Source organism: Eptesicus fuscus, chromosome 18 (assembly GCF_027574615.1).
Source record: "Eptesicus fuscus isolate TK198812 chromosome 18, DD_ASM_mEF_20220401, whole genome shotgun sequence".
NCBI lineage: Eukaryota > Metazoa > Chordata > Mammalia > Chiroptera > Vespertilionidae > Eptesicus > Eptesicus fuscus.
In genome coordinates, this window is record NC_072490.1 from 12195864 (window position 1) to 12317759 (window position 121896).

Sequence of the window (121896 nt, forward strand, 5' to 3'; positions counted from 1 at the left end):
AAGATGGAGAGTCATACACCAGTGACACATGTCACCTCACTTTTCATTGGACAAAACAAGTCACATGGCTATGCCAACTTCAAAGAGAGTGGGAAAGCTCAGTTTTGCCCTGTGCCCATCTTGTGGATCCTCTGCAATGAAGGGGATGTTGATTTCACCTTATTATTTCCACGTGTGGTAGCAAATACTACTGGCAAGAGGGTTCAAGGTCTTTTCCAGCCTTGAAACAATAGTCTCTCCTTATCTGAAGTCCTCCATTCAGTTCCTTAGCCCAATTCAAATCCATTCATCTTTCTTGCTACACTCACCCCTAAGTGATTTCTCAAACCTCTAAACCAGGTAAATGGGATGTGGGCACTTCCATCAGGAAGTCTCTGCAACTACCTCATTTTGGTGTTTTTTTCCCCATTGCCCAATTAGTCAGCAGGCTCCCTGAGTGCAAGATTTCTTCTTGTGCCTGAGAAAGCCATGCAGGAAACAGAGATAGTGGGTCACGGTGTGGGAGGCCCATGGGACGTATAGCTTCACATTTAATGCAGACAATCAGAGTTTTCAGACCAACTTTTCAATCAAGTATATTATGTACAAAGTGAATAATCATCAAGACCAGACAGGTTGTAATTGTCCTCAAGCATACATTTAAACTGAACTTCAGAGCCATGTGGAATAAACTCCAGTCCCTTCACTATGAGAACAAAGAGCCTCCATTAAAAGATCTTTGAATCACTTTGAGATGAACCTGGTGAATTGGGTTTCCTAAAAGCAGAGACTGAGACAAGGATTTGTGTCGAAGTGATTTATTGAGGGAGTGCTCTCAGAAGAGATCTGTAAGGAAGTAAGAGAGCAAGACAGAGATGAGGCAGAAACTAAGCAATAATCAGGGGCGTGTAGCCTGAACTCGGTCCCACACAGAGCTCTAGAACAGGAATTGTACCTGGAGTCCATCCTACCTTAAGACAAGAAAGAGGGGTTTTGTAAACTGCCACCCAAACCCTACCAGTCCTTATTGCATGCTGCTCCAGCACAAGGGGAGATCCAAGAGCGATGCTCAGGAGAAGACTGGGAGCCATTAGCAGAAGCCCCCACAGCAGCTGGAAGTTGGTGAACCAACCTCGTAAAATGGAACCCAGGGAAGCTGGCATCATCATTGTCTGCTGTGTCCTGAACACCAGACTACACACAGAGAGGCCTTAACATCATCCTTCACCTCCAAGGGTACACCAGGATGAGCAAGTGCCCCAACATGACTTAAGCATGCCACCGCTTCGCTTCCCTATAAAGAGATCCTCAATAAGTAGGTTTGTTATTAAGAGAGTCACTAATTTGATATCACTGTATCAGATGGACTCTCCTCTCTGATGTTCTTCATAGGACTACACCTGGCTGAGGTCATTCTGACCCTGATATTCCACCCTCGTTGCAAGGATGACAGCAGAGAGCTATAGGTGGGAAATTCAGTGGAAAGTGGAATAAATTTTGCCTTTGGGCAGCCACAAAGGATTAGCTTCCATTGCAGGGCTGTGGTGAGGGATGATATTTTGAGAGAATGCCTTGAATTGATACCTCAAAGGGCTTCTTTCAAAGGGATGATTTATACATCACAAGACAAAGAGGATTTATATTAAAGAAAATGGATTCTTTTCTCGAACTGTTTTGAGGAAGATGGATAGCTTCCTGTAAACTGCAGTTCCATGTCTGTGAGCTGAGTGTTTCCAGAAAATTACTAAGGTAATGCTGCCTCTGGGACCCACTACATTGTCCCTGCCACCACCCACACTCTGTGTGTGTGTGTGTGTGTGTGTGTGTGTGTGTGTGTGTGTGTGTGTGAAAGAGGCTACAGAGACAAGTTACCTAACCAGACTGCCTCCTACTAGGCAACCCTCCAGAGAAAAATCCATATTATCCAAACTATACATGCATAGGAGTTAATGATGATAATGATGAAGGGAAATTTTAGCTTATTGAGCAGGAAGAGTAGTTGTTTACCCACCCAATTCCTCCAGCAAAAGTACTGCTCTTGTCTACTAAGAAGCTCATTATAAGTGTCATTCTCCATATTTTAAATAGCTCTGATGGATTCCTACATAATCTTTATACCAGCCCTTGCGTACATGCGATGAAGAAAATCCAACAGAGCCTAAGATTTGTCAAAATGTGAGTAAAGGCCCTCGCTGGTTTGGCTCAGTGGATAGAGCATCAGCCCACGGACTGAAGAGTCCTGGGTTCAATTCTAGTCAGGGACACGAACCTCGGTTGCAGGCTCAAACCCAAGCCCTAGTCGGGACGCATGCAGGAGGCAACCAATTGCTGTTGCTTTCTCTCTGTCTCTCCCTCTCCCTTCCATTATCTCTAAAAAAAAAAAAAAAAAAAAAATGGAAAAAAATATCCTCAGGTGAGGATTAACAAAAAATAAAATAAATAAAAATAATTTTTTTAAATGTAAGTAAAGGTTTATCATTGTTTATAGGGCCTCAAATCCCTGATCACTGGAGGTATCAGAGAAAAGACAAATGGGATCATAATGTTAATGAAAAAGTTTCCCTGAGAAATAAGAACAACTTCCATTGAGCAATCATCTGCGGGGTCCTAACACTTTGGCCTGAGGCTTGAGAAACCAAGAACTACAACGCCCTTTCACTGAGAAACCAACTACTGAGCCCTCCATTTCATTTAGTCCTTACAGTGACATTCACCCAGTGTTGTGCCAGTAAGCCAGGTCAAGGGAAGAGAAGAAGAAACACTCTGACTTGTAGTATTTGCTGATTTCATGCTCTCGTTATGGCCAATCACAAACTATAAATATGATGTCACCAAACAAGGACTGAGGAGAGATGCATGTGATCAGTTCAGCAGTCAGAACAAGATGGCTCTGGATGAGCGTAATCAGAGGCACAAAAAGCTGTGTGAAAACATCTACTCCTGCCTTTGTATCTCCCATCTGCAGATATGTAGATCCCCCAAAAGGAAACACTTTCAAGTCCCTCTTCCTGAGTGCAGAAAGTCGTATCACTGCCGGTGTGAGGATTCAAGTACATTGAATACACTGAGCCCATCTTTGTCTAACATAGGAATAAAGCTCCTTAAAAACTAGGTCTATGTGTTATTCAATTCTGTGTGACTCCTAGGCCTAGCACAGTACTTTTCCCATGGTCCAGGGATTTCCCTAAAATATCCTTGCTCTGTCTTCTCAATTATTTAGTTCCCTAATCCATTTGTGTTGGTCCTTGACCATCATCGTCAGTCCACTCTGTATGAGTGAATCCTATTCATTTGAGTCATGTTTTTGTTTTGTTGAATTTTGGTGGGGATGTGTGTGTGTGTGTGTGTGTGTGTGTGTGTGTGTGTGTGTGTGTGTTTTCTAAGAAAATTCAGAGCCTTGCTTCCTTCTGGATCCCACTCACCATCTTTAAGCAAACACAACCAGGAATCCACTTCTACCATAATGAATTCCAATAGTTCTGCAGTGACAATGGGTCTTTTAAGCTCCGTGATTATTCCCACAGCTCCAATTGATTCTTCCCTATCTTTTACTGGAAAGTCTAGATGACTTCCCCCAGGACAGATTTTTCTCACTTCTGCGATATGCTCTTACTGTCTTTATTGCTTATTTATAACCTTCTTTTGCTTTCCTAGCAGATGAGCAACAGAATGGCTGTGGAAGATCTTCTGGCCATGAAATATCTTAAAACGTATTCAAAGGGATCTGAGAATTATGATTTGAAGGAGAGATTTTGATAGTTACAGTGAGAAACTAATTGAAGAGGGCAGCTTCATTTACTAAGTTAGGCAAATGTCACTGGACTAATCCCAGTTTAGGAATAATTCTATCCCCATCCCCTAACATCACATGAGTACTTACTATGGCTGGGCAATTTTGCCTTTTAAAACTTTAGTTGCCTTATTTGTAGAATTGATATATTAATGAACGTTTTTAAATTTAGTTTTTGTGAGGCTAGGATGAGGTAGTGCACCACTTTGTATTTTATGTGCACTACCTCATTCTAGCCTCACAAAAACTAAATAGCGTCCATTAATATATCAATTCTACAAATAAGGAAACTAAAGTTTTAAAAGGCAAAATAACTTGCAGTATCGCACAGCTAGTAAATGAAGGATCTAGGGTTCAAAGCCAGATCAATCTGACTCTACAACTCAAGCCCAGTGCCTTTATCTATCCTCTTTAACCCAAACCTTTTTGTAATAATATTCAGGAATTTCATGGAAACCTGTTTAACATTGTAGTTATTAAACTACAAGTCTCTCAGTTGTAGAGAAAATTAATTATTTGTCTTTAGTTTATTATGTTCAAGTCTACAAAGCAGCTTTAGGGGCCTGGAAATGAATTATAGGCTGCCCTCAGAAGAGAGAGATTGAGTTATGAAATGTGAACACTCCATTTGATGTATTGAAACTAATGCAAAGATCTAACAGAGGACACTTTAGCAGCATAAGCCAGAAAATTCTTTTCATTACTTTTTTAAATGCCCCTTCCAGAAAAAAACTATAGGTTTGTGATCCAGACCAAAAGAAATGCCATATGACAAATATCATGAGTTTTTCTCCAGGCAATGTAAAGTCCTAAGGCAAAAACGACAACAACTTTTTGCCAAATACACAATATTTTTTATTCATCTGAGAGAAGGCAAGTGTGGGCCAGGAGGCACTAGTCCCGTCCCCACCAGGAATTCCAAAGGACAAAAAAAGAGGGTAGCGACAGAGTCACAAACAACATCAAAATCAAAGGTAGGTCACAATCGACCCGTTGGGAAATCTTTGCATCAAGCTGTCATCAGGGGCATGGAAATGAAGGCACAATAGCAGCTTCACGCTTATCTCTTCTGTCTCTCTCCAAACCAAAAGTTTTATTGGCAATGGTAGTAAATGTAGGACAGATGTCTCCTTGCCCACCTTGCAATAAAGTTTCTGCTTTGTAATAAAGTTCCTCAAGTGTTCTTTATGGAAAATTTCCTGTTTTCTGTTGCTTTTATTTTGTCTTCATACTCTCAGTGGTGACATGTTATGAAAGGGCTGGTTGCACTGCTAATAAAAGCATCGCTTCTCCCGTGTTTGAGTGACTGCCGTTGTCTCCAGGCTGCTGGTGGGTTAATGCAGCGCAGTTCCCACACAGCCTTGAAAAATAACAATAATGTGATTTAGGTCTAGTGTCATTAAACTTGATTAGCTGAGTGAGCTCATGAAAATCCATAATTAACTAGCAAAACAAGAAGACAGATGTTTTTGCCAGGAAATCAAGAGAACCTGGTCTTCTGTTTGACTGCTTTTCTTCCTACCTAAAGGCCCTAAGCAAATGCACACCTCTCGCCCTATTCATAGTCAACTGAAACAATATCCCCAAATATGATTCATCTCTAATTATCTCCACTTTTAATAAGGAGGTGGGTGAAAAGGGAGTATCATTCCTTCAGATATATTGAAGCTCATCAGACAATTTGGTAAATACCCTAAAATATATTACCATCAGCCCAGCCCAGTAAAGCTTCTCACTCCCACTCTGAAGTTCCCGGCACCAGGTAGTTCTCAACGGGGAAGAGGGGTGATTTTGACCCCATGGGAGACATTTGACAATGTTTGGAGACATTTTGAGTTGTTACAACTGGAGAGTGTGCTACTGGCATCTAGTGGGTAGAGGCCAGGGATGCTGCTTAACATCCTACGATGCCCAGGACAGCTCCCCACACAAAGAATCTGACCCCAAATGTAAACAGTGCTGATGTTGAGAAAGCCCACCTGTGCTACAGGTAAGCTCTGAGTGGGTACATCTCTGATGCAGACTAGCTAAGCCCTCTCACTGGAGATTCAGCTCCTCAAATCTCCAGGTCAGCCCTGAGCTGTGCCTGTTGATAGACAAGAAGCACAAGTAACCAGGATGCAGTGGCCCAACAGAAGTGCACACAGACCCTGCAAGAGGCACCATTGTAGGAGAGCCGGTGTAGCTCAAGAAAGCATGCCTCACATGAGGACCACTCCTTATACTGGTATTTGTTATGGAGGCTGTGACCTCTCCTGTTACACTCTGCTCAACTCCTCCCTTCTCATTTTCCGCTCAGGCCCTTAAAGAGCAGGGCAAGGTCAAGAAAACACAGACTGAGTTATGTGAGACTGGGTTTTCTACAACTTGGTGCAAGTAAACTTTGAAACCTAGACTTCCCTGGGCACTAAGATGAGGTTGCTTATAATCTTTCTGTCTCACAGGGATGATTCAGAGATGTGAAGAGAGACTTTCCAAAACCTCATATTAATATACTAGTGGCCCAGTGCACGAATTTCGTGCACATTGAAAGGGAATTAATTAGATGAAATATTTTAATATTGCTATTTGCCCTTTCTCTATAATAAAAGTGTGAGAGATAAAAGGAAATGAGTACAATGTGTATTAAAATAATACATAATTTTATTAATAACTAAACAATAACAAAATCATATAATAACAAACTCATAATATAAAAACAACATTGATGCAAATAATGACTGATAAAGTGATTAAACTTATTCTAATATCTCCCTGTATACCACATTAAGAGTGAAAACACTTTCAGAGAGCTTGACTAATTTCCCTTGAGATAAAGTATTTACAACTTTAACTTTAACGTCACATGCTCTTTGAACTCAAGAGAAAGCAACAGCCGTAACCAGTTTGGCTCAGTGGACAGAGTGTCGGCCTGTGGACTGAAAGGTCCCAGGTTCGATTCCGGTCAAGAGCATGTGACATTAAAGTTAAAGTTGTAAATACTGAGGAACAGGTGACCCGATGATGTAATCCCAGTCCTAGTCTAAAGGCCTGAGAATCAGGAACTTTGATGTCCAAGGAGAAGATACATGTCCCAGCTCCAGCAGAGAGTGTGAGCCTGCCCTACCCCACTTTTTTGTTCTATTCCGACCTTCTAAGGATTGGATGGTGCCAGCCCACATCAGTGAGGGTGATATATCTTTACTCAGTCTACCCATTCGAATGGTAGAAATCTCTACCACAAATGCCCTCACAGACACACCCAGAAATAAGGTTTACCAGCTATGTAAACCCATTAAGTTGACACACAACCATCACATGAATACTACAGATATTTGGGGAAATATAATGGGTCTTCATATTTCCCTAAACACTCGATTCTATCTCATCTGAATTCCAACCCTCCTTGTGATGGAGATATTAATTTCAATTAATGTTCTTATTTTATAAATGGGGAAACTGAGGCTGGAGGAGGTTTGATAACTAGTCCAATACAGCCCAGTTAACATGTAGTAGAACTACGACTCACACACAGAAGTTAAGACTTAAAATCCTAAGTGTTTCCCACCAGCTGCTTAGCCCTAAGCAAGTATGACATGTTGCCTTCTAATACTTGATGAGACCATCAAGTGCAAGAAAACAAATGTACAACTGTGGCTGGGATTAGAGTCAATAAAGACCTGGCTTTATTCTCAGCTAAGAACTCTTGCCAAGAGGAAAGACAGGTCCAGTTCAGGCTCACACAAGAGCTGCGTCAATTCAGACAAAAAGGGAGCCTAGACGTGTAAGAAAAAACCTCTGTGGATGTCAACAGCCTCCTCACTTCCTCAAGCCCTCAGGCCTGACTCACTCCTGTCTCCGGCCTCTGCGGCCCACAGACACACAAACATGTTCTTAATGAGCTTGGTGTCCCAGGAGTCCGGCCTGGATTCTGATCAATGCGAGCAATATTTAGCCGTCCCCCAGCCCTGCCGGTCACCCTCAGCCATTCCGCAGTCCTGCAGTGTTATTTTTAGTGTGTTAAGTTTAATAGAGATCCCTGGAGTGATGTGGCGAGAGGAGAGTCACTGGAGGAGCGCTGCTAAATTCCTAACCTGCAGCTACAGGGCTTCACGAAGGAGAGCTTCGGGAACAGTGCCCCGTCGGTTCACATCTTAACTGAGGACTACTTGTCTGGGTGGGAGGAAGGGAGACCAGCACAATTCTCCTACTGCCTCAGTCATAAAATAAAGAGCATAAATGACAAAATAAAATAAAAATAATGATCGTCTTCGGAGAGGAGAATAGGCCAGAAAGTTTAGGTTACATTAACATATGTGTTAGGAAATAACTATCACTCACTCTTAACTGATGTCAAACTTGGCTTCCTATTTAAATAACCTCTACCCTAACATTCCCTGTGAAAAGCTGTCAGTGTAATTAGAGCTGTAACAAAGGACACACAGACTTACCCAGGGAAGAAAATTATGACAGGCTTGAGCAAAATTACCCTATAAATATCACTTCACTGTTTTAACTACCACGTTATAGTCTAGGGCAATGAAAGTGAGTCAGATGCTACCAAAACCAGGCCTAGAGCTGAAATTGGATCCATTTCTTTTAGGGTAGCCGGCTCCCATACAGATGTGCTCACTAAGAGACCACTCTGTGATTAATGCATGCCAGGGCCCTAGTGGGCATGGTCCATAAATGTGAAAGTGAAACTAACAGGAAGCCAGAAGAAATAAAAATAGAAATCAAGAACTTTTTCTCCACCTCTCACCACTAACCTATGAGCAACCAAGATGAGGTTTCCCCAGCCGAAGGGATAACAAAGAATGGAATAACTCTTTTTTTTTTAATATATTTTTATTGATTTCAGAGAGGAAGGGAGAGGGAGAGAGAGATAGAAACAATGATGAGAGCAAATCATTGATTGGCTGCCTCCTGCACGCCCCACAATGGGGATCCAGCCCGCAACTTGGGCATATGCCCTTACCAGGAATCAAACTGTGACCTCCTGGTTCATAGGTCGATGCTCAACCACTAAGCCACACCAGCCGAGCATGGAATAACTCTTGAATGAGGGAAGTGCAACCGGCACAGCCATCCTACTGCTCAACCTTGCACTTCATTCTGGCTTTTTATTCTGTGATAACTTTAGAAGGTCACGGGCGTTCACCAAATTTGGAACCTACACCAAGGAACACAAAGGCAATGTTGGAGGGAGAAAAAGGGAGAGAAGAAACTTACGTAGTTGCCTCTGTGTTCTTGGAACAATAGGTTAACTAATGAAACTTTTCAAATGATGATGTTTTTCTTCCATATTTTTTACGTTGTTTACTACATGTCTCCATGAAGATTGAAGTTACAACGGAAAATGTCTTGTGAGAGAAAAATGACTTATTTACATCATAAAACAAGATGAAGAAAGCATCCAGGCCATTCACTAGATTGTTTCAAGTAAACATGAATCGTTTTATGTTGTTTCTGAACAAGGACACTGTCATAGATCACTTCCTCTTTAAGTGGGAATCAGAGACCCGGGAACCTGTTCTCTGATGCGGGATTTGATATTGACTAACTTGCCAGAGGAAAACATGAAATTCTTCTTCCTCTGGGTCCAGGGAGTTGGAAATTAGCTAGGCTCTTTTTCATGAAGGCCTTTGTTTAAAATGTTAAATATTAATAACTACATTGAGTAAGATGATTATATTAAAAGAAATATTTAGTTTCCAGAATGTCTGATTCAGAAAATTTGGAACATCCAAAAGGTCAATCCAGGTAGTTTACTTTGAAACAGTATTTTCCAAATTTGTTTTGATTCTACCAAGACCCACTCACCATCTACTCTATTTCTCTTGGAATGGTATAGAATTTGGGAAGCTAGAGGGAACAGGTGAGCAGGAAATGTCCCAGAATGCATTTTCCAAGTATCTTCAGCCTCATCATCTCGAGGGACGGCTGCTATTCCTAGAGGCCGCCGTAAGGAGCACTGAGCTGGGGAAACCCCACCTTGGATGCTCATGGGTTAGTGGCAGAAGGTGGAGAACAAGAGGCAGGAGGGGACAAGAGGACATGCAGTGGGGATGGCGTGAGAACACTCCCAGAGGCAAAAAGATCATCAAGGCAGACTAAGGCAGTCTTGCCCAAACCCAATCAGAGACTACAGGGAGTAAGACTTGCAATCAACACGCCACCATCAGCTGGAATCGCCTTCATCATCATTGGACATCCAGCTATTCTCCAAGAGTCATCAGGGCAGCTGTCGACTGGTCCTACTGAGGAATTGCTGCTTTTGCCCCCAGACTGTCTATGTTTCCATCATAAACTGCATTTTGGTTTAATATCTAATGAAAACCAAGCATAAATTTTTTAAAGCCAGCCATTATCTCATGAATGTCTCATCAGAAGCCATGTCATAAGCCCTACATCTGATGAACACTCTTTTTGACAGAAAAAAAAAAGTTGGAGATTATCATTACCCCTGAGGACCCAGTGGAGCTTTTTGCCCCACCCTCCCCCTAACTGAAGCCACCCGAAAAGAGAATAAGACTGAGAATTATCCCAGGCTCTTTCCAGCTTCTTGACCTCCACTCTCTCAGCATGGCAGTGGACTAACCTATTCTTAAAGTCCACCAGCACAAGTTTCAAACCTTCTGGGTTCCATTCATGTAATGGGAAGGTCTTTTTGAACAGATGGCTTGAATTCCCCTGACTGCAATTTAAACGTATTCCCTCCTGTCCTCTCCCACTTATGCACCGAACCACAAAACTGGCAAGTACAACCTGAGCTGGCCCAACTATTATCTGACCTTCGGCATTTCATTTTCCCATTTCTGTCGGGATCTCAAACCTAACAGAGTGTGGGGGGAAGCAAGCCTTAGATTAATAAGATTCGCAGGGAAATAATGATTACCTAATTTAGCAGCGAAAGAGAGAATAGGAACAACCTTCAAATGTCATCATCGGAGGCAGTGTTGAAATGCCTCCTTTTTCTGACACAATTCTGTCAATTAGCTGAGCAGAGCAATTACCATCCCTTTCTCTTTCTTATTTGCAGAGAATCAAAACTTTCTAAGGATGATAAATGACTCCCTGGAAAATTCAATGCTGGCTGTGCTAAATTTGCACTTTCCGTATTGTAAGGGTTTGGGTGGACTTTTTTTCCCAGTTATTTCTCATAATCAATGAGGTGAGCAGCTAAACACACACACACACACACACACACACACACGCACGCACACACACGCACACGCACACGCACACACACACGCACATGCACACAACACCTTGTATAGAATTCAGAGACGGGGGCCTTCCAAGAAATCAGACACACTCACATCTGTCCAAATGACCAGCAAATGAATACATATCTCAGTATAATTAGTACAGTCGAGGACGTTGTTAGCCAAATGATGAAGTAAATTTCATTTTAATTGTTTTGAATCCTATCCCCATCCCCCTAAAAAAAAGAAGAAAAGGAAATGTATTCAGATTATGACCTTTGAGAATTCTGGACTCATTAGCATTTCATATAACACAGCACAGAATTAAAATGGGAAATGGATCCACAATGTTCCCCTAACTACAGTATGTACATCATTAATGGCACGTAATTAAGGAGGTGTCAGTGTTGGTCCCAGGTCTCGGTTGACAATGGCTCACAAACAGCATTTTCAGCCCAATATAATAGCCGGCTTACAGTGGCTAAACCTGTTCATTAAAAAGAGACAAAGGGGACCTAATTTTGCTCCAGTGCTAGGATAGGGGACAAAGGAATAGAGGGTGGGCACTGATGCATATTCTGAACCAGGCTTCAGAAGTTTCTGTAGCCTTGAGGGCTCCCCACAGCGAAGAAGAGGAAGAAGCGGGAAGCCAGGAAAACCAGGCATAGATACAGGCCATGGAAGGGATGGGAAAGGGGAAAATGGGACAGAAGAGAGACAAGGAGAAAGAAGGCCATCCCATCAGTCATTGCTCTCTAGTCCTGCCTGCATCCCCGAGACACACTGCCCTCTACAAGGCCATAACTGAAATCAAAGTAAAGGGAGAGGTGACAAAAGAAACCTTGTAGGCAGAGGGGCCTAACAGATGTCTGTTTTGGAGACTCTACCCAGGAGAGCCCAACAATAGTGCCATTCCCTCGTTGTGATCTGTCTGAAAGGATCTGTTTTAATTATCGAGCGCTGCATCACAAACCACCCAACACCAAAGGTTTACAACAACACTCTAGCCCTAGCTGGTTTGGCTCAGAGGATAGAGCGTCAGCCTGGGGACTGAAGGGTCCCAGGTTTGATTCCAGTCAAGGGCACATGCCTGGGTTGCGGGCTTGATCCCCAATAAGGGGCATGCAGGAGGCAGCCAATCAATGATTCGCTCATCATTGATGTTTCTATCTCTTTCTTCCTCTCCCTTCCTCTCTGAAATCAATGAAAAAAATTGTTTAAGTAAATAAAACAACACTCTGTTCTTCCTCAGGGTTCTGAGGGTGGACCGGGGTCTGTTCCACATGGTGTAGCTGTGGTCACTCGCGAGGCTGCATTCAGGTGAGAGCTCGGCTGGGGCTGGAACCTCCAAGATGGTCACTCATCACACAGTGTCTCATCACTCGGTGTTCTACCTGAGCCTCTGGACAGCATGGCAGCAGCTTCCCCGAGGACAAGCCCTGAAGTGCAAGCCCTTATCTAGCCTCTGCTTGCTTCGTATTTGCCAGGATCCCATTGGCCAGAGCAAATCACAGGTCCAGTTCCAGGGCCAGTGTGGCAGGCGCGGCACCAGGGCATGCATTCCAAGACTCGCAGTTCATTGGACAACACCAATCTGCCACAAGGGCACAGCCTTCTCAGAACCAAAGCTCTTTTAGAGGCTTCATTCTTATTTGCACTAAAGCTGCTGGAAGGCATCTAACACAGCAATGCTGCAGGAATTTTCATGGACACAAGATTTTCTCCCAACACACACACACACACACACACACACACACACACACACACACACCCACCAGCATTCCTTTACTCTGTGAATGGTACCACAATCCATCCCAATGTGCATGTCAGAAACCTGAGATTCCCCCTTGCTATAACCCTCTCCTCCTCACACACTAACCAGAACTCATTACCAAATCCTGTCCATTTTGTATCCTGAATAGCTCTTTAATGTGGCCACTTACCACCATATCTAGACAGCCCTCCAGTCCATCACAACAATCTCCTCATTGGTCGTTCCCAAGGCATTCACTGTGCTGTGGCCAGAATGAATTTTGCAAAACATAAATCGGGTCATATTATGCCCTCCCGCCTCTCTCCACTCTTTACCCCTCCAAAGTCTTCCCATCACTCAAGATAAGGACCAGAGTCCTTTCAAGACCTATAGGGCCCTAGATGTTTTGGCTCCCCTACCCCTTATTCACTCTCCACTTGCTCTCACCCACACCAGCCTTCTCACTTTCTCAAACACACCCCTACTCCCTACTACCACACGGCCTTTGCCTGCTCCCTGCCTCGGCAACTCCAATTCTACAGTCAAATCTCAAGCATCCCTTCCTTGCTCAGGAAGTCCTTCCTGGACTCCCAAACCAGGTAAAAAAAATCCCACTTAGATGCACTCACCTTCTCTTAAGCACACCTGTTTTTTATATCTCTGTATGTCAGTTACTAGAATATGAGCCCCGTGAGCACAGGAACGGGATTTGGCTGTGGTTACCTAGCACAGGGTAACGTTAACAATAAATATTTATTGAGCACTTACCATTTGCCAAGCACTGTTGACGTACGTAGAAGCAAGTAACAAAGTCCCTGCCCTCGGAGAGCTTACAAGTACACATCCATACATTATGATGTCTGCTGCTGAGTGATACCAGCAGGGAAGAAAACGAAAGCCGTGTGAGGAGACAGAGAGTGGCAGAAGAGAGGCTGTTTTAGATGAGCAATTCAGAGCAGGTCTCTCTGAAGAGGTCACCTTTGAGCAGAGAATGGAGTCAATATAAGAGCAAGGCATGGGACTATCTAGGAAGAAAGTTCCAGGCAAAGGGGACAGCAAGTGCAAAGGCCCTGAGGACCAAGTGTGTTTCACATGTGTGATGAGCAGCCAGTCAGGAGGCCAGAGGAGCGGAGGGGGAGAGTGGTGAGAAATGAGGCTGGAGAAAGAGCCAGAGGCCTCCCAAGCCGAGATGAGTGTGATGGTTCCCCAGAGCCACCAATACCAGAGCACCTCACACTGGGAGGCTTAAAAACAGAAGAAACTGATTTTTTTTTTTCACAGTTTGGGAGGCCAGAAGTCCAAAATTTAGGCTCTGCAGGTTTGGTTCCTTCTTGAGGGCTCAGAAGGAGAATCTGTTCAGTGACTCTGCCCTCGCTCCTGGGGGTGGCCAGCATCCCTGGCATTCTCGGGCTTAGAGATGCCTTGAGCAAGGAGGAGGAAAAAGTCCTGACAAAAATTAGTCTCTGCCTCTGTCATCACACGGCTGTCTTTCTTCGGAACGTGTCCCTCTGTGAGTCTCTCCTCTCCGTATAAGAACATCAGTTATACTGGATGAGGGCCCACCCTACCCCAGGGTGACCTCACCTTCACTTTACTACCGTATTTTCCGGCATATAAGACGACTTTTTAACCCAGGAAAATCTTCTATACGCCCAGTCATCTTATACGCCGGAAAATACGGTAATTGTAAGTGCAATGGCCTTAGTTCCAAATAAGGTCCCTTTCTGGGGGTCAGGGAAGGACGCCGATTTGGGGAGGACACTATTGAACCCAGTACAATGAGGACTTGGGGTATAGTCTAAGTGAGTGAACAAGTGGCCAAATAAACAGACAAACGCAGGGGAGGATGGCCACCCAGGTGGAACAAGCAGCGCTCGCTGGCCAAGACCCCAGACGGGCCTTTGTGAGTCCCTGCTCTGTGAAGGGGGAAGGCTCTGGCTACCTTGGGTTCCTGGCCTCTCTCTCTGAATGGATATTCCAAATACGGTGTTTTTCATAACTTCCCAGCAAACATGGAGACACCTCTCAAAGTGCAAAAGCAACAACACCCACAGTAGTGAGCTTCCCGATTCCACGGAGGGGGACTTTCAGAGCACACACTATTTCAAACGGGACCACCCCTCTTTGTCTCTTGCACCCCCAAACTCAGTTCCCCCAGGCTATCATTTTTTTGTAATGACGTCTGAATTTGGGCCCATCCAACAGAACGACAAGTGCCCAGAGAGGGCCAACCTTATTTCCCTGCTCAGCGTCATTGGAAGTCTCAGCTGAGAAGCTGCTGCTGAGGACTGACACTGCACATTTATTTAGAATTGCAAACACCTGTGCACTAGAAAACCAGGCCAGCAGAGAGCTGTGCCTCCTCCCTCCCGTCCCTCCCTCCCCCCTGTCCCCAGCAGCCTCTATTCTCGAGGGCAGTCTGTCCTCCTGCCCCACTCGCAGCTGGAAGCCAGCGGTAAGGGTGATTCATGCACCTAATGAAGGCGAACCTCCCCAACCTGAGCGCCTGGGACGGCCTCATTAAGCTTCCCTGGCAGTGCAGTCCCACCAAGGGTTAAAGAAAGAACCACTGTGGGGCTGGGAGACGTGCTAAATAGCATGAGCCTAAGGAGGAAGCAGATTCCCCGAGCCCAGCTGAGAAATACAATTAAGCTGTAATATTTTGTCAGGACTTTTTCCTCCTCCTTGCTGTGTATCAGTGTTAAGAGACAATTCTCTAGGATGGTGAGTGTACCTCACAGCAGGCAGGTGAGGTTAAGCTGTCTGTCAGGAGGCGCTGGCCTTCCTCCCGTGTTGCTACAGACACACAGCCGGGGAGAGGAGAGCCTTGGGCACTGGGAAATCTGCTGACTCTGAACTCCTACTACTGGGAGCAGGGCGCACATACATCACTTCTTTACCTTCACTGTTGCTCAGAAACTGGAATCAGGGCCAATAGGAAAACTCGAGGCCCCCCCCCCCCCTTACACACCAGGAGTGGGTAGCCTGTGGTCCCCCTCTTTGACACGGAAGATAAAATATCTTAACTTTACTCCCAGGGGTCTCTGGCTCCCCAACAAATCAAAAGTGGAGCCCCGCTTCCGGCAGGGAACTCTGTAACTGAGCGGAAGGCACCATGATTAATTTATCTCCTCACACAACCTCATCGGATGAACACATTCAAATGAGATAATGCATCTCAGAGGGGACACATTCAGCCTGTCTCAAAATCCAACCAGGCTCGGATTTCTCTCCGCCATAAAGGGTTTTATCGCATCAAATAACTGAAAATCTGTTGACTCTCTTTGTCTTCCTATGTTTCATCCGTTTCAAAATGAGTTCGTGTAGCCACAAAAAGACCTGTACGTGAATGCTCACTGCAGCTTTAGTCTAAGTAGCTCAAAATTAGAAACAGCCGAAGTGTTCGCCAACAGGAGGAGGGACCGACCAGCTGTGGCACACTCACACAATGGAGTACTGCTTTTCAATAAAACAGGGCCAGCCTCTGCCACACATACCAACGCGGATGAATCTCACAGACGTTACATCGAGATTCTGTGTGATGCCCTTTCTGTGAAGTACAAGGTAGGCAAAACTGAATTGGGTACCAAGTAGGAATTGAGGTTACCTCCAGAAGTGGGTATTGACTGGAAGGGTATTTTCTGGGAGGATAGAAATATCCTGGTGAGCACACGGGTGTATGCACTTGTAAAAAGTCATCAAGCTTGCATTTCAGATTTCATTTTACTATATGTAAGTTAAACCTCACATCTGTGCCTGGTCAACCACTCACCCTCACCTGATCCCCCCCCCCCCCCCCCCGGTGCCAACACACACAGGTGCCAACAGCTGGGAGACGACCAGCCAGAGTTAGGCTGTGTGAGCAGGGGATGGACTTCAGTTGATGGGCCCACAAAGTGATAAAAACCATCACTTGTTCCATTCATCTGAGTAGGAAACCATGTTTATAAACTGTGATCAACGGAAAGCACTAACTTGGATAATCCAAACTTAATCCAAAAATGATTTGTATGTTGCTTGGAAATTGTTACTGCTGCCTAATGGTTTAGTTCAAGATTTTCTTATTTGCTAAATGGCTACAATGGGCAGGAAGTACACCAAATTAGCTAAGGAGATGGCCGACTGGGGAAAAAACTTTATAGGCAATTAACATCCGAGAATCTAGTTCCAGAGTAAATGCAGTTAATCTTTGGATCCCTATTATTGGGAGCATCTTGTTTAGCCTGAACATTGCCCACACCAGGATTCATGTCTCTGCATTGTACCCGATTTCAGAGTCTTTACCCTTTTAACTTCAAATAGATGCAAAGTCTTCTTTCCTCAGAGGGACAAGAAAAAAATCCTAGCTATAAAATGCATTCTTAATTACTTCACAGAGAGAAAGGGCGCAGGGACCTCAGATCCTAAGGGAAGGTACAAACGGGAGAGGGCAGTCCTGCCTTGTTGGAAAGAGATGTGCTTTTAACCCTTTGGGGTGAAGTTGAAGCCAACCTTTGAGCAGAAACAAAACAGGTTATAGGGATGGAAATTTTAAAAGATAAATGTTAAGAAGTGTTGAAGTAATAAGGGTATTTGTTTTTTAAAGATAATTACTGAACCAAATTTGCCACCCATTCGCTCTAAGTACTGGTTCTATGATATTTAGGATACAGCTAGGCTTTCAAAAATGAAGATGTTCTTTAAGCCAACAGACCATGAAGTTATAATGGATTATTCAGCCTCCAGAAGCCTGATCCTGCTGAGCCACTGCCTGGATTTGCAAAGCTACCCTAGGCAGGGTACTATCTGCAAACACGCAGGGGCTCGCAGCCTGCAGGCACTGACATCGGTTAGGTAACTAGCTTTAGCCACCCCCCTAGACAAAAGCAGGTGCGTGCATGCACACACATACATGCACACACACACACACACACACACACACACACACATACACCATCACAGGGAACCAGAAAGCTCCCCCCTGCAGCAGGTCCCCTAGACCTGGATATCCCACAGAGAGTTTAGGTGAGGACCTCTGAAGCTTGCATCCCAGAGCTCCAATTTGCAAACCATTTCCCACAAAGCCTTCCCACCCTGGATCTGGAAAAGCCCCACCTCTGGTTTGTCCTGAGCACACCCTGCAGCTGTCCGTGGGAGGGTGGCCTCAAGTGCCCTGGGCCTCCCCCGACTCCTTGCTGAGTTTCGCAGCTTCTGAGGAGCACGGCTACAGAATGCCTGCACAGCATGCCCCGCACTTGTTTCCTTAAAAAAGTCCCACCTTCCCCCATTTGTCATATTCCCGCAGGGGATCTGAGGACGCGATCCACAACTTGTGGCTGATGCAACCACACTTTTGCCTACACAAGCTGGTGAGATGAAGGGACAGAGCCAAGCGGACATCTGGGGCCAGCCACTCTGGTCTGAGAAGGCTCCAGGAAGAGATGCTCACCTCCAGAATGAACTGAGGAATCGGGGGACCACAGGAGAACTGACCCTGGACAGAGCAGGAACACAGGAAAGAGAAAATAAAACCACACACCATCAGAGTTGACCCTCAGCATTAATCCCAGCTGCCAGCCTATCCTTGGCCCAGCTCAGGGTTCAAACAGGGATAGTGCCGAGAGCTGCTCCAGATCATGGACCCGGATGCTAGAATCTCAGCTCTGGCACTCACAATGCTGAACTGCTGGGTAACACTTAGGAGAAAGCACGGCTCTGGGCCTCAGTTTACCCATCTATAAAGTACCCGTTATAATGGTCCATACAATAGGCTTGAGGAATCAATGTCTCTAAGGCCCAGAGCGCCATGCCTAGCACATGATAAGTACTCAAAAGTACATTACAGATTAATACAAAGATAAATAAGAAGTTCAACAGGATTTGGAGGACAGCTCTTAGCCCAGCACCACCGCCAATAATATCACTTCCAGGAGAAAAGGCATCATTCCTATCTATGGGCTCTTTTTTTTTTTTTTTTTTTTTTTTATTGATTTTTTACAGAGAGGAAGGGAGAGGGATAGAGAGTTAGAAACATCGATGAGAGAGAAACATCGATCAGCTGCCTCTTGCACACCCCCTACTGGGGATGTGCCCGCAACCAAGGTACATGCCCTTGACCGGAATCGAACCCGGGACCCTTGAGTCTGCAGGCCGACGCTCTATCCACTGAGCCAAACCGGTTTCGGCTATCTATGGGCTCTTTTGTTATCACCTTCTAAGGGCAGCACAAAGACCCTCCTCAGTCTCAGAGCTGGCTCAGCAGGTTCTCTGGGTCTTCATTATCAACATCTACCTTTTCCTTCATGTGAGAGGATTAAGAACAGGAAAGAGGGAGAAAAGGAGGTATTGCTGTGACCACTAAACTCTGTGCCTTTACCACATTCTCACTCAGAGGTGCCTAACTGGCCTGTCACTGGGGGCCCAAGACTCACTCTCCTTCCCAGGGGAAGCCCCAAGTTCAAGGCCTGCTCTCAGACATTGGGTCAGCTCCCTCAGAGGCATTCCCTGCCCGCCCACCAGCACCCACCCATCCTTGGGGTCTCCTGTACACACACAGCCTCTGGAAAGTGATGTCTCTGTAGTTGGACACCTGGTGGCCTCCAGGCCCTCAGTCAGCACCTTTGATAAGATCAATTCTATGTTAGTCAAGACAGAGAGAAAGAAGCCAACGTCCACCTCTTTCTCCAGCCCAAGGCTCCTACCTGGGGGTGGGAGAAGGGATCCTTCTTCTCAACCTGAAAAAACATAGTGTTGGAACCTGAAGGTTCAGGGGTCTGAGAGACCTGAAAGATGGAAAGAGGGAGACAGAGAAATAGCTGCCCTCGGCAGGTTTGTGCCAAGAAGCGGAGTCCAGCGTGGGAAGTGGAAGTCTGGATAGTGATGGTAAAGGGAAAAGGAATGGTGGGAGGGGGCAGGGGGCACAGAATATAAGTCTGGGGGCCCAGGGTACCCCAGGGAAGGGAGACACAAACGTAAGTATTAAGATGGGAAAAGCACAGGCCAAACTCCTGAATCTCTACCTCGCATTCCTTGTCTGCAGAAGAGGGCACCGACTTGGCACCCCCATGCCAGTCTTGGAACGCACTCACAATCATGCCATTCTATGGAGGTGCTTGTTGCAGTGCTCACCCCCTTTGCCAGGCCTCCTCCTCACCTCGCTCCTTTCTTCGTGAACTGCAGCCAATTACATAAAACAAGGGCGGCATTTTGAGCACTCTCAGTGTTCAAGGACTGATGGCATGCCTTTGGGATTTCATCCTGAAGGACATGTTTTTGCCAAACATTTGTGAAAGGCAGATAACATAAAAATGGAAACCGCTGAAGGCAGAGATTAAGAGGGAATAAAGGAGAGAAAGTAGGCGAATTAAACAGCTTCTAAATCCTAGTTTCTTCCATTGAAGTTGAGATGGTGGAAACCTCCCCAAAATGCCCAGAATGCCTGCTCCTTAGGATGCACATGCTTAACCTTCATAACTTCCAGGGAGTGACACCTCATGCAGAGGGTGCTAGGAAGTGCTAGGAGGTGCTGGAAGGTAGGGGGGGCTTCTGTTGACTATAAGGCACTGAGCATTCCTGGAGGATCCTCAAGCTTTTCCCTTCCCATCTTCATGATTCCACTTACACAACTACCCCACCACACCCCAGCGGTACCCATCTTGCCTGCACCTTTGTCCTCGGAGCCTGTCACTGGGCACACACATCTGAGCTCAGAGAATTCTCAGCACTTTTGTAGAAAACAGAGGTTTCAGGATTCTATTTCACACACACTGATAGGAACGGGTGTGGTTATCTGGTTGACCCAGCTACATACAGTGCCTCCCTGTGTTATAAACGCAGACGCATCGCAAACAGCAGAGACAGTGGACAACCAAGGAATCAGGAAAGATAGCAAACAGCGAGCAAAAGATGGGAGAAAACCATGACAGTCTGGAGGCATCTGGTGCAAAACTGAGTGTGATTCCTCAAAGGGGCCCCTGAGTGAAGCTACAGGAGGTGATGCTGAGCCTCAAAGAAGACAGACTCCATCATTTTCATACAACAAATGATATATTGGGTATACTCAGAATTCCTCTTTTATGTCTCAAAATCTTTCCCAAAAATGAGTATTTTCCGATTTCTTTGCAGCTATTACTAATGACTTTATTTTCAAGGGAAAGAGGGGCGGGGGCAGGGCCACAGCAAAATAAAACACTCCCATTATTAAGACATGAAAAGTCCTCAACCTCAGAAACAGCCTGTAAGTGCCCAAGATAAACCCAGGATTCTAATCCAGTTAGGAAAGCCTCACTCAAATCCTATGTGCTCCTACTTAACACCTTAGAATTTCAACTACCTTAGCTACCTCCCTTTCCAGACTAGATTATAGGAAACAGAGAGTCCTCCTAAAGCCAAGGATACAGAAATACACAGAAGGGGGATGTACCACATGTACCACACAAATACTGTCACAGTGATGGCTTGAGGTCAGCATAAACAGAGTGAATTTAAATAACCTGGGGCACAGGGAAGTGAGGAATACAGATGAAACAAGGTTGATCATGACTTGATCATTGTTGAGGCTGGACGTTGGGATCACAAGGTTTATTACATGATTCTCCCATTTTTGTAAATGCTTGAAATTTTCCATAATAAAAAAGATATTTAAAGCTGAATTGATCTTAGGGTATTCTGCTTTCAGAAGGTGGAAATCACATCATACATTTTAAAGCCATTTCTTTCAACTAAAATAGAAGGCACTTTTAAGACTATACTCTAAAAAAATACACATTTATCTACAAATAGTTCACTTCTTGGTAGTAATTTCTTTACATGGAGAAATGTGTGTATGTCAATGTCTCTCTCTCTCTCTCTCTCTCTCTCTCTCTCTCTCTATCTCTATCTCTATCTCTATCTCTCTCTCCCAGGACCCAAATCTGTTCTTTCTGCACTAATAACCTCGCTCTCCACGTACACCAGGCAGCCCTGAGAAGTGCAGTCCAAGGCACCGGTACCTGTGGCCACGGAAGGTGAAGATGCTGGGTTTCTGCCAGATCCTGCCTGTGGAGAGGTGCCCTCCCAGGCTGCCCACGGGTGCCTGGAACCTGGGCTTCTATCTGCTGCTGGCTGTCTAGGTAGCCTGGTGAGGAGCTGGCCTGGATTCAGGTGCTGAGATTTGGGCTCAAGCACACGTGGGTCATCACTGATCTTCCTGGAGCCTGAGGGGTTGCACCTCACCCCCTGGCCGTCGGCCATTGGAGAAGATTGGTGCTGTAGGGCAATGTACTCTCTCAAACCAAAAATAAATTAAGTTTTCAGGAAACACAAGCAATCGAGTCGGAAGGGGATCCAATCATTCATTCCAAAGCATGTTAATTTGTTTTTCATTTGTTCACATCAAGGATGTCTCCATGGTTTGAGCTCAACATCCGGAGGCTGGCAACAGCAGCCAGCCTTGGCGTTCCAGGGGTGTCCTTTAGAGGCAGCAAATTATTTCCTGTTCGTGAGCACTTAGAGCTGCCAGCCTTCCCTGTATGTTCCTGTCAAGAACCATTTGAGGTGATTATTCTTGGGGAAACAGTGCATCAAGATGGTTAATGACTTATGGACAGATAGTCACTCAAGGCAGCCGTGGCCACCCACTATTGTTATGCCATCTCATAAAACGATACCACCACCCATCTTAATACTAAAAACAAGCCTGGGAACTAGCCCAGAAAGCACCCTCTCCATCACCCCCACATCCAATATGGTCCATTTTAATTCCTAAATATCTCTCAAATCCATCCAGCATTCCCCTTCCACCTCCAACACCCTCATTCCTTCTAATTTCCATGAGCTTATTGACATCTGTGAGAAAGTTGAAATGAGGCCAAGGAAGGGAGGAGGCACCCCTGCACCCCAGGAAGACCGCTCAACCAAAAGGGAAACGCAGAGAGCCCTGGAAGCAGACTGGTGGAAAGCAGGGTGTGCAGCAAGTTTCCAAGGCAAAGTGGGAGCGGGAGTCAGAGCCATCACCCAGCTGAGGAGCTGCTCTCTGGGGCTAGTTCTGTGTCTACCTCCCTCTCAAGAACTGGAACTCGGTCACATCCGCCACATTCTACTGGCCAAAGCAGGTCATAGGCCAAGCCAAGATTCAAGGGATGGAGAAATAGACCCACCTCCTGATGGGAGAAGCTTCAAGGTCACAGAGCAAAGAGGAATGATTATCACTGTGGACAGAGGGAGGGAGAGGAACTGTGACTATTATTGTAATCTATCATATTATCTTTGCTTTCCTCTAAGGAGGCCTCTGAGAAATCTCCCAGGAGTAACAGATGGACTTTTCCTTATATGCCTTCTTATCCTTTATGGCTTTTGGACCCATTTAACACTAAATTAAATGTGCAGTAAGGAGGAGGATGAAAACTTTAGCTAAACAAAATATAGGGCCCCATGATGCCTATAGGAGTTCAGATGGATAACCACATTTTGGCAGGGTCTACATTTCCAACAGTTCAGTTTGTTAACTTTTTTTGTATTTTGGTTCTTTCTAAGATTCTGTCTGTCCTTAAAGTACGAGGTGGTTGAAGTGTCATTCCAGAGGGGCGGCATCATGTGATAGCACATGTGCTCTGAGGTCACACTTCATGGGTTCAAATCCCAGTCATGCCATTTCCTATCCATGGACTTTCCAGAAACTCATTCATCCTATTTAAGTCCCAGTTTCCTCCTCTGTAAAATGGAGATCATAACATCTATTCTGTAGAATGTGGGTAAGAACTAGAGGAAATGCATGCAGAACACCGAGAAAAATATGTAGTACATAACCGATGCAACAAATGATGTTATGCAGGAGGTAGAAACTTGTATTTCATTCCCACAAACCATTTCCTACGTTACTTCCAAAATAAAATTTTCAGATCCGATAACTGGCCCAGTGCTCCCATAGGAAGCCTTGCTAGTCAACCCTTAAAAAAAAAAGATATGACAATCTTCTTATTGGTTATGATATTCAAAACCCAGGTTTATTTAAGGTAGACAATACCAGTGTTAATCACTGTCACTCAGAAAGCAAACCTAGCCCTCCATCAATTAACTACACCATCCAAAGACACTGGGCACTTTTGATACCTAGAGATGATGAGTCAGGGCTCCAGGAACCCACAGAGAAGTAACCTCTTTCCCAATCAAGTGTGGGGTTTGGAGAAAATTAGAGTGTAATTCGGAATTGAGATGGCTGATAAGAAAACAGTGTGATGCCGTGTGTTCCAGGAGGTGCTCCTGTAAACCCCAGAGAAATGAGCCTCGGGTCGACAAGATGCCTCCTAGGATTTAGAAGGATAGCTAGGATGGATCAAGTGGATTATCAAGGCTTTAACTAGGCTGATTGCATCCTTGCCAGCTTAATCACAAAGGCACTTCTCTGGAAGGGTAGGGCTCCACATTTGCTAGGAGCTTAGAAACAAAGCTTATGGCATCCTACCAGTGGGGTCAGCACTGCCTGGGAAGCTGAAATGTGGCGCAGCTACACACAGGGTGCCCGCCAGAGGCTGAAGACTGAAGACAATTGCTTTCCCAAGATGAGTTCCAGCTCACACTTGCTCACACTTACAGATTTATTACCCAAACACTGTCTGAGAGGCAAAATTGTATGTCTTTGACAGAGAAAGAGCATTTTGAACAAGCGATTTACAACAATCAAGAAACAAGAGAAAGATACTGCATCCAAGCAGTGCAGCAGTCCGAGGAATGATTATCACTGCGTTCCTTGAGGGCATTCATCAGAATTACAATGAGAAACTGGAAACTTCCACTGCGGAAGGGCCCCGGCTGGCAGAAGTGCGAAGAGAGCCCATGTGTTCCTCCAGATTTCCCCCACTGTCTTCTCCTTAGCCTAGCCAGCACTACACCCTCTCTCTGTCCTCCATCCCACTCCTCCCAAATTCAAAAGTAACCCTAGCCCTGGCCAGTGCCGCTCTGTTGACTAATGAGTTTGCCGACCACTGGGATAGGGGCTTAATCACAAGGAACAACAACAGCCTAGGGAATGACCTAATAGGGGGCCGGCTAACTTTTTCTGCAAAGCACCAAGTAGTAAAATTTTAGATTTTATAGGTCATGTCATCTCTGTGGGCAAAGACTCAGTTCTGCCACTGTAGCACAAAAGTAACCAAAGACAATATGCAAATTAATGAAATAATTGTGTTCCAATAACATGTTTACTTATGGACGCACACATTTGGGTTTCATATAATTTTCATGTGTTATAAAATATTCTTATTATTATGAATTTTTTTTTCCAACCATTTAAGAATGTGAAAACCATACTTAGCTCACAGGTCACACAAAAACAGGTTGGCAGGCAGAATTTGGCCCTGGAGCAGTAGTTTGCTGAGTCTTGACCTAATCAATTCACACACATTGGGGATTAAATGATTACTACAGTTGAAAGTAGCACCTCTCCCAGGGTGACTTGCATGTCAGGGAGTCAACAGAATCCATTCTTTCAGTACAAGTTACTGAGTACCTTCCAAGTGCCAAGTGCCATGCTGGGCACTGAAGATATACTGGGTGACGTAAAAAAAGACCTGGTCCCTGAACTGCTGTAGCTGAAGGGTTAGCAGGGAACTTCCTTAACTGTATCATGTGGAGACCTATCTGAGCAGGAGGAGAGGGTATCATAGAATGACAAGGAGGCTCCCAGGATGCCAATCCCACACTCCTGAGCTCCCTGTGAACCTCTGTCTGGCCCAAAGGCTGACCTAGCCACCACGCGGCCCTGCCATTCCACACAGGTGTCTTCTGGCTTTAGGATCCCTAAGGAAGCCATGTCCGCAGCACTGTTAGATCTCAGGGCGGCTTTGTCGGTTAGACAACTGGGAAGATGGATACTTTCTGTGTGGAGGTTGGAGTGCAGTACAGAGGTGAGGGGGCCAAGACAGGGAAATAATTGAATGACAGTACAGCTCCAACCACAGACGCGTGACGGGATTAACATCTGTTCCCAGGCAAATTTACCAATGATAATTCAGAACTTTACATTTTCTGGGCACCCAGACTCATTTATGCAGAGCGTTTGAAAATTCTGTTGTTCCATCTCCCCAGCCGGCGAAGGGCGCAGAACGCAATCTGCACTTGCTTATTTTGTATCTAAGCAACTGTCAGATTCCATATCTACCAATAAGAAAGGGTATAATTATACCCTGATACTTTAATTAGCAGCAGATGCCTTTGTTTGTGAATAAAATGTAAGGTTTTTAGAGACCAGGAAGCTCAATTACATGCAAACTTCAGGTGCCTGATGTTCAGGCGTCTAATTCTTCCTGTTGGTCAGCGAGGACACAGAGGCGCAGACAGTGGCCTTGAACAGATTTGGCCACAGTGAGGAGGGCTAGGGGCCTATTTGCATGAGATTTTAATATCATTGACAATAATACATGCAGACAGTCTCACCGTCTCTAGCACTTTTCCAGTTATGGTTGATAACATCTTTTTTTTTTCTTTTTGGTTAATTCTCACCTTAGAATATTTTCCTATTGATTTTTAGAAAGTGGAAGGAAAGAAGGGAAGAAGGGAGAGAGAGAGAGAGAGAGAGAGAGAGAGATGGGTTGGCTCCTGCATGCACCCCAACTGGGGCCAGGGATTGAACCTGCAACCCAGGTACATGTCCTTGACTGGGAATCAAACCATCAACGCTTCAGTGTGAGGGCTGACACTCTGACCACTGAGCAACACCAGCCGGAAGGTAACATCTTTATTTTTAATTCAGCATTTCTTTCTACCATAAAATCTATCAAGTACTATACCCTGAAGAGAAGGAGAGGGGAGAACTTGGAGAAATAGGGCAGCCTACCATAACCTGTGGCTCGATTCCAGTCTGGACAGCATTGTCCAGAGGGTATTTTTGAGTTTAGGATCGCAGAAGGTGTTTCCTGAGGCAACAACAACAACAAAAAAGCCTTTAACTTTACTAGCGTGGTTTCTTTTCCCCTCTCAGAATTCAAGGCAAGTTCCTACAAATGAAAAAAAAAAAAAATGTGCTTCCTCAGGTCTGTCTGAAAGCACATCTTGTATGAGGCCTTTGGGGAAGGACAAAGTGATCAAAGGCGTCCTTGGAATTGCTAATATAGCTGCTTACTCGGGTCTACCTGGTAAATATAAAGCCCCTGGGGCTTAAAAATCATCAGAATTTAAAAACAGAGGGAAAATAGGAAGAAAAAGAGAGGGGGAAACTAATGCCATCTTTTTAAAAAGGGAGGGAGGGAGGGAGGGAGGGAGGGAGGGAGGGAGGGAGGGAGGGAGGGAGGAGGAAGGGAGGAAGGAAGGAAGGAAGGAAGGAAGGAAGGAAGGAAGGAAGGAAGGAAGGAAGGAAAAGGGATGGAGGAAAAGGGAGGAAGGGAGGGAGGGAAGGAGGGAAGGGAGGGAGGGAGGGAGGGAGGGAAGGAGGGAGGGAAGGAGGGAGGGAGGGAGGGAGGAAGGAAAAAGGGAAGAAGGGAGAAAAGGGGGAGGAAGGGAGAGGAAGGAAGGGAGGGAGGGAGGGAGGGAGGGAGGGAGGGAGGAAAAAGGGAGGGAGGGAGGAAGGAGGGAAGGGAGAGAGGGAGGGAAGAAGGGAAGGGAGGGAGGGAAACAAGGAGGGAGGGAGGGAGGGAGGAAGGAAGGGAGGGAGGGAGGGAAGGATGGGGAAAGGGAAAGAAGGAGGGAGGGAGGGAAGGAGAGAGGGAGGGAGAGAGGGAGGAAGAAGAGAGACAGGGAGGGAGGGAGAAAGAAGCCATCCTTCTGTAGCACCTTGTAGGGGAACTCACTTTAGAGATGCAACGTGGCTCCCACAGCAGAGGTGTCTGGGAAGTGCTGCATTCTCTGTAGCTCTGCAGCCTCACGCTAAGCTGACTGCCGCAAAAGCCCAAAAGCTGCCCAAAGACAAATGTCACGCCCAGGAGAGGGGTTAATGAATATGCAGAGTGTAACAACTGCCTCGTGGTATCTTTCAAGTTAGGAATGCGTTGTTCTTTCTGGTGGTCTGGTGGTCACATGGTGACTATCCTCCATATGGTTTGCTATTAACCCTTTTAAAAAGGGACTCTGTCCTGGGAGGGGTGTGGGGCTTTTCCAGCCCACCACCACTGGAAGCAGCTGCTTTGCCCCGGTATGTAAGTTTCTCCTATTAAAGCTCTTACGAATTTGAACGAGGCTACGAATGGATCCTGAATTTGGACCTTTGGGGCTCCCCCACCTCTCCACATACTTGTATTCACCACTCACCAGCAGGGTGGCCTGGGCTATAGCAGACCCACAAACGGGATGAATAAGCTGCGCACTGATCCCCGAACTGATGGCGCCTGTCGCATGCTCCTGTGTGGCCTCCGTTCCCGGCACAGTGCTGGCACGGAGTGGGCACTCCTTTGCGGTTTGCTAAAATAAACCAAATGGAACCCTCTGGGCCTCAGTTTTCCCGTCTGAACAAGATAGGAGAGAGACAGGACAACCTCCAACATCCATTCTATAATTCGACAACCTTCTTACCAATAGACATGCAGACGTCAGCAGGGGCCGGCTATCCAGCCAAGCCTACATTTTGGTTAGAGATAGAGAATAACTTGAAAAAGTCCACACTCTCAACGTAAACGCTGAAACGTCTAAGAATAATGTGTCTCCACCACCTGCCACAACCCCACGATATTGGCAGATGGCACGCCCAGCAAAGAGTCGGGAAAACATGACTGTTCCTTGAATGGATTTCCAACGAAGTTCTCCAAGTTTGGGGTCCACTGGCCAAGTGAGGGAGTCCCGTTGGAACCAACCACTATAGGATAAAAGAGACCAGGCTCTCCCAGGTGACCTCACAATTTGGGGGATTGTAGGAAACCTTCCTTTGCCTTGTTTTTTCTTAGAAGCCAAGATCCTCAAGGCTGTCCACTATCAGTGCTAGAGGGCTCCATCCTAGAGCTTAGACCCTGGGAGCCTATGGAGAATGAAGAGAGAACCTTAGGAGCCAAGGTAAGTCTGCATTTTCTTTTCCCAAATGGCTGGACACAGGAGGGGAGCAGAGCAGTTCTCCGAGCCCTGCTCTGTCCCCTTCAGAGCTGAGTGTCTGGGCAGTGTGGGCACCTCCTGTGAGCGAGCCCACTGCATGGTGGGAAAGGATGCTCCCCCGCGGGCTGGCTGGGACTACCATGTGCGGCAGACTGGCTGCCGCTGACTCCCCTAACCTCAGAGAGCAGAACGAAGAGGATTGGGAACTTTTGCCCACACTTAATTCCCTTCAGCTTCCCCATACCCAGCTGCTGACATCCCTCCCTGTGGGAAGATTGTGTGTGTTTAACATAGCTGGAGGCAAAAAAAGAAGCAATTACTCTTTGCCCAAATCTCTCATTCCACAAAACAGCCTTCCCAGACTTGCTGGTGAAGTCTCGGTGCCTTTAATATCATCCCAACAATCTCTTTTCACGACCCAACTGTGCTCAGGGCCCCCCCACCCCCCACCCCCACGCCCACGCCTTTATCATTTCGACTTGACCCTTGGCGGCGACAGCGCTGCACATGCTTTCTGCAGTGCCTGTCCATCCATTGCCATCTAGCGTTCGCACGCTGTCAGATCTGCCTGACTCCGGAGGTGGCTGAGAGCCTTTTCTTGAGCTATTTTTCTCATTCCCCTGGAAATAAAGACTAGGAGTGGCTTTGGCGTTGGCCAGCATTTGCAGGGAGATTTCTGACCCTGGGGGGCACACTACCAGGGAGCGTCTCAGTATCACGAGTGCCCTAGGCGTAATGCTGAAGGAAGCCCCCTGACCTAGCTTCCCTGAGCTTTTCTTCTGGGAAAGACACCCCCAGAGCAGGGCTTCTCACATTTTCAAGTGCATCCAAATCCCAAGAGGATCTTGTGAACATGCAGATTCTGGTGCTGTGGTTTGGAGTGGGCCCCGAGACTCTGCATTTCTAACCAGCTCCCAGGCAATGCGGAGGCTGCTGGTCCAGAGCCCACACTGAGTACCAGGGAGCCAGAGGGGCACTGAGTCTCATCCGTCATTCATCAGCAGCCGGGTACTCAGAGGCAGCCTCGGCTCTGTCTCTAAGCTGCACACCGGTCCCCCCACACCGCAGTCCGCAGCTCCCCCTGCTTCAGCCTGCTCCGAGTGTGAGGGAAGCCGGCCCTGGGGGCAGTGTAGGGAGTGGTTACGTGCTTGCGCTTGGGGCTTAAAATCTGACTCGACCACTTATAGTGTGGCCCTGGGACAGATGCTGTACCACTTTTGTCCCAGTTTTCTTCTCTATAAAATGAGGACAACAGCCTGGCTGGCATGGCTCAGTGGTTGAACATTGACCTATGAACTAGAAGGTCACGGTTCGATTCCCCATCAGGCCACATGCCTGGGTTGCGGGTTCGATCCCCAGTAGGGGTCATGCAAGAGGTAGGCAATCGATGAGAGCAAGGTTTCTATCTCTCTCTCTCCCCTCTCCCTTCCTCTCTCTCTCTAAAAACAATAAAAAAACATCCTTCTTTTTAATGAGGACCATAATACTACCGAGGGATAATACATACAAAGCAATAATTAGCCCCACCGGTGGCGCTGAGCGGCTCAATATTGTTCTCATTCATTGTTAGGAAAGCACCAACTTCCCTATCCTGCTGCCCCTTAACTGCTACTTTGTCTCTGAGAGATGGTGAGTCTTCTACTAGACAGGGGCTTCCGGGGGCCAGAGAAGCAGACCTTAGATTAAGAAAAGCTGGGAGGTGGAGAGGAGGGATGTGAGGAGCAGAGAGGTAATAACAGCTGCTGCCTCTGGATTTCGGCTGACGCCTCGGAACCTGCTTTGTCGGTTGCAAGTGGCTCTCCGAGAAAACCCACCAACGGAGAGCCCGGCTCAGGGGCTGCCATCAGGCCTTGCACACACAGCCCCTCCCATCCTTTTACTCCGTGGCGATGGCTTTTACTTCTGCACACCCGTTTTTTGCTTCCACCCCATGGACACGAGGCAGAGGGAGGAGCAGGTAGTCAGCCCCGGCCCTGGGAGCTCTGTCACCTTTGATCACCTCAGGTGAACCGCAGCAGGTGGGCACCGTGGGGAGTGGGTGCTGCCAGGACAGAGGTGGGTGATGGGCAATCCTCCTCAGTTCCCAAGCCAAGGCCCCAAAGAGCTGACAGCGTGAGGCGTCAGGGAGGACAGTGACTATTTTGTTTATTCAAGATGCTCGATTTGACCAGCCTAACCTGCATTGAAATTCCCACATAAAGGAATAAAAATTACAAACTTTTTCCCCCACAAAGTTTACTTCTAATTTCCCAGTCTCATAGGTGGGAAGTGTCCTCTGTCCCTTTAACAAACCCCTTTGTTATCGGGAGCCGTAATCAGTCCTGAGAAGCAGCCTTAGGCGGGAGCTTTGGAAGCACTGAGAGGTGAATGCCTTTGCATTGTTCCAATTCTTCTCAAGGCCCTTTCCATTCTTCTTTCTACACTTGCATAGCGATTCTAGATAAAAATGATTTTTTAAAATGCAGGAAATCTGTAGAGAGCCAGGAGCATTCTCTAATGTCTCCAGGAAAGCCTTGGGACACGTGGCTTCAGGGTTACAGAGGGGACACTGAGGCAAGTCCTTCCTTCCCTGCACGGTGTCAGAACTTCTAGCTGAGGTGAGCGCAGAGCAGGCATCTTAGCTCATGTCAAGAAAAGGCCACTGGGTGGTCTCCTACAGATGAGCTTCTGAGATGCCTAGAACCTCCTCTACCTTTCCTCTCTGCCTTCTCCCCTGTCACTGAGCTTATGCTCTATTCCTACCATGTTCTAATATATCTTCTTCCTCTGAAGACACTGTGCTGGCGAACACTGCCAACTGTCCCTCCAAAAGTGGCCCCTTCCTGAGGCTTGAGGGGCATGAGAGCGCCCAAGCTCTAAGCAATGAAGGGCTAGGGCCCAGGGGCCTACCGCCTTCCTCTCGGCCCTTCTGGTGAGGGGGAGGAAAAGGAGTCGCAGAGGTAGACCTTTCCCGTGTGCAGGAGGCCAGTGTGGCTGGTGTGGAGAGAATGGGGTGGGTAGTGAGAAGAGATGAGGTCTTAGAAACCAGATCATCCAGGGCCTGGTAAGGTCAGGGCAGGGATAACTGAACAGGCCAGGCACACCCCAGCCTTGGGCCTTTCTGCTCTGAAAGTTCTTTCCTCAAATAGCCATAAGGCTTACTCCTTCACTTACTTGGTCTCACTCAAAGTCTCCTTCTCAGTGAGGCCTTCCCTGACCACCACCAACCCTTTTAGCTACCTTTCCTTCTTTATTGTTCCTGCTTAGCATTTATCATTACCTACTGTACTATATATTTTACTGATTTGCTTTGTTTGTTTGTTTTTCTGTCTCCTCTACTTAAATATAAACTCCATAAGGACAGGGATTGTTGGATCCAAGTCCTAGAAGAGTGTCCAGCACACAGCATATGCTCAATAAATCTGTGTGGGATGAATGAATGAATGAATGAATGAATGAATGAATGAATCAGTGAGCCTGGGCTCATGATGGAACCTAAACCCTCTGATCATATCAGGTAGTCATGGAGCCTTCACTGTCGGCAAAGTCCTGTGCTGGGTGCTACGAGGAATTCAATGAGCAGTAATGCATCATCCCTGTTTCAAAATGCATTACAATCCTATTTGACAAGTCAAAAATGTCTGGAAATGTAAGTAATAAAGGGTTTCATCCTCTATGGTCTCTCTAAGACAAAATCTTTATGGTCTTGGATGCTGAACTTCTAGTGATCCCTTACTCACTGAAGAGTCCTCCATGTTCACCAAATGTTGAAAGCCTCTTTTTTTTTTACAGAGAGGAAGGGAGAGGGAGAGAGTCAGAAACATCGGTGAGAGAGAAACATCAATCAGCTGCCTCCTGCACTCCCCCTCCTGGGGATGTGCCCGCAACCAAGGTACATGCCCTTGACCGGAATCGAACCTGGTACCCTTGATTCCGCAGGCCGATGCTCTAGCCACTGAGCCAAACCAGTCAGAGCTCAAAAGCCTCTTAATACACATCTGAGGCAGCCTCATAGATATGATAGGACTAGTGCATCAGTCAAGCTACCAAAACAGCAAAAGGAAGCTCCACAGAAGTTCAATGCAACATGAGTTTAATAAGAATTTTAAATCATCATGAAAAATATACCACAAGCAGGTATGTTTCAAGTGACCCTGTGAACTCTAGAGAAGATTATTCCCAAGAGTCAAGGGCAGCAGGGCAGGTTGGGGGAAATATATTTGAGCCAGAGTCTCGGTTTATCAAGCCCAGTTGAATACCGCCTATGGAAAGAGCTGGGCTCCCTCAGAAGAAATGGAGGGATTTTCCAGAAATGGAAGGAACCCTCTGACCCCTTAGGGACATCACTAAACCCCAGAACATCATGCTCTGAAGACCCTTCTCTCTCAAGAGTGTCCCGCTGACACATTCTGAGAATTTCAATCCACTTGGAACACCTACGCCAGGGTTGGTTTCAGGATATCAGCCTTCATTTCCCAGATTTCCCTCTAGTCCTTGTGTCTAAGAAAAGTTGAGCTTTGGATGGCTTTTAGGACTAACTTACAGCTCATTCCTGGCCCATCTTTTCACCCACTGCTTCACTTACCACCTTTCATTCATAAGTAACTCACACCCGCATTACTAGGCTCAATGAGTTGCTACTTGGCAAGGCTCTGTGGTGTTGGAAATCTCCAGATTTGGGCAGGTGTCATGCTCAGGGGGGAGGGAGAAGATAATTATCTACTACAATGTACAGCCACCAAAATAGCACAGTGGTGAGTCACCAAAAAGTGCCATGAGGATTGTGACAGTGATATCATCACAAAAGGAGGAGGACTTAAAAACATATTCTCAAATTCATCTTCTTAAAAGAGTTGGAATATGAAATGGGGGTGAGAGAGCAAGAAATCGCTCTCAGAAATGAAGGGTATTCAGTAGAACATGACAGCCTTTCAGCACACCCCCTCTGAGGAAAAGGGGTCCTCGCTTCCCTTAAGGAAATTCTTGAGATGATTCATCTGGCAGCCATTTTTCTGCACACCTACTATGTGCCCAACACTTTGCAAGGTACACAAGTCTGACTTCAAAATTTCCACTCAGCATCTCATCTCTTGACCATTTTTATCTTAAACCTGACTGAGAAAGAGCTGCCATCTAAAAATCAATTCTACTCAACTTAGTTTCCAAAGAGAACAGCCTCATTCACCCCTTGGAAAAAAATCTATTTACATGGCAACACAGAGCTGTGAGGTGAAGAGAATTCCTTAAAATCCAACAACAGAAAAGCTGTGCACTGTGGCAGCTCTTTGCATTCTGGGGAGGTAGAGATTCCACCTCCATCTAGGTGCCTCCTCCTCAGGGGGTCAAGACAGCAAAAGATAAAAGCTGTGGCCACACTGTGGGGCCTAGTAGAGCCAAGGAGGGTCCTTTCTGAGGAAGAGTTCGACTTCAAGGTCACCAGCCCCTCTAAGGAACAGCCTTAACATCCTGTTGATTCCCTCACTAATGAGTTAAATAAATATTAGACACATTTCCATTCTACATTTGTATGAGTGGTGTTTTTAACGTTTTGAAAATTACATGTTGACAAATCCAATAGCATTAGATGGCATGTAAGTTCCACTTTGGGTTGGAACCCATTCGCTTGAAGGTTTGGGAACATTTCGGGGAGGGGGGGCAGCAGGCAGTGGTGATGCAGCTGAAATGTTTGGTTGGGGGTACGGGTAACTTGATTGTAGCAACCACTCATTATGGTTAGGGATTCACGCTCAGGTCCTGCCGAGCTCCTTGTATGTACATTCCTTCCCTGCAAACATTACAACTCATTCTCTTTCACAAGGAAAACTTATTGGAAGGTCTTGCCCTCTTTTCACTGAGGAGAAAGAAAAAATAATATTCTTTCCTGTTTGGAGATTTATCAGGAAATCCCAGGAGACAAAATTAAATCTGAGATCAATCAAAACCTCTAACAAAGAACCAGATTTCTGGAGAGAGCCCTGCCACCCTTTTTCAGAAAAGGGACATCAGGCAGAGGGCACCCAAAGGTCAGGAAGTCCCACCAGGTGACCTCATCCCCTGGCCCTAAAAGGGGTACCCCATGCTGCCCTTTCTGTCCCAGCGCCTTCTCTTCTTGATAATGTTAATATTCTTTTTTTAAAAAATATATTTTATTGATTTTTTACAGAGAGGAAGGGAGAGGGATAGAGAGCTAGAAACATCGATGAGAGAGAAACATCGATCAGCTGCCTCCTGCACACCCCCTACTAGGGATGTGCCCACAACCAAGGTACATGCCCTTGACCGGAATCGAACCCGGGACCTTTCAGTCCGCAGGCTGATGCTCTATCCACTGAGCCAAACCGGTTTTGGCGATAATGTTAATATTCTTAAACTTGCTCTGATTCACCGTGCAGGGAAGGACTGGCCTCAGTGTTCTAAACCTGTCCTGATGGGTTTTCCTGGTCTCCTCTCACCCCCTGTCCCTGGGCATTGATGTCAGTGATGAGAAGTGAGGAGTTGAGAATGTGTTTACTTTCAATAAGCTGAGGCTACCTTCACGGGTTGTCTAAGAACGGCAATTAGCAGCCAAGTGTTGTGTGTCCTTCCGCTGTTATTTTCCTTAACCCAGTAACAAATAAGTTAGATTGATTTGGGCTTTTCTTTTTTCATTTTTAATTGCAAATAGCTGAAGCCTAAAATGTCACAGATACAAAAATAACATCTCTTTCCATTTTGCAGCTCTAAGGCATTTCACAGGGCGAACTAGAAGTTCTGCTTCTCTACATTTGTTTAGCTTACATCATTCTTTCCCCATCCATGTTCTGCTGATAAAGTGACTTCTTTCCTGTCCCTCTGGTTTTGCTGGCTCTCTCCTCTTCCCCAGGACTCTTCATCTCTCACCGTCCCTCCCTCCTCCAGGTTCTAAACCTGTCCAGCAGCCCTGTCTCCAGCACAGCGGTTAGCCCAAGAATGCCCACCAGCTTGTACACAGGAGCCAGTTTCCTTAGGTCATGGGGTCTTCCTTCCTGCTCTCAGACCTGTCTCTCTGGGCTGATGCCTGGTGGTACAGTGGTTAGAGCTAGGGCTCAGGTGACTAAAGACCTGGGGCCAGCTCCAATGCCATCCTTTATCAATTAGGTGATAGGAGAAACCAATATATTATAAATATATATTTTATTGATTTCAGAGAGGAAGGTAGAGGGAGAGATAGATAGAAACATCAATGATGAGAAAGAATCATTGATCAGCTGCCTCCTGCATGCCCCACACTGGGGACTGAGTCTGCAACCTGGGCATGTGCCCTGACCGGGAATTGAACCGTGACCTCCTGGTTCATAGGTCGATGCTCAACCACTGAGCCACGCCAGCCGGGCCAAATCAATGTCTTTGATTCTCTTGCCTTGTCCATGCAAAAGAGTGATAATAGCAGCAACATCTCAGGGGTACAGTGGAGACCAATAAGATGATAGATGAGAAGCCACAGCAAAGGATTTGGAAAGCACTTAACAAATGCTAACTCTGTTTTCTTTGGCCAGATGCCTGACTGTGATTTCTCACTCAGAGATATTCTGCAAGGTTTTCCACAGACAATCCAACAGGACAGCTGCCCCAGAATAAGGAGGACAACTCTGGCTGAGCTAGAGAACTTGAGTCCTGGCCTCTTAGCAGCGGTGTGGCCTAGAGCATGGGTTTCAGCCTCCCAGAGCCTCAGCTCTTCTCATCCATGAAGTAGAGTGACAAACACCTGCCCAGCCTTTCTCCCAAATTATCAGGAGGATCAAATGAACCCTTTTTTGTAATCATATATCTTATAAAAATAAAAGGCAGTATTTCCTCATTTGAAGAAGGGAGAACAGTGCTTGGCTTCTGTTCAAATTTCTTCCCATGACCTCCTGTCACTTTTTACAGGACAATTTGACTCTTAGAAGATTTCTCCTAAGTAATCTCTTTCATTCATCCATTCATTGAATCCATCAGCAAGAATGTCCTAGGCACCTGAAATATGCCAAGACCCTCTGCCAGATACTGGGCATCGAAGTTGAATAAGACAGAGTCCCTGCTATCCAGACAGTCACAGGCTAGTGGGAGAAAGAAGCGCCAGTGAGAGGGGCTGCAATGGATGGGCAGGAGCTGCAGAAACACAGAGGAAGGGGGGCAGTCAACTCCATCAGGAGATCAGAGAAGCCTGTCCCCACTTCATTGGCTGCCAGAGGCCTGGCCACTTACCTTCCTGCTCTGGGCCTCAGAGGGCCCCTCACATGAAAAATGAGAAGCTCAAAGTAGGCAAGCCCTGAGGCTCCTAAATGACTCTACCATGTCCTGCTACCCAAAATCCTAACACAGAAAAAAATATAAGATGTTTAAAAGGATTCTAAGCGATTCTAAGCTTTAGGAGGCCTACATGAGTCCAGTCAACTTGAGATACCACACAGAAATCAATTTCTCTCTCTCTCTCTCTCTCTCTCTCTCTCTCTCTCTCTCACACACACACACACACACACACACACACACACACACACACGCAGAGCCTCTTCACCACTCATTCCAAGGGGATCTGGCTCACAATTCCTATCCAGTCAGCATTCCATCTATCTCCCTCGACTCTTTGGTCATGGCTGAAAGGTACTGCAGGGTTCTCTGGATGCCGCTGGAATACGTTCCGGCTGCACCCTAGCCTGGCACAAAGCCACTGGAGTTAATCTGGATGATATCACAGCTTCGGGAGGTGGTTCAGGACTTGGAGCTATTTATAGACGTTTCAATATGCAGAGCTGTTGCTTTGCGATTTCCATTAACCCCTCAGAGGTTTTAGCCAGCAGATTAATTTCCCAGTTCCCCCAGCAATGCTGGCCTTTATTAACCCCACTGGACCATTTTCTTTTGGGTTTCATTTCCCTGTACGTGTAAAACACTTGACATCTGCGTAGGCCTGCTCAGTTTACCTTGTACTTCTTAAGCCAGAAAAGTGAAAAAGAGTTTTTGAATCATAAGAATCTTGAGCACCCTTCTCCAGGAACCATTCAGAGGGACATACAGTTAGAGGAAAGTATCCATGATCCATGTATAAGTATGGTGATATGTATATAGATATATATTTGCTTAATCAAACCATTTTAAAAAGTATATATGTGACGAGTTCTAGTCCCAGCTCTGCCACTGGCTATCATATGCCCTTGGGCACAGCTTTCTATCTCTTTAGCCTCTTGTGTAAACTAAAGAAAGTGGACTAAATCAATGATTTTCAAAATTTTGATCCCCATAATTCTTTCTTCAAATGATATTGTAGAGGTGTTTGATATATAAAAGAGATGCTCCAATATGTAATGGAAATGCCCCCAGTGGTCCCTGTGGGTCCCAAATCCCACTTGATTGGTCCCTCTCATGACGGTCCTGGAGTCCCCAGAGCATCTCTGAAAGCCTTTGAGATCCCAGGTTGAAACCCCTTGAACTTGAGTGAGTTTTAAACCCTCGCCAGATTCCAGGCTTTGTTATTCTCATTGCCAAGTTCTTGCCTCTATTAGCCCAGTTATGACCGTTAAGCTGTCCTACTATCTTAAGCAGTTCAAACTTATAACAGAGAAACTTTTACGACAAAAACTCAAAATGGTCACTTCACTTGGAGCAACCACACATGATCCAGTTCCCTCACCCCACAGCCCTGGAGCACGGGCAAGAGACAACCACTTCACAGGGGGATGCTGTAGAGTGAGGAGATTGGACAAATGGCTCGAGATCTACCAGGAAGGAACTGAGAAAATTCTAATCCAGATCTCCCAGCACGTAACAGAGCACTTCTCAAGTACATGGGTCCACCCACCTGCTGCCAGCCACTGGAAGAGAATGCAAGATCCCCAGGGAAAGTCGCTTCCACTGGGAGATATTCAACTCTTGAGTATGAGTAAACCAATAGGAAAACCCTGCCGCCGGATAGGGAGGGATCACTTTGACTTCCATCCTATGGGCACAGCACACAAACGAGAGCCTCTAAAGCTCTGGGGGTTCATTCATCTTTACCGTCTCTACAGTTTCCATAGCCCTCAGTCAAGAAATCAATTTAAGAAGAGTCTGCAGGCTCCATTGACTGTTCTACCAGGCAATCTCCCACCAGAAAGATAACAATTTGTCCCAGATATTGGATGCTTACCATGTGCCTGAAGTGCATCAGAAATTAAGCAATATACAAGACAAATAAGTTCCCTGTAAAATCACCAAATCCAACAAACACTTATCAGTCTTCCTATTGCGGAACTTTATAGCATTTGACACAACTAACCATCTTTTTCTTGGATCACTTGCTTCCCAGGGCTTTTATGTACAAACCTCTCCTTTTCCTACCTACCTCTCACATGTTTCTTCTGTGCCTTGATTGCCTTATCCTCCTCTGCTGGGTCCAAGACACAATGCTAGCATCCTAAGCATTCTTTTCCTCTCACTCAAGACTACGGGTCTCAAACAAGGATCCCCAGGCATCTTGGGGGCCAGTAAACTTGGATGTGAAAAACCTGCATCTTTATTTTCACTCACCTCTTACTGAAATTTAGCAATTCCTTCCATTATGAATGCAAGCAACAACCCACACCAGTATTAGCAGGACCTGTAACCTTGTCCCCCCAAAAAATACCAGGTATCTGAATCCCACCAGTCTCAAAATCTATGCTTATCACTACTTTGAAATTATAGTCATTATTAGAACTGCCCCTGGGTATTGTTATTTAAAGATTTCATAAAGAAGCAGAAGCATTGTTATCTTATGCTTTTTATTTCACACATTTACAAACATAAGCATTCCCAAAAAAGTTCAAAGCACACACAAAAAAATGAAGCGCTGCCTCCCTAGTTGGTTTTACGTATGACTGCTATCACCAGCTCACACATAGGTATCTTCAGCTTAGACACCTCCTCTCAACTCCAAACCTCGTATCTAACTGCCTACTCAAGAGCAACCTTTGACTATCTCAAAAGTTATCTCCAACTTAGTATATTCAAAGACAAATTCATGATAGCCTCCCCCTCAAACTCCTCAACCTGACAGAGAATGCCCTGCATGATCTATCCCTAACTCCTCAGCCTCGTGCTGTTCATCCCATCACTCTAGGCCTTCCAGCCTCCCCTTCCAGTCCTTTGTACCCCACATTCTCCCTCCCAACAGGAGTCTGGTCACAGCTGCCTCACTCCACCCACTCCACCCTCAGCCTTTGCCTAGTTAACATTTGCTCTCCACATCTCAGCTCTCAACAAAGCCTTCCCTGACCCAATTTCTCTGTCAAATTGCCCCACTAGAGAGACTCTCTCTGGTGAAAATACCTCTGCTGCAATTTTACTTTTGTTTTGTTGATGATTTCTTAATGTCGGCGTTCCCCTCTGATTCTATATCCTCTGAGGAAAGGAACTGGGTCTACTTTTATCACCACCACATCCCCAGCACCTCAGGACAATGCCAAGCACATAACTGGCATTCAATACACATTTTTTAAATAGATTACTTAATTACTTGAAGTCCATGGAGTCTGCAGACTAGAAGCAGACAGATATTAAACAAACATTCAAAATAATAATTTAATTCCAACTGTTACAAGTGCTACTCAAAAAAAAAAAAAAAAAACGATATGCACTGAGAAGTTACAGCTGGAGAATCTGATCTAGCTCATCTAGATTAGGCAACAAAGATTTTCCCAAAGAAGCAACTTTTATGCTGAGACCTGGAAGATGAGGAACAATTATCCAGCTGAATAAGGAGCCAGCATTTTAGGGAAAAGAATCAGTGTATGTGAAGTCTCCAGTGCAGGAAAAGCTTGGAAGTTTCAAGGGACTGAAAGAAGGCCTTTGGGACAAGAATGCCAAGAATGAAATGGCAAGTAGCACAAGGTGAGACTGGAGAGGAAGCCAGGAACCAAATCACAAAGAATTTTATAGGCCCGGGTAAGATTTTGAGACTGTGGTAGATTATTCCTCCTACCTGGATCCAGCCCCCTTTGCAATGTGACTTTGCAGCTCCTCCCATCAAGAGATGGAGTCCATTTCCCCATCTCTTGAATCTGAGCTGAACTTTTTTCTTGCTTGCAAAGGAAGTGAAGTGTCAGTTGTGATCCTGAGCCTCTAGTTACTTGGCAGCCGCTATTCTTTCTCGTAGCACTCTTCCCAGATTCTGGAGCATGAGAGACTATGTGGAGCAGAGCCCAGCCAGCCAAGCTCAGTCCCTCCTCATCCAGCCAGTTCCCAGCTGATCCACCAGCTGACCCCAGATCCATGAGTGAGCCCAGATAAGTCCACAAGAACCATCCAGTTGAGTCCAGACCAAGCGACCAATCATAAGCAGTAAGTGCTTCTTGGTGTAGGCCACTAACTTTGGTCTGGTTTGTTATGCAGCACAAACTAACTGATACCGTGGCTTTATCCTGAGGTGCGTGGGAAGCTACTGAAGGGATTTAAACAACTGAGTAACAGGCTGAGACGTGTCTTTGTAAAAATCACTCTGGCTGCTGTGTGAACAATGTGTGGAGAAGAGACAAGATTAGCTCAGAGACCAGTTAGTGAGTATACCTGTCATCCAGGGGGAAGTGATGGCCACCTGGCCCAGGAGGTGGCAGTGGGTGTGATAAGAAGTGGGTGGACATGGGAGTGCTTCAGGAAGTGATGCCCGCAAAACTTGGTGACCGATTCAGTGCTGGGAGCAAGGAGAAGGAGATGTCAGTAATGACTCCTCAGTTTCTACTTGAGCAACTGAGAGGATGATTGTATTAGTCGAGGTTCTCCAGAAACACAGAACCAACAGGATGTGAAGAGATTTAGAAGGAATTCGCTCACGTGATTATTGAGGCTGGCAAGTACAAATCTGCAGCGTGGGCTGCAGGCTCTAGACCCAGACAGCTGACACTGCACATGAAGTTCAAAGACGTCTGCTAGAGAATTGTGTACTTGGGGGAGGGTCCATCATTTTATCCTTGTCAGACCTTCAGCTGGTTGGATGAGGCCCATCCACAATCCACCTTATGGAGGGCAATCTGCTTTACTCTACCCATTAAGATGTTAATCTCATCCAAAAAAACACCCTTGCAGAAACTCCCAGGATAATGTTTGACCAAATATCTGGGCACCTCATGGCCCAGTCAAGTTGGCACATAAAATTAGCCATCACAATGGTGCTGCCAGTTACTGAAATGGGCAGGTAGGCTTGTGGGCAAGGGTGATGAGCTCAGGGAAGCACATGGCTCAGTGGTTAGAGGATGCTATGGCCATGCCCTAGGCATCCCAGGGAATCCTGAGCAGCGAGGGTTGGTTCTTCCATCCTAGCAGTCATTCCATCACCAGCTCATGTGTAAACCTAACACCAGGGCAGCCACTGACGGGACCAAGGAGAAGCAGATGGATGGCACAGCCCCCACCTCAAGAGACCATGAGAGTTTAACTGGAGAAAAAGGAATTCAGGGAAAAAGGACGCCACTGGACCAATGGAGGAGACCCTGGGGCTGCCCCTTCAAAGCAGCCTCCCACTGTGGCAGCCACAGGGGCTTTGCAGTGGGCGGGCCAACCCCAAGACTCGCCAGCGAAATAGCCCATGGACCTGTGTGCCGCATACAAGGCCCTTCAAGATCTGCTTGCCTCTCCAGAGTCACCTTCTCTTATTCCACCTTCTAGGAAAGGACAGTGGGATAAGGAAAGTGGTTAAGAGCAGGGCTTTGTCATAGGCTGCCTGGGAGCAAATCTTTGCCCTATCAGTTATGAGCTTCTCTCCCTGGCTAAGTCACTTAACCATTCCCCAGCCTTCTCATCCTCATCTGTGACCGGGGACAGGGTTGGGGCGGGGGGGTGTGTGATAAAACAAGACAGATTTACGTGTGGTAAGAATTAACTGAAACAAAGCTTCCTATAGCGCCTGGCACGTAGTAAGTATGCAGTTAAGTGATAACTACTATGATGAGATTATTGCTATTACTTTTATCCTTACTATGGGCTTTAAAGTCCAGCAAACCTGGTCCATGCCTTATTGACTACTTAAGTTCTACGAATTCATCTTCCCTTCACCTTCCCTCTTCCTCCAGCCTCTCCTGTCGCCCTCCCCAAGAGAGCATGAGGAAGTGAGAGGCCTGCTGGCGAGGCAGTGCCTTTGGGACTTCTCTCCTGCTAAGTGGCCTTGTTTGCAGGTTTCCTGGGGCCCCGGCCCAATCCTTAATGAGTTGGCAAGAAAAGATTTCTCGGCTCAGTTGGCTGCTCCTGCCAGAGTCAAAAAAAAAAATGCTAAGTGGCATCTCCCTGCTCCAAAAGGAAGGAGGGTCACGCTGGGCCTGCCGTGTTAGATAACACCCAGCGGGCTGGGCCCCGGGTGGACCTGAGCGCACCTTCCTGCCACCTGCACTGCTGGTAACTGGTCAGGTCTCTCCAAGCCGGCCCCGTTCCCGGTGCTAATGGCCCCACAGCCTGGCACCGCCAGCGGCTCTGTGCCCTTCACCCGGTGCTGTCTGCAAGGCTCCCAGAGCTCCCCTCCACCATTTATTCCACGTTCCTCATGTCCACAGACCCCAGGAGGTAGGCTGGAAGCTGCAGGCTGCACGCCAGAAGCCACCCACCTGCCCTGTTAACTGTCCGGTCTTGTCAGAACTGCTGCATGACGGAGGGAGGGAGGGATGGGCTTGGTGGGAGAGGGCACAAAGTGGTCACCATTCTCCTTACACGAAACGGGAGCTGCTCATTCATTGCTTTATTCTTTAGAAGTTTACCGAGCGCCCACTAGATACCGAGTTCCCATTACTGCCAGACTCACAGCTGAGAGCAAGAGAGACAGGGTCTCCATGCTGGTAGCGGGGCCAGATTTGAATCCAGGAATCACAGTAAGTGAAAGCTTAATTATGCTCTGCAGTCGCTGACACAAAATTCAGAGTGACAGCGTATGTCCCACACCATAGGACAAGAGGCCCACCCTATAGGACTGAGTCAGGGGCTGGGGGTTGGCCTCTTCAGGATTCATTCTGCACATTCAACAATGGAACGCACCTCATGCAGAAACAAAAAGTAACAACTGGCAAAATGGGGGGGGTGGCAGAGGGGAGGTACCCAGAAGGGGACGGTCAGGAGCATTTTACAGGAACCGGCACACGCAGAGGCCCTGTGTCACAGACATCATGGGCGCCCAAGGAGGCCAGTGGTAGACTCAAGCTAAGCCTGGAAGGTAGATGGAGTCCCAGAGTCCCAGGAGAGCAGCCGCTCTCAGTGCATGAAGACAACAACAAGTATAAAGGTGAGCATAGGACGCGGCTCGCTGCCAGCACTGCCGTGACACCCCTGTGCTCTATCTAGCATGAGCCTTTGACACTGTCACACAAAGGCTGAGGGATATGGTGCTTTCAGGCAGCGATGCAGGGTCCCCACAGGCCATGCTCTAGGGGTCAGGAACCTTTCCCGGTACCCGTGAGCAGAGCCATGCACACATGTGCGAGTGCATGTGTGTATGTATGCCAGGCTCCACCTTCATAGACCTAAGTCAGATGAAAGAGAAGCTGAGGACTCTGAGGCTGGTTGTAGGCCAATCCCCTGGAAAGGAGCTAGCAGCGAGGCCAGTCAGGTTCTGAGCAGTCACCTCTTCTGTGGGACCTGCCATTGTGTCCGATGAGTTTAAGGAAGAGGCCTTGTGACTGTAGAGCGTGCTCACAAGAATGTGCCTGATGACAACTCCGGGAAAGCCAGAGCCCTGAGCGGCAGGATTTTAATCAGGCTGAGCCAGGAGAGGACCCCCGAAAAGACCCCAGGAAAACTCAAGGCTCCTGAAAGAGCTGGGTGCCATTCAGAGTGACATCTCCATCAATTTTACCTCTGCAAGTAGCAATGGTACAAATAATAGTCACCAAAAAATGTTTCCTTAAAAACAACAGCCATGAATATGGATGAAGTCTCAGTGATAAAGGCTTCTTCCAAAAGGGGTCGGTAGAGATTTCATTCATTCATTCAGCTCATCTTCATTAGGTGTTTATAATATCGAGGTCACTAGCATTGTATTCGCATTTTAGAGTCCACATTAGATCATACAACAATATAAATGTGCAAACTGGAGAAAATAAAACAACATGGCTGAATTTCACAGACACCGTGAGTGAAAAAAGACAGACACAAAAGAAAACAGGCTGTCTGATTCTATTTATAGGAAACTCAAGAACAAGCAAAACTAGTCCAATGTAATGGAAGTTAAAACAGTAGGGGGAAGGGCACGAGAGACTTCTGGGAGCTGGAAATGATCTACATCTTGACATGGGTGGTATGACACTGGGTATAAAGTTCACCTGAGCTGTACACTTAAGATTGTTGCACTGTACACACTTTATGTATATTGCACCGCAATAAAAAAGAAAAACATAGGTTAAATCAGACTCCGGTTCAGACTTCAAATCTGATCATATCTTTTTTATATTATTATTGATTTCAGAGAGGAAGGGAGAGAGGGCAAGGAGAAAGAGAGAGAGAGAGAGAGAGAGAGAGAATCATGAATGATAAGAGAGATTCACTGATCGGCTGCCTCCTCCTTCCTCCCCCCCCACCCCCCAACTGGGGATCAAGGCCACAACCTAGACATGGTCCCTGACCGAGAATTGAACCGTGATCTTCTGGTTCATAAATTGATACTCAACCACTGAGCCACGCCAGCCGGGCTGTTCATATCTTAAAGAGAGGCATCCGGTCACTCCTCGCAGTCCTCAGGCTGGAACCTCCACTCTACACCCAAAGTCTCTAGCTTTTCAGCTTCATTCCCCTCCATCCCCCTCTCTGTGTTCCAACCACACAGAAGACCTCACTGTGCCCTGAACAGCAGGCCCTTCATCCATTCCTTCTCCCAGCCTGCTCCTTCTCTGCCTTGTCTACCGAGCACATGGCTTCAGTTAGTCACTTAGCAAATATCTGGTGAGCACTGAATGGCTATCTGTCAGGCACTGTACTAGGCTCGCTCCCAAACCTGCTTCAAGCTTCAACTTGATTCATAAACACCTCAGAGAAGCATCTCCCAGGTCCCTGAGCCCCAACACTTTGTAGATTCCTCCATGACACCCATTCTCATGGTATCACACATCTGTATCCATGGAGACCCTCTCCCTGTCCAGACTAGGAATAGCACTGGGCTCTTCCCTCCCTGTATCTCCAGTCCGTGGCAGTGAAGGAGTGGTCATACTGGGTGTAATGAAGGAATGACTGGACAGATGAAGACAACAGCCCATCACAGGTAGAGAAGAAAAGACAGACACAAGGTTAACACAAGGCTGAAGGTGACAGACCACAAGAGGTGCCAATGGAGGTGAAGCACTAGGAAAAATTCCAAGTTTTGGTGGGCATTAGCTACCTCTTATTTCCTTTCACCCAGTGTCACAAGAGAGAGGAACTCAGTTGGGGCCAGCCAGCCACAAGCAAAGATGGAAGGGGAAATAATTCTGCCAGGAGCGGTATTTTCTGTCTGTGGCCAGCAATCTAACTTGACTGGGAGTCTGATACTTTTATGGCCTTGGAGAATGCAAGACAAGGAGGAAAGTTCTCGCAGGCAGAGCTGGGGACTCCAGCGGACAGTGAACATAGACTGTGTCCCCAGACAGTAAAAGCAGGAGGTCCGAATGCACTAAGCATGAAATGTGTCCTACAGCCGGAAAAGGGAATATTTGCCATCCCAGCCCAGTGTCACCTCTATCATGGACCGGCGTCCACCGCATTTCCCATTTTCTCTTTTCAGGATGGAGTTCCTGCTGGGATGATCCTGTGTCCACAGAACCACTATGTTGTGATTAGATCATTTTACCTTCAGTCTAAAGACCATCAGATCAAGGGAAGCCTATCTTGATCAGATGGACAGAACTGCGCATCATCCAGAGACCCTGGTCTCTGACCCAGACGCAGGACCCAGTGGGACTCTGTGCCCCTGAGGGGAGGGATGCATGTGCTGTATGGAGGGGAAAGGCGCACACAGCTACGTGGCTAGTCAAAGGAGTGAGCGATAGCAGAGGTTGCCAATACTGGATGCTTCCCTAATGTGATAAGTATATTGATCTCAACTTTTCAAACCTGCCTCCAATTTAACAGTAAAACACAAGAAGCACTCCCATTAGAGTCTGGAACAAAACAGGAATATCTACCATCACCCTAATTATTTAACGTGGTCCTGGAAATAACTAACCAACGTAATCGACAATAAACAGAAATATCTATATTACGAAAAAATTAAAAGTGGAGGTAAAGTGATCCGTATTTGTAGTTGGTAAGATTCAAAACCACGGAAAGTCCAAGAGAACTCAATGAAACTCCATTGCAAACAATAAAAAATACTATAGGTTGAATGGATACAGAATTAATATAAAGAATTTAACAGTAAGTTAGAAGGTATCATGGAAGAAAATAACTCATTTGTAATAACAAAAAAAGGATAAAGCATAAAACATGCAAAATCTACGCAAAGAAAATTCAAATTACCCCTGATGCACACAAAAAGGCTTCACATTAATGGGAAGGTGTACAATATTCTTAAGAAGGAAATCCCTCATATGGAAAAAAAACAGCAAGCAAAATCTTTTTTAAAAAACAATGAGAGAGGACCGCCAGAAAATAAGATATTACAATATTATAGTAATTAAAATAATATGGTACTGACACGGGAAAGGACAAAGATCAGAGGAACAGAATACAGAATTTAAAGCTCCTAAAAAGATTTTTAGTAACTGTGAGTATATATAAATAGATACACATGTAACATATGATAAAGATGATATTTGAATAAGTAAAAGATTTTTTTCAACAAAATAATATTGGAAAAATTAAATAACCAGATAGAAAGGGCTGCCGATACCTTTTTTTTTTTTTTTCTAACTTGTTGTGATGGTTTGGTTTGGTTTTTTACTTAACCTATGATGGGTTTTTTTTGCAATGCAGGTGCTTTTTATTCCTGTTTTTGTTTTATGTAGTCAAATGTATTGATCTCTCTTACTAAGACTTCTGGGTTGGTGTCATTCTTAGAAGTCTTGCCCATCTTGAGATTAAAACAATTCTCACGTTTTCTACTAGTACTTTATAACTTTACTTTTTTCATCCTTAACCCTTTGATCCACCTGGACCTTACTTCGATGAAAGATGTGGGGTAAGGCCAAGTTTGTTTCTACCGTTGTGATTTTACATAGAACCGAAGTGTGTTCCGACAAGAAAAGTGATTCTTCCTTTAGTTCTAGAGCAAGACCCTGCTCCCAGCTGCAGAGAATCGAGCAGCCTGCACTGGTATAAGCCATGCTCTTCGGTACCAATAAAACGCGCAGGCCCGGCATTGCCTCCACCGTAAAGGTCAACGGCAGGCTAACGGTACGTAGGACCCTGCTGTGCTTTTCACCCCAGTCTCGCTCTGGCTTGTTCCCTGCTCAGAGCACCCTCATTATCTGGGATGAAATACCTGTGCTACCTGGGATTCGCCCTTTACCACATTCATTGCCTGGCTAACTCATTTTTCAAATCTAAACCCAGTCATTAACCCTGGGCTGCCTTGCCTTACACAATGAGCACACACACACACACACACACACACACACTCCCCACCCACATCCCTCCCTCTGAGCCACCGTACATGTCCTCAGACCCCTCCACACAACCACTACCGAAGCAGAAACCCCATTCCCCATTGTGCTGTTCGCTGGTGTGTATCTTCCCTGCTGGACGCCAAGCAATGTGCCTGCTGCTTCTGCTACCCCCCACCTAGTGCAGAGGATGCTGACGGGAATGGCCCCCCGCTGCGTGGAGATCTTCCAACCCCGCTCCGTTCGTATTTTTCTAAGGCCAAGAATGGGGAAATCATCAAGAATTGTCCATATCAGCGGTATATGTCCAAAGAAAATGCAAATTGCTGATGCTTAATTACTAACAGGGCGGATCATTTTAGCCAGCCATTCTGGCATACATTAACATGGTAGTCTTTTGCAAAAATGGTCCAAATTATTCTCATCTCTATATCCGTACTCTTTTCAATATGATTTTGCAGTACCTCCCATCCTCGTCCTTGAGTCTGACCTTGAGACTTGCTTCGGCCGAGTGTAGCAGAAGAGATATTGGTCCTGTCCCAAGGTCAGGTCTCAGGAATCCTTACATGTTTTTGCTTGTTTTCTTGGAATTACATCCACCCATGTGAAAAGTCTGGGCTAGCTTTCCGGAGGATGACATATAAGCAGCCACGTCACCCCCATCATGCCAGGTAGCTTTCCTCTTGGGCTCTGATGGCAATATATGGTGTGGAAGAGAGAAGAGTGTGCAAGGAAGAGGAAGTCCATCCCAAGTGAACAAACATCTATGGACCAGATGCTCTGAGTTGAGCACTCCGCTGAAGATGGCCAAGGGATACAGTCTGTGCTCCTTGGCCAGACCCATGAGCCCTCCTCATCTGGCCCCGTCTGACTCCCTGGCCTTTTTGCCGCTTGCTCCCCCGACACACTCTCACTTCTGGCATCTTGAGCTACTCACGGTGTCCTCAGGCTCTAGGCATCTTCGATGCCTCCCTCTCTCCACACCAGCTATCCCTTCATCCCGCCGGGGATGCCTTCCCTTTTAGATCTGGAAAACTTACTCATCCTTCAGTGTCCAAACCAAGCATTTTGAGAAAAACAAAAAGCATCCGGCCTAGTTGATACCAGCTAGGCACTGATGTTCCCCTGATGAAATAAACAATTTCAGTCGAGAACTCCCACAAGACAACAATACCAGTCCCAAATCATCCCTGCACAGAGATACACACAAAGACACTGCGCAGCCACAAGAATGACCAAACATGCTGTCCCTTGGCTCAAATGCGTCTCTATGGCTTCTTTTCTAATGACACCTCCAAACCCACTCCAGCCCTCCCACCTCCTAGATCAGTGGTTCTCAACCTTCCTAATGCTGCGACCCTTTAATACAGTTCCTCATGTTGTGGTGACCCCCAACCATAAAATTATTTTCGTTGCTACTTCATAACTGTAATTTTGCTCCTGTTAATGAATAATAATGTGAATATCTGTTTTTTCCGATGGTCTTAGGCTCTACAGCACCACTGGCAGGGTCGTGGCATTAGAAAGGTTGAGAACCACTGTCCTAGATTAAAGGTATTCAGAGACCCAGTTACCCAAGTGCCCCCCTTTCCAACAACACTGATCCAGAAGAGACCCCCCACTTCCTTGTACTCAAACCATAAAACAGCCCGCATCCTCCTGAAGCCCCTCAAAGTGCCTCTTACCAGGACCATCCTGGACCATCCGTGGTTCTCCGTGGTGTGGGTCCCCTCTCGTGCAGCAAGTTCCACACCCAAGTGTACCGACCTGCACGTTCCTGGTGGCTTCGGCGGGTGGTCCTCGGCGGTTTCTTTCGCTCTGACGGTCTCCAATCCCGCAGAGCAAAGCTTCTCGCTCGTGTGTTTCCACGTTACCTGGGCAACCGTCCAGCCTCCTTGGATCCCACTTGGAACCACACTCTGGGGCCACATTGCTTCCTCTCCATTGTACCTCTTGATACAAAGGCCCCTCTGCCTCTCCCCAGAAGACGGTTCATTCCCTGGTGGCGGGGGTCATGTCACTCATCCTCAGCAGCAAGTCCGGCCCGAGGATGTCTGCGGAATCAACACCCCAAAACGCCACCCCACGAGGCAGCCTGGGTAGGCCTCGGAGCGTCTCCACAGCAAGCACCCGCCCTCCCTAACCCTCCCTCCCTCGCAGCCCCGGTCTCGGGGGAGCCCCAGGAAGGGACTGTTAGAAAGTGGCTTTTCGCCCTGACCAGTTTGGCTCAGTGGATAGAGCGTCGGCCTGCGGACTCAAGGGTCCCAGGTTCGATTCCGGTCAAGGGCATGTACCTTGGTTGCGGGCACATCCCCAGTGGGGGGTGTGCAGGAGGCAGCTGATCGATGTTTCTCTCTCATCGATGTTTCTAACTCTCTATTCCTCTCTCTTCCTCACTGTAATAAATCAATAAAATATATTTAAAAAAGAAAGTGGCTTTTCGCCCTGACCGGTTTGGCATCAGTGGATAGAGCGTCGGCCTGCAGACTCAAGCGTCGGCCTGCAGACTCAAGAGTCCCAGGTTCGATTCCGGTCAAGGGCATGTGCCTTGGTTGCGGACACATCCCCAGTGGGGGGTGTGCAGGAGGCAGCTGATTGTTTCTCTCTCATCGATGTTTCTGACTCTCCCTCTCCCTTCTTCTCTGTAAAAAATCAATAAGATATTTAAAAAAATAAAAAAAAGGAAGTGGCTTTTCATCAGCACTTCCATACCACTTCTCACGGCTGCCTGATGAGCTGCTCGGACACGGGCTCAGCTGCCCTCCCTGCGGCTCCTCCAGGAGGCCACCGCGGTGGCACCGGGTCCCCTGGCCGCGCTCAGCCGCTATGGCCCCGCTATGGCCCGCGGAGGCCTGCCCTGCAGGCGAATGACGGGACGCGGGCTACCGAGCTGGTGACAGCGGACCCTGCACCAGCGGGAGGAAAGGCAGGTCCTCAGGCCTCCATCGCCTCCACCAACACCTGCAAGCAGAGCCCAGCCGGTTCCTGTTGAACCGCGCCGGGAGCAGCTTTAGGGAGCGGCCCCACGGAGAGGAGCGCGGCCTGGAGGGTCCCCTTGGTTCCTCTTCCCCCCCCCCCCCCCCCCCCCCCCGTGAGCCGCACCCCGAGGGGCCCTGTCCCGGCCCGGGCGCCTGAGCGCCCCTCCGCCTGGACGGCCCCCGGCAGCCCGTCCTCCAAGGTCCGGAGGCACCCGCGGCGGCTCTCCCCCAGGAGCGAGGGGTTTCTCTCAGCCTCGCTGAATGGGGAGCAAATGGTTTCCCAAGTGGTCGAACGACAGGTTGGCTTTTTCCCTCTCTCTCTCTCTAAAATGGTTCCCTGGACGGCAAGGGCCGTGCAAATACCACTCACTCGCCAGTTTAAAATGCAAACTTCTCCCTGGCCGGGTAGCTCAGCGGTTAGAGCATCGTCGGGCTACACCGAGGTTATGGGTTCGATACCCGGTCACGGCACGTATAAGAAGCAACCAATGAATGCCTAAGTGAAACAACAAATCTCTCTCTCTCTCTCTCTCTCTCTCTCTCTCTCTCTCATCAATAAAAAATGTTTAAAAATACAAACTGCACCTTCTACTCCCTGGCTCACTCCTGCAGCACCAGCCCCACCCAGCACCTGGCCCTCCTGGGAGAGGAATTAGGGTCCCAGACAACCCACGGGAGAGACAGCGCCCCGCCCGGCCCCCCGAAAGAGAGAAGACAGCGCTTTTCCTGCCGTCTCCTTTTCCCTAGTTGAGGTTGAGGTTGAAATATAACAAAATGGCCCCTTTTTTCATCAAAAATTATTTCTGCCAGCCACAGGGAGGGTTGCAATAGTTTGAGAAACATGTGACCTGAAGCATCACCTCAATTTTGTCGCCCATCACGCGGGGTGCTTTTATCTGACCCCAACATCAAAGGGACGGCAGGAGACATGTGCACCCTATCTTTAAAGTGCTTGTGGTTTCTCAGAGAGAGAGAGAGAGAGAGAGAGAGAGAGAGAGAGAAATGTCCTGCGAGGTGAGACTATAAGAAGGGCCGGCATGTCCAAAAAGGAATGAGGCAAGTTCCTGGGCCACATGCTGAAGCTGACCTTGCAGCGTCAGTCCCGGGACAGACCCAGGCTGAGGGGCGCCGTCAGGAGTCCTGCCGAGCTCTGCGCCCCGACCCACCCTGCAATCGGGGCCCCACCTCGCTCCTGAAGCTGGTCACAGCACGGGGGCCTCCCAGGCGTCAGAGGGCCAGTCCTCCTCCCCCACCCACTGCCGCTGCCTCCCTGGGCCACCATCCTCTCCAAGGACTCCATCCCATTCCCACACCCAGACTGCCAGCAACTGCCCCCATCACTCCACCAACACCCATCGCCATCTCCAACCACTCCTACCATCTCCCCCACCACAATCCCACCCCACGCCCTCGGACCCATGTTGGTTGGAAAACTGGGCCCATACACAGAGGTCAGGGAGAGGCCGAGGAGAGAGCCGGCCACCCCAGGTTGGTAGGTGGCAGTTTCAGCAGCCAGGGAACTTACTCCAGGGGGTTGTCTGGGGCGGCCACAAGACAAGGGGATCGCCACACCGTCCACCAGGACCTGAAAGCTTAGGTAGAGGCTTGAACTGGGCCTGGCCACGTGTTCCGCACAGAGGTCTCCCCTGCACGGGCCTCCCTGCAGGCTGCGTCCTTGAACCCGCCTCCCACTGCGGGCACGGTGGGCAGGATGCATGTTCGAGCACCAGGGAGGGGTGAGGAGCCTGCAGCTGCCAGGGCCCCCGCTCCTCGGGGACTCACCGGCAGTCACGTGCTCTCAGTGACTTCCCCCAACACCCCGCCACCACCACTGCCCCCCTCCCATTCTCACCATAGCATGTGGAGGGGACAGGGTCCAGGGACAGGAGCCCGCTGGTCTAGGCGGACTAGCAGACTTAGGTTTGTCGTCAGAGAACACTCGGCAAGTTGCCTCGGGCGATCGCAACCGTAATACAAGCTCAGCCTCTTGAGGGCTTCCTGTGTGGCAGGGGCCAGGCTAAATGCTCTTCCCGTATCAACTCCTAATCACCTCCTGCAGGAAGCGCCATCGCTGCGCCTTTTGTAAATACAGGGACGCCGAGGCACAGAGGGGCTACGTCATTAGCTTCAGGTCTTGCAGCCATTAGGTGTCAGATCTGGGCCTTCGCACTGTCACCTCACCAGGTAAACCTGCGGCACTTTAATGAGGAGCTTGACGTTCACCAGGGTGTCGGTGAACTTGGCTGCTGATGACTGCCTGCCCCGTGGACACCACAGGCTCAAGGAGCAAATGCTAGGACCCTCAACAGCAACAGCCAGGACTGGTGCTAACTGTGTACACGCTTTGCTTTCTGAATCCCCACAATAATCTCAGGAGGGAGGGAATGTGACGCCCCGTTTTATATGGGAGGAAACTGACAGTCAACTTGCTTGATCGACAACTTGCCTGATGGTCATGCAGTAGACATACCCCCAAAAGCCCCTATGCAGAGGAGTCATGCTTAGCCAACATGTGCCACGCATTCTGTGAGGCATTCGTGCATGAGTGAAGGAATGAGTGAATGAAAGACAGAGAGTGAGAGGGGCAGGAAGAGAGGGAAGGAGGGAGGGAGGGAGGGGAAGAAAAAAAGGACAGTGTTACTCATAATTAAAACTGCAAAAACAACAGCCACGATCACTGAAGGTCCGAGAAGCAGACAGGGAAACAGATGTTAATTGGGGCCCGTGGGTGAGGGCTGAGCCCAGCGCTGGATAGATACCCAGTGGAAGTGATCCCTCCCCCACAGCACCTCCCTGCCCTTCCTTCCGCCTGACCTACTTCAGGGCCAGCTGAGGTTTGCAGAGCTGGGCCTCGGTTTGATGCTGACTTGTAAAAATGGCTGCTGCCTTTAGCAATTGGACACTCCGAGACCTCTATTCTGAGTCCTTAAATATATACAGTGACCTGCGTGCTGATGTGGCCAAAGGACAAGGAACATGTGAAATTGTTCCCATTAAAATCGGCCCTGGGGACAAACACTGCAGAACCAAGTGCAGGCCTGGCCGGGTCCCGGGTTTTTATTATGGGATCACATGCTTTCTCCGCCTATAAAGTTCTCCTCCCCCCCGCCCTCCTCCCCTCTCCCACTCACAAGCACACTTTCCTCTAACAGCCTTTAATTAAGGGAAAACCTTCAGCCAGGTTTCCACCCTAAAAGAGGGTCTGTTCCTATCAGAATATCAAGTCGAGTGTGCTCTCTGCTTTACAAGGTGTGCTTTTGTCTGGGGGTTTGGAGGGGACAGGAAACGCGCCGTGGGCCCTAAGAGTTCTCTCACACCTGTGAGACTCACTTTTTTGTTTCACAGCTTCCTCGATTCACAATGCAAGGATGCTTCAGCTCTTGGCAGGGAATCGGATACAGAGCCTCCTCACAGGGCCCCAATTACATGGCTAAGGGTGAAAAAGAAAACTTGAACCAATTTTAGAACAAGAATTAAGAGGGAATAAGAAAAGGCCCTGCTGTGATCTTCGAAAACATTCGTTGGGAAATAGTGCCCTCTTGTGGTCTAACTGGAAATTGCCACTCTTACCCAGAAAGTTTTCGTTAATAAAACCGGAGGTTAATAGAACTTTTTGTGCTGTGAACCACATTGGCAATCAAGTAGAGCCTGTGTGTTTTACAGAGAGCCAATTCCATTCGTGTTTAAGCACCTGGGGGCGGGGGGTGGGGGGGGTCCAGTCCTTCAGGCATTGGCCCATCCTGAGGACGGATTGTTACCTGTTTCACCAGTGAGGCTGTGGAGGTGGACAGCGGGCATGTCTTGCTCAGAATCACACAGCTGCTGGGGGCCGAGGCCAGAACTGGGGCCCAGGCCAGGCTGGCTCTAACAACCCACTAAAGATGAGTAGGTCTCCGCACTGCCTGCCAGAATCTAAAAAGTTTATACAGAGGCCTTAACGTGGTTCTGTCACGTATCCGGTCCAGAGAGTCTCAACACCTACTTTTCAAGGTTCCGACCTTGAAACTGGTTCCTAGTGAGAATGGTGGGTCGCAAGACATTCCAAGGACAGGGGAGTGGGAGTGGGGGGGCGGGGAACTCTAATTCCATGGATGAAGTCCCTGGTAAGTGGTGACCTACTCCAACAGGCCATCCCTTGTGAGTGGCTCTCAGTCCCCCTCTTCCACAACATGCCCTAAGCATTAATCAGCAAAAGGTTTCATTTGCAGGAAGGCAGATGCCACAGAACTATAGGCACATGTAAGAGAAGGCACAGATTAAGAGAACACGAATGCAGCGCTGCCATCAGACCTCGCATTCGGATGTGCACAGCATTAACATTCTGCGCCGTCCCAGAGACGGCCCACATGCTGCAGGTGGCTGCGAATGGAAGATGACCAACCCACGCACACAAGCAATATCCATTTCTTTACTTACTGCGGTCATTTGTTTCTGACGCTAAAGCCCACCCCACACAGGGTGATAAAAAAAACTCAGACTTGCCCAGCCGGTGTGGTTCAGTGGTTGATTCCCAGGACAGAACACAGAACATGTTCAATTCCAGGTCAGAACACATGCCCAGGCCGCGGGCTCAAACCCCAGTGGGGGCGGGCAGGAGGCAGCCAGTCAATGGTTCTCTCATTGATGTTTTTCTCTCTCTCTCTCTCTCCCTCTCTGAAATCAATAGAAATATATTTAATAAAAAAAAAACAAAACCTCAGACTCACACATTGCTGGCTCCCCACGCCAGGTCCTGAGTCACTGTTTCATGCTGCCCAGCCTCAAGGTCCCTTCAGCTATGAAGCCCCGCCTTGTTGGGAGCGTGCCACCATCCCTCTATACCGAAAAGCTATCCCCTCCGAGATTTTGTCACTTCCTTCAAACCCTGGCCCCAGACTCCCAACTTCTGCTCCCCCAGCCCACACCACCACCTGGGGCAGGAACATGCAAAGTGTCTACAGCCGGAGCTGAAAAGGGGAGAAAAACATGGAGAACTCCCTGCCACAAATTCACATCTTAATATAATCACCTTCAAACCAACTGCCAGTTCCATTGTTTTCTTTCCTGGAATATAAATTCCTTGAGAGCGCATGTAGGGGCGGGCTGGAGGCTGGGGGGTGGGGAACAGCTGGGAGCAACTGGTCAATGTTGCTCTCTCGCATCAATGTTTCTCTCTCTAAAATCAGTATAAACATATCCTTGGGTGATGATTTTTTTTTAATAATTTAACTATGCCCAATTTTTCTATATTTAAAATATACATAAGAATTTGGACTTCATTCTTAAAGCTAGCCTATTCACCTTGAACTGTTGAAACGGATACAAAACCAACAATTTAGGACAAATCGTGTATTCTGAGCTACATAATAAAACAGTTGCAGCTGACCTTAGCACATGGGAGAACGAGGAAGAAAATATGCTTTAAAAGATGAACGCGTTTCATCACCCCCCTCCGCTGCTCAACTAACATAATCTCGCCAAACATTTTCAAAAATCAACCCAGAAAATGACACTTGAAATTAGTCATCTGAAAAAACTGGGGGCAAATCATAACGAAAAACATGGTCCATCCATGATAAATCACAGGGTGGCCAGCTATTAGAAAACATTTAAACATTGTCTTCCTTTTGTAGTCTCATGCATCTAGTCAAAGTGGCTATAATTTTTTTATTTCCCAACCCACCATTTGTTAAAGAAGTTACAGAAACTATAGAGCTGAAGGATAAGCACTTTAAATAAGAATTCATACTCCAAGGAAGTAAGAATCTTTCAACTTTTATTTCCAGGATACATTCATCTGGAACCTCTTTGTTTCTTTACAATTTTCCCCCTAAGAGAAATGAATACAATAGAAATATAATCCAACTACCAGCAATGTTTGTAACCAGAAAAGAATCTAAAATCTCTGGTGTGATAATATAGGATTTTTTAAAAATATAAACTTCATACCAGAAATAAAGCCTGAATATTCTCTTTTTCTTTAAAAATAGAATTTTTCCTTCTTTGCTCTTCCATGTAAATCGTATAATCACCATTTAGTTTTAAAGTCTACATTTAAACTAGTAATAATACTACTATAGCACTGGTTTTTCCTACTTTGTATCCTGTTCTGTGAATCAACTAAGAATTGCAGTTTAAAAAAAAAAAAGAGAGAGAGAGATGCCACTAGGTTAATAGCAAGATTCTTCAAGATAAACTGATAAAAAAAATTCCCACTAGCCAAACTAAAACCTACTTAACAAGTTGCATTGTACAAAGCACTTTCGCAAACTGTAAAGCTCTCATGGAAAACTTTTTACAAAATCTGTGTTGGACTAGAAAGGCTAGTTCAACACCGGGATAAGAAGGTCGGGGACAGAAGGCTGTGAAATCTTGGTCTTTGTTCTGTAACATTTAGATTTGGGGAGGGGAGATTACACATTGCAAGCTGGGGGGACAGGAACATGGTTCTCTCACAAGGACTGAATGGTTTGCAGTGACGTATGAGTATCTTCCTTAACTGAGAACAAAGAGCAGGGGGCAGAGGAACAGCCCGGTACTTTACACGAGACTGAGAAGTCAGACCATCCCTCTGCAACTAAGAAAAAGGAGTAAGCAGTTAGTGTTTAGTGGCTCTCTATCCAGAGCTCCACCACTGAAGTATACTCCATTCTGAAACAGTGTTCCAAAGTCGAACCTAAATGGTCTGGGAATGGTGTCCCAGATCATCATCAAAAGGCCTAATTATAAACACGGGTCTGAACATACCTGAACTAGAGTGACACTCTCCTGTCTCTAAGACAGCATTATCCAGAACACCCTTCTGAGGGTCATTTTGTAGGATATTGGAAGCTAAGCAAAGGATAAAAATGTTTGATAAAAAGGAGCCCAGGGAAGGCTTCATTCTTGTTTGCTAGAATGCAAAATGGACCTCAGAGAAACGTCCTTCCGTGAGCCATCAGGATGGAAGTAGACAGGCCTATAAACACAGACGTGCCAATGGAGGCCTGCAGGCCCTGGGTCGTGGGCACCTAGACACAGATGGCCAGAAGAAAGCATCCTCGGCGATCTAAGGGGTGAGGGGACGGGCAGGGGGACCGGTTCTGGGCTGCTGAGCGGCTCGGGCATGCTGCAAGAGGCTGTCACCAGGCTGAGTCTCCTCTCCTAGAATGATTTAACCATCTTCCCGGGCGCTCTGGGAGCAGGCCTAGCTTAGCACGGGAAATGGGCTAAAGGCCTCAGAACTTCTCTTTTGGCCTTTGGATGCACTTACTCTTTCTTTAGCACCATCTTTCCCCAAGAGAATATTCAGGCCAACTTTGTTTTTGTTTTTTTCTGCATTAGTAAGAGTTATAAACTAGCAATTTGGAATACCCCTCTCACGGAGTATCTTATTGTTAGTATATGACACCTTGAGAATTAAGAATGTGGAACTTAAATGTCATTAACACTAGTCAAACAAGCCATGTCACACTTGATGATTCCACATGAATAAAACTTAGCTTTGATATGTAAAAACCTATCTTTTGCCAAGGTTTTAACTACTGGACTTTAAACCAATTGTAATATTCCATGTAAAGCTCATTTATATTGCAGTAACATGCCTTCATGTTTTCTACATACAACAAAGATTTTGAAATATACATATATTTTATAACCAATTCACTCTCTTTTACAATCACACCTTCAGTCAAACATTTAAAATATAAACCCAAACTGCCAATGAAAACAACAGTGGACCAAGTGACAGTACCATTTAAATGAAACAATAATGCAAGAAAATGTAGGCATTAAAACTTAAAAAATAAACATAAACCAATCCATTGGAAAACTGCTCATGTGCCTGATGTGTTCAGAAATGAATCTCACGCAGAACAGATCCCACTGTGATATCAAACAACTCATTCCTTTCTCATTTCCTCATTCCATGAAGCATGGCTCACTGCTTTTACTGAGGTTTAGACAGTGATTAGTTATCTTAACAGCAGAGATCAATATTAAATACACAGCCTATTCCAGAATTGGCATATGCTCCCAACAACTGTTTTGTGTGCTTCCTGAATTATAAAATAGTCCAATCTTTAGGAGCATAAAAATGAAAGGGCTTAAATCTACTCACATACATTGTGCATTAAATGTTACCAAGTTAAGACAGTAAGGTGGAAAAAAGGAGAAGGGTACAGTAAATTTCCTTTAAACAATCCCATTATATTAGACAGTATTGTCCATAATGCATTTTAACCAGGTTATAAAAAAAATAATTACCAGGATTTGTACCAATTTCTTGGAGAAATTAATATAACATTAAACATACATATTTATTTGTATATTTATTTGAAGAATCTTTGGTACCAATTGTGTTCCTTCCACATTATAGGACTTTTCAAAATAAATTTCAAAATTAATATACTAATCAGCACATAAAAGATAAACTATGATACTTTTCGTTTTCCTATAAAATGTACTTGAACCTGACTATTAACCTGCACTAATCATGCACTTAAACACAGTATCAGTTTAACTCACGTACATATGAGACTAATACTACAAAGAAATTAGACAGTAATGAGAATCAATGACAAAACATAACAATAAAAACTGTTCTTAAGTAATTTATTTTTAAATTATAAGATTACAATGCTTTGATTATGCAAAATAGCATAATGGAAATTAAACCAAATCAATAAACCAAAAGAAAACTTGGTTTTCTTGAATATCAGTATTTAAACCATCACTGTAAGTATCTGATATTCCAATCATAGCTTATGTAGACATAAGTATATTTATTTCAAAGGTTTCTCTTGTGGGTTTAATTTCTTATTTCAACTTTTATGAAGTGTAATATAATTTATTTCAGATTCTATTATACCTAGTGTTTATACTGCAACAGCAGCAAATCTCACATGTGCAATCAAATGTGGAACTGGGGCACAGCTTTCAGTTTGTAGCCGCAGACAAAAATTATACACCGCATTCAGAGTAGAGTGCATTAGATTAACCAGAGCGTGGAGGTTAGTACACTTATTGCAGATAGCATTTCTTTCCCTTTGAACTGAACCAGCTGAGCTTCTGAGCTGACATATTACTGCTGTGGATAGTAAGGCTGCTGTGGGGGCTGAGGGAAGGGGTATGAAGGCTGCTGGGGTCCTGGGAACGGAGCCTGTCCAGGGTTCTGATGATACACTGGCGGATATGGCATATTGTACTGGCCGTACGCGTAAGGGTTATAGCCCATGGGCATGGGCATTTGGCAATACCTGATGGGAAGAAGAAAAAAATTGGATTGATAAATCAAATAACGAAAAAAACGAAACATTGTAATTATTCTAATACCAGTTTTTTCAAGAAAGTCATTTGTCTCCATTTCTCAAGTCTATTAGAAAACAGTGGAGAGAAGAAAACAGCTGTTTCAAGGTACCTGTTAGAGAAAAGTATTCCTAATCCTGTTATTAATTGAAATGAAAGAATATCAAGTTCACTGTAATGCATATAAATTTACTGTTTATAAAATTCTTAACAGTGGAAATGGACTTAATAAAGTTTGAAACACACTTAAAAAATAGTCAAATGTCTTGATTTTTAACTAATTATCACAAAGAAAGCAGATCTTTAAGAAAATACATTCCATAATTACATAAATTTCTGCTCAACAGTTTATCAGAATGCGAAGGTTTCAAAGTACAGGAATATAAATAAGGCCGTATCAGTCTGGCTCATGCCAAGCTCAGAAAAGGCACATGTTTATCACCTAAATAAATAGGATCAAGGAAACGTATTCTGAATTCCATACAGAAGAAGTTTATTTTATATAAGCCCAATACGTAAAAACTAAAAACATAAATATGCTTGGGAAATAGCTATCCCAACTACTCAAATAAGTGACTATAGCATTATTTTTAGTTCTGTATGAGCTGACAATGTAGCTTCTTCATTTATGACACGTCCATTCGGAGCAGCAACAAACCTGTATTTAACAGGTTAACCAGAGCAGAACATTAGCTGATTCACCGGGATAAACAAAGTTTCCGCCTTACCCGGGATATCCTGGATAGGTGGGGTAGGGGGGACCCTGAGCCTGTGGAAGGGGAGCCGCGCCAGGAGTCTGGGATGCAGCAGGTGCAGGAGTTCCAGTCACCGCGGGAGCTGAGGCCGCAGCAGCAGGCGCTCGATTTGCTGGAAACGTGGGAGGTGGAGGCCGGGCTGGGGGCTGAGGCTTACTAGGCTATAAGGAAAAGTCAGCAGTAACTACAAAATGTTTCATGTTTCTTTCAAATTGCTACCAAATAAAATAAATGAGGGGACATGAGAGAAACTCTACAGACTCCAACTAGATACACTTCTAATTCCCATTCTTAAATGTTGGCTTATTACTCTAGAAATGTATCATAGTTGAGGAATAATCCTCCAATTTGTTGTTTGTTTATTTAATCCTCATCTGAGGACTTTTTGTTTGTTTTTGTTTTTTGTTTTTGTTTTAAGAGAGAGGGAAAGACAGAAATATCGATGTGAGAGAAACACACCAATTGATTGCCTCCTGCACAAGCCCCAACCAGGGCACGGGCTGGGGAGAAGCCTGCAACCGAGGTACGTGCCGTTGACCAGAATCAAACCTGGGACCCTTCCACCCGCAGGCTGACGCTCTATCCACTGAGCCAAACCGGCCAGGGCTAATTCTCCGACTTGTGGATCCTCGGTAGCCACTGCTCTTTTCCTGATGCCCAATATTTAATCATTTACTGCTCATTGCTTCTCCCACCAATAGACAACTGAGGTGGGAGGAAGGAGCAGGTCAGGTACAGTTTATTACTGTAATCTCATCCTGATCCCAGCATATTATGAAATTTTTTAAAGACCAGAACACTTAAAAGAATAGTATAATATACATATATAAGTTCTAATATTCTCCTACATAATCATAGGACCACTTCACCCTAAGAAAATTAACTCTTATTCCCTAATACCATCAAGTATCCACTCCACGTTTAAGTTTCCCTACTTATCACCAAAAGAAGCTCTGACAAGTGTTTTTATGGATCCAATCAAGATTCATGTATTGCGCTTGGTTATTATGAATTTTTCCACTCTTTTAGCCTTAAACAAGCCTATGTTTTCCTTTCTATGACATACCCTTTTAGAAAAGATCAAGCCAGGTATCTCACAAAATGTCCCAGTTCTAGACTTGTCCAATTGTTTCCTACTGGCACAATTTAACTTCTTGTTTCATCACCCCATTTGCTATAAACTGAAAGTTGGTTCTAAAGACTTGATTAGATTCAAGTTAAAGATTTTTTGGCAAGAATTCTTCACATTGCAAAACATCACGTTGGTCACCTGATCAAAATGGTGACACCAGATTTATCCAACGTGAAGTCTGTTCCAACCTTACAGCAAGCAAGCTGTCACTAATGTAAACTTCCATGTACAAAGGTTTGCTTACTGACCGCAATGGTTCTTGGCGCTGGAGTTGGAGGAGTGGGGGTAGGTCCTCCTGCTGGAGAGGACTGGTAGGCAGGTGTAGGAATTGAAGGAGCACTAGGTTCTCTGGCAATGCTTTGTTGCAAGTCCCTTATTAAAGACAAGTGTTAGAAATTAGCACAATAAAATTAACCCAACTCGTAGAAAATATCAGGTGTTTTATTTTCTTCATACATGAAACACAGAAAATAGATTCAAAACAATGATGGTATTTTAAAACACGCTACATTTCTGTTCTTGACTAGAACTACCTTAAATCTTTTCTCCCTACTATTTAATAAAATTAAATTAGTTCTTATGCTACTTCTGAAGCCTAGGGAAAAAGGTAAATTTTCAGAGATCATAGTTACAGCTAGAGTAAGGAACATGTCAAGCTGGGCAAGTGGTCCTAAACGACTGCCCACCTCTCTTTTTTTTCTCAATATATTTTTATTAATATCAGAGAGGAAGGGAGAAGGGAATAGAGAGATAGAAACATTAATAAGAGAGAATCATTGATCGCCCCCAACTGGGGATCAAGCCTGAGACCCAGGCATATGCCCTTGATCAGAATCAAACCCAGGACCCTTCAGTCCGCAGGCTAATGCTCTATCCACTGAGCCAAACCAGCTAGGGCGACTGCCCAGTCTTAATAAGAAGTCATCCTCTAGATAAGAAACTCCTAACATAATAACCAGAAAATTACAACAGCTCATAGTCACCTCATAGTCACCTCGCTAATATTTTAATAACTAATTTATAGAAACCATAACAGGTGAGAAAACTAACCTATTCAAACCATTTTGTAAATTTCTTAATAAATACTTTTTAAAGATATTCAAAAAAGTATGGCACGGAGATATTTCATGTTAAAAGATACCTCAAAATATATTACTAAGGTAAATTCATATAGTTGAAAAGATCATTAAAATACAGTATTAAAAAAAAAAAACACAGAAAAACATCTTTAAATCTCCTCTACGAAGATAAACTGAAATCCATCCCAAAATCTCAAATAAAACAGAAGTACTGTAAGCATAAATTACATACCAGATTTCTAAGATTTAGTGTGGGGGAGAGAGGAATAAACTATCTTATTCATAATTTTTGCATTGATTATATTTTGAAATGATGCTACTTTGGATATACTGGGTTAAACAAAATGTATTACTGAATTTTATGTTGCCTGTTTCTTTTAGCTTTTTTTAATGTGGCTACTAGTGATTTTAAATTTTAAGTTGTACATGTGACTGCATAGTATCACCATACAGATGTACCTTTCTTTCTTTTACCAGCCCTAGACATCTGATTTCTCTTCTTTTACTGCTAACAGTAATATTGGACAGTGTGTTTTAGAACTTTCATGCCCATACTATTTACAATAGCCCAAAACTAAAATCTACTCAAATACTCAATAATAGTACTGATAAATAAGACTGTAATATATTCCTATGATGAAATATATATAAGAACATCATACAGATGATCTCACTAATATAATATTGACTGAAAGCCAATCACAAAAATACATAGTGTAGAAACAAGTCTATACTCTCAGTCAAGACAGTGGTTGCCATGGGGGAGTGGGTAATGACTGGGTGGATGCATTAGCCATGCTTCCTGGGTGCTTAAAAGTGCTCAGTGCAGGGGTGTGCTGTTTGTGAAAATTCAACAAGATATACATCTATATATACTTTTCTTGTTTTTGACATTCAATAAGAATGTTTTAAAGAATTTAGGCCCTAAGCATAACAGTGATTTTAACAAAGGTCCCGCTACAAGGCCTCCACCCTGGATCTGAGCTAGATCCATTTCTATCTATTTTACAAAGTAAGACAGTTTGAGCAAAAGGTTCTACAGCTCAAAAATAAAAAGTGGAGGAGGTGGATGAACACAATCCAAAAAGTTAAAATCAGAATACTTGGTTTTGACTATAAAAACATGAAATCCCATTATTTAGATGAATGTAATTATCTGAAAAGATTATATATTCTTTCACATAACTCAAAACTTTAAAAAGTGAAAGACCCCTGCCTGCCAGTTCCCACGCCACCATTCACACCCCAGACAGATACCCACTATTCTTTCTTAGGAGCCCATCCTGAGTTTCCTTATGCATAAATAAAACAATTCAAATGCATATATTTTCTCCCTTTTCACACAAAAAAAAAAAAAAACTGTTCTGTACCTAACCTTTTCTGTACATTAACTATCTTAGCGAACCTTCCATATCAGCAAACAGAAAACATTCTCTTTTTGTAAATAGTTGCATAGTATTTCAGTGTACAGCCAGCTGTAGCTTCATTCATTTCACCAGCCCTGGATGTTTGATTTGTTTCTATTCTTTTACCGCTACAAGCAATGCAGAAATGAATTAGCTCATAAATATGTCATTTCTAGCATATGCTAATATATCCTCAGAATAAATTCTCAACAACAGAATAAGTGCCTTAAAGGATATATGGATTTGTAATCCTGACCTTGGTAGCTAAAGTGCTCCACACAAGGACTGCACCAATGTGCACTCTCACAGCAATGCATGGGGCCTATTCCCCCATGTGTGCTAATAAAGCATGTTAAACAACATCTAGATTTTTGCCAACCTGAAAAGTGTTATTTCTGAGTAATTTCAATGTGTGCATTTTCTTTTGTTTGCATCCTTTGCTCACTTTTCCATTGGGTTTTTCCTCCTCTGGACTATCTAGGAGTTCTTTATAAACTAGGTAATAAGGCTTTTGACATAATAATTCAATCTTGGTTTTTCTTTGCCCATCTCTAATTCTATCTTTACTTTGGTTTCATTTTTTTTTTTTTTTTACTTCCACATTTCTACTGTGTTCCTGTGTTTTCTTCACTGTCTATATTCTCCTCTTGTGCTCCTTCCCATTTCATCTTAGATCTGTGATGGTTTGTTTTTCTCTTCTCTTTCATGAATTCTGACACCACGTTTTATCACCTGTTTACTCACCATCTCAAGTCCTGGCATTTGTTTTCGATGTGCCTTAGAAAGATTGCTTCCTAACCCTTTTCTTTTCCATAGTAAAATGTTAGCTCCAAATTTTCACCTGTCCTGTGACAATATTATTTTGGTGAATGTTCTTCATCTATAGGTTTTGTTACATTTTGTCCATTTTTTCACCTTAATAAATATAGTCTCTTAGTATCAATGCTGTGTCAACTCTCTCTTGATTACTAAGCATGGAATGAGTCCTGTTACTGGCCCAGCTCTCTCAGTCGTCTCCTTCAGAAAGTGATTTCGCCGTCTTCCCCAGGTTCTGTACCTCTAGTTTATGTAAGGAACCTATTTGCCACCACAAAGTAAACTACTTACGTTTATCAGCATTTCCTGAGATCTGCCGCCCTGAGCTGCTTTATTACCATTTCTGTGATATCACTGTACTTCCTACATCTAGAGCTTCTGCCCTTTTCTATCTTTTTGTTTCTGGACCATGCAGATTTTTGCTTACTTGTTTTATAAAATACCCAGGAGCAAAGGAAAGAAATTGCTATCTCACACTGTCAAGTTTACCCCAAAAGTCTTCACAAGGTTGGTTTTGTAAACAAAAATACTTTAAGTACAATTTAATATAGAAAACAAACTTACTTTAAGAGTTCATCTCTTTCTGTTTTCCGTGCAAACACTATATCACTGCACTTGTTCTGGAACCGGACTAGGATTTCGGTCAGCTCGTTGTAAAACTATAAGCAAAGAACAAATACAAGTAATAAACCAGAACAATTTTTAATCTAAGGAGGAACAACAACCTAAAGCTCAATTGTCAATAACAGTTAAAAGTGAAAAACTAAAATTTTCTACATTAGACAAGTCATACTACTTAAGTCTAAGTTAATATTAAATATGAGCTAAGACTCCTAAAGAAAATAAAAATAATAAAATCGCTTTTAGAGAACAATGTCACTAAAAATTAAATGGTAACAAGTTAAAAGTTTCATGACCATGTTGTGTACATTTTCCCAATTCTTAACACACTAGCCCTATTTCATTGGAAGGACTAGATCTGCACATTCACTTCAGAAATGCAGCATCATTTCAGAAGCCCTTAGAAGAATTCCCACTTGTCTATTTCAACAAAGCATTTTATTAAACAAAATTAAAATATTTTACTATCCTCTCTATTTTGAAAGGCTCTGCAGTATTTCTACCCACTCTTTAGAGGGTTTTATATGATAGTTACTGTATTTTCATCAAGATAACTTTATCCAAAGGACTTGTGTGCATGCATATGAGCCTAACCAATGGTTAAGTTCAACAGGGGGTTGGGGCATCCGTGGGGAGGGGTGTGGGATGGGAATGGGGGGATGAGGACAAATATGTGACACCTTAATCAATAAAGAAATTAAAAAAAAAAGATAACTTTATCCAATGATCATAATGAATTAAAGTACCAAAGGAGTGAAGTGTCAGAAAACTTAAAAATCACTTGTTCCCTCATAAGCAAAGTAATTGGTAAAAATACAAGCATTTCCCTAAACTCTTTAAAGAATAGGCAATAAAATACTGAAAAACATACTGAGTAAGCACTCTTGAGACTCAGACAGATCACAAGTCTATCATCATCCAATATAAAGCACAGAATATAAAAGCCATATCCACCCACCCACCTTCTCCACCACAGATGAGCTGTTTCCTCATAAGTCATTCAAATTGGTCAGCTTTCCACACCCCCACATACACCCTCCCCCTCCCAAAAAAAAAAAAAGGTATCAATGGCTTTTGATATCTCTGGGCTAATTCCTGTTACATCAAATATTAAACCACTTTCTGCCTCGTGAAATACACAATTCATCAAAGTTCCCATGAAATGTTGCGACCTTCATTAAGATCTTATAACAAACTTCTCAGAGGCAAAAGTCATTAAAGCTAACAAACTCAAGGCAAAAAAAAAAAAAAAAAAAAAAAAATTGATCCAACTGGAAAACACACACACAATTAACTTCCCAAAATACATATCCACATCTATACTGGATAGCTACTGTTTCTCTAGTTCACCGTACCTTTGTGCCTTCCTTCAAATTAGCTACAAGTTCAACAAAGTTGTCATATGCAGCAGCTAAATTCTTCAAAACTTCTTCTCTTAAGTTAGCTTCATTGTTAGATTGTTTCATTTTCGAAAATTCCTGGTGTGAAACCTTGTTAGGAGAAAAATTTATGTATTTACATTTATTTATCAAACTAACACAGCTCCTAACATTTTTATTGATACTTTTCCAACTATGAAAATCATAAATTACATGCTGTAATTATTAGAAATTTAATAAATATTTATTTTGGGGTAGCATTGTGCTTTAAATCTTTCCTTAAGTAAAAACATCACAAATTCAGTGTATGGTAAAATAATCAATAATGATTATAGATTACTATTAACATGTACACTTGCAAAAAAAAGATAATTCTAAATGAACATAGATTTAGAATAGGCTTATCCTTTCTTTAATTTTTTTAAAACATAAATCTTATTAAAGTATATGAAATACACCTGAATATTCTTAAGAAGTCCTTCCTGTTTCTTTAGAGATTCTTGGACTTTCGTCGTAAGACCTCCATAGATTCGATCCAGCTCAGTAACAGAAAGAGCTTCTTCATTTATAACACCATCTTGAGCCAAAGCAGTCAAAAATCTGCTTGTCATATCAAAATTCACTGATTTCAGGTCATTCTCTAGACCCTCTCTTTCCTTCTTTACTTCATCAAGATTTGTCAGTAAGGATTTTAATACATTTACAACCTTAAAAGAAAAAAAGAAAGAAAATCTTAGTTTAATTGCAAAAGAAACCAGAAGCCTGGGTTATGGACTCAATTCACCAGTGTGGGGCGTGCAGGAGGTAGCTGAACAATGATTCTCTCTCGTCATTAATGTTTCTATCTCTCTTTCCCTCTCCCTTCCTCTCTGAAATGAATAAAAACAGATGAAAAAAAAGAGAAAGAAAATGAGGGTGTAGGCAGCGGAAAGAAATATGACTCCTGAGGTCCAAGAAGCATCAAATCATAGACACACTAAAGGAAGAAGAGAATGTGTCATACCTGGATGGACATGACAAAGTCTGTTTAAGAGATCTAGTGGAATCAGATGTTAGACAATGTGGCTAAAAATCTTACTTCCAAATGACTCACACGACATATTGTCAAATGGAGAAAAAAGGTGCAGAAGTGCATGCGTGCGTGCATGCGTGTGTGTGTGCGTGTATGATGCTGAATTTTGAGAAAGAGAGAAGAGAAATCTGAATATAAAGATATACATACACATAATGTACATATGTATGCATATGTATTTTCTGCAAAAAAGAAAAGCACTAAGGATAAACCAGAAACTAGTGAATATGATAACTTATAGAAAGTGGATGGGAACAAAATGGAAAGGAATGAGATTTCTCTTTTGAATCATAAACATGTTTTCACATTCAAAATTAAAATTAAATCAAAACTTGAATACAGAAACAAATGAATGAACTGTCCATCTAAGTAAAACATAATTCAAAAAAAATATTTCAACTCTGACTATACTCCCTCAGTGGACGTAATAAACTTAATTACTGTGTAACCAAGGTCAGTTTACTACCTGGAAAACTCAATTTTCTCACCTGCAAAACGAGAATAATAATAGTACCTATCTCAGGACTGTTGTGAAGACTGAACTAATCTACATAAAGTGCACAAGGTAATTTCTAACAAAGGGTAAGTGTTTAATCGTGTGAGAAATTACTATTAACTGGTAGTTAGGTTTTATGGTTTAACTCTATACTCTGGGCACATTATTGACTAAAGAAGCTTAGGCATGCACATTCAGACAGGGATAGAGGAAAAGATTAAGAATTAAAGCATCCTTTATTTTGTTGAAGTATCACTATTTATGTAACTATGTGACACAGTTTGTTTTGGGAGGATGTAATAGAATATACATTTTAAAGGTTGCAACTATTATCTGTTGTGGAACCTGAACCATGACTCTGACTGAAACGTTTACCCTATAAAGTCTGTTTAGCTAATAGAAAAATAAGAGATGTCATTTTACTCTCTCTATAAGTTATGTCCAACAAAAACTAGAAAAAGGAATATGCAGAACTGATTTAAAAATTAGCCTCAGGGTGAGAGTCAGGAACACTATAATAGTATTATTTTGAAACAGACTCCATGTCCTTATATAGTATAGAAACTAAGGTCTCTCATCAAATAGTGGGCCAAAATTGTGGCGATAATACCCCCAAGTTAGCTAGAAGTATTGTGAGAGGACAGGCATGATTCACATGGATACAACTTCCTCTTCAGAGGGCAATCATCCCTTTGTCCCGTGTATCCACACTGTATATGCTACCTGCCTGCTGTCATTTAGTAGCAGGCTGTTGTGGTATTAGTGCCTTTGTTCAAATAACACTTATTTTACTTAATAGTGACCTCAAAGTCAAGAGGAATGATGCTGGCAATTTGGATATACCAAAAGAAGCCATAAAGTGCTCCCTTTAAGTGAAAAGGTGAGCACTGTACATTAAGATATTTTAAGAGAGATCACATTCACATAACTTTTATACAATATATTATTATAATTGTTGTCCTGTATTATTGTTGTTAATATATTACTGTACCTAATTTATAAATTAAACTTTATCACTGGTATAGATGCAGAGGGGAAAACATAACATATATAGTTTCAGGCCTAATTATCCCCCTTGGATAAGGGGGACTATTGTAATTAGTATTCTTTGTTCCATTAGGTCCCCTGACCCCCTTTAGAGATCCAGGTTCTGTACACATTCAACTACGCAGTCTTCTCTTTACTTTGGGGGCTGGTTTCCACTGAACCTCTAGTAGCTTCTCTGGCCACACTTACTCACTCAATCCTTGGATCCATATGGGTTCACTTTTTCTGCCTTTTTACTCTGTTCACATAATGTGCCAACTTCTTAAAAAGTCCCTTAAGAGAGGAGCTCCAGCCCTAGCCAGTTGCTGAGTGGTTAGAGCATTGGCCTGTGGACTGCAGGTTCAAGTCTGGCAAGGGCAGGTACCTCAGTTGCAGGCTCGATCCCCAGCCCCAGTTGGGGCGCATGCAGGAGGCAACCAATCGATGTGTCTCTCTCACATCAATTTTTCTTTCTCTCTGTCTCTCCCCGCTTCCTTCCACTCTCTCAAAATCAATGGGGGAAAATCTTCAGGTGAGGATTAACAACACCAACAACAAAGAGAGAGAGAGAAGCTCCAAAATGCTGGGATTTAAGTACTGTGTCATCTAAATCCCCACAGCATATTTCTGTGACTACACTTAAGTTTCTACCCCATTTGCAGTTATCCTTGTGTATGTCTAATCTTTGAAACTAGACTGTAAATGGAGGGTACAGGCTCTGCTTGATTCATATTTTAATTTTTCAAAGCACCTAGAATAGTGCCTTACATAGTTTAGATATCTAATAAGTCTTGGTTGAGTAAAAACATGAAATGCTTCTGTGGAAAGACAAATAAGGAACAACACTGATAACTTGTGAGATCTATAGTCTCAGGAAAGTCATCTTTTTCAAGTTTTCAGCAGTACTTGTTGCACTTTGGCTTATTTTCCTGTGTACTTCGGGGCCTCTATCTTATCCTACATTACCTCATCAGACATCATTCTTGCACTTTCTCCTCTTTTGGGACTTTCTGAGTCCAATGCCCCATTATTAATTTTCTCCTTCCTGTCATCAATAGAAAGGCCATAATGATGTTACCCATTTATTAATATGCACACCTTGTCAATTTTCCTTTCAGAGGTAGGCCCAGTGGAATATGGTGGAATGGTGGAAGGCAGTAGAGAATAATGTATGCAGCAAGGAATCTGTGGTCAGAGAGTATCTAGCCAAACGCAGTCCTTCCACATAGGGAAATTTTCTCACTTTTATAAAACCTTAATTAAATACTGTGAACATATGGGTTATCTAGAATAGAGTACCCAGCTCACAGGAAGCATCAATAAATGAAAATTATTATTACAGGATTGTAATGTTATTACTATAATTACCTATTACTCAGTGTACATATCATGCTACTTCAAATATAACAGCCACAATTAACATCTGCATTTTTAGAAAGATGCCAATAAGAAAGAAATCAGCAATTTGTTGTTTATAATCGCTCTAACATCATTTTCATAAAAAGATGACTAGCCACATCAAAATGCATACTCTTACCTCGCTGCCCTGCATGGTCTTTGCTGGGTTAGCAGAAGGGATGGCAGCATTCAGCTCAGGCTCTGGCTTACACAAAAGTGCAATGGAGTCCCGGTGCGACTGATACCGTTCTTTCACTTTCCCATCTGCTTGCAAAGCTTTATCCAAAACTGCTCTGAAGTTGGCTCCCTCTGGGGGAAAAAGAACGTTATCATAATGATTTCAATAGTAATGTTTATGGGTTGGTTGTACTCTTAGTTCTGTTCTCCTTCTACAGGCCCCAATTCTTTGTAGTTTAATTTCAGCATTTTGGAGCTCCTCTCTTAAGAGGATTATTACTTTTTCTCCCTTTAACAGGCGCTAATTCACTCAATAATGGAAACTGCCGAAACCAGTTTGGCTCAGTGGATAGAGCGGTTTGGCTCAGTGGATAGAGCGTCGGCCTTCGGACTCAAGGGTCCCTGGTTCAATTCCGGTCAAGGGCACGTACCTTGGTTGCGGGCACATCCCCAGTAGAGGGTGTGCAAGAGGCAGCTGATCGATGTTTCTCTCTCATCGATGTTTCTAACTCTCTATCCCTCTCCCTTCCTCTCTGTAAAAAATCAATAAAATATATATATATAAAAAAAAATAATGGAAACTCAGTTCCTGTCAAGTGTTTGCATTTTTATTTTTGAAAAACCAACTATAAAGCAAAAGCACAGTTATACCTTAAAATATATTTGTGATTACTGTCCACCAAATAAAAAGCTATTTGACTAATCTTTCCCCACAACTCATGAATATAGAAAAAAATCATTCATCCCCAAAATTATCACAACTTATTTAAAAAGTATTCTCTTTCAAAGGATCACTGCTTCAACTTGACTTACATAATAGCAGATATATTTTTAGAGAAATCTCAATTTTTACAGAGATAAACAAAACAATTCTCTAGCTACCATGAAGACATCATTTACCTTAACAAGAAGTTTTCAAAATAACTAAAGTTTTCAAAATAAAAATTTGACTTCAAATTAACTGTTAAAAATCACCTTTTACCATCCAGGATTCAAGTAAAATGAAATTATAAAACAATAAATATAATATAATTTCATTTATGTTAATAAAATATGTACATGGATGGAATAGAAAAGGTTATAAGAACATTTTAATTTTCACTTTATACCCTTATCAAGAATCTGAACTTCTTACAATGAATATGGATTATCTTTGCTATATTTTTTATCACTGAAGAAAAACACCTGGGTTATAATAGCAACAGTTGCAGTAAAAACAGGCTTACAATTGAACCTAATTTAATCAAGCAAAAATGTGGATCCAAATTGAGACTTTATTAATTTGAAGGTCAGTTATGCACATTTTTACCTGCTCTTAAAGGCTTATAGAGTTCGTTGGATGCTGTCCTTTGCCAGCGTTCCTTGAATTTTGATCTTAAATCATTGTCAGTTGCTTCTTCTTCATCCAACAATCTTAATGACTTTTAAAAAGAAAGCAAAGCAACAATGGATGTCATTTATGATGTAAAAAGTTAAATATTTTTTAAATGATCATACTCCAAGTACACGAAAATTAGTGAAATGGGACTATTCTTATATTACTTACTGGTTAGAATATAAATTGGCACAACAATCTTTGTTGCAGAAATTAATGTTACAATGTATTTAATAAAAAAATCTTGTAAAAGAGCTAGGTGAGCCATTACTTTACTAAAAGTAAAATTAAAACAGAAGAATAAGTAAGAGTTTTGTACATCCATATACCAAGACTACTTTAAACAAAGACTGTTTTTAAGATAAAAATAAATCGAAAGCTTTTGGACCTTAGAAGCCATAAACAAAACAAAGAGAAAACTGATTACCTATATGAAATAATATTTAGACTTCTATCCCAATACCACACACTGAATACTTACATGTAAAAAATGCCTTTTTAATGCATAGCTGAAAAGACAAGATAGTAAAGTGCCAGAAACACAAGATACTAATTTACCAGTAGAAACAAGTGTTAGAGCCAATGGTATCTGCTAATTCCTGACAGCTTAGAGCAGAGGTCTGCAAACTCTTCTGTCAAACACTACAGTAAATATTTTAGGCTTTGGGGGCCACAGTCTCTGTCCCATATTCTTCTTTTCTTTTTTGCAACCCTCTTAAAATGGTAAAAAAAAAAAATCATCCTTCATTAGTGAACCCTACAAAACATACCACAAGCCAGAATTAGCCACTATCCTTAGTTTGCCAGCTACGTAGTTCACTACTAGCTTAGAGTGTGAATTTAACAGAACACGAGTAGACACAAGAAACATCAGTGAAGACCCGGCATGGCTCAGTGGTTGAGCGTCAACCTATGAACCACAAGGTCAGAGTCTGATTCCCAGTCAGAACATATGCCCGGGGTGTGAGCTTGATCCCCAGTGTGGGACATGCAGGAGGCAGCTGGTCAATGAGTCTCTCTCATCATTGATATTTCTCTCTCTCACCCTCTTCCTTTCCTTGTTCAGTATCAGTTATATCATATCACTTATATTAGCATCATAGTAATATAATAGTAATAGTAGAAATAGCTATAATTTATTAAGCACATATATACTGTGTGTCCCATAGGCTAGGCCCGTGGTCGGCAAACTGCGGCTCGCGAGCCACATGCGGCTCTTTGGCCCCTTAAGTGTGGCTCTTCCACAAAATACCACGGCCTGGGCGAGTCTATTTTGAAGAACTGGCGTTAGAAGAAGTTTAAGTTTAAAAAATGTGGCTCTCGAAAGAAATGTCAATCGTGGTACTGCTGATATTGGGCTCTGTTGACTAATGAGTTTGCCGACCACTGGGCTAGGCATTTCACTGATTTAGTTTAGCTCCTCTTTTAAATAAGCCTAGGAGGTCAATATTCTCATCCCCCAAGGTTCACACCATCATAAGTACTTAAGTACTTTGGCCCTGACCCAAAGTACTTGGAAATGATGAAAATACAATATCCTCTGAAAGTTAACTGAAAAATCAGAACATCAGGGATGAAAGCATTGATAACAAAAGTCATGTAAGAGAGATGTGACTCCTTAATCAATAAAAAAAAATTGGAAAAAATAAATATTAACCAGAAAAAAAAGGTAATATAACCAGCTTGAATATAATTATAGCTGAAGAAAGAAATTTATCAATTAAAGAGTTAAAGGCACAATAAAGGGAGAATAACATTGGCAAACTGTTGGCTTTAGCCAAAAAACTTTAGTGTTCCATTCCTATCATAAAATGCCCTCTCTACTGGAAAATGGATACAGTGGACTTATAAAACATTTGATGACCTAACTTTCTTTGACTCCATGTTCACTAAGAAATCCAATCTATATATATAATCTATATATATATAAAAGACTATATGCAAAGTGTCCCCACGGAAGTTTGACTGGGAGACCAGGAGTTCTACTGTTCACTATGACGTGCGCTGACCACCACGGGATGGCGCAGAACGAAGGAAGGCCCTGGCCAGCAGCTGGCAGCCCCCGATCGGCCCTGATCGCTGGCCAGGCCTAGGGATCCTACCTTTGCACGAATTTTGTGCACCAGGCCTATAGTCTTTAATATTAAAAAAATCATTAATTATGAAAACCTTGAGCAATTTGTGTGATAGTAACTTCTCATAGTATACTAATATTAAACAATGGTCACATGTTTCATTAATGTCCATTTACATACCCTTATAGATATGAATGAACCTATTCTCACTCAATTGAAATTCTTTTTGAGGCTGAAGGTCAAGCTCTGGCCCACATTAAATTCACCACAATGATGAGCACCTCCCTGTGAAACCAAACAGGAGAAAGCCTCCAGTACTAATCCTCGCTGGACACCAAGGAGTCAAACTATTTTATTTGAAAGGCAAATCTCAAAACATACCTCATCTAGGATTTCTCTATTTCTTTGTAGTAGTTCAGGTAGCTCTTTGATCAACTGATCTACAGTCTGGATGCCACCCTGTTCAATCACAGACGTGGACTTAGTCAATATAGACTGAGGTACGGTATCTCCAGATACATCTTCAATTGCTGCTGGAAGATTAAGAGATGCTAACACCCTGAAAAAATGAAATACTATGTTACATAGAGGTCTAAACCACCTTAAAACATTAATCTCCTATATCCAAGTCAAAAGCAATGACGTTACCATCCCAAAAGTAGATAAGCATTATCAACAGAAAAATAAAGGAAAAGAAAAAAAAATAGGTGATTGAGAAAATTAAAACATAATAATTAAAGAATTAAATTATTTAAATTCACAGTTAGAAATTAAAAGCCAAAAAGTAAGATATACACATTAAAATATACTAAATACCTTTGGCTGACAGTTCTAACTTAGCTTCTTTCAGTCTAAGTAATTATAAGTCAAAAAGTCTATCTTAAAAACTATGATCTTTTTATTATACTCCTGATTGTTATACTGTCACTGACAAATCAGAATACATAACAGTTATAATTTCATATTACCTAGGCAAAATGTAAAGAGAACATAGTTGATCTAAGTATTAATTATAGAATCTTCATCTGTTCTCAGTTTGTAGCACAGTAACAATTACTCTGTTATTTCATTTATATAATAAAGGGAATGTTAAACTTATGTTTCTTTCTTGCTAGAAAAAGACATACATTCATTAAAATTAAAAACATGAAAAAGCAAACTGAACTAGGAGAAAATATTCTCAATTACATACATCTGAGAAAGGACTTGCTTCTAAAATGTGTAGAGTTCATCAAAGATTAAAAAGAAGAAAAACTCAGTCTTAAAAATTAGCAAAAGATGTCAACGCACACGTCACAAAAGATATTATGAATGGCTAATAAACACATAAAAAGTTGCTCAACATCTTTATTAAGCAGGAGAATGCAAAGTCACGAGACACTGGTACACAAACTAAAATGTCTAAAATTAAAAACATTAAAAAAAAAAAGACTGACAATTCCAAGTGCTGATGAGGATAGAGAGCAACAACATTTCTCAAACAGTGCAGGTGGGAATATAAACTGGAACCACCACTTTGAAAAACAATCGATCCATTTCATATGAAGTTAAACATACACTAACCATACAATTAATCTATTTTATTTACCTAAGAGAAATAAAAGATGTCAACACAAAGATCTGTTGATGTTTACCGCATCAACAATCTGAAATGTCCATCAACAGGTGAAAGAATAAACAGACTGACATTTGACCATAAAATGAAATACTGTTCAGAAATAAAAAGGATCAAAGTAATACCCACAACATATATGAATCTCAAAAACATTATGCTAAGTGCAAGGCGCCCAACACACATTTTGAGTATATACTATAGGTGCTTATCTATACTGTAGGTATTACATATGTAACAATACTGTACTACACTATGTACTATAATATGCATACTCCACATGTTATAATTATTACATTTACATTAAATTGTATAAAAAGAAAAATTATAGTGACAGGGAGCTCTATAGACAGTGGCTAGGGGTCAGGGGAAGAGAAACTGAAGGAAAAGAAAGAGGCATGAGGGTGTATTTTAGGGTGAAGGAAATGTTCTCTGTCTTGATCGTGGAGATGGTGGTGGTTACAAGGATATTCACATTTATCAATAGAAATGAACTATACATTTAAAATGGATGTACTTCACTGAATTAAAATTATACTTAAGATTTTTTTAAAACCAATGAATCTACCAGAAACAAAACAGATTCAGAATACTCAATATACCATGTATCTTAACTTTAAAAATTCATTTCTACTTTTCATTTCCCTCAAATAAATACAAATTAGTGGTCAAACATTTTCACTTCGTTTTAGTAATTAAATTTCTTTCAACTATATTTGGTAGGGCTTAATAAATATAGTGTCCCCAAGAAATGTGTGTTTGTGTGTGTTATGTGCTTATCTGCTATTTCACTTATCTTTGACATTCAGTTCCAAGGTCAGAAAGTAAAATGTTCATAAACTATTTAGTTAAAGAACAATCAAATAGAAAACATTAGAACTTTAGATATAAATTTATGAAAGATAAGCTCTACCTACCCATTTGCCAAATTGGTGGCTTCTCTCATTTGAGCAATTGATCTATTAACTAAATCAGCTTTCCTCTGGTTATAGGCAGCCAAAGCCTGCTGCACTGACACAGGAACCATCTTCTCAAACAGATCTATAATTAAAAATGCAAATGTCAACAAAATTTTGAGACAAAACTCAAATTATATAGTAACTGTTCGTATTTCCTTTCCAATGTTGATATAAAAAGTCTACAAATACTTAAAGGTAAAACTAAATCACTACTGAAAGTACAATGATGGACAATGACCATGAAAGCTTTTTCTCTGAACTTAAATTTCTTACCTTTTAGATGTGTGTCTCTGAATTTAAGGAATCTTCAATGAAGAAGAGCTAATCATAGAAAACACTTCACTTGTTTTGGTCTACTGTGCCATGGTTCAATTTCCAGCTCTACCACTTTCTAACTATGCAACCTTGGACAAGGAAATTACCTAATCACTGTGCATCAGTATCCTCATCAGTCATGTGGGGATAATAATAGTAACTAGCTCATAGGGTTGTTGTGAAAAATAAATGAGCTAATATTTGTAAAGTGCTTAAAAGAGTTCCTTGGCACATGGTAAACACTTTGTGTTTGTTAAATAAAATTAAGTAAAATAATCACCCTTTCCCAATAACTTAGAATATTAATTATCTTTAGGATCTCAGCTACCAAACACTGCATATACCTACAATACCCAAGCATACTGTAACGTATTTATCTGATACAATCATGACTCCAGAATTTGGTAGGTTTGAAGTTATATTTATGAATATTTATTTTTAATGGCAGAATCTTCAATAATATAACAAATGTTAAAATGACAACTGCTTATTTAAAGTTTTTATCATCACTCAAACGCAGTTTCAAGTTTTCTGACTCTGTTGTATACTTTACATATCCTTTATTGACATCTTTTCCATTTGAAAATTGCACTATAGATATAATTTTTATTCTCATATTCATTTTGAACATTATGAATGCAAAGTATATTCAGAGTATACAATAGCAACTTTGTGATTTTAGGCTACTAAAAAAAACAAACAGATTAAACTGGAGAAAAGATGAGTAAGATTAAACTACAACTGAATACTTGACATACCAGTGAATTTCTGGCTAATGGGTACATTGACTGGGGTAGATTTCACAAGTGTGGCTTTGCCAATAGGATCTAGATCTTTGAGGTCTGGAACTCGATCATGATATATGAAGTCATTATCCTTCTTTGCTGCAGTAAGGGCACGGTTGATTTTGTCTGAAAAATCCTTCACATTGACATATTCATCATAGCGAGATGCCACTGTTTTAATCAATTCTGCTGCATGCTAAAAAGAAAATGTTAAAAAATAATAATAATGTTTATTTTTCTCAACCAAGCATTCGTTTCTTTTTTAAATAAAGAAAAAAAAACCTAATTTGAGATTTTGCATTTTCAGCAATGTGGTAAACAGATTAACCTAGAAATTCTCTCTTCACAAATTACCCCAAAATTTAAGAATATATAGCAGACATCCCTTTAAACACATGTGAATTACCAAGAAAATAAAGGAAACCCATGGGCCAATAAGTATAAACTGGCATTGAGAAAGACTGGATGTCCGGTGTTTCAATAACCCAAAGGACTATCAATTAAAATGATTTAAAAACCCTCAGGAAACCTGAGACAGGATCTTGAAACTAAAAAAAGAGAACTGAGCAACATCCCCTTCACTACCTCACATGAAGGCAGGAACTTCAAAGGACTACACCCACAATGAAAGAGTAAATCAGAAAAATATTATCCAGCAACATATCTTGTTTCAACAAAGAAACAAGATGTCTCAGCAACAATATAAAATTTGTTTTAAAAAAAGGTTTGTGCCCTGGCCAGTGTGACGCGATTGGGTGTCGTCCAATGCACCGAGAGGTTGCTGGTTCGATTCCTGGTCAGGGCACATGCCCGGGTTTTGAGCTCCATCCCCTGTAGGGGGTGTGCAGGAGGCAGCCGATCTATGTTGTGCTCTCACATCAATGTTTCTCTTTCTCTCTCTGCCCCTCCCTCTCCCTTCCTCTCTCTCTAAAAATCAATAAAAATTATTTTTTTAAAAAGTGGTTTGCCATTGGAATTCATAAGATGAGCATATGCCTCATATAAACCAAGAGTCCACATTTTCTTACTTAGACGGTATTAGAAATAGTAACATCAGATAAAATAGGCAATAAAGCCAAAAGCATTATTCAATATTAATTCAGTGCATAATGTTTAATATTTGCCAATTTGCCAGAAAGATATAAAACTTCTTAAATTTTGCATTTAATAGTTTCTACCTATATAAACTGAGAAGTTGATACATCTATCAATAATCAGAATGGAAGATTTTAACACCTCTGTCTCTGTGAAGAATGGACCAAGTAAATAAAATTTTTAAGATGACAATTTTATTCACCAGACATAGAAAACCCTGAACTCCACTATTAGAGAATACATAATATTCTCAGGCATTTAGAGAATATCTATATAAAGTGATCACATCAGGAGACAAAGCAAATCTAAAAAACCAAAATTACAGAAATATAAAAATTGCTTAATATTAGAAAATCTACTTATCTAATTCTTCAACCTTAATAGATTTATTTTTAAAAAATCAAATTATCTCCTATATTAAAAAGCATTTGATAAAATTCAATATTCATTCTCGATTTTTTAAAATTTTTACTCATAAAACAGAAATAAATACACAGTTCCTTTACTTTTAAAGATGTTTTTTATTGACTTTAGAGAGAGAAAAAGAGAAACATCAATTGGCTACCTCCTGCACTGGGGATCCAGGCCAAAACCTGGTCATGTGCCCTGACGGGAATCAAGCAGGCAATCTCTGGGTGTTTATGTTCTATGTTAACTTTTGACCTATGAATAATAAAGCTATAAAACTAAAGCTACAAACCCTCATGTGTCTGTAATTGAAAAAAGTTCTCACTTTTCACTGTGAGTCTAAAGTAGTTTCTTCCTCCAGAGTGGATTTTTAAAACTGCATTAAAATTTCAAAAGGAGCTCTTCTCTGACTGGTTTACAGACTAAATAACGGCCTGCTTGAATCTAATAGTCCCAGAATTCCCAGAAAATAAAGAAACTAAACTTCTAATACTTTAAATATGCTAGCTAGCCTAAAAAAAAATCTTTCCCACAGAAACCCTTTTCATATAAGAATCTAAGTTATTGTGATCAAAGTGAATTCCTAGACAAATGATATTATGTTTGTTAATCTCGGTTTTGTAAAAAAGTATGCTTTTCTCTGATTATGTCACTGTGGGTTATAATACCAGCATACATTTATTTTTTATAAGTCTGGGTTTCTTTTTTCATGAAAATACTAATTTGTGTGAACTTCCTAAATGATACTCGCATAGTACCTTCTAATGCCTACCATATAGATACAACTGCATAGAAAGTACACTGCTTTTTACAGATGTACTTATATTACCACTGTCCTTCTCAAGCTAAACTTATATGCTCCAATTTAAACCAAGGCTAGGCACTGTGCAATCCTTTCTGGAGTCTGGTAATTAATTTAGAATACTTTATATTAAAATAAATATGGTTAAATAAAAAAGAACAACTTAAATTTTGCAAGAAATTGTTTGGGGTTTATTTGTTGTTGTTTTGTTTTTGCGTGAATTTAAATAATATATGAGATTTCAAAAAGCATGCAGCAGGTAAAGCCTATAAAAGCACTTGTCTCCACTGATGGGAATGGTTTTCACGAGCAAACTTGGGAATCTCATTAAGAAAGAAAAATGGTCCTAACTGGTTTGTCTCAGTGGATAAAGCATCGGCCTGAAGACTGAAGGGTCCCAGGTTCGATTCCGGTCAAGGGCATGTACCTTGGTTGCGGGCACATCCCCAGTAGGGGGGGCGTGCAGGAGGGAGCTGATTGATGTTTCTCTCTCATCAATGTTTCTAACTCTCTATCCCTCTCTCTTCCTCACTGTAAAAAATCAATAAAATGTATTTTTTTAAAGCCCAGAGATTAAAATGGAAGAATTAAAAAAAACTGTCCTTATAAAAAAAGAAAAATGGAGATCCAAGTTATTTAATATTTATTTCTAAGAGACTCACCTGTAACCTTGCAATCTCTTCGCCAAATTTCTTCTGCTGTTTTGCCAGGATAGACTGATGGTACTCAGCATTGGCCTGCATGATACAGTGCTTGGCAGCCAAGACAGGAAACACCTCCTGGAAATAAAAATACTGACCAGGGAAGAGTCCAACCAAACAAACCACCACAGACAACATGGGATGCAGGAAGAAAAAGGAAAAGGAGACAGAAATTAGAATTACCCCATTAATGGTTTAGAGGTAGGTTAGTCAGGTGTAAACAGAGAAGACCACATGATTTTGCATGGGTTGAATTCAATCATTTCCATCTTTTTCTTCCAATTAGAATGAAGGGGTGGGTTGTTGTTTTTTTTACTTTTAAGTGAAGCCAATTAAAATTTTTACAATTCTCTTTAATCGAGCCATGAAGTCAACATTTTGTTTACAAAGAAGAAAGGAAAGCATGCATCAGGAAGAGAAGTAGAATGGACAGCAAAGGAATAGCAAGCACAAGGCTTTAGAAGCTTTCTTATGAGCCCTTTTCCAGCCTTTAGAGTCAACTAAAACGATTACTCACATACACTAATGAAATTGCTCTATAGCTGACTGTTTCATCATGTTTAAGAGACAAAAGACAGTAAAAGTAAGTTCCCACTTATACTCATATCCTAAGACTTTTTAATAAAGATGATTTTTAGCCAAATAAAAATTTAGTATCATATAACAACTAACATTTCAGTATCGTATACTCAAAAACACATAGCACACAGATTAAAGAACTAAGTTAATAACTAATATGATCCAGTATTATTCTGCCCTAATCTGCCTTAAAAAAACTGCATTCAAATTTAATTGTAAAAGATCCATAAACATGAACCAGGGAAGCAGTTATATGGGTACCGGCTCTTCTAAAATGTCAAATCCTAGCCTGCAACCTTATTGTTTTTAGGCAGTACATGTCATATAAAATCCAATAAATATACTAGACAAGCACTGTGCAGACAATGAATGAATGAATGAATGAATGAATGAATAAGACAGACATTGAAAAACTGAATTATTACCTATGTCCTTTCCTGTCTCCCAATGAATAATATCCTAGCTTCCTGTATCATTATTTGTAGAAATTTCAGTTTTACAATTAAAATATGAGATATCTTATGAGCTTCATTAGTAAAAAAAATGCAAAAATAAAGGACACCTAAATCTCAAACTGCACTCATGCCAGTTCTCAAGGTAAGGCTGGAGCAACTTGGTACTTAAACAGGAGACTTTCGAGGAATACCAGGAATGCTGCAAAGTAGTTTCCAAGTCTTTGTAGGTGACATTCTTCTCTCCATGACAAGATTGAACTAATGGCCCAACAGGATGTAACGGTACACTGTGCAGCTGAACATGAGGTCTTTCCAATGAAAAAGAGGTGAGAAGGGATCCCAAGTCTCTTTTTAAGAGTAATATTATTAATATCCAAGAGTCCTGGGCAACTTTCAACTGATATCTTGGTGTATTTTAAATTTCCAGGAATCTTCACATTGGACATTTTCTGACTAAACTAACATGTTCTATTGGTGAACGTACATGCTCTTTTTTACTCTACCACAAAACTGTCTGCAACTTCATAATTTAAAAAAATTCCTGAGTGATTTATTAATCAATAAACTCTGCTACGAGACAATGTGACAAATACCATGAGCTATCATACAGACAAAACTAATTCCTTGAACATTTCTGAAAGAGTAACTGAATCATACCACGTTTCACTCAATCTCAGTTTCCCTTTCTAACCATTCTAAATTTACTTGTTAGTCTAATAATCTGCTTTGTCCTTTCAAATGATCACACTGACTAGTCATTTCAAATGATCACACTGACATGCCACTTCAGAAAAATTTACAAAATAATACTTCCTGCAATAAATATGTGGTTTAAAGATGGTTGTTTTCCTTAGCTGTTCAACAGCAGCCCAATTTTCTATTCCTGTTGACAAAACTTAATTCTAATAAAAGTATTGGCTGAATTTGTTTCCTTTTCCTTTTCCTTTATGTCTGTTTTTGCGCCTTTAGACTCATCTTTAAGAAAACAGGACAATAAGTAAAAGTGTGAATAATCAACATGCTCAATTATTCATGCTTGTTGTACACCAAATCACCAATGAATCAGAAGTACACAATGCCCGTATTTGATAAAATTATTGGAGACAGATATTTAAAATTTCCAGGAAGAGATTTAGCTTGGAAAAACAAGTTTAGTGAAGAGCAAAGGCAAAGGCATCCCCTCAATATAAAATAAATTTTCATGCATCTTAAATAAAAAAATATTTCTACAAATATATTCTTTAAATGCCTCTCCTAAATTTTCAAATCTTTATAAAACATAATTTTCAACTTGCTTCTTCTACACAGTATCTAAATATTTCTACATGCAAACAGCCAAGTGTGTATAAAAATGACAACTGACCTTAGGGAGAGTGTCTTTATACTGACACTGCTTGAAAGCATCACCAAAATAATCTGCAGCCTGATTTGCCAATTTAGCTATGATGGCATCTTTCATCTTATCTGTAATAAAATATGAAATTGACCATTATAATTAAAGTAATCTGATATATCATGATTGTACATGTCTTAAAAAATCCTTATTGATGAAATCAATTCATCTGCATGAAATTTAATTATTTCTCAGGCAAATACAAAGAGTCAGAAAATAGTTTAGTGGTTGCCAGAAGCTAGGGGAGAGGGAATAGAGTGTGACTGCCAGTGGGTATGAGGTTTCTTTTGGGGGTAATGATAATGTCTTAAAATAAGACTGGTTATGGTCACAAAACTCTGATTATACTAAAAACCAAAGAAATATGTATTTTAAAAGGACAAATTTTACTGTATAGGAATTCTATGTCATATGGATTCCACAAGACTGTTTCCTTATTTTTAATTTCTCTGTACTTACATATTCAGCCCATATTCCAATCTGTTATACTAAATTACATGTCTTGTAAGAATTAATCTTATTCCCTCATTCACAGAGCCAGGGATTCTGCTAGGCTCAATCTTGTCAGTTGATGTCGATGAAATGAGATCTCCTCAAAGGTACTCTTCTTCACTAATGAATCTAAAATTAGCATGACTGCCCCTCCATCCTTACCCCACAGCCAGACCAGACTACCAGCCATTATCCCACAATCCACCTTACTCTCTTTAAAGACATTATCTCTCTTTACCTGAGCCACTTAATATCTTATTTATTATCTCCCCAACACTAAAATATAAGCTTCCTGAAATAAGGAATCTTGCTTGTCTTCTAACTCTATTTACCTAGAGCTTAGAGCAGGGACTAGAACACAGAAAGTACTCAATAAATATTTACTAAATGAATACATTTTTGACATATTACAAACCTATGTAAACATTATTTTAGAGTTCAATGTTTTAAGACAATAGCTAACTATCCATTTTATAAAAATTGCAAATACAACTTAGATTCTTAAATGTGCATTGTACCACCTTAAGTTCAGAAAAGGAAAGCTGAAAATTTTCAATAACACATGTTTCAAGTTCATGCTCTACACTGAACATGTTATATTTTAATCATCTTCTAATTTTAAAAACCTATCACTTATTTTCACATGCAACAAAATGACAAATTGGAATTACCTCTTGTAGCCTTTAAAAAAAAGACTTCCTGGGCCTGTGCCAGCATAATAAGACTGAGGGTCCCAACAGTATCTGGAGATATGTCCACAGTAGGTTCCCGATTTAAGGCAGATAAAACCGTCTCTTTAATATGTAAAAAGGCACCACTAGCGAACTAGAGAGGGGTAAAAAAGAATTTCTTTAAAATTTATAGGAACTCAGCAAGACTTGATTTTCTAATGTTAGACACAAAATTATTCCAAATGTTAACTCAGTTGAATAGTTATTTAAATTTTATATTGTGCAAAATCGCTCTAAAACATCTGACCTACAGACAATAAGGGCATTTTTTCTAAAATACTATAGAGTAACAAGAAATTTAACAAAGATAAAAAGTCAACTGTAACAAAAAAAAGTATATTACAGGACAAATTGAGTAAGCTTATTTTTAGATATACTTCCTCAAAACTAATATGAGAATAAAGGCAGGAATAAAATACTAAAATGTTTTTAGTACTGAATGCACTTGGTTTGGTCTCAAACAAATTCATTTCTCAAACAATTAAACATATATACTTAAGGAAGCCTCAAATAGTACAGATACCTAGTCCTCTGAGGAACAGCATTACCATCCAATGCTAATGATTTCTATCTGACTCTCAGAGCTCCTTGGTGAAACATTAACCATCAGATTTGTCTTCCCAATTATATTTTTCTAAGATTAACACTGAAATCACTTTGCTCTCATGAAACAAACGATACTAGTAAAAAGAAAGAAGTCCGCCTGGGATTAAAAGGTGTTGTGGGTTACACAGATAAGCTATGCAGAGATAACAAAAGGTTAACTGTTTCACGTGAAAATGATGCTTTCTGCAGTCATGAATTATCATAAAACCAGAGTATCTGCAGAGTGTGATCAGCTGACACTGCTTAGTAAACTAACAGAATCACAGACTAGAACAGCAACGAATCCAGTCTCTCATTCACAGATACGGAACTGGAGGCCTACAGCAGTTAAAGAAGTTAGACAGGACATGCAGCTATTGGTGGCAAACAGCCTAGAAAAGAATCTAGGTCTTGTAATACATTAGTTATCTTTTCATCACTAGGTGTCCTGCTGTGAAACACAGAAGTGACTCACAGAATGGAATGTGTCCTCAATAATTCAGAATGCCCTCTAAAATCTCACATGCCAGTTAACAATTACAATTAATAGAAAACTAAATAAAAATTTACTTCATTACTGCATTTTAAAACATTTGACATTTATGGCCTCAAAAAAAAAAGGTACATATGCATCATCTGATTGTATGGTAAGCAACAATATGGAGTACATTGTCTGCTTAAAGTATGTTTTCCTCTCTTTTCTAAAACAGCATTCCTCACCTCTCCCCTAAACTTCAACAATGGGAAAAATCAGACTCCACCTCTGGGAGACACTGGAAAGACCATTTGGAATTCCATTAAATTTGGTTGGAATCAGGACACGTGGAACTCCAATGCACCACTTTATTAACACTTCTGCCCTTAGTCTTCCTGTTTGTAAAATGAGAATGACATTATATAACATGCCTCACATGGTTTACCTGAGAGTCAAATAATGTATATGAAAAACTCTGAAAATTATAAGGTAACATAAAACATGAAAACAAAATTATAGATATTACCACTTAACAATAATCACTTATTGTTCTTTAAATTGAAACAAAAAAATTAAAGCTGAATAAATAACAATTGCCACAAAAATCATATACCTTATTAGTAAATATAGTATAACATTACATATCTGACCACATTTAAATATGACTTCTCCACAAGTGTCAAAGTTAAACTTTTCTTGCTAAGAGGTCTTAAGTGTTGTGACTTGTGTGAAACTTTACAAGTGTCTCACTATAAGAAAAAAATATTAAAATAAAATAATGTACAAAAATTTTTAATGAGGTTATTTCATACATTTTATAATTTGAACCTAATTTATTGAGCCATTATGTGCCAGGCACTGTGCTAGGTGCTGGGTATACAATGGTGAGGAAAATGAGAGCTGGTTTTATAGTATGTAGTTTATCTAAGAACCTCAAAAATATAAATCAATTCATTAAAAAGTATACTACTTTTCAAGAAAATATCTGTGTGTAAAGAAATATCTGTAAACCTAAATGCAAATTATTTTCAATTTAATCCAACTTAGTGTTGATCATTATGTAGTAACTACTGTTCTGCATACCTGGTAATGCTTAGCAGCGATTTTCAATCCTTCATCATTATCCAGGTTCTGTTCTGCTGCAATTTGGCTAGCTAAGGCTGCACAATTGAACAACACACAGCTCTTTTCATATCCTAAGCTTGCAAGAGCTGTAAAAAATTGAGAAGGAAAATTTATCAGATTATTTTTTCTAAAGAAAATTAATGTTTCAAAGAGAAATAATATAATCTCTATCCCATTGCCTCTCACAAAAACAAGTTTCCAGACCTGTTTTCTCACTCATCATAGGCTCCCATATTGATAGCTGCCCTGCTAGGCATTTATTTTCATAACAATATTCCCATCATCTAAAATTCAACAGATCAATATATTATTCTTTCCTTCCCTGTAAGTCCACACTGTTAGTAGTCAGGTTCAAAATGAAAAGTCATTTTCACATCATTTCTCACTTAAATTCAAATACATTATTTCTATTTTTCCATCACTTCTCTAAAAAGTATATCTTCCCACCACATTTAAACCAAGTCCTCATTACTACAAACCTAAGCAAATGCCAGAACCTCCTAGCTGACCTTCCATGCCTCATTCCGATATGCCAATACGTCTCTCAGAAGACTAATAAATTATTTAAAATACAACTTTGATCAAGAATCTACACACGCCTCACATCCATTTAGAAAGCTACCATAAAAAAAATTTTGCTTTTTAATTTAAAAAAAAAAAAACAGCCCGGCTGGCGTGGTTCAGTGGTTGAGGGACAACCTATGAACCAGGAAGTCACAGCTCGATTCCTGGTCAGGGCACATGCTCGGGTTATAGGCTCGATCCCCAGTGTGGGGGTGCAGGAGGCAGCCAATCAATGATTCTCTCTCACCACTGATGTTTCTATCTCTCTCTCTCTCCCTTCCTCTCTGAAATCAATAAAAATATTAAAATTAAAATTTAAAAAAAAGATTGAGAGTTTGGAAAAACCTCCAGAATATGATAAAAGCACAGAAAATGTATGGTGGTGGAGCAACTTCAAAACACACATGCACATACACAAACAGGGCAATACAGGAAAGCCATGGCTAAATATAAAGCAACTGGTCCCACTACAAAACAAAAAGTCAATGAACTTCAGGATGAATGAAATGTATTCCAAGCAACAGATATGGATAAACTTTTATACACAAGATATATGTATATCCCAGTCTATTGTATTTCCCATAAACATTATCATCCCAAGCTGTAGTCTTTTATTTTGACACTAGAGGCCTGATGCATGAAATTCATGCATGGGTAGGGTCCTTAGGCTTGGCCGGCAATCGGGGCCAATCAGGTTCCCCTCCTTTCCGCCTCCGTGCCTCCTCCTTCTCTCACCACCCACTCGTGCAGCCACCTCTTGCGCAGCCACCAGGTGGTTCCCTGTCTCCCCACCTCCCGGCCTCCCTGTCCCCTCTTCCCGCACTCCCTTAGCACCCAACTGCCGCCACTGGTAGCCCGCCATGTTCCATGCTGCCCCCTGGTGGTCAGCACACATCATAGCAAGCAATCGAACTCCCTGTCTCCCAGCTGAACTCCCAAGGTGACAATTTGCATATCAAACTTTTATTATATAAGATTTCTTTTTTTTAAATATGTTTTTATTGATTTTTATTTTATTTATTTTTTTAAAATATATATTTTATTGATTTTTTACAGAGAGGAAGAGAAAGGGATAGAGAGTTAGAAACATCGATGAGAGAGAAACATCGATCAGCTGTCTCCTGCACACCCCCCACTGGGAATGTGCCCACAACCAAGGCACATGCCCCTGACCGGAATCGAACCTGGGACCCTTCAGTCCGCAGGCTGACGCTCTATCCACTGAGCCAAACCGGTTTTGGCTATAAGATTTCTTATGTATAAAATACTGTGTGAAAACTTTTTTTCCTTATAATTAAATCCTATCTTTTTTCCTTTATGATCTCTCCTATCAGACCTAAACACAAATCAGGTGGTTTTTTTAAAAACAAATATTCAATTCTCCTTCCTTCAAAAAGCTCTTTTTCTTAATATTCAACTCCTCCCCATGTTAACCTGTGCTCTTTTTATATATTTATATTTTTATTGATTTCAGAGAGGAAGAGGAAGAAAGAGATAAAAACATCAGAGGAGAGAGAATCATTGATCAACTGCCTCCTGAACACCCCCTATTGGGTATCGAGCCCACAACCCCGGCATGTGCCCTGACTGGGAATCTAACCGTGACCTCCTGTTTCAGAGGTCGACACTCAACAACTGAGCCACGCCGGCCGAGCTATGCTCTTCTTTTTCACACAAAGCCTTTCAAAATGAAAACAGCTTGATTATATAGTTTTTCTAAAACTTAAAATAGTTTTTTAAAACTACAAAAGAAAATAAAAATCACCAAATATGTTACACCTCCCAGAGTTACCCACTGTTAATAAAAATGCAGCAGCTCTGACCTGTAATAGGCCTTTTACTCAATATTCCATGGAGATACCTTTAAATGTCAAATATATATTTACATTATCATTCTTTTTTTTAAATACATATTTATTTATTTTTTTAATGTATTTTATTGATTTTTTACAGAGAGGAAGAGAGAGGGATAGAGAGTCAGAAACATCAATGAGAGAGAAACATCGATGAGAGAGAAACATCGATGAGAGAGAAACATCAATCAGTTGCCTCCTGTACACCCCCCACTGGGGATGTGCCCGCAACCAAGGTACATGCCCTTGACCGGAATCGAACCTGGGACCCTTCAGTCCGCAGGCAGACGCTCTATCCACTGAGCCAAACCGGTTTCGGCTACATTATCATTCTTAGAATATAAAATTACACAATATTCTAATGAATGAGTAGCCCATGCTTTATTTAATCAAGACATTACTAAAGGACATTTAACGCCAATATTTACTACTAGAAATACCTTGATGAACTACTTCCTGCTTTATTTATGCTTTTGTTTTTGCCTCCCACTTCTTCCAGGAACTTGGTTCATCATTTAACCTATCTTACTAATTATCATTTAGTTCTCTTACCATCTGCTCCTTATTCTCAACCTACTAATTTGCTTGTCGCAATATCACTAAAAATCCTTTTCTTGACCTTGCCTCTCTCTCAGCATAATGCTCCCTTTACTCCCAAATCTTTACCCCAAGTTTTCCAAAATAAACAACCCATAGTTGCTGTTTCCATTTCATTGCTTCTGGTCCAGCTCGCAACCTGATGCAATTTGGCTCCTGCGGCATGGCCCTAGCGAAACTTCTTTCGTTGCCAAATCCAGTGACTTCTCCAACCTTACATGACTTGACCCCTACTATAATGACTGTCAATAATGTTCCAACCTGGATGAACATCAAAGTCACCAGGAGATATTTTCAAAGATACTGACTCCAGTGCCTCACCTTGAAATATCTTCCTATCACATCTGGCATTCTGTAACTTTACCTTTAAAGATATACCTGTATCTTTAATATTTCCCCCAGGTAATTCTAATGTGCAACCAGGTTCAGGAGCCACTGGACTACATGGTCGCTGAAACTCTTCTGGCATTCAGGTCAATGTCTCTATTCTTCCTTGTTTCCCCTGAGATCTGAAAGCTTTTTCTCAGCCTCATTCTCAGGAATCTCTTCCACTATTTCCCCTCAATGTTGTATTCTCTAGCTCTGGCTTTCACACTTTTCCCAGTCTATACTCTATCAGAGGGGATAAATTTATTATCATTTAGTGGTAATTGTTCCCAAATCTACCTCTTTTGAGCTTTAAATCCATTATTTCCAAATGCCAAAGAAAAGTTTCTACCTAGACATAACACAGAAAATTCAAACTCAACCTATCTATTGAAAGGAATAAATCAACAGGTCAAACCAAGTTATAAATCTTTATTAGCATCCACCCTTAATTCCTACTCTTGCCTGTAACAGTAGATCCAGTCAGTTTCACCTCTGAAATGTCTCTCAATCCCACCCCTTCTCCTCTGACCCACATACACTTCTTGTCTAATTTCATCCATAATGACTCTCACAAGACTCTTAACTGGTCAGTTTCTCCCTAGTATCTGGAGTTAGGCTTTCTGGATTCATATCTGGCTTCATTAAATGCCTGCCATATAACCTTAGAAAGTCATTTAATCTTTCTAAATCAGTTTGCTCAACTGTTAATAACAGTGCTTTCCTCATTAGGCTCCTGGGGAATTCAGTGCCTGGATGGAATATGTACTCAATAAATGTTAGCTATTAATATGTAAGAAGAGCCCTAGCCAGTTTGACTCAGTGGATAGAGCGTCAGTCTGCGGACTGAAGGGTCCCAGGTTCAATTCCAATCAAGGGTACATGCCCGGGTTGCAGCTTGGTCCCCAGTGGGGGAGGGGGGAGGGGAGGCAGCCAATCAATCATTCTCTCTCCCTCTCCCGATCTGAGATCAATAAAAATATATTTTTAAAAAATATATGTAAGAAGAAAGAGTACAAAACTCATGAGTATACTATTTACAACTTCATAATCTACTTTCCAATGTCTTCTCCCTCCATAACCCTCAACTCAACCTATGGTTTCAAGCCTTAACAATGTTTAGTATTATACTATCATGTATTGGATGTGATTTATAGTGAATAATACTGTTATGTAATAGTTCATAGCATATATTCTATAATACATTTGTAATGTATTATAGTATTATGTATTAATAGTTCATAGCATATATTCTTTAATACATATATATATGTAGTATATATAACATATATATGGTTATATGTAATATTAACATTCATTGCAGCTCATATTTACTGAGCACTGTTCTAAGGACTTTACATGAATTCACTTATTTAATCCACACCAGAACCCAATGAGATAAACAGTACTTCACAGTACTATTCCCTACTTCACACAGATGAGAAAATTAAGGCACAGAGAGGTTATATGCTGAGCTAGCAGGTAAAAAAGCCTCACTCTTCTGACCTTTCATTAAAATGTTCTACCTATAATGTTATTTTCTATCTGGAAAAACCAAAATTCATCCTTCAAAGGCTAACTCAAACACTGCTTACTTTCAACAGGCAGAATTAACTTCCTCATCCATGCTCCCCTTTGTTCACAGGCTCATCAATTTTCTTCCCAATCAGTTTGAATACAACTGTCTTACTCACTTTTATAACTAGGACAGTGCCTGGCAAGGCATAGGCTCTCTACAAAATTTTTTTAATTGCATTAAAAGCTGATGTTGAAAAAAAAGAAAATGTAAAAATGTTTTTTATTTAAAAAGAATCATTACAAGAGCAATTTTAAAAACCTAAAACAAAGTGTTTAGACTAAGTTTCTCATCATTTATTATTAAAAAATTACATACCCAACTTTACAGACCCTCCAAAAAGTGAACCTTTATCAAAAGCATCTTTCCAGGTAAATGTCAAGCAGATCTTGATAAAGAGAAAACAGAAAATTATGTTACCTTCTTGAACCTCATTAAGTCTCTTTCAGAGAAAAATTCACAATGAGGAAAAAGACAAAAGCTTCAACTTATCTAAAACATTATCTTCTCTAACCAACCAAGTCCTTTTCCTTTCTTGGCCATAATTTTTTTTTTTTTTTTTAGGTAAAATACTGGCACTAAGTTATTTCAATTGGTCACTCTGCTTCAGTAATTGTACACATATTGTCTTCTCCAAAACACACAATCTTATTCATCTTTATAAACACACAATGGATTGAGTAGAATATGAACTTAATTGTCAAATAAGCCAAGAGAAGCATAGGCAATAAAGTAAGTACTACAGGTTTCCCAAAAGATAAAATAAAAACTATTCCATGATGACAAAAGTAAGAGAATGTTTATCTTTGGTGGATGACATAAGATAATTTACTTCTTGATTTGGGTAGTAGTTATACATGTGTATTCACTTTATGAAGATTCAAGCTATACACATATTTTCTTTCACTTTTCTGTATGCATGTTATACATGAATAAAGAGTTTCCGTCATAAATTTTAAAAAACTGCATCTCATGCTTCTAAAATATTCTGCATATGACGATTTAAAAGTTAGCCTCTTTTAAATTTTGTGTTGCAATCTACTTTTTAACTCTAGGTTAGAGTATTTTCAATATACACAAAACTAGAGAGAATAACATAATGAACCCCCAATATACCTATCACCAGTTTTTAGCCTTTTGCCTTTCTTGGTTCATCTACCACCACCCCTTTTCCCTGTCCACCCACCTCCCACCCCACACACACACATACTTTTTTAAAGTACATAAACTAAAACTAATACTTCCTGAATTACAGTTTCTCTCTTAATTCTGTAAAAGCCAAAGGGAAGAACACTATCGATTAATCAGTCAATAGTGGACATAAAATGCAGTTAAATATATATACAGAAGTTACTGAGGAATGACATGAATAGAATCCTAGGAAACATTCTTCAAAAAGACATAAATTCGTATCAGATGGGCCTAAGCTAATTTGTATTAAAAAGTCTCATAAAAACCTAAAGATAATGAACAGACACCATTTATTTTAATAAAATGATACCATGAGTGGGAGGAAATGGGTGACTTGCCATTATCATATAACTTTACAAATTAAACAAATGACTTACCTGATTTTCAGAAAATGGGAACTTAGGTTCAATGGAACAAATCTGATCATAATATCTAAAACACAGAGCAAAAGTTAAAATTAGCAGAGTTAAATATTATGCACATTTATGTAAATACAACTGGTTAAAGAATATACTAACATTATTCACGCTTACCTTGAGTGGCCCACAAATTAATCAGCCATTTTGAAGTTTCTGAACATAATCTTTTTTTTAAAAATATATTTTATTGATTTTTCACAGGGAGGAAGGGAGAGGGATAGAGAGTTAGAAACATCGATCAGCTGCCTCCTGCATACTCCCTACTGGGGATGTGCCTGCAACCAAGGTACACGCCTTTGACCAGAATCAAACCTGGGACCCTTGAGTCCGCAGGCTGACACTCTATCCACTGAACCAAACTGGTCAGGGCTGAACATAATCTTTTTTTTTTAAATATATTTTATTGATTTTTACAGAGAGGAAGGGAGAGGGATAGAGAGTTAGAAACATTGATGAGAGAGAAACATCGATCAGCTGCCTCCTGCACACCTTCTACTGGGGATGTGCCCGCAACCAACGTACATGCCCTTGACCAGAATCGAACCTTGGACCCTTCAGTCCACAGTATCCACTGAGCCAAACCGGTTAGGGCTGAACATAACCTTTTAATGTATAAACCAAGAGCTAAATGCATGCAGTGAAAAAACTGAAAACTCATCCTCCCTCCAAAGAAAAATACTTATCAACTATTATTACCTATAGGCAAATATCTAAACAGAAAAACCAAAGTATTTCTTAAAATACTATTTCTTATTAGGATAATTTGTTATATCCATTGAGCAAATTATTATCTCTGGTAAACTGCTCAGTAAGAACAGGTTTGCCAACTTTTAAATATGTTTTGGGGCCCTAGCTGGTTTGGCTCAGTGGATAGAGCGTCAACCTGTGGATTGAAGAGTCCCAGGTTCGATTCCAGTCAAGGGCATGCCTGGGTTGCGGGCTCGATCTCCAGTAGGGGGTGTGCAGGAGGCAGCCAATCAATGATTCTCTCTCATCATTGCTGTTTCTATCTCTCTCTCCCTCTCTCTTCCTCTCTGAAATTAATAAAAATACATACTTAAATCTGTTTTGGGTATGCGCACTTCTGTCCATCTTCACCACTGCCACACAATTCATCAAAGCTACTACCCTCCCTTCAAGGCAAACTAATCCAAAAGTTTCCTGGTCAACCTGTCTCATTTTCTCCTTTCTCATTCTTTTCTTTTTCTTCTTTCTTTTTTAATCCTCACCCAAGGACATGTTTTCATTGATTTTTTTTGAAAGAGAGAGAGAGAGAGAGAAACATCGATGTGAAAGAGAAACATGGATCGGTTGCCTCCTGTAAGTGCCCCAACCGGGGACCAAACCTGCAACCTAAGTAAGTGCCCTAACTGGGAATCCAACCTGCAACATTTTGGGACAACACTCCAACCAACTGAGCCAGGGCCTTTCTCGTTCTTTTCAATATATTCTCTACAGAGCAGCCAGAATGATCTTCAAATATGAAGCAGTCTAGCCCTAGCTGATATGGCTCAGTGGATAGAGTTTCGGCCTGCGACTAAGGGTCCCCTGGGTTTGATTCCAGTCAAGGGCATATGCCCAGGTTGCGGGCTCGATCCTCAGTGTGAGGCGTGCAGGAGGCAACCAATCAATGACTCTCTCTCCTCACTGATATTTCTATCTCTCTCTTCCTCTCCCTTCCTCTCTGAAATCAATAAAAATATGTTATAGCCGAAACTGGTTTGGCTCAGTGGATAGAGCGTCGGCTTGCGGACTGAAAGGTCCCAGGTTCGATTCCGGTCAAGGGCATGTACCTTGGTTGCGGGCACATCCCCAGTGGGGGGTGTGCAAGAGGCAGCTGATCGATGTTTCTCTCTCTCATCGATGTTTCTAACTCTCTATCCCTCTCCTTTCTTCTCTGTGAAAAATCAATAAAAATAAAAAAATATTTAAAAATATATATATGTTATATATATATATATACACAACTATACTAATAATAGGGTAATATGCATATTAGTCGGGACACCGTCACAGTAACGACCAATCAGCAGGCTGCGTGCAAAGCAGGTATGGGTAGGCAGGGACTTGCAGCGTTGGGGACGGGGGCAGGGCCATGGCAGAGAGGCCTCTCCACGCACCTGTGCCGGGGGTCCACAGGCATGCGAAGAGGCCTCCGCCGAGGGCCTGGCCGGGGGTCTGCAGGCACATGGCCCCCTCCGGGGGTCCACAGGTGCGTGGAGGTCCGCAGGCCTCTGCCGTGGCCAGCCCAGAGACGGGGGCCATGGCAGGGGCCTCCATACAACTGCACTAGCGGTCCGCAGGCCTCCCCCAGCTCTGGCCTACCTCTTCGGGGCAATCCATGGAGGAGCCACGGATGGATGGGCGGGGCCTACCTCTCGGGAGCAATGGATTACGGGGCTTTGGCACTATGACAGGGCACAGGCCATGCTTGGGCCCCACCCCCACCCCGAGTGCATGAATTTCGTGCACCGGGCCACTAGTATATATATATAAGCAGTCTTTCCCCTCATCAGTGTGACCTTTGAGCTAGCAAAAGGGATGAGGAGGTATCCAAAGCCAAGCATTCTAACTGGCCTCTAATATTTCCTCCTTCCCTTATCACCTCCTAGCTCTCCACCCCTTCATGAGGGCTATCTTTCCAATGGTTATTTCTGAGGTCAGTTATTTGAGGAAGGGCAACGTGCCTGAGATCAAGTTATTGGCTGGCACGGCCATAAGTTTGGTTACAAACAGGAAGAACTGAACAGTTAAGTAAATACACTGAAGATAATAGGAGCCAGGTTTCTAAATATCAGAGAAAGGAGTTACTATTAAGGGGAGAATAAATTCTGTGGCTTTGGACTAGAATTAGAGGTATCAATCTGAACTTCCTTTTTAATATAGTAGAAAAATACAAAAAACAGGTGTAGGGGGGGTATGTGTGTATATTTCCTAAATGTGTATGTTGAGGGGGTCCAGAAGCAATAAGTAAACCTAATGCTCAAATAATGCTCTCCATTAAAAGGAGCCAGTGCTCCTTAGACATGTGAGTGACTCCATGGCTGAGACTGAGAAAATTGAAGACTCAAGCCTAAAACATCTTGCTATGTCAGAAAGTTAAGGAAGTATTTTTAAAAATATGAGAACATGTCAAAAGGACACAAGAATTAGCTTTAAGGGGCTCCCACTAGCCAAGTCTAGAAAAATTTAAATAAAGTAACAAATCATAACCCATTCAGGAAAATAAGAACATTATTCTGAAGTATATAATATGAACAAATGAACAGGAAAAGCTCTAACCTACTGTACAATGCCAAATAATAAATGTAGAAGAACTAATGGAGTTAGGAAAATCATCATTTGACACCTTTCAGAATATAATGCCTGATTCAGGTAAGAGTCATCAATGGATACTAAAACAAAAGTTTGATGGAAATAGGATATTGCATACATAGTCTCAAAGTATCTTCCCACAAAATACTTACTAATTAATACAACACATTTATTAATTGTAAGGTTAAGAAACCTGGGAAATACCATCTTAATCAAGTGATGAAAGTTAACATTACCAGCAACAGGACAAATCAAATAGTGTTCTTCCTGATATACACTAAAAAGAACACAGCATCACTTTGGTGGTACTACTGCCCAAAATGCATGGATCAGGAGAAAATATGAGACAAATCCCTACTGAGCAACATTCTACAAAGTAACTACCCTGTACTCTTCAAAAATGTCAAGGCTGCGAAAGACAAGGAAAAATTGAGGAACTGTTCCAGATTAGAGAACTAACTAGAGAGATAACAATGAAAAGCAATGCAGGATCCTGAATCTATAAACATTACTGGGAGAATAAACAAAATTTTATTGAATTCTATGAATTAAATGGTAATATTCAATCAATGTTAATTTCCTGGTTTTGAAAGTTGTACTGTGGTTATTATATAGGAGAGTACTCTTGTACTTAGGAAACAAACACTGAAGTATTAAGTGCTCAAACCTATAACGAAGTCCCATTATTTTTAAAACTATATCCAAAAATGTGACAAGGTCTGGCATTACCTGGCCATCATTCAACACTCTCAAAGCCTCATCTCAGAATATTCCCTATGCATTATAGTCACTAAAGTCTGTGCTCTCTCTTGGCCCTAAGCTTTCACACATTTTTTTACTTTTTTTTTTTTTTCCCTCTGTACCTGGAAACTTTCCCCACCACAATTTCCCATCTTTCTTATCTAGGCTGACATGTCATCAAAGAAGCCTTTCCTCATTCATCCATCCAACAAATATATACTAAGAGCTTACTATGCAACAAACAGAGTTTTAGGAAATTGGAATGTTCTAAAACTCTTGGGGGTGAGGGTGGGAGACAAACAACATAGGGTAAAATATAGTATAGTAGGTAGTGATAAGTACTATGGAGAAAAACAAAGATGTAAGAGGGATAAGGTGTGTGTATATCTTTGCATCCTCCACATTATTTGATTAACACACTAACATCATTAGTGCTAACATTATCTCAGCATCTTCACCCCCAAACCAACAATCAGAATGTGAGCAAAATGGAACTGCAATATTTTCTTTCCTGATCTATTAAGCACTAGCCCTTGAAAAAAACTTCAGAAATCGTGAGTCTAGTTCCATCAACTTTATTTTTCAAATAAAAAAGTTATTTCCATAATACAACAAAACTAAATTTTAAACCACAAAAAAATGACAAATCTATTTAGAAATTTACAAAATCTATATAAATGATTCACGTTAATGAAAACAGAACTAAAAATTACAAATTATTAAAAACATCAATGAGAATACTATATATCAAAACCAACTGGATACAGCCAAAAGCAGACTCAGAAAAAAACATACAGTCCTAAAATAAAACTAGACTTAGTGTTTAAAAAGAGATCGCTCAGTGGTTGAGCATCAACCTGTGAACCAGGAAGTCACATTGGAGGTCGTGGTTTGATTCTCGGTCAGGGCACATGCCCAGGTTGCAGACGATCTCCAGTATAGGGTTTGCAGGGGGGCAGCCAATCAATGATTTTCTCTCATCAATGATGTTTCTATCTCTCTCTCCCTCTCCCTTTCTCTCTGAAATCAATAAAAATATTTTTTTAAAAAAATTAACAAATCTGATCAAGGGGCAAAATCATATATAACACATTCACAACATTAGGAACAAGAAAAAAAATTGTAAAAACAGATTATAAGAATAATACATATTGCAAGAACTTCTGTGTGACTAAAGACAACCTAAATACAATTAAGAGACAAGAAACAGATATATATTTGCAATATACATAAGGGGAAGGGATAGCCAGAAAAGGTAAATAACTCCTAAAAATTAGTAAGGAAAAAACTAGCAACTTAGAAAATGAGCAGAGAAAAAAACAAAAACAGGCAATTCACAGAAAAAGAAACTAAAGTGACCAGTAAATATAAGATGCTGGACCTCTGAGAAATCAGGGCACTGCGACCTAAAACAAGGTACTATCATCTCTCATCCATCAGTATAGCAAAAAAAACAATTAATTTGAATTATTAATCAGTGAATATTAGGATGGACGTGGAAGAATAAAAAACTCACATATACCTGCTACTGGAAATGGATATTGATGCAACCACTGTGGAGAGTTGAAAATGCAGATACCCTATTCACTTAAACAAAGAGATCTGAAAAAAACACCCTTTTCCGCTCTCTCCCAAAATGCCACTAAATTTTTTTTTTTTTTTTTTTTTTAGTGTTGTGGTTTCTTTTTTTAAATATATTTTACTAGTAGCCCATTTGCAGGAAAATCCTGCAAGCGGCTGTTGCGGCCGCATGCACTGCCGCTGCCGCCGCCTTTGCAGCCACCGTGCCTGCACCCGCTCGCCACTGCCACCCGCCCTGCTCCGCCCCGTTCCACCCCACTCCACCTGGGCTTTCCCTCTGGCAGCCACCTTGCTTTCTGCTTTTCCTCCCTCTTCCTTCTAAGTTGTCTTCAGTCTTCACTCCTCCCTCTCTCAGCATATGCAAATTAACCGCCATCTTTGTTGGGTAATTTGCATACTCGCCCTGATTGGCTGGTGGGCATGGCTTGGGCATAGCGAAGGTGCGGTCAATTTGCATATTACTATTTTATTAGGTAGGATTGATTTCAGAGAGGAAGAGAGAGATAGAAACATCAATGATGAGAGAGAATCATTGATAGGCTGCCTCCTGCACGCCCCACACTGGGGATCGAGCCAGCAACCTGGGCATGTGCCCTTGACCAGAATCAAACCCGGGACCCTTCAGTCCACAGGCTGACACTCTATCCATTGAGCCAAACTGGCTAGGGCTAAAAAATTAATTAAAATTAAAAAGAGCCCTGGCTGGTTTGGCTCAGTGGATGGAGCGTCGGCCTGCGGACTGAAGGGTCCCAGGTTCGATTCCGGTCAAGGGCATGTACCTTGATTGCGGGCACATCCCCAGTGGGGAGTGTGCAGGAGGCAACTGATCGATGTTTCTCTCTCATTGATATTTCTAGCTCTCTATCCCTCTCCCTTCCTCTCTGTAAAAAATCAATAAAATATATTTTTAAAAAAAATAAATTAATTAAATTAAAAAGATGTAAATGCACAAAGAAGAATGGGAAAGGGCACAACAGCATACAAGAGGTTTCAGTGAAATTTTGTAAAAGGTAAAAAGTGAATGAAGCAGATAAAGCTGAAAATCTAACTGCCTGGAGGGCAGGGAGCTAACAAAATATAAGTCAAATCATGTCAGAGAAGCCAACAAGAATCTGAATTAAGAAACATGAGGTACCACTGAAGATAGCATTTCAATATGAAGCTGGGAAGAGAAAGTGCAGTGGAAAAATCTCTGAAACCTTTGACTACTCTTTTTTTTTTTTTTTTTTAAATATATTTTATTGATTTTTCACAGAGAGGAAGGACAGAGAGATAGAGAGCTAGAAACATCGATGAGAGAGAGACATCGACCAGCTGCCTCCTGCACACCCCCCACTGGGGGATGTGCCCGCAACCATTGTACATGCCCTTGACTGGAATCGAACCCGGGACCTTCCAGTCCACAGACCGACGCTCTATCCACTGAGCCAAACCGGTTTCGGCCCTTTGACTACTCTTGATCCTCTATTTGGAGAGTAGGCTTACAGGAAATGTTAGGGATATCAAGCACAGCTAAGTGGAGAGGATGGGTATTGAGAAGCTTTGGTTAGGAATGCTGTCAACATCATTCTCTCTCCTTCTTCCTTACTAACAAAACCCAAATTTTAGCTGGGTATGCAGCTGCCTTTAATAAAAATTCCTTTTCTTATCCTATCCTTCCATGAGATGTAGACATACATAATGGCCAATTACATATGAGCAGGGTATTGTGGGGCAGTTTCCCCACTATCTCCTTTCTCCCTTCCTGCTATATTAAACTTGGGTATGACTGCTATCTGGACCCTGAGGAAAAGGATTCTAGGTTGTATAGAGTGGAAAGCTGGATGGAGCCTGAGCCTGAGCCTGATGAACTTCACAGAACCACTAAACCAGCCCTGGACTATCAGAACTACCTCTCTACCAACTGTTTACACAGGAATAAAATCATAATTTAATTCCCTGATGACTTGAGATCTACCACATGCAGCTGAATCCAAAGCTGATACAGGTGCCACACTAAAAACAGATGGTATAAAAGACTGCATACATGATTGTTGAGATCCCCAACATCCAATTCCCCAATAAAATTTCAGAAAGCTGACAACCAAACTTTTTCATGGAAAGAGACCACAAGCTTTCTCTCTAAAAATACTAATCACCACAAAAGACATGAACACTGGAGCTTCCTCTCCCCCCCCCAAAAAAAAAAATTATAATACAGGATTCCCATCTGATCACCCTAAAGTTCACCATTTATCAAGGCTCTTCTAATCAATTTTTAGTTAAAGCCACTTTATACAGGATGACACTCATTCTCAACCTAATACATGTGTATTTTAGGAAATTTTACGGGAATATCTCCATGTTAGTAATAATAAAAAGGCAGCTCCATCACTGGACCTATTTGTAGAGCAGTGTACCAGTACTAATCAAGCTAGCTTCTATTCTTTAGGAATTAGCTTAACCCCTCCTTTTTGAAAATTGTATTTTAAAGTTCATTAAGTTAAAAATATGTAAATTAATGTTATTTACACAATTATCCAACATAATTATTAAACGATATTTTGTTTGATTGGAACACATATCTCACAAATGTTTGATTTTTACAGATATATACCCAAAAAACTTTTGTACAGCCCTCCATTATAAAATGTAAGTCTGTAGTATATCTATTAACTTATCCTAACCCCACTAGAAGAGTAAGAAGTGAGAAGGGGAAAAAAAAGTAGTTGATAATAAGTGAGCGAGGAGAGGATAATACAAAGGAGACTGAAGAAACATGATTAGTTTCAAAGAGGCTATTTGTGCAACAGCCCTATACCTAGGAACAGTTTTCACATTTATGCCTGGGAAAAGAATAAAGGGATAAACAAATGAATGAAAGTTTAAAGTTCACACCAGAACCCTCTCCGTACCACAATCCACTATTCATTCTTTCTTGTCTGTTAGTCTTAAATCCGTGCATCAATTGTCACTGAAAACTCCAAGCTCCTTAAGGGTTGGTACCAAAACCAACACTCTATTCAAGAAGATTGTTATCATAGTGTTCATTATACCCATGTTTTTTAAATATTACTAATGGAAAACCCGCACTGAATGCTATTCATGTCTACATAAAAATTGCTTTGGAAAATTTTTGTTAAAGTTTGTTAATTCTAAAAGATGCCTAAGTATTCCTAGGTTAACTTTTTTTATTAATTTTTTATCCATTTCAGAGAGGAAGGGAAGAGGGGGAGAGAGAGATAGAAACATCAATGATGAGAGAGAAGCATCGATCAGCTGCCTCCTGCACACCCCTCACTGGGGACCGAGCCTGCAACCCAGGCATATGCCCTTGACTGGAATCGAACCTGGGACCCTTCAGTCCGCAGGCCGACGCTCTATCCACTGAGCCAAACCAACTATGGCATTAACTTTTTTTTTTTAATGCTCATACTAAGTATCAAATTAATGATCGTTACAGCCCAACAGTCTTATCTTTAAAACTGACACCAAGAGATCATCATCTAAGCCCGTGGTTGGCAAACTGCGGCTCGCGAGCCACACGCGGCTCTTTGGCCCCTTGAGTGTGGCTCTTCCACAAAATACCACGGCCGGGGCAAGTCTATTTTGAAGAAGTGGCGTTAGAAGAAGTTTAAGTTTAAAATTTGGCTCTCAAAAGAAATTTTTCAATCGTTGTACTGTTGATATTGGGCTCTGTTGACTAATGAGTTTGCCGACCACTGATCTAAGCAATCTATTCAGTATCTTCCTTTTGGGGGAACCAGGTCTTCCTCATTCTCTATTGCTTTGATCCGTGGGGGATGGAGAAGTTAAACCAGCTGAGTGACTGGCAATTAAATTAGCGCATTTAACCACCATCATAAATGGGCACACGCCAACTCAAACAGAGGCTTCCCATGGCCTTCCACCAGGGCTAAGGAGAAAGGGCACTCTCGTATGTTCGATCCTGAGTGTAATGACTCTGTAATTACAGTAGACCCACGGGTGGCCATCGCTCCCAATACGGGAACAAAGCTCAGCTACGAAGGAATCAACATGGAGGCAAGATGCTATGTTCCCTTAAAGCTAAGGAAGCAAATATTACTGAACTTCTCAGTTACCAGAACAAATAAGCTGGTTTAACCTGGGCTTGTACTTACAACCTAATACAGATGTGTTTGCCCTGTTAAACAAGGAGACTATGTTACATGTAGAAAATGAGATTAGGCGAAAAGAAATGTTTTAACTTTCAAGTGCCCTAGAAATGTTCCGTTTTCCTAACTGCAAAGAGTCCCAGAAAAAGAGCTCTCGTTAAAGATAGCACAAGCTCAATAAGCATTTGTAAAATAACAAATTTACTCCATGATGTGCATACCTGCTTGTGAACAAAGTGATTCTAAGCCATTTCTCCTGCACCTTCTATTACGCCACTCACGTGTAATTTCAAAGAACGGTAGCTCCTAACCTTTGGAATTTTCCATCTGTCATTTGATTATGATGAACTTGGGAAGATGGCTCATTTCAAGTGGACAATGTAATAAGTAACAGACATTTGTCCACAGGGTCCCAATGCTCCTACATCCCTCAAGCAACCTCTATTTTGAAATTGAAATCTGGCCAAGAAATACAAAAAAAGGGGGGTGGGGGGAGGAGAGTCTTAGTTCAAGACATTCCTCCCCACCAAAACAAAACAAAACAAAAAAAAAAAAAATGGAAAGAAAACTAGTTCTGTGTAAAATGTGGCAAGAGAGATCGATCAGGACGTGGCAGACGGTTCCTCCGAGATACCCGATCCTCCGAGCCGGGAGGACCGAGGGCTGCGGCGAACCGGCAGGACCGATCCCCCGAGCCCGGGCCGAGCCAGCCGCAGCCAGCGGGGCGGCTCCTGCTCACCAGGAAGGAATGCAGACCACACCTACGCGCCCCAGCAGGCCAGCGGGGCGGCCGGGTCTGGGCCCAGGGTGTGAGGGAGGGAAGTGGGAAAGGAGGAGGAAGGAAGGGGGCGGCAGGCTGCGGACGGCCCGAGCCCGGCCCCAGGCCCACCTCAAGAGCGTCTCCAGCGCGCCCTCGTGCTTGTCCAGCGGGCGGCCGAGCGCGGCGCGGCGCAGCTTGCTGAGCTCCTCGGCCGCGCGGCAGTACTGGGCCTGCTCCTCCCCGCCGCTCGGGTACGTCTGCTGGATGAACTTCACCAGCGGCTTGGCCAGGTCCACCTCCGAGGTCTTTTTCAGCTGCACCGAGATGAACGTCGCCATGGCGAGCTCCTCCGTCGCCGCTCCGGCCAAAGAAACTGCGGGACAGCGGCGGGTGCTGAGGAGCGCCGGGTACCGGGTTGGCGGACTGGCGGACCCACCGGTTTGACGGACGGGCGCGCTCCGCTGGCGCTTCGGTCCGGCCACTTCCGGGAGGTCGCGCGCAGGCGCCGTCCGCGCGCCGCGCGCGATCACGTGAGGGCGCCTGGGCGGTGGCTCAGCTCACCTGGGCCCAAGCGGGCCTGGGCTGCGCGAGGAAATCTGGGCTTTCTTCTCGGGTGGAATCCAGGGCTTCCTTGCCGCCGCGACGGGCGGACAGACGCTTTCGTGTGAAAGTAACCATTCATTCCTTCGCTCAGACAACTCGGGGAGGTCCTGTTACTGTCACCCGCGACAGTTTGGGGCGACCTGGGCAAGACCTATGGTACTTCATGCCCGGCTGCTGTGCACAAGTATTGAGTGCACGGTAAGCCTAGGAAGCGAGGTCCCTACCATTCACACTTTCAGGTAAGGACTCAAATACTAAAGTGACAAAAAAAAAAAAAAGTTTCATGGAACAAAAATCAGCGTTCTTGGGATGCGGGATAGTAGGATCCCTTGGAAGAACCTAATTTAAACAAGATGAATTAGAGAAGGCTTTCCTGAGAAGGCGAAGGTAAAATGACCAGTTTGATAAGATGCCTTGGCATTGGAAGAAGGGGGAAATGGCAAGGGAGAGCTTCCCAGAGCAAGGGGCAGCAAGGTCAGAGGCCCTCGGAGGTAGCACTTCCCAGGTGCAGGGAGGTGAAGCCAACACTGTGGGGAAAACTTAAAAAGCAAGTAAAGAATGGAATGAAATAAAGTTGGAAGAGTAAGCTGTTAGGTCTGATCAAATAATCAAATCGATACCCTCTCCCTGTGGGAAACTAACTTTTAGATCATTTTGCAACTGACATTTCCTTTAGCTTACACCACCTTAATTTGCTAAGACCAGTAATTTTCCCCTCGGGTTTGCCCAAGATCTGGACCTGCCCAGAGAATTCCCAGCTGAAAAAGCCCCCTTAGAGTCCTTTGAAATCTCTGCCTCCCCATCCCTGTAGGCTGGTGCCATTTTGGGGCTCAGCCCATCTGGTTTTCCAGATGACCTAATCCTATATAATAAAAGGCTAATATGCAAATCGACTGAAGGAGGGAACCATGGGTCGCTATGACGTGCACTGACCACCAGGGGGCAGACGCTCAACACAGGAGCTGCCCCTGGTGGTCAGTGCACTCCCACAGGGGGAGCACAGCTCAGCCAGAAGCCCTGAGCTGGGCTCATGGCTGGTGAGAGTAATGGCAGGAGCCACTCCCGCCTCTATGGCAATGCTAAGGATGTCTGACTGACGGCTTAGGCCCACTCTCCATGGGCCTAAGCCATCAGTCAGACATCCTCCAAGGGCTCCGGGACTGCAAGAGGGTGCAGGCCAGGCTGAGAGACCACCCCTCCACCCCGAGTGCATGAATTTCGTGCACTGGGCCTCTAGTAAATATATAATTCTTTACCACTTTTGGCCTCATGCATTCCTTCTGGGACCCTAACATGTGGTGCTGAAACCCAGGAGGGTTCCTGGCTTCAGTCACACTGAGTCTGCTACTCTGAAAGCTGTAGGCAGTGACAGCTCATCCTGGGCTTACCTCAGCAAACTCCACCCAGCATCCTAATCAAACACTGCTGTAATTAATGATTTTGGCATGTGTTAGGGATTTTTTTTCTACATCCCTTCTTAACAGGAGATCAAGTTCTACTCAAAAAAGGGACAATCAACTGGACAGGAACCTGTACTCTAGTCTCTCTCTCACCCAATATTCAGTCTTCACCTGTCCCCGTAACCCATAACATCTAACACAAAAGGGCAGTCTAGATAATCCCTCTCCTCATAACCCCCAGTATCTCAGCAGGTGTTGGGATTGGCATAGGGGATTTAACCACTGCTCTATCATCTTTTGAACGTCTATCTCAGGACCTACAGGAAAGCCTAGATGACATTGCCAAAAGTTTAGTTCAAATTCAGGATTAGATAAACTCACTAGCGACTGTCACCCTCCAAAATCAGAGAGGACTAGACCTCCTAACTGCGGAGAAAGTGAATCTATGCCTCTTTCTGGAAGATGTCAATCAGTCTGGCCTACTTAGGGATGCCACCCAAAAATTAGCAGAAAGGGCCACAAAGATTAGAGAACGTCAATCAACTTCATGGGACTACTGGCTAAAAAATATAAATTGGTATACCTGGCTGCTTCCCTTCCTAGGACCATTAACATTCCTATTCCTCATCCTCATTTTTGTTTCATGTATTCTGCTTCTTTTTTCATCTTTCCTTCAGGACCGCTTTCGAGCCTTCACAAACCAGTCTTGGGGAAATCATGCTATTGCCACCCCTTATTCCAACCATGAGGAATCTATGCAGTGTTTCAGCCAACTACAATTAAATTCCATCCCCTTATGATCTTGATATCTCCTCTCAGATGGAAGAAATGACCTCCGTCCCTATTCCATAAAGCAAAAAGGCTGAATCAGACCTAACATAAGCAAGCATTAAATCCTTCAGAACCTTGTATGCCAAGTTAAAGAATTTGTATTGTAGAATAAAGCAAAGAAAGCTATAAATGGCATTTAAGCAATAGTGACATTATACAATTTTAAAAGGCCATCCTATGCATCACTCTGATATTGTGTCTCTTGATGAGATGTAGTATGAAGTACACAGTATCATCTATTGGAGCAAAGTAAATGACACCCTAGGAAATAACCAAACAAATCCAGAAGGTGAAACATTCTGCAGGATAACTGGCCCCATCTCTTCAATAATTTATTGTTATGAATAAAGCCACTACTCTATGAAAAGAATTTTAAGGAACACAGAGTCTGGATTAAATTCTAGTTTGAACAGGCCACCTATAAAATGCATTTTTCAGGACCCTTGAGGAAATTTTAATGTAAATGGACTGAGTGTATGCTGAAAATGTATTGCCATGGAAGGTGGAGATCATTAACTGGGAATAACAAGCCACAGAACAGTTCTAATACAAACAGATAATACAATGACTCATAAATAATAATACAAGAATAAACTTTCCCATACAACTGTAAACCTATTTTTGCCCGCCCCTTTATATGTTACAATATCTCATTTTGATTACAAAATGCAGTGCTTTTAGGTGCTATAAAAGAAAAGATCTAGCATTATGCCCCAAGGTGTTAGCAGTTATAATCTTTGAAAGTGGAAATGTGTATTTTATTTTTGCCTATTTTTTCATGTAATTTTTACAGCATACATACTACTTTTGCTATATACGTTTATTTTTATCACAATTTTTAAATTTTTATTTTAATTAAAATATTGTAGGTTAAAATAAAAGAGCTACTGTGTAGCGAATGCATTCAGAGGAAGACAAGATGGAACCTGGGAGGCAAATCATGAGACCATTTCAAAAATCCAGGTAGGAGATCGTGAAAGCTAACATTAGCAGGAGTGAACCACGTTGATGTATTTTTGAGTTAAACGTTGAAGAATTTACTGATAAACAGGATAGGAAAGGGAAGAAAAGGGTTCAATCAAGTAGACTCCCCATTTGTTAATATTTAACTCAGCCATTGTTTATTTCCTTCATAAACTTATCCTAACTCGCAAGTATGTTGTTTGTTGATTTACTTTTTTGCTGACTTTCCTACTAGAATATAAGCTCCATGAGGGCAAAAATTGTGTGTTTAATATACTGTTATATGTCCAGTACTTGGCACATTCTAAGCACTCAGTAAATACATTGCAATGAGTAATTATTTTATTATTTGTAAAAATAAAAAAAAAAGATTTCTTCTAGTAAAACACCTCACCTTTCCTAATCACAGTTACCTTCATTAATTAGGAAATAGGCCAGTGGCCGAAAGAGGATGTTATATTGAAATAGTCTAGCTTGTGCTCTGGTAATAAACAATTGCAAAATTGCAGTGTCTTCACATAATAAACAGTTGTTTCTTGCTCACACAAAGTCAAGGCAACTGCCCAGGGTAACTGTACTTTAAGCAATATCTCAATAAACCAGACTAATTGATCTTTTAGCTCAGCCATCTCAACATGAGACTCCATATTCAAAGGAAAAAGGAACTCTATAGCACCACACAGCAGCTTTTCACTGCCTCGACCCTCTCCCATCCTCTCACGTTTCACAGGCTACATCTCTCGCCTGGCCCCATCAAACTGCAGCGGGACCAGGAAGTCTAGTCTTCTATGTGCCCTGGAAGGAAGGGAGAACTGGATATTGGGGAGCACCAGTGATACATTCCAAAAATGAGTTTCATGCTTCCAAACTTGCTTGTGGTAACATTGCTTTTCCATCCGTGTACTCAAACTTCATACATGATGTTCTTAGAATGTATTCTCAGTGTAATATTTAGGGGGGATATTAAATTCGAAGATTTTCCTCCCTGATAATCTCTAGTTCTGGTAGGCCCATCCTTACCCCCACTGATTGAACCAATAGAAATGATTGCCTCTTTGGAAGAACAGAACCCTGCTGGAAACAGCTTTGAGTTTCAAAATAGAGTTTTGCTACTGGCATCTAGTGGGTAGAGGCCAGGAATGCTACCTACAGTGAATAAGACACTCCTCCACAACAAAAACTTATTCGGTCTAAAATGTCAGTAGTACTGAGAGCGGTATTCACTCATGGGAAGCATACTGTTCAGCACAGTCTCCAAAATTTGAGGAAATAACTGCTGGGAGTACAGTACAATCCATCTTGAAGGAGTGGGTTGTTCCAAAGAATGAATGAAGGCTTCCTTTGAGAGATGAGAATGAAGCATTGTTGCAGAGAGATTGGTGTCTAAGATTAGGGGGGAGAAATTAAGAACTAGAATTTCTTGAGGACTTTGCCATTACACTAAGGAAAAAGTCATCTAGTACATCGTGTGTACTGTGTGTGTGTGTCCTTCCATGTAGGCTTAGGAAGAGTCCAGAAGATCAATCCTGTTTATAACTGGCTTTCAGAATAAAAGATGGCCCTAGCTGGTTTTGCCCAGTGGATAGAGCGTTGGCCTGTGGACTGAAGGGTCCCAGGTTCGATTCCGGTCAAGGGCATGTACCTCGGTTGCAGTTTCCCCAGCCCTGGTCGGGGTGTGTGCAAGAGGCAACCAATCGATGTGTGTCTCTCGTATGGATGTTTCTCTCTGTCTCTCCCTCTCTCTTCCACTCTCTCGAAATCAATGGAAAAATATCCTTGGCTGAGGATTAATAACAACAAAAAAGAATAAAAGATGGACAAATTCAGTACAGTTACAAAACCAATTTATAAAAATCTGTTGGATTTCTATGAACTATCAAACAATGAACTATCAAAGAGGAAATAAGAAAACAATGCTATTTACAATAGCATCAAAAACAATAAAATACTTAGAAATAAATTTAACCAAGTAGGTGAAAGATCTGTATACTAACAACTATAAAACATTGATGAAAGAAATTGAACAAGATACCGAGATTGGAAGAGTTAGTGTTGTTAAAATGTCCATTCTAGACCCTGGCTGTGTAATTCAGTTGGTTAGAGCATTGTCCCAATATGCCAAGGTTGTGGATTTTATCCCTGTTCAGGGCACATATAAGAATTAACCAATGGCAGAAACCGGTTTGGCTCAGTGGATAGAGCGTCAGCCTGCGGACTGAAGGGTCCCGGGTTCGATTCTGGTCAAGGGCATGTACCTTGGTTGCGGGCACATCCCCAGTAGGGGGTGGGCAGGAGGCAGCTGATCGATGTTTCTCTCTCATCAATGTTTCTAACTATCTCCCTTCCTCTCTGTGAAAAATCAATAAAATATTTTTTTAAAAAAGAATTAACCAATGAATGCATAAATAAGTGGAACAACAAATCAATGTTTCTCTCTCTAAAATCAATAATGTTCATACTACTCAGAGCCATCTATAAATTCAATACAATCCCTATCAAAATTCCAACGATATTTTCACAGAAATAGAAAAACAATCCTGCTATTTGTATAAAACCACAAAAGACCCCAAATAGAAAAAAAAAAAAATCTGGAGAAAAAACAAAGCTGGAGGTATCACTCTGAATATATTACAAAACTATAGTAATCAAAACAGTGTGGTATAAAGACAGATACATAGATAATGGAACAGAATAGTTTCTTCAACAGTGGTGCTGTGAAAACAGGATAGTGTCTTCATTAAGTGGTGCTGGGAAAAGTGAATGTCCACATGCAGGAAAAAAAGAAAAAGAAGCCGAAACCGGTTTGGCTCAGTGGATAGAGCGTCGGCCTGTGGACTCAAGGGTCCCGGGTTCGATTCCGGTCAAGGGCATGTACCTTGGTTGCGGGCACATCCCCAGTAGGGGGTGTGCAGGAGGCAGCTGATCGATGTTTCTCTCTCATCGATGTCTCTGACTCTCTATCCCTCTCTCTTCCTCTCTGTAAAAAATCAATTATATATATATATATATATATATATATATATATATATATATATATATGAAAGAAAAAGAAGCTGGGCTCCTATCTTATACCATATACAAACATCAACTCAAAATGGTTCAAGACTGCCGAAACTGGTTTGGCTCAGTGGATAGAGCTTCGGCCTGCGGACTCAAGGGTCCCAGGTTCGATTCCGGTCAAGGGCATATACCTTGGTTGTGGGCACATCCCCAGTAGGGGGTGTGCAAGAGGCAGCTGATTGATGTTTCTCTCTCATCGATGTTTCTAACTCTCTATCCCTCTCTCTTCCTCTCTGTAAAAACTCAATAAAATATATTTTTTTAAAAATGGTTCAAGACTGTAATACCTGAAACCATAAAACTCCTAGGAGAAAACATAGGGGTTAGCTCCTTCACATTGGTCTTTGCAGTGATTTTTTTGGATTTGACACCAAGAGCAAAGGCAACAAAAGCAAAAATAAACCACTGGACTACATCAAACCAAAGAACTTCAACACAGCAAAAGAAATCATCAACAAAATGAAAAGGCAACCACACTAGCTGGTTTGGCTCAGTGGATAGAGTGTCAGCCTGCAGCCTGAAGGGTCCCAGGTTCAATTCCGGTCAAGGGCACATGCCCAGGTTGCGGGCTCCATCCCCAGTAGGAGGTGTGCAGAAGGCAGCCAATCAATGATTCTCTCTCATTGTTGATGTTTCTCTCTCTCTCCCTCTCCCTTTCTCTCTGAAATCAATAAAACATATTTTTTTTTTAAATGAAAAGGCAACCTATAGAATGGGAGAAAATATTTTCAAACCACATATCCAATAAGGAGTTAATATCCAAAAACTGCAAGAAATTCATACATCTCAGTAGCCCACCCCAAAGAAAACATTAAAAAATGGGGGAAACATCTGAATAAACATTTTTCCAAAGAAGACATACAAATGGCCAACAGGTATATGAAAAAGTGCTCACCCATATCAGAGAAGCACAAATCAAAACAATGAGATATTGTTCCACACCTGTTAAAATGGCTATTATAAAGAGATTTCAAATGCTAGTGAGGATATGGAGCAAAAACCATTGTGCACTGTTGGTGGGAATGTAAACTAGTACAGCCACTTTGGAAAACACTATGGAGGTTCCTCAAGAAATTAAAAATAGACCTACTATATGATTCAGCAATCCTACTTCTGAGTATATATCTAAAGTAATGAAATCATAATCTCAAAGAGATCTGTACCCCCATGTTCATTGCAGGATTATTCACAATAGCCAAGATATGGAAACAACTTAGTGTCTGTTGATGGATGAATATGTAATATATATCTACATCTACATAGACATTTAATGGAATATTATCCTATCTAATAAAAGACTAATATGTAAATTGACTGTCACTCCAACACACAAGATGGCTGCCCCTGTATGGTCAAAGATGGCTGCCCCCATGTGGACACAAGATGGCCACCACAAGATGGCCAGCAGGGGAGGGCAGTTGGGAGGGACCAGGCCTGCAAGGGAGGGCAGTTGTGGTCGATCAGGCCAGGAGGGGAGAGCAGTTGGGGGGTACCAGGCCTGCAAGGGAGGGCAGTTGGGGGCGATCAGGCCAGGAGGGAAGGGCAGTTAGGGGTGACCAGGCCGGCAGGGGAGGGCAGTTAGGGGCAATCAGGCTGGCAGGGGAGCAGTTAGGCATCAATCAGGCTGGCAGGGGAGTGGTTAGAGGGTGATCAGGCTGGCAGGCAGAAGCAGTAGGGGCAATCAGGAAGGCAGGCAGGCGAGCAGTTGGGAGTCAGCAGTCCTGGATTGTGAGAGGAATGTCCAACTGCCTAAATGGGCAGTCGGACATCCCTCAAGGGGTCCCAGATTGGAGAGGGTGCAGGCTGGGCTGAGGGTCAACCCTACCCCCCATGCATGAATTTCATGCACCGAGCCTCTAGTACATTCATAAAAAGGTAACCCTGCCCTGGCTGGTGTTGCTAAGTGGTTAGAGTGCTGGCTCGTGGCACAGAGGGTCTCGAGTTTGATTTCTGGTCAAGGTTGCAGGTTTCATACCCGCCCAGGTTGATGAGCATGCAGAAGGCAACTAATCGATATGTCTCTCTTACATCTCTCTCTCCCTGCCCCCCTTCTTTTCCCCCCTTCCACTCACTCTAAAAATCAACGGAAAAAAATATCCTCAGGTGAGGATTAACAACAACAACAAAGAAGGTAATCCTGCCATTTCTAACAACATAGATGAATCTGGAGAGCATTATCTCAAAGTTATAAAAACCAGACAGAGAAAGACAAATACTGCATAGTATCACTTATATGTGGGGGAAAAGTCTAACTCATCTAAACAGAGAGCAGAATGGTGATTTCCAGGGGATTAGGGATAGGGAAATTAGGGAGAAGTTGGTAAACGATTACAAACTTTCAGTTATAAGATGAGTAAGGTCTGAGGATCTAATGATAACGTGGTGAATATAGTTCAAGTACTGTATTGTATAACTGAAAATTTATGAGAGAGTAGAACTTTAGTGTTCTCACAAAACAAAATGATGGATGGACTAACTCAATAGTGGGAATCTAACTGTATACGTATATCAAATATCACATTGTACACTTAAACTACAATTTTACTTGTCAATTATACACACACACACACACACACACACACACACACACACACGTAGGTATATACATCTGGAAAAATGAAAGATGGAAAACTGCTATAGCCCTCATAGACCCCAGTCTCTCCTACCTCTGCCCCACAAGGTGTCACTGTTGAAACACAGAAGACCTGCTATAGCAAAGACTGTTCACAAGATGGAGCTCTTAAAACTTAAGTGCTCGGATAGTCTGCAATTCCAATGTTTAAAAAAATGCCAAGGCCTCTTTTTTCTGGGACACACCTGTGATGCTAGGGTAAAATTTATATTCCCTGCGCTTGTCCTCCCAGCCAGCAATGTTAAGCCCAGTTAAGCAGACCAGGCTTCTCTCTCCTTCATGGTGAATTTCTCCTGGGTAAGCCCCTGGTATCCTTTGCTCCCCTCTCCGTGTTACTTCAGGGAATCAGCGGTGATGTAGTAACATTGACCTTCCTGAAGAAAGTGCTCAAGGCTTCAATAACTTCCTTCTCAGAGGGCTCCTGAGTCTTTGGGAAAATTGGCTGACTTTCTTCCGGCAAGCTTCACACTCCTTATACAAGAGCAGCATTGACAACTCCCAACGTGTCCAGCTACACCCTTCCCCTACCTGCCTTCCATCTACCCAATTAAAAAGAACCCCCTTCCAGAACCAAGGGCTATTGGGGACCTCCACTTCAGAGATGCAGCTGTCAATTTTAAATGGTAGTAAATCTCATTTCCATTACCCAGGAATCAACAACTTACCAATAGTGATCACTTATTATACTATAAATTTATAACTATACTAAAGGACCAGGGCATGAAATTCATGCACAGGTAGGGTCCCTAGGCCTGGCTGGCGATCAGGACTGATTGGGGCCTTCCGGCTGCTGACCAGGGTCTTCCTTCCGGCTGCTGGCTGGGGCCTCTCTTCCCTGGCTGCCAACCACTGTCCACCCACCAGAGCCTTCCTTTGTTCCGCGCCGCCCCCTGGTGGTCAGTGCACACCATAGCTAGTGATAGAACTCCCCATCGAACTCCTGCAGGGACACTTTGCATATTAGCCTTTTATATATAGAGATTCTGCTAAAACATCCTATTGTCATAGGAGTGATTTTCACTAGTTTTATTATGTAGACTGTTTCCACTTTTTCAACATGGATGCTCTGCTGGAAATTACATTTGCATATATAGCAATATAAATATTGATTTGACCAAATCTTATAATATAACTATATTCGGAAGATGAAGGATAGTAGGAAAGGGAATGGCACTATAAGAGAATAAATTCTCATCTATCGTAATATGAAGTCGATAGGTAATATCTAAAGGTAGCATGTGCATATTATTGGCAAAGAGATAGAGGACACAAAAAGCCAGAGCAGACAGGTAAAAGAGTAAAAATTAGGTGCCTCTAGAGAGGAGGAGTGAAGAAAGTAAGGAGGGGTAGGAAAGGGAAATCCTCTATTTTCTCACAGCCTTTTTAGTATTAAAAAGGGGGAAACTCTACCTTTTCCTTCCAATATAGGGGGGAAATCCAGTTCTTCTCTACTATTTCTTTCCTATGTGTCTCCTTTACCTTCATAGGAACACGTCCTTCTGACACTTGTAGTCACCAAATATGTGAAGGGTTTTTTCCCCACAACAACAAGCAAGTTTCTGACACCAGCTAGGTGTCCTACAATTTAACTCAAGTCTAACACTATCTACCTGGAAGGTAGTGTCAAATCCCACAAGTTAAGATATCAGTCCCATAAGACTGCTCCCTGCCCCCAACCTCAGACGCCAGTCCCAAACCCACCTGTGCTTCTGACCCATCCATGGGCTATACATCGGAGGTTCCAATGACCTTTCCTTGGGTTCAATTAATATGCTAGAGTGGGTCACGGAACTCAGGGAAACACTTACTTCCATTTACCAGTATAGCAAAAGATATGATAAAGGATACAGATGGACAGCCAGTTGAAAAGATACAGATGGCAAGATCTGGGCAGGTCCCAAGTGCAGGAGCTTCTGTCCCCGTGGAGTTCTGATGTCATCTTCCTGTGCAGATGTGTCTGACAACCCAGAAGCTCTTTGAATCCTGCACCATTGGCATTTTTACGGAGGCTTTCTCCCATGGGCATCAATAATGAACTCTGTTTTTAGCCCCCTCCCCTCTCTGGTGGGGATGACAATTCCAAGCTTCTAATCATGGCTCAGTCTTTCTGGTTACCAGCCCCCTTCCAGGAGCCATCACTCAGAGTCATCTCAAGGCACAAAAGATGCTCCTAGTGCTCTTAACGCTTAGGAAATGACAAGGGTTTTTGGATCTCTGTGCCAGGAACTGGGGGTATAGGCAAATATATATATTTTTTTCTATTATCTCACAAGTACTATTTGACTCTTCAAAATGTGTATATATTACTTTAATAAAATAAAAATTAAAGGGGGAAAATGGGAGATATCTGTAATTATATCAACAAAGAAAAAATTAAATTAAAAAGCCAGGACTGGATGAGATCATGAGATAGACAGAGAAAAAAAGAACTCTAGTATCTGAGTCCAAGGTCCCCTCCACTGTTCAGAGGTCAGGAAGACGAAGAGGAGCCGGCAAAGGAGACAGAAGGAGCAGCCAGAACTGTAAGAGGAGAACCATAAGGGAGTAGCGTCTTGGAAGCTAAGTGGAGAAACCATTTCCAAAAGGACAATGATAAAGCATGCCAAGTGCTGTTAGTTAAAATGAAAATTGATCATTAAATTTGATAAGAGCCATCTTGGTGGAGTGAAAGCCTGATCCAAGTGGGTTCTAGAGAGCATGTGAGGATGGAAAGTAAAAATGGCAAGAATAGCAACTCTCTGGTAAGGGAACAGGTTGGGCATTGGTGTGTCAAGAGGGAGCTTTGTGCGTATAAGTGTGAGCCTCTCTGTGTATGATTTTAGATGAAAATATTTTAATGTTGATAGAAATGACCTACGTAGTTATAGGGCAGTGTATGTTATTTATATCCATTTCCCCTAAAATGAACTCTTTTGGGTCAGGCAACATTAATCTTTTAATATGATCTTGGGTTCAATTTGTTAAATTTTAAGATGTTTGCATCCATGTATAGTATAGGTTTGGAAGATTAAGTTACTTTTACCAAGAAACTTGGAAAGCAATTTCTTATTTTCTATGTTCATAAGTCACAAAAAGGAAATTCTCATTCCTTAAAATTCTCACTCATTAAATTGTCTGGATCAAGTGAGAAAACATGCTTAAAACTTGGGTCCTATTCTGGTTCTTTCCCAATAAGTGAAATAAATAAAGCTATATAACCCGAGGCAACTTCCTCCCCCACCCCCCAGTATATTATTTGTATTGATTTCAGAGAGGAAGGGGGGGGGGGGAGAGAGAGAGAGAAACATCAATGATGAGAGAGAATCATTGATCTCTGGCCTCCTACACCCCCCCCCCCTCACCCCTACAGGGGATCAAGTCTGCAATCTGGTAATGTGCCCTGCCCAGGAATCGAACCATGACCTCCTGGTTGATAGGTCAATGCTCAATCACTGAGCCATGCTGGCCGGGTAACTTACTTTATTTCTTTAAACCTAATTTCCTTCTCTGTAAAATGGTGTTAACAATCATAATACCTATCTCATGCTATTGTTGAGGATTTAATAAGATAAACTTATTAAATGTTTAGGATGGCACTTAAATATAGCTAGATGTTTAGCAAGGCTAATAAATATAGTTACTATCGTTAATAATTATTTTTAATTAATTTTTTTTCCTAATTCTTCTGGTAGTTACTGACCTACCGTTTTCTGTTGCTTCTTGGGTTCATTTTTGCAGAAAGATCATTCGTTTTATCAGGTTAGGATAATTTGATTTTGTTATCAGGTTGGGAATTTTAAGCTCAGTTATAAAAAGCAGGCTAGCAGACAGGGAGAAAATGAGGCCAAAGGCATAAAAGGGGAAATTTGATGAAGCAGAGTCCACAGAGAGATGGGAGAGGGGAGGCCAAGTACACAGATTGATGTGTTGAACAAAAAGGAACAACAGCTGCTGAGGCCGGCAGTGAGGGATGGATTGGTGTAGATGGTGTTAAATATGGAGAGAGGGAGGAAAGAAAGAGGAGTTTCATGTTAAATGTACACTTTAATTATTTAACAAAAAGACTTAAATTATATTTTATGGTCTCAAACACTGTGAAAAATAATTTCTCCTCACTACATTAACATCACAGCATAGAATTGTATTTTAAAGTATTCACTTGTGACTGATATAAAAAAAACTTAAATGTGGGCCCTTCCTAGAAGTAATGTGGAAAAATATACAGAAGACTGTACAGCACATTGAGAGAAAATAAAAACCAAATTCATGGGCATAAACCAAAGCATTTCAGCAAAGCACATCATCTCCTGGGTGTTTTTTATCATATAGACAGAAGTTCTTTGTAGAAATAGAATCACAAAATATCTCCCCTCAGCATGGTCAGACTATATTTATTAAATAAATCATTTTACTCACAAAAATGCTTACCGAATAGACATTGGGGTGTTGTTGTTTTTTAAAATTATAAACAGAGTACAAAAAATTTAAAAAGCAAGAGAAAACTTGTTAATTCTTAACAGTACGTCCTGGATAAGATGGCCAAATCTAAGATTTTCTTGTGCTTAGATTACCAAGCATTGGAAGATCGTATCTGCTATTTTTTTAAAAAGGCATATAACAAGAATATATCAACTAAACAAGAGCTGGAGAATAATTTCTTGTTATGTATAAGTGATGTTATAGTTCATATGTTATATATGTTATATAAGAGTATCTTTACTAAATGTTAACTAGGGAATAATTACTCTTTATGTAAGGTTAAGTTCTTTATTTTAGTGTTTTTATTGATTTTTAGAGAGAGAGAGAGACATCAATGTGAGAGTGTAACATCCATTGGTTGCCACTTGCATGCCCCTGGCCCAGGATCAAGCCGGGAACCCTTTGGTGCATGGGATGATGCCCAACCAACTCAGCCACACAAGGCAGGGCTGTATGCTTAAGTTCTTATCAGTTTTATCATTGTCTGTGGTAAGCAAGAAGATGAGCAGTTAACCAGTGAAATAAATGGATCAAAGATGGAGAAATTTTGTATAATTTAGAAAGTCAACCCTTTCCCTTTCACTTAAGAGTAGGACTTTTAAAACCCAAATTATAAGTATTTGTTAAGTCTACTTATTTTCCATATGTAGGGTAGTCTAAATGACAGTCAACACATATCAAACCTTACAAGTAATTTTAGAAAAATGTCCTGTTATAGTGGAAAAGGTATAGGATAAGAAGACAGGCAGCCTGCCTGGCGTTGCTCAGTGGTTGAGTATCGACCTATGAACCACGAGGTCACGGTTCAATTCCTGGTCAGGGCACATGCCCAGGGTTGTGAGTTTAATCCCCAGTGCAGGGGGTAGCTGATCAATAATTCTCTCTCATCGTTGATGTTTCCCTCTCTCCCCCTCACCTCTCCCTTTCTCCCTCCCACTGTTTCTGAAAAGCAAACGGGGGGAGGGGGGCGGGGAGGGGGAGAGTAAATACTCTGAAGAGATGCCTTTAACAGTGAAGCTGCTTCTAAAGACAGAGTGTTTATGTATACATAAAGGTGCTCAACAATTTATTGAATGAGTAATGATTTATTCTTATAACCCAAAAGGAAAACAAATGAATTAATCTTTTTTTTTTTTTTCTGAGCTTGGACATTGGTTGGTTATCTTTCACCGGGTAGCCATCTGTGTCCTTTACAGATGACTGTCAGCAGAAGTAAGGTAGTCATACACCTGGACACCTAGGATAGTGGTGAGACAATTGATGACAGGTTTCCATGCTGAGGGGAGACAAAAGGGGGATATGGCAGATGTCTCCAAAGTACCTGGGAACGTGGGTCTTGGGATATAGTAATCAAGGAAAAGGGGTCTTTGGAGGATACAAGGGACATCACAGCCGAGAGATAATACCTGATAATATTCAACCAGCATATCATTTCCTCCTTATTAATGCAATAGATGTAAGGTCAGGATATCTTAAGATTTCAGCAGAAGCACCCCATTTTTCATCTCTACAACTCCAATCCTCATTTGCAGGAAGATGAGGGGACCCATCCCCAATCTCAGACCCATGGAGATTATAGTTATTGCACAGAGCAGCTCAAGCTGAAGTCAGTCAGCCTGTAGAGGCACTAGAAATGGAATGACCAGTCTCCCAAAAAGCCTCCATCTTGGGAATGATGCCAATAGTTCTCATCCATCCACAGATGGTGCTTAATATATATTTTCAAAGGAATCAATAAAAGAATGAATGTAAGTGCCCACATGTGAATTGAAGCTTTGAAAATATTTGGTGGGAGATTGAGTCAGCCAGTGATATGTAATACGGATTTATTCAGTGTATCAGCATAATGCCATCCCATTTAGACCTTGCTCCTGTGCCCTGCTCTGTAGTGGAAATGGATACCTTGGGGCAGTGGTTGACAAACTCATTAGTCAACAGAGCCAAATATCAACAGTACAACGATTGAAATTTCTTTTGAGAGCCAAATTTTTTAAACTTAAACTTCTAACGCCACTTCTTCAAAATAGACTCGCCCAGGCCGTGCTATTTTGTGGAAGAGCCACACTCAAGGGGCCAAAGAGCCGCATGCGGCTCGCGAGCCGCAGTTTGCCGACCACGGGACTAGGGAATGGTGTCTTCTAAACAATTTAGTGTCTATCAACTCCACCAGCCATAAAGAATAATTGCTGAACCCCTAAAGAAAGGGCTATCTTGTTTGCCTCGTTACCTGGTAACACGTAGAGACACTCAGCAAACATTTTTTGAATGAATAAATGTTATGACAGCTACATTATCTGCTCTGCCAGTGCAAGCTCCATAACCAATGAACTAGAATTTAAACTGGACTATAAAGCTCTTAAGTGAGATATATGGTAGCTTATATGAAAAGGAGGCAAAAACATGAACCAAACTAGGAATATATATTTGACAGCAAACTGTTTTAAGAATTGTTAGCTCATGACAAGCCAAGTTGCAATAATGAATGAAGTTTATTGCCCAAGACATTACCAAGTTAGGACAGAGAAGATGTGGTTCAACCAGTTACAGGAGCTTTGAAGTAAACCACTTCAACCTGGCCCCAGGTAAAATTGTGAAACTGGCTTGATCTGTCTGCCTGGTCCCTAGACTTCCCTCTCTCCTTCAACCCTTTGTGTAGGCTAACAGTACCCTCAAGTTTTCTTCACTCTCCCCTTCACCTTTTTTATATTACAAGGAAAAGACAATGGTAGTAGGTTAAAATTATCTCCAAAGATACCCCTAATCCATGTATTTCAATGGCCACAGGGAAACTTTCCCAAGCTGTAGACAATGAGTGGCACCACAATGAGAGAACAGGAGGCATGGGATAGACTAACTTAGTAGAGAGCCAAGTTGGGGCATGAAGAAAGTTCCCAAGGCTGAGGGAGGCTTATGGTTTGGTGAGGTCAGTGGCATGACCTGTGCTTAGCTCCTCAAAATTCCTGGGAGAGGTGTCATACAAGCTTAACTGTGAAGCATTGTGGCAACTCTCTACCTAAGAACCCTGAACGTGGCAACTGGCTAAAGACCCTGGAATTGGCCGTCATTGCCCTTCTCTGGTATGACCTTTGGCCTCACCTTGGCATCTCTTAAGCTTTTGTGGAACAGGGAGAGATCTACATTGCCTTCCTTGTAGGATAGT

The 121896-nt window shown here is 42.3% G+C and overlaps 1 protein-coding gene across 2 annotated transcripts; it reads right to left on the minus strand.

The window, feature by feature from the left end:
• Positions 1–56866: 56866 nt before the first annotated feature.
• PDCD6IP (programmed cell death 6 interacting protein) lies at positions 56867–105243 on the minus strand. Of its 2 annotated transcripts, none has more exons than XM_008154027.3 (18): positions 104919–105243; positions 94236–94290; positions 92986–93055; positions 87670–87797; positions 85467–85620; positions 84274–84374; positions 81838–81954; positions 78844–79066; positions 77729–77852; positions 75581–75758; positions 73059–73170; positions 71712–71881; positions 68039–68287; positions 67557–67691; positions 66145–66239; positions 62528–62651; positions 61121–61308; positions 56867–60343 (listed from the first exon to the last, which is right to left on the minus strand). In XM_008154027.3, exons 1-18 carry the CDS (start codon positions 105125–105127, stop codon positions 60169–60171), a joined length of 2607 nt encoding a protein of 868 aa, XP_008152249.1. In that variant the 5' UTR covers positions 105128–105243; the 3' UTR covers positions 56867–60168. The 2 variants fall into 2 exon arrangements, with proteins under 2 accessions (XP_008152249.1, XP_008152240.1); XM_008154018.3 differs by having other exon boundaries at positions 81838–81969.
• Between the last annotated feature and the right edge of the window lie 16653 nt (positions 105244–121896).

Bases quoted from the DNA above. Each gene is read 5' to 3' on its own strand.
- PDCD6IP (XM_008154018.3), bottom strand. From the start codon at position 105,127: ATGGCGACGTTCATCTCGGTGCAGCTGAAAAAGACCTCGGAGGTGGAC. The intron at 85,621-87,669 runs GTATGCAGAACA...ACCCCTCTCTAG, and splicing joins TCGCTGCTAAGCATTACCAG to TTCGCTAGTGGTGCCTTTTT. The intron at 68,288-71,711 runs GTAAGAGTATGC...TTTTCTTTTAAG, and splicing joins AGACCATGCAGGGCAGCGAG to GTTGTAAATGTATTAAAATC.